Source organism: Rousettus aegyptiacus, unplaced genomic scaffold (assembly GCF_014176215.1).
Source record: "Rousettus aegyptiacus isolate mRouAeg1 unplaced genomic scaffold, mRouAeg1.p scaffold_m13_p_3, whole genome shotgun sequence".
Classification (NCBI taxonomy): Eukaryota; Metazoa; Chordata; class Mammalia; order Chiroptera; family Pteropodidae; genus Rousettus; species Rousettus aegyptiacus.
Genome location: NW_023416306.1, coordinates 72,472,033 through 72,616,211, shown reverse-complemented (window position 1 = coordinate 72,616,211; position 144,179 = coordinate 72,472,033). Strand labels below are relative to the sequence as shown.

The window sequence follows — 144,179 nt, the reverse complement described above, 5'->3', positions numbered from 1 at the left end:
TCAAACATACTCGTTAAAAATAGAGATGTAACATCCTTTTCTACTTTAATTTTAAATGCGCTAAATTGATGTTCTAGTCAAGATGATAGGGTAAACGCTGTGCTTGCCTCCTGCCATAACCACATTAAAACTACAACAACATTATTGAACAATCAACCTAGAGAACCATCTGAACTAGCTGAACATAATTCCTATAACTAAAAATATAAAGAAGAGGCCACATCAAGACTGGTAAAAGGGATGGATATATGAAACATGCTGGCCCCACATTTGTGTGGCTGTTGAGCATTTGGAGGGATATCTTCACCACAGAGGTCCTTCTGGAGGAGCAAAGGGCCCTAGCCTCATAATGGGGCTTCCTAGCCCAGGCTTCCAATGCCAGAAAGAGGAATCTCCACAAAAGTTAGCTATAAAAATCAATGGGGATTCCAACCACCCTGGTGAGATAGAAGTCTGCTGCTAACACAGACATTTACTTAAAGAGCCCACACTCTCAGGCACTCACCTTGGGCTTCAGAGGAGGGACAGCAGCTCAAGAGGCAACAGAAACATACAGGGCAATTCTCAGTTTGTGGCTTCAGGATAAGAGCTGGAGGAATGGCTGCCATTATCCCTGTGTTGAGCCCTCCTCCAGCCTACAAGTGGGTGCCATCCTACTTGTGATGAGTCTTTCCTTGCCACAGCTAAATCTGAGTTTGCATTGGCCTGGTGAAATTCACCCTGATGACTTTTTGGGACCTTGCCCTATCCAACTTGCAAATTGCCAGAGGTATATTTGTTCCTGGGCAGTCAAACCCACCAAACCCTTTTTGTCAGGAGACTCTCTTAGCAGCAATGTACAGTCCTTGGCTTGCGAACATCCAGAAACAATTCAGGTGACAGGCATCCAGCCCAGACTGGAGCTACAGCATTTCTTGAATAAGTCATGAGGGACTGCGAGGACAAAGGCCAGTGATGGCTAGCCTCAGTGTCATCTGAGACTTTTGAGAATAGCCACAGGGTCAGCATCAGCCTCAAATCTAAATCTGCACTAATCTAGGGAACACCACTTGCTTCACCCTGGTGACTTCCTGAGACCTCTTCTCACCCAACTTGTGTACGATCTGAGATTCCTTCAGCTTCTGCGCCTTTTGAGTATCTGGCAAGTAACCTCAGACCTTGCAATGTCTTGGATTTTTTGCTAAGCTGCCCCGGGTTCACTACATGGCCTTTCCCATGTGCTTCCAGGTCCAACATAGGCGGCGACCAACCATGGATAGTGTTTTAGTTTCTATCAGGTAGCCCCAGGTGGTCACAGGCAGTGGCTGACCTTGGCCTGTATGGGAGACCCTCCCAAGGGGCCCCAGAAGCAACATAGCTGGAGGCTGGTGTCAGATCGCAACAGAGGGTCACCTGTTTATCCCCACAAGTGGCACACTCAAAAGGTGATCCAAACAGTCATAGGTGGTAGGAGACTTTAACACCACATTGACACAAAAGGACAGACTTTCCAGACAGAGTATCAACACAGAAACAGTGGCTTTAAATGACATACTAGATCAAATGGATTTAATTGACATTTTTAGGGCATTTCACCCCAAAGCAGCAGAATATACATTCTTCTCAAGTGCACATGAAACATTTTCCAGGATAGACTATGTTAGACCACAAAGTAAGGTACAGTAAATTTAGGAAGATTGGAATCATATCAAGCATCTTCTCTGACCACAATGGTATAAAACTAGAAATCTATTATAAGAAAAAACTGAAAAATACACAAATGCATGGAAGATAAACTACATTCTACAAAATGAGTGAGTTAACAATGAGACCAAGAAAGAAATAAAAATATACCCTGAGACAAATAAAAATGAAAACACTATGACTCAACTGACTCAAGATCTACGGGCCACAGCAAAAGCAGTCCTAAAAGAAAAATGCATAGCAATACAAGATCTCAAAACAAAACAAAACAAAAAAAACCACACACATATACACACACAAGAAAAATCTTAAATAAACAATCTACCCTTACACTTAAAGGAACTAGAAAAAGAACAATAAACAAAGCCCAAAGTCAGTGTAAGGAAGGAAATAATAAAGATTAGAGAGTAAATAAACAAAATAGAGTCTAAAAAAATACAAAAGATCAATGAAGCCAAGAATCGATTCTTTGAAAAGATAAACAAAAATTGATAAATCTTTAACTGGACTTATCAAGAAAAAAGACAGAGGACTCAAATAAATCAGAAATGAAAGAGAAGTAACAATTAACTACACAAAAATACAAAAAGAAATTGTAAGAAAATAACATGAGCAATTGTGTGCCAACAAATTAGACAATATCAAAGAAATGGATAAATTCCTAGAAATGTACAATCTCCCAAGATGAAACTGAACCAATTGATTACTACTGATGAAATAGAATCAGTAATCAAAAAACTCCCAACAAACAAAAGTCCTTGACTGGATGGCTTCACAGGTGAATTTTATCAAACATTCAAATAAGAATTAACCCTAGTCTTTTCAAAGTATTCCAAAAAAATGGAATATAGAAGGCTCCCAAGTTCATTTTATGAGGCTTGCATTACACTGATTCCCAGACAAAAACATTACAAAAAAAAGAACATTATAGATTGATATTCCTAATGAACATAGATGCAAAAATTCTCAATAAAATATTAGCAAATTGAATTCAGCAATACATTAAAAAGATCATACAGGATGATCAAGCAGGATTTATTCCTGGGATACAAATTCAGTTCAATATTCACAAATCAATTAATGTAATGCACCACATTAATAAATTGAAAGAAGAAAATCTAATGACCATATTAATATACCTCAACAAAATAAAGACCATATACGACGAACTCATAGCTAACCTTAAATTTGATAAGGAAAAGATAAAAGTGTTTTACTTAAAGTCAGGAAGAAGACAAGGATGTCCACTTTCACCACTTTTATTTAACATAGTATTGAAAGTCAAAGCCACAGCAACCAGATAAGAAGAAGAAACGAAAGACATTAAAATTAGAAAGAAAGAAGTAAAACTGCCATTATTTACAGATTATGAGATACTATACAGAGAGAACCCTAAGGAGTTCAAAAAACTATGAGAATTAATAAATGAATTTAGAAGAGTAGCAGGATACAAAATTGATATTCAGAAATTGGTTGCATTTTTATACACGAATAATGAACTATCAGAAAGATTAAGAAAACAATACCATGTACAATTGCAAAACAAACAAACAAACAAACAAACAAAAACAAAAAAAAATCCTAGGAATAAATTTAACCAAAGAAATAAAAGACCTATACCTGGAAAATTAAAAGTCACTCAAGAAAGAAACTGAAGAAGATACAAATAAGTGAAAGCATAGACTCTGTTCATGGATAGCAAGAATTAACATCATTAAAATGTCCATACTACTGAAAACAATCTATAGATTCAGGGTAATCCCTATCAAAATACCAATGGAACTTTTTCATAGAACTAGAACGAATAATCCTAAAATTTATATGGAACCATAAAAGACCCTGAATAACCACTGTAATCTTGAGAAAGAAGAACAAAATTGTAAGTATCATGCCACTTGATAAAAACAGACACATAGATCAAGGAAACAGAATAGAGAGCCTAGAAATAAATCCATACCTATATGGTCATTTCATCTATAACGAATGAGGCAAGGATATACAATGGGGTAAAGACACTCTATTCAATAAAGGATGTTGGGGAAAACTGCATGGATGTATGCAAAAAACGAAACTGGACCACTTTCTTACACCATAATCAAGAATAAACTCAAAATGGATTAAAGACTTAAATTTAAATGTAAGACCCCAAACCATAAAACTTCCAGAAGGAAACAGAGTGAGTAAACTCTCTGACATTGTTCCTAGTAGTATTTCTTCTGCTATATCTTCTCGGGCAAGGGAAACTAAATAGATGATAAATGATAGACAGACAGACAGATAGACAGACAGAGAGAGAGAGAGAGAGAGATAAATGATAGATAGATATAGGACTACATCAAACTAAAAAGTTTATGCACAGCAAAGGAAATGATCAACAAAATAAAAATACAGCTTACTAAGTGGGAGAAAATATTTTCCTATACTACATCTAATAAGAGGTTAATATCCAAAATTTATAAAGAACTCATACAACTCAGCACCAAAATAACAAACAATCCAACTTAACAATTGGTAGAGGACCTGAATAAGCATTTCTCTAAAGAGGACATACAGATGGCCAATAGGCATATGAAAAGATTCTCAACATCACTCATCATGAGAGAAATGTGAATTAAAACTACAATGAGATAGCACCTTCTGCCTGTCAGAATAGTTAATATCAATAAATCCACAGACAACAACTGTAAATGAGGATGTGGAATAAAGGGAACCCTCATGCACTGTTCATGGGATTGCAAAGTGGTACAGCCACTACAGAAAACAGTTTTGTGAGTCCTAAAAAAATTAAAAATAGAACTACCTTATGACCCAGGAATTATACTTCTGAGTATTTATCCGAAGAAAACCAAAAATACTAATTCAAAAAGATATGTGCACCCCTGTGTTCACTGCAGCATTATTTACATTAGCCATGATATAGAAGCAACCTAAATGCCCATCAATAGACAATTTGGGTAAAAAAAACTTAAACTTATGGTACACATATACAATGGAGTGTTACTCAGCCATAAAAAAAAATGAAATCTTACCATTTATAATGACATAGATAGACCTAGAGAGTATTATGCAGTCAAAGACAAATACCACATGATTTCACTTATATGTGGAATCTAAAGAATAAAATAAACAAACAAAATGAAGACAGACCCATAGACACAGAGAACAAACTGGTGATTGCCAGATGGTAGGGAGGTTGAAGGGCTGGGTGAAAAGGTGAAGGAATTAAGAAGTACAAATTGATAGTCACAAAATAGTCATGGGATGTGAAGTATAGCATAGTTAATACAGTCAGTAATATTATAATAACTATGTATAGTGCCAGGTGGATACTATACTAATTGAGGGATCACTTCATAAATTATATAAATGTCTAACCACTATGCTATACACCTGAAACTAATGTGAAATAATATTGTGTCAATGCTCATTAAAAAATAAAATTTTTAATTAAAAATAATAAACTCATTAAATGTTCTATAAATGGGATCTGCCCTCAGTTTCTTCTTGCATTTTTGTAATACAGCACTGGTAACTGAAAACCACTCCTGAGGACAGAATGGGCAGGAACTTTAAATTGAAAGGTAATAACAATTTTCCAGAAAATGAGTAAAATTTGTAATTTAAAATATCCAGTTATGACAGAAAAAAATTGAAAACTATACACAGAACCCATGAAATGGAGGTATCCAAATCACAAATCAGCAGGAACACCTGAACCTCCTCAGAAATCTTTCCATTCTCCAAATGGTTAGAAATTATCCAAGTGTTCTGCATAGAAAACTCACAGCCTTTATTCTAGGGTAAAATCTCCAGCTTTTGACCTTGCTAAACCAGGGTTGGGAGGACATGAATCTGCAGAATGGGGTCCACTGTGGACACGGGGACCTAGGACTGACACAGCCATACCTCCTGATTGCTTCTGCCTGCCCAGCCAGGGCTCTGCCCCTTCATTAAACATGCGTGTGGTCAGACGGTGAGCTAAGTTCTTCCAGTGTCACTCCTCCATCCTTAGAATTGTGTCTCCCTCTCCCTTTAAAAGCATCTGCCTGAAACTCTTGCTAACTACTCCATGTCTCTGAATAGCCCACCAACTATCCCCTTTGCAGTAAAGTATGAGTCCAGCAGGAATGGGGCTTTCAAACCCCACACGTTCCAAAGAAAGGTATGGCCTTTGGTCAGTTCCTAGAAGATAACTTTTAAGTCCTTGGAAGAACCTGATTTATAAGAATGCCTTTGTGTACCTGGGGCCTTGAGCCAGACAAGATAGTTCAGGCAAATAATGTGAGTTATAGTGGGAGCCTTGGACCACACTGCATCAGTTTGACCTCTAGAGGGATTGAAAACTGAATACTAAGGTCAGCCACACTAGCACTTCATGCCCACATGATTCAGTGAGTTTCACTTGTTGGCAATATTCTATATGTGTTGCCACACATTGTTGAGAGGGGAATTAAGCATTATTCATACAACTACACTAGGAGAAGGCAACTAGAGGCTGTGTCCCATTTCACCTGAGTTCTATTATGCACCTTTTATCTTTGTTGATTTTAATTTCAACTCTTTCATTGTAATAAACCACAATCATATGTATAATTGTAGAATTATTTTAATTGTAGAATTTTATTAAAAGTTGTACATATTTAAAGTATATAGTGTGATGTTTTAATATACATATACATTGTGAAATGATTATGATAGTCAGGTTATTTTATATATTCATCATCTCATTGGCCCCTTTTTCTGCGGTTAGAACATTGAAGATCTACTCTCTTATCTCAAATTTCAAATATACAATATGTATTGTTAACTATAGTCACCATGGTGGTGCTGTGTCTGCACACTGGGAGTGGGGAGAGCTCAACAGAGGAACAATGGATACCATCAGCACTTCTGCCCAGGAGAAAGTCTCACCTCCAGCTCTCAATCCAACAACTTGGTGTCCCCTGTAAGTCCCTGGTGCTCCCCAGCTGCTGGCTAGGCATTGGTGCTTTCAGCAAGCAGGTCAGTCACCATGAAAGTCCAGTCACAGACATGGCGTCTGTAAAGGGTGTCCGCAGCTGCTGGCTGTTGCTGCCGTAGCTTCTGTCCCACTTAGGCCACTAGAGAGCTCGCAGCCGCGCATCTTCACCCCCTCCTACCTCCAACCATTGCAGGACGATTTCTTATTTCTCTCACTAGTTGTAAGGCTTCTCTTCCTCTAAATCCCAGGTGACTCCACTTACTGTTTGCTCCATGTTTCTGTTACAATTTCAATGTGGCCACTAGAGGGGATGAAAAAAGCTTCTATCATGTACATCATTTTGCCTGCTCCTTTTTAAATTTCTTTATCTGCTCATTGATCAATAAATGCTTAGGTTGTTTCTATACCTTAGCTATTGTGAAAAATCCTGCAGTAAATATGGGAGTGAAGATTACTCTTTGATATACATATTTCATTTCCTTTGAATGTATACCTAAAAGTCAGATTGCTTGATCATACTGTAGTCCCATTTGTAATATTTTGAGGAACCTCCATACTGTTTTCCATAGTTGCTGCACCAATTTACATTAACACCAGTAGTGTGGGAGGGTTCCCTTTTCTCCACGTTCTCTCAAAAACTTGTTATTTCTTGTCTTATTGACAATAACCAGTCTAACAGGTTGAGGTGGTATCCCTTTGGGGTTTTGATTTGAATTTACCTTATTACTAGTAATGTTGAGCATCTTTTCATATATCTGTTGGTCATCTGTATGTCTTCCTTGGAAAATTGCCTATTCAGATCTTCAGCCTATTTTTTAATCAAATTGTTTGTTCTTTTTGTTCTTTAGTTGTATGAGTTCTTTATAAAATTTGGATATTAACCCCTCATCAGAGGTATCATCTCCAAATATGATCTCCCATTCAAGTAGTTGTCTTTTTGTCATGTTGATGATTCTTTTGCTGCACAGAAGCTTTATAGTTTGATGTAGTCCTATTTATTTATTTGTGCTTTTACTTTCCCTGCCTTTGGAGTCAATATCACAGAAACTTCTCCGAGACCAAGGTTCATAAGTTTAGAGCATATGTCTTTTTCTATGTATTTTATTGTTTCAGGTCTTGAAATAGTCAAGTCTTTAAATCATTTTGAGTTAATTTTTGTGTATAGTGTCAGATAACAGTCTACTTTTATCAGTTTGCATTTGGTTTTCCACTGTTCTCAACATCATTTATTGAAAAGACTTTCCTTTCTCTGTTGTGTGCTTTTGGCTCCTTTGTCAAAAAATTAGTTACCCATATATGTGTGGGTTTATTTCTGGGCTCTCGATTATGTTCCATTGGTCCATGTGTCTGTTTCTGCCAATGTTTCTGCCAATGCCATACAGTTTTGATTATTGTACCTTTATAGTATAGTTTAAGTCAGGGAGTGTGATAACTCCAGCTTGGTCTTTTTTCTCAGGATTGCTTTGGCTATTAGGGGTTTCATGTGGTTCCATACAAATTTGAGGGTTTTTGTTGTCGTTGTTCTTTTTCGGTGAAAAATGTCATCGGGGTTTTGATGAATATTGCATAAAATCTGTACATTGCTTTAAGTAATATGGTGATTTTAACAATGTTAATTTTTCCAATTCATGAACATAGAATACCTTTCCCTTACTATGTGTCTTCTTCAATTTCTTTTAACTCCGTCATGTAGTTTTGAATGTACAGTTCTTTCGCTTCCTTTTTTAAAAATTATTTATTTATTTTAATTAGTTACAAGTATACAGTACATTGGTTAGACATCTATATAGTTCATAAATGATACCCCCAATTGCTCCATCCTTTCCCTGACCCTCCACCTAGCCAATGTATTAATGCAAACAGCATTCCCTATGCTGTGCTCCCCATCTCCGTGACCATCTATCAGCTACTAAATTGTAATTCTTTAACCCTTCACCCCATTCTCCCAGCCTCCCAAACCCTTGCCTATCACCAAATTGTCCATTATATTTGTAAATCTGTTTTTGATTAGTTTGATTTTTTTATTCCTTAGATTCTGCATATAAGTGAAATCATATAGTGTTTTTCTTTCTCTGTCTGACTTAAATACCTTCTAGGTCCATCAAAGCAATATCTTTTTCCATCCCCTTCCTTTTCATATGTAGGGGTCTTTTTTTCTTATCCTTTCAGCTGCTCTATCATTTGGTCGGAGCATTTAATTCTTTTCTATTTAAGGTACTTATTGATAGGAATGTAGTTGTTATCATTTTTTATTCGTGTTTTTGATACATGTTTTTTTATTCCTAAAGAAGACCCTCGAACATTGTTTGTAATACTGGCTTGGTGGTGATAAATTTCTTTGGCTTATTTTGTCTAAGAAGCTCTTTATCTGACCCTCAATTCTAAATGATAGCTTTGGAGGTAAAGTATTCTTGGTTGTAGATCCTGGGTCTTCATTATGTTGAATATTTTTTGCTAAGCCCTTTTATTCTGTATAGTTTCTTTTGAGAAATCAGCTGCCAGTCTTATGGGTGTTCCTTATAAGTAACTATCTGTTTTTCTCTTGCTGCCTTTAATATTCTTTCTTTGTATTTAACCTTTGGCATTTTAATTATGATGTGCCTTAGTGTGGCCCTCTTTGGATCCCTGATTTTTTGAATTCTCTGAGCATCCTGGGGTTTTATGTCCATTTTCTTCACCAAGTTAGGAAAGTCTTCCATCATTATTTCTTCAAACAGCTGTTCAACATCTTGATTTTCTTCAGTTACACCAATCAGAAGGCTATTTGGACCTTTAATAGTGTCCTATATGCTCTTAAATTATTTTTATAGTCTTTGTATCTTATCTCTTGCTGTTCTGATTACATGTCCTTGGCTTTCCTGTCTTCTAGATAAGGCATTGGATCCTCTTCTGCATTCACTTTGTTTATCCCTTTGTTTATTCCATTTAATTACTTCTCATCTTAGATAATGTGCTCTTCATTTCAGACTGGTTCCCTTTTATAATTTCCATTTCCATTTCTGTTTTTTAATCTCTTTGTTGAAGTTTTCTACACTTTCCAAAAGTTCATTGAGCATCTTCATAACCAATGTTTTGAACTCTGCATCTGTTAGATTATTTGACTCCATTATATCTGGATCTCTGTTCTGTTCTCTCATATGGTTTCTGCTTCTTTGTCTTCCCATTTTGACTGCCTTTCTGTGTCTGTTTCAATGTACTAATCAAAGCTCCTAAGTCTCCCAGTCTTATTAGTGTGGATTTGTGTAGTAGGTATCCAGTGGCACGGTCCTGAGAGGGGTTCAGCTGCAGGCCACATTTAGCCCCAGCATGTGCACCTCCAGGGCCAACTGTTAAGATTCAGCCAGCAATCCACAGATGCTGTGCTTATAGTTGTCTCAAAAGGCACCACCAGAATCTAAGACCAGCTGCCACTAGTGTGAGTCTAGGCTCTGCTCAGCAAGGAGCACCTTGCTGAAGATATACCTGGATGTGGCTTGGGGTGGGGCCATGAGTTGGAGGAGGTGAAGTTTCAGGGAATCCACTGAGCAGAGCGACTTCTGTTATCCAGTTTGATGACATCAAGGCTATGACGGCGCTGAGTCAAGCACTAGGAGCAGGGAGGGCTAACAGGGAATAATGAATACTGCGGGCACTTCTGTGCAGAGCAAGTCTCCCCTACATCCTCACTCTGACATGTCTCCCTGTAAGTTCATGGTGCCCCCTGAACGCAGCTGAATTGGCACTGGTGCTCAGAGCAAGCAGGTCAGTCACCATGAAAGTCTGCTTGCTGACGTGTTCCCTTTAAGAAGTGTCTGCAGCTGCCACTGCTGCTGCCACAGCCTCCATCTCACTCAACCACTTGAGACCTGGCAGTCCGGCATCCTTGCCCCATTCCGCCATTACAGGGTGATTTCTTGGATTTCTCCTTAGTTGTATGACTTGTTCATCAAGATCTCAGGTGATTTTTCCTTACTGCTTGCTCCTTGTTTCCATTACAACTTTGATTTGGTTGGCAGAGGGATGAACAGGGCCTCTATTAGCTATGCCATTTTTTTTCCTCAAAAATACTCAAATCTGGGGCACCAGTCTTGAGTCAGAGGCTCACACAAGATTCTTACTGCATTTCCTGGCACCAGAACGAGGGCTGGACAGTCAGCTGCCATTGTGCCTTAGTGTGGATCGGTCCTTCATTTCTTTTGTAAAGTTTATTCCTAGGTATTTTATCCTTTTTGATGCAATTGTAAATTGAATTGTTTTCTTTATTTCTCTTCCTATTTCATCGTTAGTATATAGGAATGCAATGGATTTTTGTACATTTATTTTGTATCATACAACTTCATTGTATTTGTTTATTTGTTTTTAATAGGCTTTTGGTGGAGTCTTTAGGGTTTTTTATATGTAAAATCATATGTGTAAATAGTGACAGTTTTACTTCTTTATTTACAATTTGGATGCCTTATATTTCTTTTTGTTGCCAAATTACTCTAGATTAAACTTTCAGTACTGTGTTGAATAACAGTGGCAAGAGTGTACATCCTTGTCTTGCTCCTGATCTTAGAGGAAAAGCTTTCAATTTTTCACCATTGAGTATGATATTGGCTGAGGGTTTGTCATATATGGACTTTGTTAAAGTACTTTTTTTCTATACAAATTTTATTTATTAAGTATTTTCATCATAAATGGATGTTGTATCTTGTCAAATACTTTTTCTGTATCTATCGATATGATCATATGATTTGTATCTTATTTTGTTAATGTGGTGTATCACATTGATTGATTTGCACATGTTAAACCATTCTTGTAACCCTGGAATAAACTCCCCCTGTTTATAATGTATTATCCTTTTAATATATTGTATTCATTTTGCTGGTATTTTGTTTAGGATTTTTGTATCTATATTCATCAAATATTAGCTTGTGATTTTCTTTTTTGTGTGTTGTCCTTGCATGATTCAGGTATCATGGTAATGTCAGCCTTGTAAAATGAGTTAAGAAGAGTTCTTCTATTTTTTGGAAGAGTTTGAGAAGAATGGCTAATAAAACTTCCTTAAATATTTGGTAGAATTCACCAATGAAGCCATCTGGTCCTGGACTTTTGAATTTTGACAAGAAGGTTTTTAATGACTGTTTCAATTTTCTTGCTAGTGATTGGTCTATTTAAGTTTTCCAATTCTTCATGGTTCAGTCAAGGAAGGTTATATATTTCTAAGAATTTATCCATTTATTCTAGGTTATTGAATTTGGTGGCAAATAGCCTTTCATAGTATTCCGTTTTTATTAGATCCTATGGTGATAGTATACTTCAACAATTACTTTAAATGTAAATGGATTAAATACTCCAGTCAAAAGATAGAGTGGCTGAAAGGATAAGAAAGCAAGACCCTCACTTAACGCTGCCACCAAGAGACTCACTTCATATTGAAAAATACACAGACGGGAAGTAAAGGGATGGGAAAAGGTATTTCATCAAAATGGAAACAAACAAACAAGAATCTTGTGTAGTAATACTTATACAAGACAAAATGGACTTTAAATCAAAGGCTATAACAAGAAGCAAAGAAGAACCCAGTGATCACACATCTGGCTACTCTTAACTCGAAGAACCACAACTGCTTTAAAGGGACATGTAAATTCATATGTTCATTGCAGCATTATTTACATAGTATTCTTTTATAATCCTTTCTATTTCTATTGTATACATTATAAATTCTCCTCTTCCATTTCATTTGTTTAAGTCTTTTCTCCTTTTTTTTTCTGGGTGAATTTAGCTACGGTTTTGTCAGTATTATTTATCTTTTCAAAGAACCTGCTCTTTGTTTCATTAATTTTTCTATTGTCTTTTTGTCCTCTATTTCATCTCTTTCTGCTGTAATTATTATAACTTCCTTTCTTCTACTGACCTTGGGCCTTGTTTGTTTTTCTTTTTCTAGCTCTTTAAAGTGTAATGTTAAATTGTTTGTTGGAGATTTTTCTTGTTTCTCGAGATAGCCTGTAACGTCATAAATTTCCCTATTAGTAGTGCTTTTGTTGCATCTCCAAGATTTTAATATTTAGTATTTTTATTTTCATTTATCTATCTATCTTTTGAGCTCTTATTTTATTTCTTCTTTGACCCACTAGTTGTTCACTAGCATGTTTAATCTCCACATATTTGTGGTTTTTCCAGCTTTCTTCTTGTAGTTAAATTCCAGTCTCATAACATTGTCACAAAAAAATATTCTTTGTATGGTTAAAATCTTCTTAAATTTGTTGAGACTGATTTTGTACTCCAACATATGCTCTATCCTTCAGCACGTTCCATGTACCTTTGAGAAGAATGTACATTTGGTATTTTCAGAATGAAAAGGATGTTTTTTCAGAATATAAATATTGATTATGTTCATTTGATCTAATGTATCATTCAAGGCCAAATTTCATTTTGCCTTTCTGTTTGCATGATCTATCGGTTGCTGTCAATGGATATAAGTCCCCTACTATAATTGCAGTTTTGTCTGTTTTCCCCTTTAGATCTGTCCGTAACTGATTTATGTATTTTGGTACTCCCAGGTTGGGTACGTATATATTGATTTGTTATGTCTTCTTGATTTTCCCCTTTAACATTACAAAATTTCCATCTTTGTCTCTTGTTACCATTTTATCTTGAAATCTATTTTGTCTGATACAGAAATAACTACATCTGCTTTTCTCTAGATGCCATTTACTTGGAGTACATCATCTGCCATTTAACTTTAGCTTATGGTTGTTTGTTTGTTTGATTTTATAGCTGAGTTGGGTCTCCTGAAGACCACATATAGTTGCATCTTGTTCTTTAATCTATTCCACTACTCCGTGCCTTTTGATTGGTGAGTTCAGTCATTTACATCTAGAGCGATTATTGATATATGAGGATTTATTACGGCCATTTTATCTTTTGTTTTCTGGTTGCTCTATATCTCCATTGTTTCTTTTCCCTTATGTTTCTGTCTGCTATTTAAGTTTGGTGGTTTTCTATTATTTGTCTCTCTGTTTTCTTTTTTTTTGGGGGGGGGGGCGAGGGGTGGGTATGTGTCTCAGCTCTAGGTTTATGTAAAAGTTTATGTTACCATTAGGTTTATGTAAAAGTTTCATATGTACAATAGTCCTTGTTCTTCTGATTGCATCTTATCTTTATTCGCCTCTGCAAGTTCAGTCCTTTTCCCCTTCCCCTTTAATGTTTTTGTTGTATTCACTCCTTTTCATGCTGTGTATTCATTTCCAAATTGCAGAAGTTATAGTCTTTCTTAAATGCTTTTTTCCCTTTAAACTTTATGTTGTAATTATGTATTTAATACACTATTCTAAAATAGAGTAACAATTCCTTGCTTCTGTCTGTTTGTCATTTTACTAAAATTTTGTGTAGTTTTGTATTTTTGTTTCAGATAGAAGAGTTTCTTTAAATATTTCTTATAATGGAGATTTTGTTCTGGTAAATTCTCTTGGCTTTTGTTTGTCTGGGAAAGCCTCTACTTCTTCATATCTAAAGGATAACTTTTCTGAATTCTTGACTGGTGATTTTTTTTCCTCAATATTTTGAATATTTCATTCAACTCTCTCCTGGCTATAGTGTTTATTCTGATAATCTGATGATAATCTAATGGAGTTTCTCTTGTAGGCTGCAGTCTTTTTTCCCTGGCTTTCTTGAGAATTCTTTTTGTCATTAACTTCTGACTGTTTTAATATACTGAGTCTTAGAGAAGGTCTTTTTGCATTGAAATAATTTGGTGTTCTGTTAGCTTCTTGAATTCAAGGATCCAGTTTTCTCCATAGATTTGGGAAGTTCTCATTAATTATTCATTTGAATAGGCTCTTTGTTCTCTTCTCCCTCTCTTCTCCTTCTGGTATACTCATTATTCTTATTTTTCTCTTTCTAATGGAGTCAGATAGTTCTTGTAGAGTTTTAAATTTATTTTTAACTTTCAGTATTCTCTCTTTTCCACCTGAGTCATTTCTAAAATTTTATCTTTGAGATCACTAATTTTGTCTTATCTGGTCCCCTGTTTCCAATGCTCTCTAATGCATTCCTCATCTCATTTATTGAGTTCTTTAGCTCCAGAATTTATGATTGATTCTTTCAATCTCTTTAGTAAAGTACTCTCTTTGTTTTGTTTATTGATTTTATTTGTGAGCTCATTAAACTGCATTTCTGAACTCTCTTGTAGCTCATTGAGTATTTTCATAACTGCAATCTTGAATTCTCTGTCATTTAAATCACAGTTTTCTATGTCTTTGAATTTGATTTCTGGAGGCTTTTATTTTCTTTTCTGAGCTACCTTGTTACCTTGATTATTCATGGTACTTGATGGATTGTTTTTCTGCTTGAGCATTTGAGATTGTGAGCTTTTTTATGTACTGTTTTGCTCTAACAAATTCAGCAAATTAATAAGCAGAAGTCTTTCTTTCTTTTTTACAGTAGATGGTGCTATGATAGTACAAATTTTTGCTTTCTCTTACCTGCACCAATAGCACTTCCAGGATCTCAGTAGGCCAATATCACCTTGGCCATGGAAAATGGCCCATATTCCCCAAGGTGGTAGGCATTCCCTCTGTGTCTGAGTCATCTCAGTCTTAGGGCACCACCTCTGTGGTGAGATGTGGTTGACAGTGGGGCTACAAGCCTGTGAGTTCTCAGAGCTGCCTTCTTGTACCAGACACTTTCAACTGCACTGTACTGATCAAGGCATCTCCACTGCCTCTACTGTATTCTGCCTCTACCCGGTTCTGCCATGACAAGGAGTGAAGGGGTTAAAGGAGAGATGAGTTTTTTGGTCTGTGATTATGCCTTCTTGCCAGTAATGGCAGCCACTGGCCTATAGCTGCTACAATGCTATGGCTCATTTCTGCTGCTGTCACTGGATTTAGCTAAAATGAGCACTGGCCACTCAAGCAAGAATGTTACTTCTGCCTCTCCTAAACTTCAGGCTGCCATGCGGAGGCTGCAGCTCAACTCCTCCACCACTACTGAATCAGCTGAGACCATGGCAGGTACTGGCCTGCATCTGTGAAGCATTTCTGTCCTTGCCCTGTCTGACCTCCCCTGCTCATTCCGATGTGCCCACCTTCAGACGTCTCAATGTGTGAATCTCTCAAATGTGTTTGTGTTTTGAGTCAGGGGTCCTTTGTTGAATTATAATTATCCAACTTGTAACTTTAAAAAGAGAAACAAAGGGGTAGTCTCACTCAGCCATTATGCTTAATGTTTGATTTTTAATCTAATTTTGTATAAATGAACAATCATTATAATTGATTATTGATATCTTTTATAACCATATAATAAACTTAACTCATTCATCCCCTCTATTTGTTAATTTGATAAGTATAATATTTATATTTTAATTGTTTTTTAGGGATTCTTCTGTTCCACAGCAGGCCAATATTTTGGTTTACTATTTGATATCCTTGTAGTCAACTTTTCATTACTTATGAAAACAGGAGTTAGAGACAGCATTATAGTTAAGTGAAACTTAAAATGTTATTGAGTTATCAGTTTGAAAAACCTTTCTATACTTAATCGTTTAAAAAGTGTTACCAAAAACAAATAACTTACCTTTTTATTGCCAACATGAAGATTTTGTCAAAAGAACAAAATGCTATGTATACTCAAAACTAATTAAAATAAATTAATTAATTTTAAAGTAAAAAAAGAACAAAATGCTATTAATTAAAGAAGTGAAGTAAAAGGCCTGAAAAACACACAAACTAGATAATCGGTTTCATAATAATTAAGAATTTATTCATTAGAGAAGCAGTAGAGGGTACATATCTTAGTAATAACACATATTTAAAACATATGGAACAAATATAAGTAAAATGTAATGAACAAGGCAGTGGTTGGTGTTAGGACACTATAAGCAAGAATTTTACTTGCATTTGTCTGAAGTTTCTCATTGTAAAATAAATAAATTGAATCATAAAATCCAAAACTCATCCAGAATAGTCATTCTTTCCCAGCAGAGCGTTCTTCACAGCATTTCACTTCTACCAGCATTAAAGGGTAGAAACAAATTAAGGCTGTTTATTTTACTGAGCTGCTTTGATTACAATTAAAACTTTAACATTACCTTGAAAAAAGTATAAATGATTATAAAATATAATAAAACATCATAATGTTGTTGAGATTTGTGTGTTTATTTTGATCCTACATAGGAAATTTTGTATTTAAACTTGCAAGTTGAGGAGGTCAGAGAACTGAAAAATGTCTGAAATAGAGCGAAATCGCTTTATATTAATAATTATGTTAGTGCTATAATAAGTTTCACTTTGTATAAATCTTAAGATTTAGAAGACAAAATTTAATTCATAATATTCAATCAAATTTAATTAAAATTTTATTGTACTAGATAAACAATATACTATTCTAATGTATAAGAACAAAATAATAAGGTCCTTATAACATCGATGAGCTATTATAGTCATCACCATATAAATCTTGTATGGCCTCTTTCATGTAAAATATTAGTGGTATATAGACCATATGTTACTAATAGATATTTAAATTCTTTCAACTGCTTTCTGATCTAACTTTATGCCACAGTTCTATTTTTGGCATAAAAAGATGCACTGAACATGAGAGATGACTTTTTCAAATTTCCTGTGTAGATCTTATTTTCTGTTTAGCCTCTGTGTCTATTCGTAGCAGTGTGTGGAGTTGAAGCATCCATAAATCAATTTCTTGAAACTTTGGGTAATACTCAAATCTGTATCTCTCTCTCATCACCAAGCAGTGGGGTAAATTGATTTCCATTTTCCTTTCACCATTCTCCTTCCCTTTTTACCCTGATTTTTCTTTGATTTTGAGGCTGGAGGTTTTGAAGCCTTGTTACACCACTACTCAGTGAGAAGCCTGTGTAATTTTCCATATTCCTAAAGTCATGAAATCACAAAATGGTCTCATCAACATCAAGAGCCATATTTTATCCTCTGTGTTAATCTGCAAGCCTGGAAGATGCTACTTTTCAGTGGGAAAATCTCCTTCAGTGCCGTAATTTAGGGAAAAGAAGAAATGTAATACCCCTGACGGTCAAATGTTGAAAAACTACTCAAGTTTGCTATCTAAAAGCAGAGCCAGTGGCCCCAGGGAGACTGAAGATGGAGCTAGAATTGCCACAATAGGGAATGTCTTTGCAAATATACTCATTCTTGTTTTTATGCAAAAATATTTAAATTCCTTAATACAGAATAACCTAGAAAAAAAGAGATGATATAAATTACTAATATGAAAAATGAAAGAGCAGGACATCACTACTGATTTCATGGACATTAAAAGGATAACAAAAGAATATTATAAACAACTCTATGGCCACAAGTTTTATAACTTAGATGAAATAAACAAATTCTTAAAAAGCACACTATACCAAAACTCACACAAGGATAAACAGATCATCTGCATAAGCCTATATCTACTAAAGATTTGAATTAATAATTAATAGCATTTCAAAACATAAAGTTCCATGTTCAGACATTTTCACTGAATTTTACCATTTAAGGAACAAATGATACCAATTCCCTATATCTCTTCCTAGAAATAGAAGCAAAAGAAGTATTTCTTAACTCATTCTGTAAGGCCAGCATTACCCTAATACCAAAAGTAGATGAAAACATAAGAAAAAACTACAGACCAATGTCTCTCATAAACATAAATGCAAAAATCTTCAACAAAATATTAGCACAGTGAATCCAACAGGGTATATAAAGAATTATACACCACAGCCAGTGAGATTTATTCTAGGTATGCATGGCTAATTCAACATTTGAAAACTATTTAATGTAATCCATCACATCAATAAACTAAAGAAGAAACATTATATCAATAGATGCTAAAAACTTTCAGCAAACTAGGAATAGAGGGAATTTCTTTAACTTGATATATAACATTCACATACAAAAATACAGATTACATTATAACTTGAAAAGATATAAGCACCTTCATGCTCACTGCAGCATTATTTACAATAGCAAAAACATGGGAGCATCTTAAATGTTCATTGACAGATAAATGGATTTTTTTAAATGTGGTATATATAATAAGATTTTATTAAATCGTAAGAATGAAGAAAACCTTGCTACTTGTTACATGTGAGTGGACCTTAAGGGCAGTATGATAAATCAGATAGAGGAAGACATATACTGTATAATCTCACTTATATGTGAGGAAAAAAATACTTATTGATACAGATAATTGATTGGTAGGAGCAGGTGGTGGGCAGGGTGGATGAAATGAGTAAAGAGGTCACAAAGTACAATCCTCCAATTATAAAGTAAAAAAGTCATGGGGATATACTATACATAATTTTGACTACTAATAATACTGCATTGCATATTTTAAAGTGACTGAAAGAATAACTCTAAAAAGTTCTCACAAAAAAAGTTTAACTGTATGGTGATGGATGCTAACTAGGCTTATCATGGTGATCATTTTCCAGCCCATACAAATATTGAATCATTATGTTGTATACTTGAACTTAATATAATATGTCAATTATATCTAAATGAAAAAAATAAAAATAATAGTACTGTAATATATATGAAAAAGTTACTAAGACAGTAAATTTTATTTGTTCTCACCACAAAAATAGTAATTATGTGACATGATACAGGTATTAACCAACTTTATTATGATAATCATTTCACTATATAGTGAAATAGCAAAGAGGAAAAGCTACCAGAAAGAAACTTGGATCATTATATGTGAAGGAAGAGAAACAGAAATGGAAAATATCTGGGTAAACACTCTCTTACATTCTTTAAAGTAAGTATAATGTTTGAAGAAAAAAAATGTAACATTGCCTGATGGGATTTTCAACATATATTGAAGTAGTACATATAACTACATAAATGGGGGAGAATAAAGGACTTTTACTGGTAAGGCTTCTACAGTCTACCTAAAATGGTAAAATATTAACTTTGAGTAGACAGTGATATGTTAAATAGAAATATGATAATCTCTAGAGCAATCACTAAAAAAACTATACAATAAACTATAGTAAAAAATTCAATAAATAAAGTGGAACATTAAAAAATATTCTAATAATCAAAAAGAAGTCAGAAAAGGAGGAAGAATGGAAAAAAAATAGAGGACAGAAAACAGATAATATAATAGTAGACCTAAATGGAAACATATCAATAATCATATTAAATATAAATGGCCCAAACACATCATATGAAAGATAGACATTATCTGAATAGATTCTTCAAATGTCCCCCAACTATATGTTTTCTGTAAGAAACTCACTTCAAATATAATATTATATTTAAAATTATGTAAGTTGAAAGTAAAAGGATAAAAGCAGTGTACCATATGAAAACTAATGAAAAGAAAACTGAAATGACTGTATTCACATCATAAAACATAGACTCCTGAGCAAGGAAAATTTCTAGAGGTAGGGAGGGAGAATTAATTGCATAGTGATAAGATAGATAGTTCACCAAGGAGATATAAAAATCTATACACATTATAACATGTGTATGCTTCTAACAAGATATCTTCAAAATAGATGAAGTTGAAAATGATACTACTGAAAGGAAAATCCGCAACTTCAAAACTCTTCCCTCAGTAATTGATAGGTCAATTGATAGATCAAGTTAGTAGAAAACCAGTAAGGATATAGAAGAACTGAACAAAACCATTAACCACCTAGATCTAACCAACACTTATACAACACTTCACTCAACAAATAAAAAGTACACATTCTTTTTAAGTGAACACAGTATACAATAAGAGAGACCATATCCTGGGTCATATCATGGAATGAAATTCAACATATTCAAAATAATTAGAATCATATAAAGTGTGTTCTCTAACCCATGTAGAGTAAGTTTGAAATAAAAATGAAAAGATGCTGGCAAGTAAGATTTTTCATAAAATGACCATGGCCTACTTTTCCTGGCTTTTTTTCCTACTAATAGCTTACACTCCAGTCAAACCTTGCCACTCTCCAAACACATGATATATGCTTCCAGATCTGTCACTGTCAGAGATGCCCTAGACCACATGCAGGTCCAATGATTCACTATGAATACACAGGACTCAGCATATAACTGTATGTATGGCTAAGATTTATTACAATGGAAGGATAGAAAACAAAATCAACAATGGAAAAAGGCTAGTGGGCAAAGTCTAAGGGAAACTAGGCACAAGCTTCTAAGAGTGCTCACCCAGTGTAGTACACCAGAACAACTTAATTCCTCCAACAATGACTGTGACATTTATGAAGTCACAAACAACTTACCAGTGAAGCTCATTAGAGAATCCATGTCCCAGTTGTTAATTGAGAGCTGGGCACATAGGCATTCTGTGCCTACCACATGCCAAAAATCCCAGATTCAGAGAAAGAAAGCGGATATTCATCAAAAACCTGCTTTGAGGCAGTGAGCCACTCTCATTATTTAGGGAAAGTTTCATGTTAGTGTAGGGAACTGCTTACCAGTTAATTTCCCAGATACTAGCAAGAACAAAACTTGCAAATCAGTCGTTCTAAAGAGAGCGATCTCAACCCTATTTCATAACTCCTCACCTTTGAATCCCTGTGGCATTTGAACATCACTTATGGTATGATGTTACTTTATTTCGAATGATCGTTATTGATTATTTTCAGTCCCAATGTCTTTCCACTGCAGTAGGAAAGGTGACCTTATAGGGTCTAAATCCCAGGCTCTCTGGGGTGATTTCCCGGGTGAACTCTAGTTATGGGGTGTTGCTGGGTAGCTTCTCTCTTTCTGGGGGCCTAGTGATCTCCTGGTGACTTGGGAAAACACTGAACTAAACAATGTCACTGAGAAGAAAGGGCACGTTAGGCATGGCAGAGGTATATATAGAAAATGCCAGGGCTCTCTAGTCAAATAGACCTGAGTTTTAATTCTAACTTCATTTAAGGCTGTGTGGTTTTGGGTATGTTTCGTAACTTCTCTGAGTTCCAGTTATTTCACTTGAAAATTTGTTAGAATTATGCAAAATACTATATTGAAAATGATAGCTTGGCAAATAGTCCTTTGATACATTTCATTTTCCTTCTCTCTCTTTTCCACTTTAAAAGGTGGAACACAAGATTGATTTGTCTCTCTAACTTTGCACTTACCTTGACTGCAATTTAGCAATATCAATCACTTTCCCTTTTGTCACCGTTTTCCTTCTGCTGCTCTGTAATCAGTTGGTCAATTAACTCAGGTTTATTGAGTTGAGCATCAGAGGTCAGGGATGCTACAGAAAGAGTTTATCTGATCAGTCCAACTTCAAAGCATTTAAAACTAAACTGCAGAGAAATGAAATACATTCAGGTTCTACATAACAGATTCTATAAACCAGAGGGTATGAGGTGGGGAGGTTTGGGTATCAGCACTGGCTAGAAAGCCAAAAGGGAGATGGTGCAATCTGAGCTCCAGCCTAACAGATGGAGAAGTTTAGATAAATGAAGCAGATTAAGAGGGCTCCAGACAAGGGACTTGCAGGAGCAAGGACCCAGAAGGATAAATTAGCCTATGATACTGTGAAGATAAGAGAAATCTTTTGCTTACAGCAGATGGTTTGTGATGAAGGGCTATGAACAAATTTTGATAGGTAATTTGGGGACTCATTCCCCAAGGGAAGAAAAACATTTTTTTCCACTAAACAAATTAAGTATTAAATAATTTTATGTAAATGTATCTTCCTTGGATACAAAGAATCTTTTTGGGGGTGATGAAAATGTCCTAAAGCTATTGTACTGATAATTTAATTATACGCTTTCAAGTGGGATTTTACAGTATCTAAATTATACCTCAATAAAGCTATTCTAAAAAAAGATAATTGGGGAAACATTTATCTCAGTCTTGTAAGACCTTGCTTTCAGGCATATCCTCTGTTTGCCCCAAATAAATTTTAATAAAAATTCCCAAAAAAAGAAAGGTAATTGGAGGAAAGACAGTTCATTAAGTTGTTATTAGCTCTGATTACCAATTCATGCTAGGTTTATTGTGATTTCTTTTGATTCCAGTTACTCAAAGCAGACCCTTAATCCATATTTTTTGAGTGAATAAATATTTTATAGGAAAATAAAGTAAATATAGTATCAAATAGGTATATTTAATTTTCTTTCTCATCTGTTGTATACTTAGGCTAGTAAAGAAATTTTCCCACTAAAATGTGCCTTTTAAATTCATGGTAAAATTGGGAAGAGGGAGTGCTATTGTTTAAGGAAAATTCTTTACTGAGAAGAGCTTTGAAGGTCCAGTCATGGCATCCACCTACACCAACAATGATTTAGGCTGAGGTCTGCACTGACAACGGTGCGACAGATCTGGACAAAAAAATTTATCAAAAATTCTACCAACCATTTTCTATATGATATTCTTACTCATAGGAGAAAGCAAGAAAGAAAACAAAAGAAGAAACTGTATTGAAAGGATCGCCATTTGCAGGATAAAGTGCCATGAGAAGAAGAAATCACAAAATTCTTATCTAAAAAAAGTTTCTCCCAGACTGACAATGGTGAGCAGAGCTTGGCTGGTTCAGACACCATATTTGAGTACAGTGCTCTGCTGACACCTAGTGCAAATGGCAGACATGAACATGAGAAATTGAGACTAAATATTTCTTATCAGATTCCACTCTAGCACTAACTGGTCCTAAATAATTTTGTTTGATTCTTTGTGTGTTTCAGATGTTATGGTTGCTGGTTATTTTTCTAGGGCTACAAACCCTGCAAGGCGAACAGTGGTCAAAATATCTGAATAAATCAAGTTTAACTTGGTCAAGGTCTCAAATATCCCTTTTTTCCCTTTTTTCTCTTCATATGATATCCTTCAGTGCAGCCAACCTTGCCTTCTTCCACCTGTTGATCCTAAACCCTTCAGGTGCCCACAAGTCAATCCAAGCCTTAGTGGAAAGCCCACTGACCACATTAAAGTGGGAGAGGCACAGTGACAAAATGAAAATTTTCAGGGGAAATATTCAGGAACAGCAAGAACTTCTAAGGGCTTCTTTTGATCCAAGCTCTGTCCTGAAAGTGTGTGAGATGTGGTAGGAGGGGGAATCTTCTTTTTTAACTTTGAACAACAGACCTAGGAAATCAGTCACTTACACCTGACCCACAGGTGGAAGATCCATTCTGGACACGACAGCCTAAGGATGGATGTGGTAGGAGCAGTTGTTATTGATATCCATGAATGAGGCCAAAGTCTAGGTAAGACCTAGGGCTACCCAGCAAGCTCTCTGGGATAGCCACCCCGGACACAACAGACTTTTTAATTATTTTTTATTATTTTTATTTTATTATTTTTATTTTTTATTATTTTTCTCTCCCCCTCAAATGTATGAAATTATATCATTGGACCAGAGGATAAGCCTACATATCATAGCCTGTCAACCATCCAAGTAAAGTCTTGCTCTGAACAAATAGCCTACACCTGGACAGGTCAAATAGTTAATTCCCTTTCCTTTTAGATGTTGTTCTAAGTGCACATTTGTAAACAGAGGAATAAACAATAGCATACTTGTCTAAAAGGTAGGTCTGTGGTTGACTCAGGAGGATCTAAAAACTGCAAAAAACTCTAGGAATCACCTGGCAGGTATTCTCAGGGAGAAATCTTACCTAGAAGGCTAATACCCAAAGTCATCAATGCATTTGGGGCCAGAGCAAAACGAGAAGCTCCAGCTCCAGCAACACCACAGATGGATTTTCAGTAGATATGTGCATGCTTTCAACCAACTCCTATTATAAGAGAGAAATTCTTGTCTAAGTTTGGTACACTAGTGAAACCATGCTTGATATGAGCACATCTAGATATTTCTTCTCATGGACTAACTAACATTCTGAATAATTTCATGTGAAGTCTGATGTGCAACACTCACATCTTTGAATATTAAAGTGTACATGTGCATAAACTTTTGTATTTAAAAGTACACATCATAGTTAGCTTTCAAGTTTCTTTGTTCTCTCTACAAAGTTCTAAGCATACTTTCTTAGCTGGACGTATAAAATAAAATTGTCTATTAAATGGCCTTAATTCTAATAGCTCTATTTTTTGTAGGTATATTATTTGGGGCCATATGTAATTGTTATTATTTCTGGACAAAAAAATAACAGAATATTGGCAGTTTTTTGTGGTTTAACCAAATACATTTAGTAAAGAGCAAAATTTAGATAATTCTTGCTTTGCAAAAGAATGTTTACATTGACTTAACACTTTTTACCAGAATGCTTTGTTTTTATGCATAAAATTTTGCTTTTCTGATATTCTAGTAGCCTGCAGGTGTTACCAGAATACAATAGTTTCATTTTGGCAGAAAAGAAAATACAACATAGTTTCCAGTAATCTTTGCATATACATTTTTTCTCTTCTAAAGGAAAGTAATGTCTTAAGAGACTGGGCGATCATTTTACCATCACATGGATATAGACATCAATTAGAAAAATGAGAGAAGAAATCTATTAATTTCATCACAGTTCAAATAACACCATCTCATTATGGAGTGCTGGTTGAGTCTACTGACCCTACCTGGTTAGTGTTAATTTTTACCTGTTTATTCTTAGAAAAGTCATAGCTCTTTTCTTTTTTCAGCCTTCCTGCAATCTGACTGGGATGCTCATAAAACCTAATATAAATCTAAGAGAGAAATTTATAAAATCCTTAGAATAAAAAGAGGCAAAAGAGTATGTTCCTTGGGTAGGTCTGACACCTTCTGTTCCATGTCCTGGGTAAAAACATGGGGGTGATTTCTTTTAATGTGAGCATGCATGTACCTACGTGCACTAATAAAAAGAACAACAAAATCAATTAAATTTCTTTTCATCATTTTGTCATAAAGCATAATTACTTTATGGGCATCCAACCATACCAAAATATGGCTTAAAGCTTCATTGATTTGGATGTAGTGACAAAAATAAAGTTGCAGAGAACATATGAATATGATCCCATTTTTATAAAATAAAAAAACTGTACATAACCAAAAACATATATATGTGTATAACAAAAGATGTTATAATCCCACTCTGAATGTGAAATTGGAAAATTATGTTTTAAAACACTTTTGTATTATTTGCATTTTTCAAACGAGCACATATTCTTTCTGTGGTCATTTAAGTTCATATGTTCCCTTTAGTTGCATAGCCTTGAATGCTTCTCTTGTCTTTGGACTGATGAAATACTGTTCATCTCTTGAAATCCAAAGCAAGTGTTTTCTTAATGTCTCATCAGTAAAAAAAACAATTGTTTTCTGCACTGACTTGGTAGTACCTTGTACTTACTCACCTCTATTCTGTTAATAAAGGCAGCTGTGGTATCTTCATCTTAATATTTCTTCATTCCTTGCCCTTAGCACATTACCTTATCCTTAATAGATGTTAATAAATATAAATGAAGGTTTATGTGAGTGGTAGGTAGTTGTATAAAATTCAGATTGAATCCATTTTGTCAGTAAGATAATATTATTGAGCACCGGCCTGTGATACTTGACATACTTCAGGATCCCCGAGGGGACAGTGATGACAAACGCTATCCCTGCCCCTCAGGAGCTCAAGGTTTATCCAAGAGGGTGATCACAATAGACTATTGCAATGCATTTTAAGGACTTATGATAGAGTTGAGCACATATTTGGGCACCTATCAAAAAGTTGAGGAAAGAGAAGGATCTGAAAAGGAAAAACAAAATTCAGTGTGTATCATAAAAGATAAATAGGAGTTCAACAAAGAAGAATGAGGCGGGGAAGGGAATCTAAGCAGAAAGAGCCTGAGAACATGCACCCATTCCATAATAAGCTCACTGCCCTTGGCTGGAGTGAAAGGACCTGCTGGGGAAATAGTCTGAGCCAGAGTCAGAGAAGATGGAGGGACCAAATCACAGTGAGCCTTGTTTGTGACTCCAAGGAGTTTGAATTTGATGCTGCAGGCAGTGAAGAGACTATAGTACGAATAATTTATAAATTATAGAAAGCATATCTGACCCCAAACCATTTTTATGTTCACTTCTATTGGACAATATTGTATAAGGTGAAAGAAACAATTAGTATTAGTAAATATGATTTTCCCTTAAACTTTTGAATATGTTTACCTCATCGCTAGTAAGCATGTGTTTCTGTAACTGCTTCCAAACAAAATAAACTTGAAACAACATAAAGTAAGGTATGTTCCAAGTCTACAGCCATGCCACCCTGAACAAGCCCGATCCTGTCTGATCTCAGAAACTAAGTAGGGTCGGGCCTGGTTAGTACTTGGATAGGAAACCACCTAGGAAGACCAGGTGCTGTAAACATAAAAAATAAAAAATAAGGGATTGTAAGCTGACAAGGTCCTTGCAATCTCTAAGGTCAAACAAGGGTTGCCTCACCTAAAAATTAAAAAAAAAATTTTAAATAAATTTTAAAAATGTAGGTTCCAAAACTACCTCAATATAATTAAAACTATGAATGAAAAGTTGATGGCAAACATAATACCCAATAGTGAAATATAAAGCTTTTCCTCTAAGGTTAGGAACAAAGCAAGAATGCCCACTTTCACCACTTCTATTCATACAGTACTGAAGGTGGCAAGATAAAAGGAATTTGATAAGAAAAAGATATATAAACTGTATAGAAAAAAATCTTTGGTTAAAACTGATATGCTCTTATATGTAGAAAATCCTAGAGTCCAAAATAAAACCCTGTTATAACTAATCAATGAAACAAAATAGCAGGATACAAAATCAACATGCAAACATCAAACTTTATTTTTATACACTAAAATGGAAAATATTAAAAATAAATTTAAAAACCTCTTTATTTATTATAATATAAAAATTACAATATCCTTGAGAATTTATCAAGGAGATGAGAAAGACTTGTACAGTGAAAACTACAAAAGATTGCTGAAAAAAATTAAAGAAGATGTAATAAATAAAAAGACATCCCATGTTCAGGATTGAAAAACTTAATATTGTAAGGATGTCGATACAACTCAAACAGGTCTACATATTCAATGTAAGCTCTATCATATTCTCAGTGACAATTACTTTTTTTGCAGAAATAGAAAAACTTCTCTAGAATGAATATAAAATCTCAAGGAACTTCAAATAGTTAAAATGATCTTGAAAAAAAACAAAGTTGGAGATCTCATACTTTCTAATTTCAAACTCACTACAAACCTACAATAATCAAAACAGAATAAGACTGACATAAAGACAGACATACAGGCCAAGAGAATAAGCTAGAAATAAATCCTCACATATATGGTCAAATGATTTTTCACAAGGGCACCAAGACCATTTAATGGAGAAAAGACAGTCTTTCAACAATTGCTCTGGGGAAACCGAATATTCACATGGAAAAGAATGAAGTCGGATCCTTATATAATACTATGTAAAAAATTAATTCAGAGTGACATCAGAAACATGGTGGAGTGAGAGATATTCCCAAACCTCTCCCCTTGAAACAACAATAAGATGAACATCTGAAACTTATCAAAAAAAAAAAAAAAAAAAAAAAACCCAACCTGCACACCAGCACATCTGAGGGAGGGATCTGAAAATAAGAGCTACCACAGGTCAGAACCGTCGGAGTCTGGCAGTACACTTGGAGAAACAAAGAAGGGGAGGAGGTACAGTGGGTTCCCTGAACAGCCTTGCCTGAGAGAGCTGTGAGCTTCACACAGCAGCAGTGCCCAGGGATAAGGGCAAAAAGTAGAGAAGAGGGGATGGCAGAGAAGGGGGATGGCAGAGAAGGGAGATGGCAGAAGAGCAACAGTTGATTATTACCAGCTGCAGTTGCCAAGGCAAGGCTGAGCCACAGCCCCCAACCCCCAATTCACAAGGCCCCTCTCCCCATATCCTCCAAGACCAAACACCACAGAACCCCAGGGGAATCTGAGCAAACACTATCAAAACTGTCACTAACACTGATAGGGACTACGACTAAGGGTAATAAGCATGATTGAATATCTATAAGGGGGAAAAAGGCATTACAAGACATTATATAAAGCAGGGAGCCAAAAGGCTTAGATGCTACCAACTAGAAACCAAAGAAAAACGCCTTATTTGCAACAGGCTAAAGAGAGACTTTTATATCATAAATCTTCTTCCTGGGGGCATTTCCAACAGCCAAAATTAAGGCACAATATCTTTTGAGTCTCTTTAAATTTTGGAGGCAATGTGTTCCTCACTTGTGCTACTCCAGCTCATTTATCAAGTGATCCAAAAAGTGTTAGTTTTGACTGAGGCCCTGAGCAAGAGAAAGCTCTGCAATAGGTCCAGGTTGAATTATAAACTGCTCTACCACTGGGGCCATATGATACAGTAAATCCAATGGTGCTTGAAGTGGCAGTGACAGATAGAGATGCCATTTGGAGTCTTTGGCAAATCCTCCATAGTTGGACCACACCATAGATCCTTAGGACTTTCAAGCAAAACCCTGTGATTCTCTGTAGATAACTACTCTCTTTTTGAGATAGAGCTCCTTGTTGTCTACTGAGCTTTGGTAAAGACTAAACACTTAATTGGTACCCACAAATTTACCTGTACTTCCCATCATAAATTTAGCGTTATCTGGTCAGGGATTTGAAGGGAACATGATTAGCAAACTGGTGACAAAGAAGGTCTAGGGAATGGTATGTGGATAGACCTCTTTGAATGGAGCAAAACCTTAAAAATATTTAAGTCTCATGTGAATGCTTACCAAACATTAACCTTGGCAGAGGGGGATTTTGATAATCAAGTGGGTTGGATGATCTATTCTGTGGGTTCCAGCCAGCCTCTTACTCCAGCCACTCCTACAATCTTCCAATGGGCTTATTAACAAGCATTCATGGTGGGCAGGGAAGGAGGTTATATTCAGTAATGTGGACTTCCACTTACCAAGTTCTACCTGGCCATTACTGAGCACTCAATTTGTCAGTAGCAGAGACCAACACTGAGTTCCTGGTATGATACCATTCCCTGGGGTGATCAGCCAACTACTTGGAGGAAGGTTGATTACATTGGACTACTTATATCATGGAAGAGATAATTACATTGGAAAAGATACTTACTCTGGATACTAATTTGTTTGTATGCAACATTTCTTATAGAATGCTATATCTACCATCGTGGTATTCCATACAGCATTGCTTCTATAAATCAAGGAACTCACTTTACATCCAGTGAAGTGTGGCAGCGGGCCCATGCCCATGGAATTCACTCTTCTTACCATGTTCCCCACCATCCTGAATCAGTTGGCTTGCTATAACAGTGGAACAACATTTTGAAGCCTCATTTATAGCACCAGCTAGGAAGCAATACCTTACAGAACTGGTACTAGCTTCTCCAGGAGGCTCTCTCTATATGCTCTAAATTGGTATATATCTAGAATACAAGATATCCTTTTTTAAGATGTCTTTCAATACTGCCATGTCTTGTAATTAATGTCAAAGGAAAACTACAGCAACCTAATTCAGGCAGGACTAGTAATTGCCCAGACCCTTTAGAAATTAAGGTTTGGGTCACCCTACTAAGTAAGGAACCACAACCAACTGAGGTGCTTCCTGTGGTCAAAGGGAATGCACAATGGGTAGTGAGACAAGGTAGTTATAAATAAAGACCGGCTGGTACTATTTGACCAGTTATAGAAATGAGGACTGTAATTATAATGTATATGTTTCCTCATCTAGTTATAAATATGTGTATATGTGTATGTGTTTGTGCTTTGTTTTCTTCTCTTATCCCTAATTAAATAAGATGCATTAACTTTGCATACTAGTGTTTTAATTATAGGATATCAAAGAGAAGAGTAAACATGACTCAAAGACTTTATATTTTCTTCTGGGGAAGGGTGAGTGCACTTTTGGTTGGATGTAGGAAAGTTATATCATGTTAGCAAAAGTATAACCTTGTTATTGTCTTATTTGGAAATTAAGTATAGTTTAAGGAGATGTGTATGGGTGCCGAGTTGACAAGATGTGGACTGTGATGACTAATTTTATGTGTCAAGTTGTCTAGGCTTTAGTGCCCAGTTGCTTTGTCAAACATAAGTCTAAATGTTGCTGTGAAGTATTTTTTAAAGATGTGATTAACATTTAAATCAGTAGACTTTGAGTAAAGCAGATTGTTCTTCACAATGTATATGGGCCTCATTCAATCTAGAGTGCCTTCAGACTCAAGACTAGCATTCACTTCTGACAGAATTTCAGACTTGCCAACCCCTACAATTACATGTCCCAGTTCCTTAAAATATATGTCTATACATCCTATTTCTCTTGAGAACCCTGACTGATACAACTCTTTTAGTAATTAATAGAGCTAGATAAGAATTCCACAAGGATATTAAAGATTTAAAAAATACTTTCAGGCAACTTGACCTAAACATTCTTTTCAAATGCATATAGAACATTTACAAAGACTGTCCATATTCTAGGCCATAAGAAGTCTGAAAAAAAATTATAAAGACTGAAATTTTAGAGACAGTTTTCTGACTATGATGTAATTAATTTCAAAATCTATAATCTTGTGTTATTGGCCTCTGGAATTTAGATATTCTAATACATTCTCATATCTTATTTCATGACATATTCCACGAACAGTTTTTTGATCAACAGCTTTTTGATCAAATTACAGCAGCCTACTAGAAAGTCAGAAATTGTGTTCAATAGTGTTTACCCTACAGAGGCAAAGCTATCATGTAGATTGGCTGTTTCTGAGGTGGCTCAAACACATCTGCTAGCTAGAGCATCTCTCCCCTTGCCCCAGTGACGTCAGTATCCTCCTGCCTCTTGGGGAGTGAAAATACTAAGTGTATATATGGAAGCCTCATCATTGGTGATGAAGTTTTATCTCAAATAATATACTGAGAACGAGAGAGTAGACAACTTCATATACACAGGACTTAATTCTGAAGCCCACGCCAATCTTTATTCCCAAGTCTTTTTTCAGATGGAGAAGGCTTTATGGGAGGGTCATTTATGTGTCAGCCTCTTGTTCTGCCTATACGACCACAGAAAAGCCATGATGCCTCTTCTCAAAGACTTTTCAGTATCCTGAAGGTATAACTTCCTGAAAGAACTGGTATTTTACAGTAAGTTCAATATTTGCTTATACAACTAGGGAAATTTGCTACTCTATTCTAAAGAGGGAGAACATTTGATAATACCAGACATCAAACTATCAATTTCTGAATTAAAAGAAACCAAAACTTCTGAGTTGGGCTATAGAAAGAAAAATCCACACCTATATTCTAGTAGACCTATAGGAAAAAAGCCCTTTTATAGGTCTTCACTATAAAGAGTCTGGTAAAATTTTGAAATATTTAAGTACAAAGTTAACAGCTGAAGAATATAGTAAAATGAAAACACACAGAAAGCATAAAGAAAAGGAAAAATTCCATTTCAGGACACTGGGGACTCTCCAGTTCCTGCAAGCTAAATTCATTTGAGGGGCCCCCAATGAGGTTCTATACAGTATGTGCTACCTTAGCATTTGTCATTGGAGTCCACAGCTAGATATCTCCCCTTCTCAACAGTTGACTCCAAAGATCCAGGCCCAGAAAGAGGTCTTAGAGAGGCATTTTGACCTACTTGTAGACCTATCTGATGAACTCCAGCTTTCTTTCCCGACAGTCTTCTGCTTCCCTGGGAGATAGATATTGAGAATGTCCACTCACTTTGTGAGTCACAACATAGGAGTAGAGCCTCAATACAATAACCAAATTAAACACAGCACACTATATCTTAATGCACAAGACACACCCATATCTCAGTTCTTAGTTCTGACTCTGGTTATGGTCCCTGGGCTCAGTCTGTGGCCCTCACTGTGATGGAAGTCATCGTGTTAGGGCCAGGGCCAAGAATTAAGTGGTAATTTTTCAGCCCCTTTTAGAACTACTATTCTAAACCTGCCTTTTGGATTTTTGTTTTTGTTTTGATTTGGGTTTCAGGTGGGGGTGAGTGTTTTAAGTTTTTATTAATGGCAGCACAATTGGCCTTAAAACATCACAGTGGTCTTTGACTCTTCCTGAGTAGCCACCTCCAACGTGGTTTTAGGTTTATCCCCATATCAATCTCTTACCCCTTTTCCTTCTTATTTCCACTACTTATATCTGGTCAAGGGTCTCACTATCCCCTAAATAGATTGTGACAGTTACCTCCTAATCAATCTCCAGTGTGGCCTTTCTTAAAATTAATTTTTACTTTGCTAAGATAGTAATTTATCCAAAACAAGTTTTACCAGTTCACACAATTCTCTTATAGCTCTTCGTACACATGCCTTGTCACTACCCTTGGTTGGCCCAACATGCATTTCTAGCTTTATCTTATGCACTGTCCTGCAACAAAAAACATGTTTAATTTCAAAACAGAATATTGTCTCTGGGATGTTTCTAGAAATTACAGTAGCCTACCAGAAAGTCAGATGAGTGAGGATTTTATCTATAAGCTTCCAATAGAAATGAATTTAGAAGCTTCTTGTGAGTTGAATTGTGTTCCCCCAAAAAAGATATATTGAAGTCCCAGCCCCTAGGACCTCAAAATGTAACCTTATTTGGAAATAGAGTATTTACAGAGGTACTCAAGTTAAAATGAGGTCATTAGGGTGGACCCTATCACAATATGACTGGTATCCTCATAAGGAGGTAAAAATTTAGACACAACAACAGACGAACACAGAGGCAAGACAATATGAAGACATGCAGGGAGACAATGGCCATGTGACTGAAGTGGTGCATCTACAAGCCAAAGAATGCCAAGGAATGCCCTGCTGACACCTTAATTTGGGAGAGGTAAAAATATTTTCTTCTGTTATTTATGAGATCGATTTAGAGATATATTGAAAGATTTTTTAAATGATCCATCAACATCACAGAATTCCACATATTTCTCCAAAAAGAACAGGTTTAGAGTAAGGCTCCTGCATCAGAGTTCCCAAGATAATGTCCGGGCTCACTGATTGACTTGAAGGACTGTCAGGACCCGGAAGTTATACTCCACAATTGCTGTTCATTACAGTGAAAGGCTACAGAGAAAAAACAGCAAAGGGAAAAGGCACATGGTAGGAAGTCCAGAGGAATTGAGGTGCAAGCTTCCAAGAGTTCTTCTCAAGTGGAGCTGTACTAATGTGTAACAATGCATGCAGAGTGTTGCCAACCAGGGTAGCTCATTAGAAACTCAGTTTCCAAAGATTAGGTGCTGGTCACATACATACCCTCTCTGCTTGCCATGCACCAAAATTCCAGACTCCCAGAAGTAAAGCAGGTGTTCAACGTAACCCACATTGTTTGTACAGTTTAGTACAGTGAGCCACCCTTATCAGTTAAGACTGGTGAGAACTGGTGCAAAATCCAAGTTCTCAGATGCCAACCAAGTGCCATCCTTATCAGTAGGCCTTTCTAAGGATGATGTTTCAGTCTTGCTATGTTAGCTCTTTTTGGCATAGTCCATCCTTTTAGCTCTTAGACAAACTGTCTTTGTAGCAAAATAATTATCAGTAAGATTCCAAGCAGCAGGATAAGACCAATCTGCCTTAATGATCTGTTATGCCCCCTGAGATTTAAAACACAGCCCATTAATTATTAAGCTCTATCTTAGAAAGTCAAGTGGCTTCCTCCTCAAATTTCTGTATGAACCTTTTTTATGTGACCTGAGGCATCAATTTAGTCACAGAATAACCCTGGCCAATATATTGAAGCTAACCTGAACACCTTCCAGCTGAGGCATAATAGTCAGAGGACCTACGAAAAAAAGTGTAGTACTCAAAGCGCACATCAACTGTTAGCGTACCCCAAACAGGACACACAGTAGGTCCCAGGTTAACAGAGCCCCACCGTGGGGGCTCCTGCCCTAAGATTTCTGGTTCAGTTTGAAAATTTTGGTGGAGTCCTTGGTTTTAGAGGAACTACAAGATGACATTCAGTTTCAGTTTTGTTTGGCTGTGACAGCAGTTCACCCACCTCATGAGTGTGTTTTGCGTGTGTTTGTAAGAGCTGGGGCCAGCCATGTTGTCCCACAGCCAGCACTGTGGGGCGTGATCAAGCTTTAGCAGTTAGTCTGAATCAGACCTTTCTCAGCAGCTTGGAAAGGCAGTGCAGCAAGTTTTCTTTCCCAGAGAAGGGGAAGCTTCCAGTAACAGTTTTGCAAAACAAAGATCTTTAATGCCCAGCCCTGATGCATTCCAGATACTGGCATTTTGTTTTTACTCCCACTGCTAACAAAATTATGATTGTCCTTTTCAGCAATCATAACTCTACTTTTTAAAAATCATCCACTACTCTCATCTAGACATTTCTTCAGGAAGGGTTGTATGCAAGAAGAATAAAAGTATTTTCACAGAAAAACGTTTTTATACAACTTAACTGGAAAGATACATCATGTTCGGGACTTTGTCAGGAGAAAATATTGAATTTAAAAATTTTTCAAAATGAGTTTTCATACCCACTAACCCCTTCCATCCTGAAAAGGTATTCAGTGAGCACCTAGAAAAGATTAATTCCTTTTGGCGGGTAGCTGCACTTAATGATCAACTTGCTTTACTTAAGTGTAGGTACCAGAAGGAAGACTAGGAAAGTTGCGTCCATTGATCTGTCTAATGTTTCAAACTGCAACTAGTCCAGAGAATTAAAAACTGTATAATCATCAACAACATTGAGACACCCCTGGGAGGAAGTCAAGAGTCCATTCAGCGAGGAACGAGCACAGAGTTCACAGTCCCTGTCATGTGTCCTTCCTGGAATTTACAGTTTGGGACAGAACTCACATTTAGTTTTTGTGTCAGAAATATAGGACTGATCAGCAGCCCAGTTTCACATGATCCCATTAGAGAACAACCCCTTTCCTACAGACATTTGTGTGTGACTGGGGCAGTCCAGCCAGCATCTATGATGTGTTCAGAGACTGTGGCCCCAGCCAGGATATCCTGAATTTACATTGATAAACCACAGTCTGAGTTATGTCTCCTTTTCTTCTATCACAGGCTGAAATAACCCGCAGCAGATAGTATCAGTTTTCAGTTTACCATCAGTCAGGTGCAGGCAATAGTGATCTGTGAATTCGGATTCTGAAAAAACTCAGGCTTTTGTTTCAGCTATGGCAAAACAAAAACCTTGTACATCATCAGTGTTATAAATACAAGTGACTAACGAAGCTTTCCTAAACTCATTTACCCCTGTCATAATTAGGGTCCAAATTGATTTATTCAAAAATATGCAGAAGCCAGAAAATTTGCCTCCATCAGATGTCTCATTTTTCAAGAGTTCATTAGTAACTAAAAACTGCTTTTTAAAACTCCAAAAGTATATCTCCACTTAGAGGTTATCTCTTTTTTCATGCTGTCTCCTTGCTTTCAGGGGCTCCAACAGGCAAAAATTATAGAAAAATCATCACTTATGGAAGCTTACTTTTAATACTCAAGGATTTTACATTTCAATTGACTCACCAGCAGCAAAAAGCAAGGAAGTTGTGCAACATTTGGTGAGGGAGGGAGGGGGAGGGTTTCTTTCTTTCTTTCTTTCTTTCTTTCTTTCTTTCAGCTTACTAATAAAATTATTTATAAAATTACAAGAATAAAATACTTCGTATTAGTTTTATCATATATCTGGATGCAATAGCCATAAGACACAAAACACAAAGCAATTTTTAAAAATCTCCTTTTCTCCTCATTGTAAATTTACTTAAATCTCCAGAAACAAATTTCGTATTTACAAGGTTAACATTGGAGCTGCCAAGTAATGCCTACCAATGGCAGGGAGTGGGGAAGGGAGCAGGTAAAGCAGAATCTGAAGTGTTGTTTTTTTTTCTCCTGGTTTATCTGAAGCTTTGTTCTGGCCCTGGAATCTGATTTGATTTTTTACTGGAGAGAGTAACGCAAAAAACTCTTTTACCATTTTTGGACCACCCAGAGCTCACCTTTGGGAATGTTTGGGCCCTTTCTCCACCCACCTGGGAGAGGGAATAAAAACCAAAGGCAACACCCAGGCTGCATTTTTAATTTTGTTTTATGTTGTTGTTGTTGTTGTTGTTGTTGTTGTTGTTGTTGTGTTGGTGGTGGTGGTGGTGGTGGTGTTAGCCCTACAAGTTTTACCGATTTAACCTTCTATTAGCAGTATTTGGGAGAATTCAGCCTTTTAGGCTAGTGCTTAAGAAGTGAGAGACTACTGTACACAGTTGAGAATCTGACTCAACACTGTTTTGTCTTTTATCTTTTTTAACTGTAGTAGAATATATATAACATAAGAATTGTCTTTTAAAAATATACAATTTAGCAGCATTAACTATATTCACCATGTTGTTCAACCATTATTACCACTATTTCCAATACTTTTCATCATCCCAAATAGAAACTCTACCCATTAAGCAATAACTCTCCTTTCTTTCTCTCCCCAAGCTCCTGGTAACCTCTATCTTACTAGATACTCATTCCAGATACTTCATATAAGTGAAATCATACAATATGTGACCTTTCATGCCTGGCTTAGCATAATGTTTTCAAGTTCATACATGTTGTAGCATGTATCATTCCTTTTTAAGTCTGAAAAATATTCCATTATCAATATCACACATTTTGTCTGTCCATTCCTCTGTTGATGGGTACTTGGGTTGTTTCCACATTTTGCCTGTTGTGAATAATGCTGCAGTGCTGTAAAATATTTGAGGTACTGTTTTCAGTTATTTTGGATATAACTAAGAGTGAAATTTCTGGGTCCCCAACATGTTCTCAGATGCAATGATTCACTAGAAGGACTTACAGGACCCAGAAGTTATTATACTCGCAGTTACTTCTTATTATAATGAAGGATACAGAGGAAAATCAACAAAGGGAAAAGTCTCAAGGCAGGGAAGTCTGGAGGAACCCAGGTGCAAGCTTCCAAGAGTTCTCTCCAAGTGGAGTTGCACAAGGGCAGGTTGAATTCTTCCATGCAGAGTGTTGCCAATCAGGGTAGCTTATTAGAGCTTCAGTGCCTACAATGGATTGAATGTTTGGGTTCTCTCCAAAATTCATTATTTGAAACCCTAATCCCCAATATGACGGTATTTGGAGATACAAGGCCTGTGGGAGGTAATTAGATCTTGAGGGTGGAGCCTTCATGATGGGATTAGTGCCTGTATAAAAAGAGACATAGAGAACTTGCTTCCTCTCTCTACCACAATAGGATAAAATGGGAAGATGGCTATCTGCAAATCGGGAGGCAGGAGCACCCCAGACAATAGATTTGCTAGCACACTGATCTCAGACTTCCTGGCCTCCAGAACTGTGAGAAACAAATGTTTGCTGTTTAAGCCACCCAGGCTATGGTAATTTGTTAAGACAGTGCCCAAGATTTTTAAGTGGGCACCCTCTGCCTAACATATACCAAAATTCCAGACTCCCAAAAGGAAAGCAGATGTTGAAGATAGACCATTGTTTTCACAAACAGCAAACCACCCTTATTAATTAGGGAAATGGTGGGAACCCTTAAAAATCTGTTTCCAGATGCCAGCCAAGGGACAATCTTATAAGCAGGTCTTTCTAAATATGGCCATCTCAGGCTTGCTATATTAACTCTATTTTACACTGTCACCCTCCTAATAACATCCAGTGAATACCTATATTAGACCTAAATAACTTTTGATGGAATTGATTCAGGAGGGCTCTGATGAGAAAAATACATTAACACAACATTATGACCCAAAGTCTATAGTTTATGTCAGAGTTCACTCTTGATGTTGTATATACTATGGGTTTGAAAAATGTGTAATGATATGTATCCACCATTGTAGTAACAAACAGAATAGTTGTGCTGCCCTAAAAATCCTCTGTGCATTGCCTATTCATTTTTCCCTCTCCACAAGCCCCTGGGACCATTGACTTTTCTACTATCTCCAATATTTGGCCTTTTCCACATGTCATACAATTGGAATCATACACATATGTAGCCTTTCAAACTGGCTTCTTTCACTTAGTAATGTGCATTCAAGTTTCCTCCATGTGTTTTCATGGCTTGATAGCTCATTTCTTTTTAGCATTGAATAATATTCCATTGTCTGAATGTACCGTAGTTTATCCATTTTCTTACTGAAGGTCATATTGGTTGTTTCCAAGTTTTGACAATTATGAATAAAACTGCTATAAACATCTGTGTGCAAATTTTTGTGTGGACATAAGTTTTCATCTTTTTTGGGTAAATATACCAAGGAGAATAATTGCCAGATTGTATGTTAAGAGTATGTTTAGTTTTGATAGAAACTGCAAACTATCTTCCAAAATGGCTATACCATTTATAGGAAATAGGAAATAAATGAGAAGATATTGCTCCATATCTTCACTTGAATTTGATGGTGTCAGTGTTCTGAATTTTGGCCATTCTAATAGGTGTATAATGACAGCTCATTGTTTTAATTTACATTTCCCCAGTGACATACGATGTGGAGTATCTTTACCTATGCTTATTTGCCACCTGTAAATCTTTTATGGTGAGCCGTCTTGTTAAGATCTTTAACCTATTTTTCATTTGGGTTATTTGTTCAGTTCTTTGTGTATTTTGGATAATAGTTCTTGATCAAGGATGTCTTTTGCAAATATTTTATCCTATTCTGTGGCTTATCTTCTCCATCTCTTCACATTGCAGAAGTTTTTAATTTTAATGAAGTACAGCTTATCAATTATTTCTTTTATGGATTATACCTTTAGTGTTGTAAAAAAGCTCCTTTTACATAAAATTTTAATATCTGACAAAATTTAAAAAGTTTTCCTACCTTTACATATCTTCTTAATTTTCTCTACTTAGAAATACTGCCTTGAGAATCACTTTTAAGTACTAGAAAATTTTAAATTGAGATCCAATTCACATACCATAAAATATACCTTTTAAAGTGTATGATTCAGTAGTTTCATTACATTCACAAAGTTATGTGATTATCACTACTCTTAAAGTCTGGAACAATTTTGTGTCTCCCAAAAGAAACCTAGTACCTTTTAGCCATCACACCACATTCTCCACCCCCTAGTCTCTGACAACCAGTAGTCTAATTTCTGTCTCTATGGATTTGCCTATTCTGGACATTTCATATAAATCAAATTATATAATAGTTGGCCTTTGTCTCTGGGATTTTCACTTAATATAATGTTTCCATGGTTCATTTAAAATTAATTTTTGTGTAATGTGTGTGGTATGTGTGAAGGTTGGACTTTTTTTTTAAGAAGAGGAGGCATCCATGTTCAGTTCTAGCACCATTTGTTAAAAAGATCATTTCACTATTAAAATGCCTTTGCATCATTGCCAACAATCAAAAATTATTTGTTTGGGTTTATTTATGAGATCTTTATTTGTTCTATTGCACTATGCGTCCATCTTTTTAACAGCCTAATTGATTGATTACTGTAGTTTTACAGAAGTCTTGACATAAACTAGTATGAGCCCTTCAACTTTATTTTTCTTTCACAAAATTGTTTTGGTTATTCTTTGACATTCCATGTAAATTTTAGAATAACTTCTCAATATGTACAAAAAAATAACTTCTTGAGATTTATTTTTATTAGAATTGTACTGGAGTCTATATAAATTTGGGGAAATTTGACATCATAACAATATTAAGCCTGCCAGTCCATGAACATGGTACATTTCTCCATTTCTTTAGATATTCTTTGATTTATTTTATCAATATTTTGTTACCTTCAGCATATAGACGTTGCACAAATTTTGTTAACTTATTAACAAATATAGAGATTATAAAATATATAAATATGTAATTTATAAATTATAAAAATATAAATATATAATAGAATAGGCTATATAATGTAAATATAATATATAATTTACAAGATATAAAATATATCCAAATATAAATATATAACATATACTATATAATAGAATAGACTGCATAATATAAATATAAAAATATTTATAAATAACGAAGTATAAAAATACATAAAAATAAAAATTTACTCCATAACCACAGAATTCCTCCACCCACAATTTGTCCTCAAAACACATGCTCCATCCTTCTCCAGTGTCTGGCTATCCGATCTCTTCTTCTACTTTGCCTGGTGGAGCGTTCTCTTTCCTGCAGGAACCTGGTCTGTCTGCACTCCAGTTTCCTCCTCAGTTTATGGCAGCTGCCCGCAGGAGGGTCAGCTCCTGATCCATCTTGGTGTTTTTGGCATATTTCAGAAATATGCCAAAGGCCATGATTTGTTTGATCAGATTGTGTACCACTTGGACCTCATAGAAACATTACTTCGGCCTTCAGTTTCTCAACTCTACCCAGGTTGCACACTGGCTAGATCATAACAAACCCATTAAACAGCAGATGAAAATTGGACTTGCTTTGCACTTTCAAGTTAAAAATTATTCTTCACAACCAAACAAACTTCATGAAGACCTTATAAGATACCTATTTGTCTTACAACTCAGGCATGACACTCTTTCAGGAAAATTGAAATGCCCATGTGAAACAGTTATGAATTTAGCTGCTCTCTATCTATAAGCAGAGCTTGGGAAATATGAACTTCCAAAACACACACCAGAGCATGCATCTGAGTTTCAGTTCATTCCAAATCAGACAGAAGTGATGGAATTTGATGTCTTTCAGAGATAGAAAGAGTGCAGGGAAAAGAGCCCTGCCAGATGGAACTCTCTTATCTGAATAAAGTGAAGTGGCTGGCAATGTATGGTAGACATGCAAGTTTTCAGGAGAAGAGATGACTGTGAACACTCTCTTGGACTGACCCTGACAAGCATATTAACTTTTGAAGGGGCTAACCAAATAAGCTTATTCTTTTGGCCTAAAATTACCAAATAGATTTTAAGAAGAGAAAATTGAAACTGGTGGTGGTGGCGGTAGGTGACGATAAGGGTCGGGAGCAAGAGCACGCTTTGTCTTCCAGGTGGACAGCACCAGAACCTGTAAGCACCTCTGGAATTGTACAATCGAGCATCACATATTCTTCCAGCTGGGACACCAAGAAATAGCAAGTTGAATAGATCAGATTTTATCAGACTTGAGGGAGGGGAGATCTCACTTCAGATTCAGTGGGTGACAGAATAATAAGCTACATATGGCTCCTGGCTACAAAGAACCAGAACCTTTGAGAGGAAGCCTAGCAAATGCTATCCATCCCAGAGACACTCAATATTCAAAGCAGGCAACCCAGTGATAGCAAGTTCAGCTCTGCTCTAAAACAAATCCTGAAGTCCATATTTACCAGCCTCTGTAACATCCTAAAAGCCACCCAGCAAGCCCCGGTGGCATCCTCACTCTCTAAATATAAGACCATCTTTTCATGATGACAGGCTGTACTGGAAAGTGTAGGCCAGTGGAGATGATAGCCATTTTGATTATGTCCACATAATCCGAAGAACTTATGCCCGAAGAACTTAAGAGGAGTGCAGAGCATGATGTATCAAGATAAATTCATGACTGCACTTTGAGAGACTGAAGCATCTCCCTTCCATTCATCATCACAGTTTCATTATATCCATGAAAAGTCACATGGATGTGTTTGTAGAAGTGTCTTTAAGGAATAGTTCTGAAAGGTGTTTTCAGTGTCTGTGTAAATATTTGAAAATAATGACTACAGCTAATCATAATTTACTGTTGTCTGCATTCTCAATAAAATGAAAGTAGATAAAGACTCAGGAATTATTTTGATATTCTGAGTTTAAAACTGGAGTAAAAGTCTATATTTATTGTATTGTTATATACTTGATACCAGATATTTCTTTGTTTTTTAATGAATGGGACCAAAAAAAAAAACCAGAAAAACTTGAGAAGATAGCTCTGCAGAAAGTATCGGTAATGCGGGGGGAATGAAGATTGCTGGGATCCAGCCTCTGTCGTTGTGTGATCTTAGACAAGCCATTTCCTTTTGTTGGCCTCCTTATCTGAAAAGAAAGGAGGATTTCCAACTCTAAATTTCTATGATTTGTTAAAATTTATTATTTTTAGGCTGGGGATATAACATTTAAAACATCTCATAGGAAAACTGCAATGTCCTCTTCTCTAACAGACGTTACGCCTTTCAGAAGCTAAAGAAAGTATATAACTGGTTAGATGTTATATAATGCAGGGATATTGAGTTTCCTATTTTAAAACAGTATAGCCACTTTGAATTTTGGAGATTTTACTAATCACAAATTGTATAGCATCGTTTTAGTAGAATTTGCTGCTTGAGTACAAGAATAATTTTTTAATGTTTTGATGATTGGTGCTGCTAATTTGCATGATTTCAGAAGACATAATTATGGATATCGCTCTCAGAATTTGTAGAATTTGAACATTGATTTTTACTTTAGCTTGGGTCTTAAAAAGCAACATGCAATCTGAGACGCGTTTATAGCTCAAATAAAAGCATACAAGATCTTAGTGAAGTTATGTCAAAGCATTCCATAGACTTGGATAGGATGGGTGTTGCACAGTTTTTTTGTAGAACCAGAAATGAATACATTGTCTTTTAGGGTAAAATTCATCCCAAAATGTTTATTCCCACCTCCCATTTAAAGCCACAAGTCAAACATTTTTTTCTTATAATTGATAGGCCTGAGATATTTTTCATTAGTATTTTTGTGAAATCAAACAAAAGTGTTTTTATGATATATATATATATATATATATATATATGTATATATATGTGTGTGTGTGTGTGTGTGTGTGTGTGTGTGTGTGTGTGTGTGTACTTTGGGGCATTTTAAGCCTTTAAAAATATATATTAACATATCTTGAGATAGTTATTGCTAAAACCTGATACATTTTGGTTACCATAAAAATCTAGCCAGAAAAAGAGAATCATCTGCATAGCAGAGGCTATATCACTTATAAACTCTCCCTAAGATTTTTGTTTACAGGTGTATTCCATTTTAGGAGATGTGCTGATCCTCAGTGTATGTGCTGCATTCAAATAAATGTGTTCTGAATCTTTTAATCTTATTAATATATTTTTACAAATATGTTTCCAAGGAATAAAGATTATTCTTGCTTTTAAGAAATACATAAAAATAATATAACAACCCATAATAAATAAAAATTAATTTTTAACAAAATGTAATAAGTAACTTTTTTTTGGATGCCATTGTAAATGGTACTTTTAAAAATTTCAGATGCCAATCACCTATTGCTGTATTATAGAAAAAAGTAGACTTTTGTATGTGTACCTTGTATCATCCAACCTTGAGAAACAAACATTAGTTCTAGGAGCTGTTTTGTAGAGATTAGTTGGGATTTTCTCTATAGACAGTCATGTCTATAGAGAGCTTTATTTCTCTCTTTCTAATCTGTATGTGTTTTATTTCTTTTTCTCACTTTCTTAACAGTAGCCAGTACTTCCAGTGCAATGCTGAATAGGAGTTGCTCGCCTTTTTACTAATCTCATGGGATTATAATATTAGCTATAGATATTTATGAGATTAAGTTTAGGAGATTTCCTTCACATTCTTAATTTGCCGAGAGCTTTTATCATGAATGAGTGCTGAATTGTGTCAAACGCTTTTTCTTTATCAATTGAGATAATCATATGCTTTTTCTTATTTAGTATCTTACTATAGTAAATTACAATGATTGATTTTCAAAAGTTAAATCAGCCTTAAGTCTTCAAATGAGCCTCATTTGTCATCATATATTACCTTTTTTATATATTTCTGGATTCCATTTGCTAAAATTTCATTGAGAATTATTGTATATATCATGAGAGTTTTGGTCTTTAGTTTTATTTTCTTGTAATATCTTTGTCTGGTTTTGTTATTAGGATAATGCTGGCCTCTTAAAATAAATAAAATAAATAACCATAAAAGGAGCAGCAATAAAAATGGACTACTAAAACACACAATATTGATAAATCTCAATAAAGTTATGTTAAGCAAAAAAAGCCAGACACAAGGGATTACCACTCTATGGTTCTACTTACATAAAATTCTAAGAAAAACTAATCTAGAGGGATAGAAAACAGATCAGCGATTTCCTGGGAGTAGGGGAGGAATTAATTAGATAGGGAAACAGGGAAACTTTTAGGATGATGAAAAGGTCTAAATTTAGATTGTGATATTGATTACATAGCCATTTAAATTTTCAAAAACTCATTAAAGTTTATGGAAAATGTGTATAGTTTAAGTTACATAAATTATACCTCAATTGATTTTAAAAATAATATAGGTGAGTTTCAAGACCTAATTTTGTGGTGAGACAGAGTCAGTTCTGAATTTACCAAATTGCTTGTTGACCTCACTTGGGTATTTATTCCTGGCCCCTTCGCCATATGGCAAGGTGACCTTAGGCCAGTCACATCTCACCTGCAAAACCCAGTTTCCTCCTCATTGAAATGGTAGCTAATGATTATTAGTAACTACAGTTCTTTTAGGAAATGTTTTCTGAAGTAACCTATATCATTCACTTAAAACAACAATGAGCACAGAGTAATCAGAAAGTAATCAATATCATCATTATCTATCAGAAAGTAATCAATATCATCAGTACTATTAAAAATCAAAGTAATGTTCTGTGTTCCTTAAACAAAAAATTATCTCATGATAAAACAAAACAGTAATGTAAGGCTAAAAGAGACATCCTCAATATGACAACTGTGTGGGTGGGAGGTCCTCCCAGCAAGGAGACCTCAGTGTTTTGAGAGCACTTTTATTGGATGATACCCATTCCTAAAATCTTGAAACATCAATCTTTAAGTGTTCGTGTCAACTGGCTGACATGACTCATTTGAAAATACTTTCAATGTGTCCAGTTCCCAGGAAATTGATTTTCTACAAGGACAAAAAAGCTCCCTCCCCACAGGGCATTCCTCCCCTGTATGCTTTTTGAAACTAAAGTGAGCCTGGAGGACCATCGTCCCTTGGTTCTCTGTGATAGTCTAGAATAAAGCCATAGCTATACAGACAGAAAGCAGATTAGTGACTGCCAGGGGCCAGGCTTGGGGAAAGAGATGAACAACAGAAGGACAGAAGGGGACTTTGTGGAATGACAAAAATGTTCTATATCCTGAGGTGGTGGTGACACCACTAGATGCATTTGTCAAAACCCATTGACCTGTACACTTAAACTTGGTGAATTTTATTGTATGTAAATTATATGTATATGATAAGGCTGACAATAGACAAAAAAGATTTCAAAGCTTATTTGTACATTTAAACAAACTAATAATTCTAAACATTTTAACCCTAAAAAGGATGAACTCCATTTGGCCCAACTCCTTCCTTTAATATTTGATTTTTTAAAAACGAGAAAACAAGGTCCAGAGATTATTTGACTACCTCAAAATCGCACAGCTTGTGGGTGGTCAGGCTGCATCCCAGCACCCAGACCTTGTGCCTTTTTAGTCTTCTTTCTATTCTGTCATCTTCCTAGTGCATTTAAACTGTAAATGTATCATGTCTCATGTTATCATGTCACTCAAACAATTCACAGTCATCCTAAAGTATTTTGCAGATATATGGTACTTTAATTTTGGACACATCCCCATGTTTTAATTTTTCTACAAATAGGAAAGCACAAAGATTTTAAATTACTTACTTAAGGGCACACAAGTAATACACATTTTGTTTTTCAATTGTACAATGGATAAGTAATTCCTACTTACATGGTTCTTGTGAGAAGTGAATTCAATTAAATCATTTCTGTATGTAAAGGACTTGGTACATGGTTTTTCAATACATGGTAAATACTATTAATTTCACTTATTTATGTTAATGATCATAATAATGATAAACATAATAGTGAATATAATATTTTGATTTTATAATTACTAATTTAAAATAAGGACAACCCCCAAATATGCAAATTAGGTCACATAAAATGAGCTGATTTATGAGTTTGAGGAAGTAGAAATTCTCATTCACTATAGGTAGGAGTATACATTAGAATAACTCTTTCAGAAGGTAGTTCCATTTCCAAGAATTAATTTTGTAATAATACTTACATCTATAAAGATCCATGTGTCGAGATATTCACTGCAGTGTTGTAAATGAAAAAAAAAACAAAAGATAATCTAAATGTCCATCAGTAGGTGAAAAGGAGATTGTTAGAGGAATTATGATATGATCATATCAACTGGGTGCTACATGTATTGATAAGAAAAGATGTTTATTATATAGTTATTACTGAATCTAAAATAGAAGAGTTAGCATTTATTTAATGCCATTTATGATCCCAGCTATGTTTCTAATATTTTGATGATGGACAGAGTATGAATTCTATATCTGCTTTATTAAAATGAAAAATTTCCCCCTGAGCAAGAAGTCTAAGGTGGTGAAGGTGTTTTGCTTAAACTTCAAAGGCTACTCAACTCCACTGGCTATGTAACCTCTCCGATCCAAATATTAGCCCTTGATGTTTCTGTTAATTTAAGAAGACCTGTAAAGGGACTCACTGTTGGGACAACCTGAGGGTCAATGGTGCAGTGAGACAACTCCTTGAAGACTAAGACCAGACACTGGGTCATAGTCAGGTGAGCTAGAACAGAGCCAGGTAGCAGACGATGGGCTTGTTATTGAACCAATGAGACACATTTGGTTTATGATAAAGAACACTAGGTAGCCTTGAATAGAATGTCTTTTATTTAATGTCATTCAGGATTTCTCTTTTTCCTGATGAAATATGGAGAAGAGGCTGCACGCTTCCTGAGGCTCTCTTTAGCAAGAGGATGAAATAGCTACATTAAGACCTCAATACTTAAGGGCTCACAAATCGAGAAATTGCCAAAATTATTAGGTCAATGGGAAGAAAGGGAGCACAGATCTATATGTCATCAAAAAGAAATATTTGATTCATGCAGACTGCTTCATTGGAGGTAAGGATATATATTAGTATTAGTTCATCAATAAATCCTCAGCACAGGGCCGGCCATAAAAGAAACTCAAGTATTCGTAGAATGAATAAATGACAAAACATCATTTTCTGAATCAGGCTATTGTGCTGTCATTATCCCAAGTCCCTGTCCTTCCTACTCCAACACCTTATACAGTATCCCAAGAGGAACAGAATAGAGATTATTGGCAAAGGAGGAAATAGAGCCCAAACTAGTTCACATCTCTGGCTAAAGAGCTAGTGAGAAGGGCAAGACCTAGTCATTCGTGTCACTCTGGACTCAGGCCTGGCACTCTAGGCCAAGGCTGTGTAACATAAGCCCCAGCTCCTCAAGACTTTTTGTCTCACATCTACTGCTTTTTCTCAAAAAGAATTGGAAGCATATTTTACAATTCTTTCACCCTTCTTAGAAGATTTCAAATCTACTCATGGGTCTAAGAGAATCACTGGAGGGGAGAGCTTCATAAGACAACAGATGAAACAATGGAAGAAATCTGACAGAACCTTCCTGAAGGGGAAGGATGCTGGCTACAATGTTTTTATGGTTGCTGAGACCTCTGTTCCCTGGGTCAAATTAAAACCTACTCAATCTTACAGTAGGATTCTAGATGAATGGAAAAGAAAAAAAGAAGAAAAGATTAATAGACAATATCTAAAAAGCAACATGAGTCACTGCAGTGTTACTGTGTCTTTGGATTGAATGTCATTTCTCAAGAACATGTCCTTTTACAAGAAATAAATTCTGAAGATGGTTGGTTTTATCAATTCAGGTATTGCCTCAGTTTTTAACACAACCTTATGAGGACATTGATATTATCCATATTTATAGTGAATGAAACCAAGGCTTGAGGAGGATAGGTTAAATGCCCAAAGTTTATCCCACCAAACATGAGATTGGAACTATCTACATTTAAAAACCGGTACAACTTGATGGTAAAATTGTGAAGTCAAAGGGTATGAAAATTGTTTTTCTTTTTATAGGTTTGCCATCTTTTCACTGACTGTTTTATTGCAGACATGGAAGTAACATAGAAAAGTTTATAAATGGAAGCTTTAGAATATTCTGTAATTTTGGTAATCAAAGTTAACCATTTCCAGCAAAACATGATTATTTATCAATGCTCTCTACTACCTCAATCAAAATAATAAACAGGAAGAATAAAAAGCATAAATAATTTTCACTGCTTCTGCAACTCAAAAGGGAAACCAAAAAGATAAAACAGAAATGAAAGTTCAGACAAGTCTTCATTTTCTCCCCTTTCATCACCTGGGAAAAATGATCAAACTATCCATGCTGAGGTGGCAATTTCCCATGGTACTTACAGAAAGATTTTATTGCCTAATGAGTGATCAACATGGGCAATCGCAAAAATATTATGCCATATGATTCTATTACGCTGGTACTCTTGGAAATCACCAGATAAGACACTTGGTTAAGACAAGTCTTTTCTCCATGCTAGTTTTTACCATTTCTTTACAACTGTTGTTGATCAAATCTACTAGTCTACAGCAATGTTATGAGACATCATAGAATGTTAAATGATTCCAATCAAGCTTTCTCTCTCTTTTCTTTAAATCGAGATATAATTTACATATTAGAAACAAGGCATAAATAAAAATCAGTCCTGTACCTTTACGGCAGGTGATCAAGAGAAAGAAGACCTTTCTGCTGTTGAGAGTCAGCTTGCACATATGTTTGTTTGTTCCACAGGAAAGGCATTTCCATCTGTGGGTACCTTGTACTACTGAAAATTAAAGCATTATTAGAAAGACTTCCGATGATGATGATGATGATGGTGGTGGTGGTGGTGGTGGTGGTGATAATAATAATGATGATGATACTGATAGTTAAATAACATTTAGGTACCAAGCACTATTCTGAGCATATTACACATGCTCTTTCATTTACTTTTCACAACAACCCTATAACTTGAGTTTGTATCAGAATCACTTGGAGGTTTTATGAAACAGACTGTTGACTTCTGTCCCCCAAGTTTCAGGTTCAGTGGTTCTAGTATGGAGATCCTGAATGGGCTTTTCTAACAAGTCCACAAGAGAGGCTGATGCTACTGGGGGACTTTGAGAACCACTGCCCTAGGAGACGGGTGGTATTGGATGCTCATTTTACAGATGAGGATGATCACAGCTGTGGGATGCACAAAATCAAGGATGGTACCAGGTTCTTCTCTTCAGCGAAGAAGTAACTTAAATGTGTTTTAGACTAACAGAGTTTAGAAAAGGAAGTTGAGCTTTGGGGACTTTGCCCTTGTCCCTCCCCCCCAACCCCCATCAGTTACATTACAGACTGACTCTAGGTGCCAGAGAACACCAGGAGAAGTGTAATGTGAGCACTGAGGTCATTGTGAAATAAAGCACCAAAGTTCCCCAGGGCCAAATTCTCAATTTCAATGCCAGCTTACCTGGTATCATGCTAAAAGGAAGGAAAGATATGTGAGCCATACAGAAGGCCTGCTGCTGCCTGCTTTGGGCTGGACTTCCAAATCTTCCCACCCCACCAGCTTCCAGGAGGGCTTTTTGCCCTGTGCCTCCTGAGTGTTTCCTTGCTTGATCATTTCTCAGAGACAAAAGCTCTGCACATTACGTAGGATAATTAAAGGCCCCATTTGTAAGCCTAGCTCCAATGACAATGCCTCAATGACAAACTCGGGTATTAAAAAAAGATAAGATTCATTTATTCACTATTCTAAAAACACACATAAAATTTGAGACCACAAAAAGGAAAGAGAACTTTATCATCAAGCATCCCTACTCCCTATATGATCACCTAAAAAACCTAAACAAGGGAAATTTTCTCAGTGTAATCTTGAGAATTTTATTGACTCCACTCTGATGGTTTACGAATTTTTTTTATGTCTTCTTTGTCCCCACAACTCCCAATGGTTGCTGTCTCCCTATCTTGGTTTTATTGTCCTCAAAGCAGACATGTAGCTTGAGCACATCTAAACTTTATTCCATATCCAAAGGTAACACTGAGGAATCCAGCTTCTACTTTTGAGAACTAACTCATCCTCAGAATAAGGAATCTGATCTTCCTTCAGCATTACTGCTAACATGGCCAGATGAAATAGCATGTAAGTGCTCAGTGTAGAACATGCACTTCTGATCCAAGGAAGCAACAACTACTTCCCTTAAGTGATTTTGTTAGTAGTAGCATCCTGGACCAGATGGTTTCCCCACTCTAGCAGACGTCAAGCAGATGGCACAACACAGGTAGGATCTGCAGAAGAGATCCTCTGGTCTCAAAATAAGAGTTTATGGATTACAGACTTTGGGATGGGGATGAAGGATGTGGGGAGAGGTGCCATAGGTCAGCTTCCTAGTTACCTACTGCTCCAAGATACCTGCCATGATCTTACTGACATACATCTATCGTGTTCTGTGCCCATTGCTATAAAGTCCAGATTACTGTGGCAATCTTAGATTTTAAATGGAAAGGTTGAGCCTGTTAGGAAAGGAACATGTAGATTGTTTCCAAAGAAATGTTGAAAAAACACCAAGCAGAGGACAATAAGCACAAGACCAGAACTTAATTAGTTCTTGTTGACTGATTTACTTAATATTAGCCAACTGTTAAACCTTACAGGAAAAACATGGTTACAGAAGCTCAGAGAAGTAAGTTATTTCATAAGTGGCTTCATACAAACATCAAGACTCTTTTCCAATAAATTACAAATGGTAATCAACCACTTCACAAATGGGTAACTTTTTTTAAAAGTAATTTCTGGCTCACTGAATTTAAACAAATTGGAGGGTATTGTCATATTGGGAAAAGATAAATAGCCTCAAAGTCTTGAATACCACCACACTAGATTTGTTCTTTCCCCTACAGTTAAAAACATCCAGAGATCGGGTAAACAATTATATCCTCTGTTACTAGTGAGCAAAAGATAACCAGACAGATGTACACAAGAATATGCTTTCACAGATGCTGCATTTTATATAGGAATCAGAAAATCTGCCAACTGTATTTTAGTAAAAGCAGAGCTAAGAATTAATCACTTGTATAAAATGTGACCACTTTAACAATTAGTACTCACCCAAGTTATTTGGCAAAGAAATGGAGATAGAAGATTAGAAATAAGAACAGAATGGCTAGCCATACCATCTTTCTGTCATTCATTATTAACAGATTTTGTATAAATAAATGTTACATTTCTTGCTTAAATAGTCTCCTATATTTCTCTGGGATTTAGATATGTCTTGCTCTCATTCTAGACTTGGGGCATAAAAAGAGTCCACACTTTCTCCAGTGCATTGTGTCATATTCCAAGAAATAGAGGGCATGTCATTCTTTGGAACAGCACCTGCCACCCACCGCCTTGTCAAGCTATTGCTAAGGTGCAGGTGGTCATGCAGTAGCCGGTCTCCACTCTATGCTATCTGATGGAGCTGTGGCCCAAGGGCTACTGTAAAACCATATATTAGAATATGTACTTAGGTTTCTTGAATGATTGGTTATGTTGAACTCCACAGTGTCTTTTTAAAAATTTTTTTAGCTTCCAGTCATTTACAATATAACATACAATTGTAACCACCTGAGAGCTTCAGACTCTAGTTGGTGTCAGAAAGAAGAGCTTTTATTTCTTCAAAGGCTTTAAAATAAAAATTTTAATAATAAATTGATTTTTAAAAATTGTATGGGGTTGCCAGGACCTTTCAATAGGGAAAGGGTGGTCTTTCAAACAAATGATGCTGAGCAAATCGAATATCCACATGCAAAATAATAAAGTTGAACCATCACCTTACACCATACACAATAATGAATACAAAATGAACCAAAGACCAAAACATAAGAGCTAAAACCATAAAACTTTAAATGAAAACACAAAGGAATAGCCTAATGATATTGATCTTAGCAATAATTTTTTTTGTTATGACACCAAAAGAGCAGGCAACCAAAGCTAAAAACAGATAAATCAAACTTTATCAAAAGTTAAAACTTTTGTACATCCAAGGAGTCTATTAACTTAATGAAAGGCAGCTCTAGAATTCAAGAAAGAGATGGAGTATCTATCTGCAAATCATATCAAATTGGAACCCTTTCTGTGCAATACTGATAGAAATGTAAAATGTAGACACTGTGGGAAACACAGAAAAAAATTAAACTCAGAATTACCATATCCAATAAATCCACTTCTGTTATATATCCTAAGAACCAGAAACAGGAACTCAAACATTTGTCCAACTATGTGAATAGCAGCATTACTCAAAATAAATGAATGTGTAAATAGCCCATCTGTCCCTCCAGGAATGACTGAAAAAACAAAACGTGGAACATTCACACAATGAAATATTATTCACCTTTGAAAAAAGAGAAATTCTGACACATGTTACAACATGGATGGACCTTGAAGATATTATATTAAGTGAAGTAGCCAAGCACAAATGGACAAACATTACATAATTCTACTTAATGTAAAGCAGCTAGAGTAGTCAAATTCATAGACAGAGAAGATAGAATAGTGGTTGCCAGGGGCTGAGGGGAGGGAGTAATGAAGACTTGTTGTATAATAGGTAGAGAGTTTCAGCCTGGGAAGATAAAAAATTTTGAAGATGAATGGTGGTGATGGCTGCACAGCAATGTGAATAGACTTGATGCTGCTAACTGTACACTTAAGATGGTTAAAATTCGTACTTTTACCTTATGTACATATCTCCACAGTAAAAAAAGAAAACTATATATCCGATAGTGTTTTTAAAAGATTTATCAATTTAATCCTAAATAGAAATTAGTTTACAAGTCCACATGAAGCATTACACATTTTTACCAAAAAAAAAAAAAAAAAAATCAAAATATGCATAAAAAAGGTGAAGTGGGAAGGGAAATGAGGTAATAATATTTTTTCTAGAGGGTATTTGCAACAATGAATGTTTTTGTAATAAAGGACAAATGTACAATATATCTGATTTGTGTTAATTAATTCTTAATTATATACATTAATATTAATACATAAATATATTTTTCTTTCATTTAAAACGTTTTCACAAACTATCCTTTAAATTCTGACATTAAATGTAAATTGAAGGAAAAATCAAGGAAGTAAAAGTCATTAAGGCAAATTTCTTAAATTAAATCTCAAGAAAAGCACGTTGTATACTGAGGAAGACAATAATCCATGACGCAGAGTTGGAAGGTAAGAGCAGTTTCTACGTTGCGCCATTCTTCCTTTTAACAAACCACATTTTTCTGTGAATAACTTATTTCTGTCAGTTTTGAGAAAGGTTTGGGAGGGAAGAAGAAACCCTGACTGGGGAAGACAGGAAATGAGTATTACAAATGTCACGCCTTCTCTGGAAACCCACCCAGTCCCTCCCCTTTTCTTCCAAAGATTAGGGCCTTGACCATCATGCCCGCTGTTTTGGGCATTGCTATTCCACTCCAGATTTCTCCAAAAACCAGCCGAACCCTTACCAAATCAGAGAGCGCACATCTGCCTGTGGGCTCTGAATTCTCCTATTCTGCCCCAAATTTCCTGTGGAAGAAACAGTAACAACTAAATTAGCTTATAGTACTTTCAACTCTCTTGAGAATTTAACAGAAAACTCTGAAGGACAGACAGGCTCACACTAAAAACCCTCTTGGGGCTCTCTGTAAGCTTTTCGTGAACCACCCAGCGAGGGTATGAATTCGAGGTAAGCAGCTGATCCGAGTCCCAGGGAATGGCGGGACCCTCCACGGCGCTTTCCCGGGTCCCCCAGTCCTCCCTCCCCCAGGGACCACTCAGACAACAAAGACCCGCCGTAGGACAGGTTGAAACCCAGCCCTATCACGCGCACAGAGTCCCAGCACCCGAAGGCCCCGCCTACAGACCAGCTCAGCCAATCTCGGTGCGGGCAGGCGGTGCGGGGCGGGCCGACCTGGCCGAATCCCGGGTCCTTAAACCTGTGGTTGAGGGACCACAGCTCGGCTTCTGAGACCCCTGGACCCGCACGTGCTAACCGTCCTTGTTCAGATACTCCCGTCGCAGGTGAGCGCCTCCAGCTTGTCTCTGGCGCTGCAGGACCGCTCCGGGAACTAGGATAGCCGCCAGCCTTGAGGGTCGAAGGTTGAGGCGGGGATGGGGGATGGGGGTCACAAGAGTCAATGTCCTCAGGTCTGACCGTGTGGACCTAGCAGCCTGACCCACGGCTGCTAGAGGCTTTGGGGGCTGCGTTTCTTTGCGCCACATCTACATCCTTTGGAAGCAGCTGGCTTGTGCGGAGGGCTGGGAGCAAAAGCGGTGCACCCTCTGCCGGGTTCTGCCTGCAGCGCCTGTGTTACCTGGTCATGAGCTAGTTCTCTGACCTGGGAGAGCCTGGCCCTATCTGGGCTCCGGAATGGGGTCTTAGGGCTGTTTCTGTCCACCCACATCTTTAGCCTTCCTCCACAGTCCTTCTGTAATTACTTGGGAAGGTAAATTAAATGTTTTTACTCCACCGTGGTGGCTATAACGTCTCATGAGAAAGTATGTTGGCTTTTTAGAAGGATTAGTTGAATCAGAAACTCATCCCTTTTCTCTTCCTAGGATTTTGAAACATGAGTCCTTCAATCTTCTTGACTCTCCTTTGCTTGGGAATAGTCTCAACTGCTCCAAAACTTGATCACAGTTTAGATGCACTATGGAACCAGTGGAAAGCAACACATGGGAAACTATATAACAAGGTTGATAACATCTGAAATTGTCCAGTGGGACCCCGCAGAAAATGGTCCATGCTATTTGGAGTTTACAGCAGAGAGTAGCTTCTTGAAGCCAGCTCTTACCAAAGCGGTAACTTCATGGCACCCACTGCTGAGCACAGTCGGGCATGCATCCCTGTTGTGTGGCTGCTGGAGAACAGCTTTCAGTACTATAAAGCCATCCTTCCTTAGCCATGGTTCTGTTCTCTCTCTCTCTGCAAATCCCCTTGGTGAAGGTGAGTTGGTTTTGAATAATAATAAAGACAATACGGTGTATGTTTGACTGTAGAGTGAAGAAGGCTGGAGGAGAGTAGTATGGGAGAAGAATATGAAAATGATTGAACTGCACAATCAGGAGCACAGAGAAGGGAAACATAGCTTCACCATGGCAATAAATGCCTTTGGTGACATGGTGAGTGTGGCATGGAGGCTTCTGTTTTTGCGCTTCTTCTCACTGATTTACCAAAATAATCTCTTCCTTTACAACATTCTATTTCCTTTCAATTGAAGACCAATGAAGAATTTAGGAAATTGATGAATGGTCTTCGAAACCAGAAGCACAGGAAGGGAAAAGTGTTCCAAGAACCTCCTTTCCCTGAGATCCCCGCATCTGTGGACTGGAGACAGAAAGGCTACGTAACTCCTGTGAAGGATCAGGTATAACAGTATTTAGCAGATCTCTCCAAGAATAAAGCCATAATGGAGTTGTCACTGATATGGTAGACTGTGGAACAATATGCAGTACGCTGTTTTTTAAGAGTTTTCAGATATATCAGCTATTATCAAAGTCTTGCTCTTTGTTTTGTAGACTGAACATTTTTAAATTTTGTTTTCAGGGTCAATGTGGTTCTTGTTGGGCTTTTAGTGCAACTGGTGCCCTTGAAGGACAGATGTTCCGGAAAACTGGTAAACTTATTTCACTGAGTGAGCAGAACCTGGTGGACTGCTCTTGGTCTCAAGGCAATGAGGGCTGTAATGGTGGCCTAATGGATTACGCCTTCCAGTATGTCAAGGACAATGGAGGCCTGGACTCAGAGGAATCCTATCCATATCTTGGAAAGGTAAAAGACACTTCATATCTTGTTATCATTCTAGCTCTGCTTTTTAGTTTTGAAAACTTTAGCGAAAACAGATACCATATTTATAATTTACACTTTAGACTGTAGAATCTATTCTGCAAACTGTCAGAACTGTACAGTTCTCTGTTTAGATAACTACCAAATATCTGTTTCTACTTCTACGTTACATAGAGATACACACACCATTCTACATACAGTATAAATTCCTCCAGAGTGAAAAAAAAAGTCTATGAACAGGTAGAGTGAGTGTTTGTATCTCATTGAATAGACACTAGCTAGTTTCAAAGCAACCAACAGCTTTTTACCTCCTGGAATGCTTTATAACAAATGACTTGGAAATCAGTAAGCTGCAAACTGTCTTGAACTCACATTCCCCAGGAGGTTGGTCATAATAAAGTTTTTCCCTTTTTACCTTTGAAAGGATGAATCTTGCAAATACAATCCCGAGTTTTCTGCTGCCAATGACAGTGGTTTCGTGGACATTCATAAGCAGGAGAGGTCTCTTATGAAGGCAGTGGCAAGTGTAGGGCCCATCTCTGTTGGTATAGATGCAAGCTATAGCTCCTTCCAGTTCTATAAAAAAGGTAAGCATTTGTTTTGGTACAAATTTAGCCAGAAAAGTTAGAAAACCACCCTGACATACAGCAAAATTGACTCTTTGGAATGTAGAAGTCAATGTAGAATTTCTGGGTATGCAAATTTAACATAGTAATGTATTTTGTACACGTAATATTTGCACCCGATGTTGTCCATTTGACCTTAAACCATTTTCTCAGGATTTTAAGTGCTTCGTAAATATATATAATGGCTACATAAATTGATTAGTATAGTTTTATTTACTTTTTAAAACTTGTTAGGCTTTTACAATTTTCAAAGAATTCTACTACCATAATTAAAACTAGAAAGAACCCTTGGTTCAAGTAATTTTGTGTTCTGTGCTATTTCCTTAGACTGACACCTTAAAAGTAGAATGACAAAGTTTCATTGCTTCTTGACAAGTTGTTTAGAAAAGTGATAGTGGCAATTTGTACTTTTGCTCGTGTTATAGGAGGGTCTAAATCCTTAGCATAGATTTTTTTAAATCTTGTTTTTAAATCTTATCTGGATTTATGTCATCTAACTGAATTTGTGGATGCCTCCCTTACTGTGGTTGCTAGGCTGGGGTACTGTGATATGTCACTTGGAGACCCTCACCCCAAGATTGAATTTTATTTTCTTAGGCATTTATTATGAACCAGAATGCAGCAGTGAAGACCTGAATCATGGCGTTCTGGTGGTTGGTTATGGCTTTGAAAGAGCAAAATCAAATAAAAATAAATATTGGATCGTCAAGAACAGGTATAAAATGTTAAAAATATTTATATTTGATATTGGAAAGAGAATCCTTTTTAGAATCAGTATTTGGATCCAGATCCTTAAACCCAAGTCCTTAAACCCTTGAGCACATTTTGGAAATCCCAGAAGTGTTTATCCCACTTAGGGTGAACAGAGACATCTGAGTGTTTAATTATAACATTAAGATACTGTCTCAAGCTTGCTAGGGCATTGATATAGTTTTGGTACCATTTCATTTCTAAAATTGAAATTTTTCTTAATTCCAAAACACATCTGGCTCCATGAGTTTTCTTTTTTATCCTCTAATTTCCCAGTTCTGTGAAAGGTTTATAGATAGAAGTTGCATGTAGGTTTGAGCTCAACCATGAAGAAGAATAACTGCCTCTTCCTGCTTCTTTCTAAATCTGTGGGCCTCTGGTGCACTACTCAAGTATCAGATGTGATTGTTAATAACGATAACTGTGTTTAATTCTTCGTGTAAAATGGAAAACCTTCTCTTCTTTTAGCTGGGGTACACATTGGGGCATGAATGGCTACATCAACATGGCCAAAGACCAGAACAACCACTGTGGAATTGCCACTGCAGCCAGCTATCCTATTGTGTGAGATGATGGGGATAAAGACAGATGTGGTTAAGGACAGAATATCCAGAGGAGAAATTTTATCTTAAAACTGACCAGACATCATTGTGTGAGATAAAAACATTTGGATCATTTGAGTTGTGTAACATTTTACTAGTAAAAACATGTGTGACATTTACTAGTAAATGTGTGGCATTTACTAGTAAATGTTACCACTTCTTTAATTATTGTGTAAACAGCTTTGTATGATTGACTTGCCTAATTACTTTGGCATTTTAGGTTTTAAAAGGATGTATAAAGTTTTACCTTTTAAAATAAAACTTAATTTCAAGTAAAAGTGAGGTTTATTTTATTTTTGTTTTTAAAACATTAAGTTTCTGTAGGGTCAGAATGTTATTGGTCTCTAAAGACATAACTGAGTGTGCCAATGGTCCATTAGGAGAATGACTGGGTGGCCTTTGGGCTCTTCTAGTTATAAATTTAAAGATCTTAGGTCAGTTGCCCATTGGCTGTGCATGACCCAACCCTTGAATGTAGCAAAATTTGACAAATAATAAGGACAGAGGTAAATTATTTTAATAAGAAAAAAAATTACATATTTAAAAAGTGATCACACATACATAGGATTTCCAGGCTGGAAAAGAGACTTAGTGGTCATGATCATTTGGCACAAGATGATTACAACCTAGCTGAATTCCACAGGATGAATGTCACTGAGCCAGTTTCTGGTTCATCTTCCCCAAATGCTAGTGAAGACCATGTGGCTGCCTTGCCATCAAGGAAGGACAAGACATAATGGATCACCAAGAATGTTTGTCTTTAGGTCAATAAGGGGTGAAGGATAAGCTTCAGGATTTGAGGCAGAGCTTCGAATACAGTGCTGTGGCCTCAGAGGTGGGCGATAGGTAAGAGCATCAAAAGTGATGGTCTGATGCCTACGATATACCTAGCTACCTAATCCCCGAATTTATTTTTAAAAATCTGTATTTCACATGTTAAAGAAGCACAGAGTTCCATTTGCTCTTTGATTAAAATTTACATGTTCCCACTCAAGGAAATTTAGAATAAATGGGAGGATTTAGTTAATAGGCCTCATAATTCCTTATGAGGACAATGAGGTGGAGGACAACTGGGATCTCAGTCCACAAGTCTTCTAGCAGCCTCTGGTCAAGTCCATCTGTCCTGGACCATGTGCCGTGATGGACCTTCAATGTGGCCTTCCCTTTTAGGTCCTTAAAGTTCCAAAATTTTAACCTAAAATGACAAATGTTGTGTTGGGACTGAAAGTCTGTAGATTCTGTGAGAGTACTATCAACTAAGTAGAGTCATAAGAAGATATGGGAGGCTCCCCAACTGAACCCTTTCTGCCTGTTGGAACCCATATTGAAACAACCGAAATCAATGTCACCCCCACTATGTTCCAATTATTGCCTTGTAGAAAAAAACATTCACAACCTCAAAGAAGAGCTAGTGCTGTTAGGGAGAAGGAAATAGCTGAGAACACTAGGAGGAAGAGAAATTTGACATGAACCCAGGGGATCCAGTCAGTAGGACAGGATAAAAGAAGAGTGTCTGACCAGGGACTCGCAGTCAGAATCCCTAAGAAAAGAGGAACTGCATTTACAGAAGATAAGAAGTGAGTTGAGAGTAAGTGATGAGGCTGTGTCCACACGTGGGACACAGAGGAACCACTGGTTATCTATTACTGTAAAATAAACACCTGGAAAGGTAGCAGCTTGAAAGAAAACCTCTTTCCCATTTACTCACTGAGCTTAGCTGCATAGTTTTCCCTTAGAATCTGTCATGCATGCTAGAAACATCTGTAGGTCTGACTGGGCTCCTATCCAAGCAAGCTCAGTCATATGGCATCCTAGATGCTGGTGTGGGCTGGGCCTTCAGCCTGGCTGCTGACCAGAGCACCCACATGGGATCCTCCATGGTTTGGGCTCCCACAGCAGGAAGACCAGCTCTGAGAAGAATGTCCCTAGAGACAGTGTGCCAGAATACCCAGCGAGGAACTGCAAGGCTTCTTATAAACTTGCCTCCATCCCCAGTGAAATCTCTGTTGCTGAACTGTATTTGGAGGATGTCACCAAGGACAAGCCCGTGTTCCTGGGGAGGGGGCCGAGAGTTCACTTTGTGGTGGGGAGAGGCAAGGTCACTTAGCAGAAGAGCATGTGACATGGTAGATACGATTGTAGCCATCTTTGGAAAATGCAAACTGTCACATTTTATCTCCCAAAATCGACCAGAAAGGACATGTTTGTGACTGTCATCCTTCTTTACCATGACAGGCTAACTTAGAATGGTGTCCACAGAATACTGGAAGGTTAACTCAAGACTCTAAATAATTGTCTAGGTGCCGATGTGAATGAAAATGTGAAGACCTCTCAGATGTCTAAACAATTAAATGCATATTAGAAGTTTTTGTAACTTTCAAAGACATTTATATTTAAAGTAGGGGAAAGTTCCAAACTAAATACTATCTAAATGATTGAACACAAATTAGAAGTTTCTGTACCTTTCAAAGATGTTTATATTCATTTAAACTTGTGAAAAGTTTCAAACAGCATCTATTATAAAAGTATTTTTTAAATAAACCTATCAGCATGAATTTAATAGAGCTGAGAACAAATTTCAGTTTTAAAAAGTATTGTCTGAAACATAAATTTAGTATCAGAATCTGGAAGAGACAACAAAGGATTCAGCCCCCATAGCCCTTGGAAGGAATATTGGTTTGGAATTCTAGCTTGAAGACTATAAGAAATAAATTTCTATGACTTTAAGCCAATGAGTTTGTGGTAATATGGAGAGGAAGGCATCTGTTCTACATAGCTAGCCTCATGTTCTCAGCACCCTCGAGGGCACAAGAGAATTCATCCAGCCAAGACCAGCAGGACAAGTCAGACTTGCTGAACATCCAGATGGGACAAGTAAGAAATCAGTCAACAGTCAATGATTCCTGTCCATTCATTACATGCTTCAAGACCCAGTTTTATCTTCATAGGTTTTTACCTAGTTTTTAGGATTCTGCTAAGTTCAACGAAATGCTACAGTCTACAAGGAAATCAGCTGACTAAGATAGGAGAAGTTTAAGAAACCCAACATGGCTTAGGAGGAATATCACTGGTAGCAGTAGATTTAGGGAATCGCCAAGCAATAAAAGACATGGGTAGGTTTGGTATTGCTTCCCTCCTCACACGCTGTCTCTCAAATGTAGCACTGGCTTGGGTTCTGTACCAGAGGCCTTAGATACCACACAGAAAGATATTCTCACACAGGAAAATGCACATACAACACTCCGCTTCTTTTTCTTTTTATTTAACTTGGTGATAATTAATGTGTTCTTCACTCTCTGAAGCCATTTTCACTTGATCACATCAAATGTTTTTTGTTTTAATTTGTGTGGAAGAAAAGAGCATAAGAAAGATCTGAAAGGAATGTGGGAAATGAGGCAAATAAGAATATTATGGATGCTGCTCAAAAAGTAATTGTGACCCAAGGTGGGGAATATTGCTGGTGTTTTTGACACTGAAATACTGCTATCTAATAATAAATCCTCTTCTGAGAGTGCTGGCCCACTGTATGGAAAGAGTAATCCTGGCCTGCACTTCCTGGCCCACCATCATCTTTCTCCCTGGTAGTTCTGGGAGGCTTTGTTGAATGAGTGCCATACTGTCCTGGGTGTCAGTCTAACTTCCAAGAAAAGGATAGCTTCCTGGGAATGAGCTGCATTTCCAAACAGAAAGCCCAGTTCTTTAGTCAAACACCGCTAGTCTCAAGGTTGCTCTTAGGTTGCTGTACAGAGTAATTAACATTTACAATCAGTTTACTTTAAGGCAAGAAGGAACCTGGACATTTAGATACCAATGACTGAAACTCCATACATTGCACACAAAAATTAACCCAAATAAATGATCAAGGAGAGTAGCCATCTTTTCATGTGTTTATTGATTATGTTTTCTGCAAGTTGCAGTTTTATATCCTTAGTTTGTTTCTCTATGAATAATTTATCTTTTTCCTCTTAATATGTATGATTTTTGGTATTAATTTTTTGTTATATGTTACAAGTATTTTCTGCTCAGCCATCAGTTGTTGTTTAACTTTGCAGTGTGTTGTTTTCATTTTGATGTAATCATATCTGGCTTTCCTTTTCTTTTTTGCTTTATGTTATTTGGTCCCATTTAAGGTCATAAATATTGTCCCATTTATCTTTTTTAAATATCCTTGAAAATTTATTTCTTATGTTTAATTCTGGAATTCATCTGGAATATTTTTGGGGGACCTAGTTTTATTTTTTCTCCCAAATGACAAGCTAATTATTCACACCAGTCATCCTTTCCCACTGACTTGAAACAGCACATTGCTTCTCCCTTTTAAAAATCATCTGTTAAAATAATCTTATGACTTTTCTCTTTTCGAAGTGTTCATGGATTTGACTCCCAGTTGCTGAAGCCCATCTGCCCAGAGTATAACGGAAACCAGTGAGTGGTCCCACCGTCCCCAAGTGGAGCCAAACCTGCACAGTGTATTGTGGGGAAATGTTTGAAAATGGAGAGAATAGTAGGTTTCTTCCTGAGACAGACACAAGCATATAAACTGGGAAGGCAATCAGGAGAAAATGAGAAACAGAAGATCATCCTCAGCTCACTCAGGCAAGAGAGCCTAACCAGCGTTCTTTCTGGACTCTGCCTATGAAAGTACCTGTCACCCAGACGCCCCTGTACCTGGTGTCTTTGATATGTAGCCTCTGAGAATGGAATGAGAGTCCCATACTCTTCCTTAGTTCCTAGTTCCTGGACTTGACATGTAGAGACCCAGAGTCTCAGCTTGGAGAAGAATACATATGAATGGTGAACGGATCTTTCCATGAGCATATACCATCATTCATCGAAGAAACAAACACCATGATTGAAGATGCTCTCTCAGCTTTGTTTCCAAGATAACCTTTTCTTTTTGGCTATGTCATCTTTATACTATGTACTTAACTCTGTTTAGTATATAGTTTTTTTGTCAATAGGTGACCACATCTTTCCATTCAAACAATTACTGATCATTCATGTTATTGGTCCCAAAAAAGACTTGATCTGAAGTTTTAGAATTTAATGGCCATGAGATTTCTAATTCAAACCTTAACCAAAATAAGACCAAAACTCTTTGTCGGCCATTTAAAAATATATAAATATACATTTAAATATATTATAGATATTTAATGCACATATTTTCTCATGAGAAAAAAAATAAATCACTACAGGATAAGACACTAGGTTCAAATTTTAAGCCAGCCAAGACAAATTCTTAACTGTTCTCTGTACTTTTTGCCAACAAGTAGGTAGCTGCTGATGATTACTCGAACTGACAAAATTATAACCCTATTTTCCACTGTTCATGACAGAAAACAAATCAAAGTTGCTCTTCTTACTTGTGGGTTTTTATTTTTAGCCGTTTACACTGACCACAGAATCACCTCTGGCCTCTGGACTTGTCTTGAACAATTTGCTGCTGCCCTTCTGTTTGTGATTTGGTGGATTGGCCTTCATTACTCATCACCACCATTGTTGCTTATTTTTCATTAGGGTCCTTAATACAAGGTACAGGACAAAGAGACGAGAGTTTGCAGGGTCAGACTCACTACCTGCCTGCCTGGTTTTTCTGTACACAGGTGAGATATTCCTGCACATCATCCACGGACCCCAGAATCAAGGGAACTCTTTGGTGAATGGTCTCAGGCTTTACGTCCAGCACGGGCTGTGTTCCTGTAGTTGCCAAGCCTCCTGCCTGCTCAATGATGTAGGCCACAGGATTGCACTCATACAGGAGCCGGAGCTGCAGAGAAACAGAGTCAGGTAGGCAAGCTTTACAAGTAGCCAAAAAACTCAATCCAGGCCCCTAACGCTCGACAAGGAATTCTAACTACTGAACTTCGGATCGTTTCATTAATGTGAGTAGGCCCGTGTACCGCAGCTCCTTCCTTCTGCATAGGTACAAAATCTATGATTCGTTTAAATGTTAATTTTCTATAATCAGCTTACAAAGTGGTTGACCCTGCTCTATGCAGCCTTTTCCTTTCCATTCTTTCCTTCAAATCCATTTTGAAGATATGTTGAAGCTATTTGGAGAAACAGTCATATTTAGTGCCGATTTTTATTTTTGTTATTACATGGAAAGGAACAAAGTAGCTCTGGTCTAGGTTGGAGAGTCAGGCACTCAAGAGAGAGTAAGTTAAGACTCTGGAGCATTTACTTGCCTTTTTGGTAAAATAGTGTACAATGCTCTCACCCTAGACCCCTGATCTTTAGAGTCATGGGCAGCCTGGCAGGACACAGAGAAGCCTCAATGCGTGTGGGCACACTTGAGTCAGCTAGTTTTGTCCCTGGTTGTCCAAGGGAGGGACACTGATGTCTATGCTCTCCTGAACAACCTGGCAAGTTGTAGAGCTTGGCTCTTTCCTCCCCTTTCCCTTGCCCTGAGGGCTTGAAGACAAGTGTTTTGGGGATGTCAGGCAATAAAGTCAGGGGTGGGTTGTAACCAATTAATCAATTAACCTTTGTGCCATGTTGATTCAGATACTTCAAAAAAAGAATAAAAGAGCACAGCATTCTCACATAAAACTTGTCTTGGAGCCAAGATCTTCTCTGACCTAAAGAAGTCATCGTTATACTAAACTCATCACAAAACACGATGCCCAAGTCTTTGTGGTACCTTGGCCTGCAGGCCATGTGATCTATTTTTCCTGCAGTTAAAATCTGCATGGTTCTACAGAGACAAGCACACACAGGAGAAGAGGCATATGCACTCCCCCCACATACATACATAGATGTGGTCACAGAAACTGTGAGAGTTAAAACATGGAGTTCAAAAAACAATGGTACTTTAATTATGGGTGGTAGTTATGGTGCTGTGAATATAGGTCTATAAATGGAATTATACTTGCTTATAGAAATGTATAAGTAATTATATGTGGGTGTTTTCTGACTCATTCTAAATCATTTTATTAATCAGTAATAATTAGTCTTAATAATTAGTCTTAATGTTCTCCCTTTTGGAACTGAGTAGTGGCAAGAGTGATTCTATTTAAGAGTTTCCAAAACTTTTACTTGATCTCATTTAATAATATTCCATAATACTTCTTTGCACCAGCACCTCTCATGCAGACTTTTCTGTGATTCTTAGTTCAACAGGTTCATATACATGCGCTCAACGTTCACATAATGAGAAATGCCTGATACACCAATCTGCATACTAAAAATCTTCTCTCTGCTCTTATGTACTGTTAGATCTGATCGTGGCTTTGAATCCGGCATTCCAATAATTCAAATTGTGTGTGTGTGTGTGTGTATGTGTGTGTGTGTCTAATTGTTGCTATGTCAAAGAATATGGCAGATCTTTGTTTTGTTTTGTCTACTCAACTATGATTTCTGTGATTGGCTAAAAATGAGACACCTGTTCTTGGGAGAGTCTATTCAAGATAGATGCATTTAATTATAAGATTCCCACTTGATAATAAAAGTATTTTCAGTTTTGTGTCATAAAATTGCTTAAGATATTCCAGCAGTTACTTTTCCAGAAACAGTGAATGAATTCTAGAGTTTGGAAACTTTCTAGGAGACCTTGGGTGGACTTCGTCTGTGAATCCCCTGAAAATATATGTAATACATACGTTTATATGCACTTTTTTCCTGAGAAGTAGGTCCATAAGTTTCATTAGAATCTTAAAGAGGTCTATTATCTAAAATCAGGTGGTGCTGAAACGAAAAGTCAGACATAGCATTTGGAAAGTGGGAGGTAAACACAGCTGACTCGTGGTAAGTGACGGGCATAAGACCAGAGGAAGGTAAGGCCAGAACGATCACCAATAACAACAACATCAGCCTTTTCCTCCTCCAGACCTTCTACTGCAGCTTCAAAATTTACTACTAGGAAATACATCTCATTCTTTTCCACCTGCCCATTCACAGACAGACACGCTAAGGACAGGGCAGTAGCTGAAAAAGTAGGTGTGAAGAGAAAGGGAACTCCAACTGGCTCCCCGACCAGAGACAGCCAGTGCACAGGAGAATTACCTTGCCCTTAGGACTTTTCTGGTTTGCTGGGTACAGGAAAATCCCTCCATAGACCAGGGTACGGTGCACATCAGCCACCATGGAGCCCACGTACCTGGCTCCATAGGGAGCACTGCCGTCCTAGTAAGCAGAGAGGGAAGATACAAGATGCAGTGAGTTCAGTAATTAGCCAGCTCAGGATCACATGTCCAGTTGGTGTGGCCTCTGCATTCCAGGTCCTTCATTCTCTACCCACTAGCTGAGGAATTGAAAAACATTATATAATTAAGCATTTTATTCATTCAAAGTCTCCATACCTCAACCAGTGATTGAATTCTTTATAAGACTACATAAAGTAAGACACAATATCTTGTAACCATCTTCTAAAAAGCAGCTATCAAAAAAAGGAAAGAGGGCAAATATGCTACCCCAAAATAAGCCACTTTGGCATATTGATTATTTTGAATTGAAGTTACTTGAGAAACAGCTGATGCAAGGACACTCTGACCTTTCTTCATTCTCCTGAAAGCAGGAAATAAATCTTCCATGCGAAAGGTGCCTTCCCTGTACCAGTAGGAAGAGAGAAATTCTTATCACCAGAGACAGGGAATTTAAGGAGAAGGCTGTATCAATAAACCCTGTTACTTCCTTACTAATGTACCACCCTAGACCTAACTTCTTTGTCCTGTCAATTCTTCACACATTTATTGTTTCTATGTCTAAAAGTTATAAAATCTTCCTGCTTTGTTCACTTCTTCGAGTCTCATATTTTTAATGGGGTTCCCATAAGTATAAAATTAAATTAGTTTTCTCTCGTTAATCTGTCTTATGTTAATTTAATTATTAGATCAGCCAAAGAACCTAGAAGGAAAGAAGAGAAAAGATTTCCAATCTCCTAGAGTTCAAACAATTGCTTGGCATCTCCTTGAAACTCCATCTTGGTATACCTCAGTTCAGAGCACTTTTTAGCTTTCTCAGAGCCAGACGCCTTGAACAATGACAACTTTTGCACTTACTGCAGGCAGTGTTCATCCACTTGCAAAATTTTAAACAGCTTTAGAAATCATTTTTCATTTAAAATAATGAATCAAAAAGTTAGCATTTCAATGCACAATCAACAGAAAAGATTATTCAAGAGATTTTAATTCCCTTCTTACACTAAACCTTCAAAATCTTGTTTGTATCTTATAGCACATCCCAATTCAGACTAGTTACATTTTAAGCGCTCAAAAGTTTCATGTGGCTAGTGGCTGCTGTACTATTAGGGCAGATTTAATTATAACTTTTTCTTCTCATATTTCAAAAAGTTATAAAATGCATAGACTTCCATATTGTATTTTTCTATAACTAAAAGTAAAACAATATATTTTTAAAATATTTTTTCGAAAGGAAGAAGTGGAAACAGTGTATAAAAACTATTCTTTCAAGAGAACTTTGCTGCAAAGTGTACGAGAAAGAGTAGTTAACAAGATGATACAAAAAGAAATGGTGGGTTGTTCGTTTTCTGATATTTAGCAAACCACGCTTTATTTTTTTATTTTTTAAATTAATTAATTTCTTTTTTATGGTAACAATGGTTAATGAAATCCAATAAGTTTCAGCTGTACATTTTAACAAGAAGGCATATATACATTTACATTTTGTGTTCACCTCCCATAGTTAGATTTCTTTCTGTTTTCTGATATTTAATGAAGGACACTTAAGTATATTTATAGGCCAAGGAAAGGAGACAGAAAAACAGGATGAGATAGAAAATACAGTAAAGGAGATGTTACAAGTTTGAGAGTAATCCATCCTTACCCATTGGTTGGCTCTCACCTTTTGGCTCTCACTTGAAATATGAGAAGAAAAGTTATAATTAAATCTCCACTAACAGTAGAGCAGCCACTAGCCACATGAAACTGTTGAGAACTTAAAATGTAACTAGTTTGAATTAGGATGTGCTATAAGATACACACAAGATTTTGAAAGCTTAGTGTAAGAAGGGAATGTAAAATAACTTTTCTATTAATTATGCATTGAAATGATAACATTTCAATACATTATTTTAAATGAAAAATTTCTAAAGCTGTTTAAAATTTTGCAAGTGGACGAACACTGCCTGCAGTAAGTGCAAAAGTTGTCATTGTTCAAGGCGTCTGGCTCTGAGAAAGCTATATAGAATGCCCATGTATATTTGTATTTGCTGCAAGACTTCCTATTCTGATTCACAGCTCTGTCTATTCATGTTCTGGTACTAAGTTGTTATAATTATTGAGGCTTTATAATATGTTTTAATATCTGATAGCACCACTATTTCCACCACATCATCTTCCCCCCTTTTAAGATTTTCTTCCACTGCTCACCTTTGTTTATTTTTTCATATAAACTTTAGAATCAGCTCATGTAGTCCAAAAAAAGTTTATGATATTTTTATTAAGAAAAATTAACTTTTAATTGGTCAATTCAATTCACAAGGGCTTTTCTCTTCCATTCTAAAACTAAACTACAGCTCAAAGTTTACTTTTAAAATACTCTTAACAGTTGGAAACTAATGATGACGAAAGATCCCCAAAATGAGAGGCAGAAAAACAGGAAGAGTAGAATCACAGAAGTCAGAAAAGAAAGATCCATGACAATGATAGTGATCAATAATTTCAGATGTTCCGAGAGAGTGAATAAAATATACACACTAAAGTTTTAATGGACTTGACCACAAGGAAGTCATTGGTAACTTCAACAAGAGCAGTTTCCATGGGATGTAGAGGTAAGGGACAAAATTCAGATGACTGAATGGGAGAAACGGAAATGGAGACTGAATGAATCATGTATGCATGTGTGTGAGTTTGTGTGCGAGTATATGTGTGTGAGTGTGGTTCATTGCAATATGATGGCAAGGGTTTTGGCATTGGTTATAGCCACAAATGTAGGAGGGAGAGAGATTTTTAAGATGAAAAAGGTGTGACTACATTCACAGGCTGAAAAGAAATAACTAGTAGCAAGAGGACGAAAATACAGAAGGAAGAGGGAGTGAGGAGGAAGTGGAGCTGAGAGCGCAGGTAGGAGGATGAATGTTGGACCTGAGATCATTTAAAAAAAGACTGTCACTGTGTTTGCAGGTGTGAAATGGAGAGCTGATGTGATCTATTTTCTCTGACAAGTAGGACCAAGGTCAAATACAAGATGCTGAGGGGTACTAATAGACCAGTAAACATGGTGACTGCACTCATAGTGCCAACATTGGCTTGGTTATACTCCTCAGTGCATGCATCAGAGTGGAGGGTCAACTGGAGATTGACTTAGAGTTAGAAGAATGTAGAGGATAAGGAGGTAAGGGAGTAGAAGATGCAGGTAGAAGAGAAGTTGATGTCATCAATCATAGGGTCCAGGCTATTAGGGTGTCAATGAGGTGAGGAAAGGAACAAGGGATAGGACAAGAGGACACAAATCAAAATATAGGGGCAAAGAGGAGGAATCAAGGGACATGATAAACTTCTAATCAGAGCTAGGGACATGGCAGTGTGTTGTAGATCATGTGTGTGTCCTTCAAAATTCATATGTTGAAATCCTAAACCCAATGTGATAGTGATAGGAAGCGGGGCATTTGGGAGGTGATTAAGCCATGAGAGTGGAGCCCTAATGAATGGGATTAGTGCCCTTATAAAAGAGACCCCAGAGAGCTCCCTCGCCCCTTCCACCATATAAGGATGAAGTGTGAAGATGGTTGTGTATGAAACAGAAAGTGGATCCTTGTCAAACACCAAATCTGCCAGCACCTTGATCTTGGACTTTCAGGCTCCAGAGCCGTGAGAAATAAATTTCTGTTGTTTATACACTGCCCAATGTATGATATTCCATTACAGCAGCCCAAATGGACTAAGACATAGTGTAAGAAATATGAAAGGCTAGGAGACCGTTTGAAGAGTAAACATGAGAATTTACAGTTTCATAACTTGGCAATTCCTAAAAACTGACTATCCCTAGGAGTTAACTATGAACAAGGTAGATAAATTAAAATTGAGATGAATATATCTGGAATTAAGAAACTATAAGAAATAGCTGCTGGATAAGCCCACGGACCCTGAAATCACTCCAGATGATGACAGAAGTCAGAGTGGAGAGAGATACTGAAAGTCACATGTCAGAGTTTTGATGAAGGTAATAAAAAGGTCACATAGCATAGTAATGTTTTTGAAATTTTTTAAAGAAGAAATATATTTTATGGCAAAATATAGTGTACACTCAAACACACATACATGGCTAAAATAAAGCAAGTGTTTTGCAAAAATAATTATTTACGAATTTTTAGTCTATTCTATTCATTCAATTCTGTTTCATTCTGTACTGCTCTCTTCTATTTCATCTCAAAATAAATGCTGGTCACAATTCTCTACACTAATTTCATCTGCACTAAAGGGTTGCACAGCATCCATGGACTCTGGATCAGATGGTCTAGATTTTAAGCCCGGTTCTATCAGTTATTATTAAAAGGGTCACCTTAGATGAGCTACTGGACTGTTCACTTGAAACAGCACCTGACACAACATACACTAGCTATTATTATCATGACTAAGTAGAAGAGCGCATTCAGGGATAGGAAAAGCTGCTATTTTCAGGGGAGAGAGATGGCAAAGGAGAATGCTTTTCCAACAGTGGCAGAGAGGAAAGGAGAACACTTGCCAAACCCCGCCTCCTGAGATGCAGTGTGTGAGAGAACGGTAGCCAGAACAAAAGATCTTGGAGGGAAGTAACTGCCTCAGGGAGAATCAGGGGTGGGAGGGATCTCCCTGCTCACAACATACGACAAATTTTAAAAAGTCGCCTAAGACTATATTAAACATCACAAAATCCCCCCCAAATATACTATTTTTATTAATTAACTATCTGATATATTTTTCCCCTCAAATTTTTTTGGTTGCATACTTTTTGGCCTCTTCAAATGACATGGTTTTATAATAATTTGTATAAAGAGAAATAGAATAATCTGTTTTCAAAATCACATTGCCATTGCACAATCCAGAGAAAGTGAAGAACCCTATAATCTCAACTTTCAGAAATCTCTATTAACAAAGTGGTACAGTCTTTGAAGATATTTTATGTATATATATATATATTATATATTTGTGTGCATAAATGCATGCACACACAAATATATATACATATACATATATATATTATACGCACACACATATATATATATACTTACATATAGGAGATTATATTTAGTTCTGTACCCTATTTCTTCCACTGACTATTTCGTAGACATGTTTCACTATCCATATATAAAGAAGGACTTGCCTTTATAATGGATGAATAGATGTGTAACGAAATATTCATTAGGATATTGTGAGTGTCCATAATATATTAACTCAAGCTTACAAATGGGTACTTTAGTTATTCCTTTTGTTGTTGTTATAAATGATACTGCAATGACATATTCTTTTGCATTTATCTCTTTTCGTTTGGCCTAATAGTTCCTTAGGATAAACTCCTGGGGAAATTTAGAATAAACTTCTAAGTCAAAAGGTATGGATATTTAATATTTAAAATCATATTCCAGATTGCCCCCCAGAAAGGTGTGATGTTTATGTTTTCATTAACAATTTATGAGAGTACTTATTTTCCTACACCACTGAACAGTATTCATCTTTTATATCTTTGCCAATCTCACATGTAAAAATGGTATTGCATTTAATTTGTATTTTTTATGAGCACCTTCCCATTTGCTGACTGGACATGTATGTGTCTTCCATAACTTGCACATTTTTTTTTATTTGGGGGCTTGTTCATTCTTGTGCTATGATTTATAAAGGTCCTCACATAGTCAGACTATTCACCTGTTGTTGGTCATAAATGGTATATATGGTGTTACCTTTTTCTCAGTTTGTAACTTCTCTTTTAAAAAGATTTATGGGTTTTTGTTTTTTGCAGAGGAGTTTTATTTTTCAGTGGTAGAATAAATATCTTCCTTAATGGGTTCTAAAGGAAGTACTTTTTAGCTTAGAATTGAAACCATCTTTAAGACTGGGAACTCATAAATAATTCTGAGTCTATCAACCTCACAATTCATATCCTGTTATTTTTGCCCTCAAGACATATGACGGGTTTGTGTGCCATGGCAAAATACTACTTCACAAAGCAAAGGAAACAGGACTTCTGAGAATTTCACTTAAAAAAAAACGGACAGACAGACAGACAGAAAGGAAGAAAGAAAGAAAGAAAGAAAGAAAGAAAGAAAGAAAGAAAGAAAGAAAGAAGGAAAAAGAAGAGAAAAAAGGAAAAGAGAAGAAAAAAGAAAAGAAAAGAAAAGAAAAGAAAAGAAAAGAAAAGAAAAGAAAAGAAAAAAGAAAAAAAGAAAAGAAAAGAAAGAAAAGAAAAGAAGCTTCCAGGGACAGCCAGGCCAGCATACCAACCATCACCTTTCCACCATATGAAACAGGACCTCTCGTACCACATCTCCCAAAATCTGGTGAGGGAGAGTCACACTTGTAAAAAGCTTTTGCTCTACTCCCAATGTAAGCCAGACTTTACACTTGATCTGGAAATTATTTGATTATGCACCCATACCCGCCATAAAGTTCTCTTTGTATGATGAACATATTTAATGGGTTATCTGGATTAACAGCACACGAAGTCCAGAACTTGGTGATCACATTGAGTGCCAAAGAGCTTGCCAAAACTTGAGGTAAACACTAGGCCTCAATATTAGAGCTTATGAATGGGACTTTCAGATATAATTATTTAGTCTGAAAGCAAACATTACTGAGCGGCTCGAATCTGTATAGGTGGTTGCTCAGAAAACAAATGATTCGAAAGAGGTTCTGGCCTGAACATCTAAATTTTGAAAATATGATCTCTGCCTTCATCATAAACAATTTCTCTTAGAAAAACTCAACTGAGGAGTATTACTTTTAGTAGGTAAAGTTTAGGTATTGATTGCTTATGAAGAAAGGCAGAGTCTACCATTCTTATACTGACCAGAGCCATAAACAGTGCCATCAACCTCTTTTAGCCAGACCCCTAGAGCCACCACCAGAAAAGGAACCCACTAAGGAATCATCCTCCCTGCCACTGCCTTAGGCTTTCTTCACTCACCTCAGGGAATTTCTTTTTCTGCACATATTCTGTTGTGGCAGCATCAAAATACTTGGCATAGCCCTCATTAAGGCTGTAAATCTTTCCTTTCTTTTTAATTTTGACTTCTTTTTCCACCAGAACAAATTCTCCAAGAGCCTAGAAAGATGAAAAGAAACACCAGTAAAAAGGGAGATATCAGGACACAGAGAACATTCAAAGACGCAGGGCTTCTGGAAATGCCCAGGGTGTTGCCAAGTCTTTCAACAGCCTGCTTAGCGATGTTTTTAAGTTGTATAAAGAACAATGACAATACTGAGCCTGCACGGGAAGCTCAAGCAGTAACATACAGGAGATAAAATAATTCAAAGAGAAAAGATAAAGTTTCTTTTGTAACCTCCACCGTCAGCTAGGCTACTCATTTATTAGGAACCTAGGTGTATTCATCCTCCAAGATCTCATCCACAGTAATTCCTAATGTTTTTAGGAAGATCTGGGCAAACAACAATGAGAGGAAGAAGTTACACAGATGAGACTTATCATAAAAGTGGGGGATGCAATTCGACCACTGATATGTAGTCCAGTTATTTTGTTGATCTTAGTGAGTCGTTCTTGGAAACCAGTACAAGTTTCTGGTATCCCAGTGACTCTTATATGGAGTGAAAGGAAAATCCCTTTAATTAGAAACTGTATTCACTCAGCATAAGGAATAGTTGATAAAAATTAAAGAAATTCTTGGATTTATTAATAAAATTGTGCCCAGTCCTGCTATAGCCACTATGGTCACTATCAGCAAGACATCCCTCAAGTATTCCTTTATCTGAGTTCAGGTGATGTCAATCCTGGTGGTTGTGATTAGCTAGCTGCAGATATCACCTTGAAATCCTAAGTCACAAGGAGGAAAATCCAGGCCTGGAAGTCTAATTGCTTTTGATGGGTCTCAACAACTGAGAAAGTGAAGAATCCCTAAGATGACAGCTCGCAGCTGGCAGCTACAATAAGAGGTTACTAATGAACATAAACCACATTCCAGGAATATAAAGAGACAGGATACTGACCATGTTTGAAATAAGATAGTGACAAGGTTACTCAGCGACTGTAAAAATAACTAGATTCTTCTCTTCTGCTGATGTGAGTGATGACTCCTTCTTTGCCAATGAATCTCTACTTCTACTTCAATCTTACTGAGATATACAATCAATTGCACCCAATTCTAGACAGCACCCAATCCAGAACTGACTTTCTCAAATCCTCCTGAGAATCATTAAGCAAAAGCTGACGTGCTATAATAAGCCCATCCCAACTTCCTCTCGGCACAGTACCCCACAATTCCTCTAGAGTGCACAGTAAACCCAACTTCTTTTTATTATAGGTGTATTCATGATGGTCTCTGGTTCATGGGCTTTAATATCCTGCTGTGGACGTTTGTTGCTCTGGAGCAGCCCAGTATGGAGTTCCACTTCCTACAAACACCTTAACTTCCTTTGAGGAATTAACTCTTCCCATTGGATACCAGTCTAGGAAGTCTCTAAGCTGAGCCTGCTCTAGCCCAAGGTCAGTCACTTGATTTAGCTTGGCAAATTAGATACTCTTCCCTGGCATTTGAACAAGAGACACAGAATCAGGGGTGGTATCCAGACAAAACTGGCTGTGCTGCCAGGCCAGTCCTTTGATTCCTGTTTCCTGGTCCCCCAGACCTGCTCTTTCCTAGCCTGAGTCTTCAGTTTTCCCATGATTGCAGTAGCATCCTTTACTTAATTGAGCCAGAATCCATTTCTCTCTTATCAGCAAAGAGTGAGACAGATACACAACTGTTGTCAAATAATGCCATGCATTTATTTATCCATCCATGGGCCTAGGGGTGAGATGCCCAGGCCCCAACAGAGTTGTTCCTTATCAAGGGATGGACAATATTATAGCCTGAGTGTGACTCCAGGCTCCACCACCACTAGCATGACCTTGGGCCTGGTTTTCCTCATATGAAAATGGGAATAATAGTAGGACCTAACTTAGAGGGCTGCTGTGAGGTTACATTCATAGACGTAAACTGCCTGGAACAAATACCTATCTAGCACTTAATAAGCACTGTGTAGCTGTTAGCAATTATTCTAGAACATTCTAGAGTAATATTTGTGAACTACAAAATTTCTCCAATTTTGCCTGCTTCTTGAAAATAAGGAGAAATTAGGGTATCATTGGGTTTTGATCTGGTGGACTTATATGTGAAAAGTTTGTTTCCAAACTGTAAAGTTTAGTTCAACTCTGTTTTGAAATTTTGTAACCCCATTCCTTACACACACACACACACACACACACACACACACACACCAACATGTAAACTCCACCAGGGCTGGAGTATTTTTTGCTTGATTAGTGCTGTATCTCCACTGCCTAGAACGGTGCTTTTGGATGTACTATATACTCAACAAACATTCGCGAATTCAAATTAAATTCAAATACTATACAATTGCTTTTGACTTACTGGATGCTGGAAACTTTGAGTGTTCACAAGACCTGACTATATTTGGCAAAGTAGTTCACAAGTGACAGGCAAAGCATCCAGCATTTAAAAGAGAAATTCTATAAGTCACAAATATTTTCCAAATTCCTCCTGAACCTTTTTAATGTACACTTGCATATTTATCCAATTATTTCTTCCTTCAATCAGCACTGTGCTATGAGATTTTTCATCTACCCAGAGGCTGTGCTTCTTCCCCTTCTGCCGCTGAGCATTTTCTCATTGTGGGAAGTATGAAGAATAACATGGAACTTGATAAAGCAGTTTTATACTAGATTAGAGAAGGTCTTCCAAACCCGTGCTGTCCAATAAAGAAGCCACTAGTCATGTTTGGCTATTTAAGTTAATTTAAATTAAATGAGAATTTAAAATCCAGCTCCTCGGTCACACTAGCTTCATCGCAAGTGTTTAATAGTCACATGAGGCCCAAGGCCACCCTATTAGACAGCAGAGATTACAGGATATGTCCATTGCCACAGAAAGTTCTATTGGATTGTGCTGCTCTAAAGAATTCACACTTCTGTTTGGAAATCAGCAGCATTGGGATTCTTAAAGCATTGTAGTCTCAGAAACCAAAGAAGTCAAACATATTTTTGGAAAATTAACTCTTTAAGGACAGGACCTGAGTGTATATAACTGAACCTGTAGAACCCCTCAAATGCTCTCACTTGAACAAAGGTCCTTAATGTTTTTCATGATGGTGTCGGCTCCCCAAACTAAACTCTCTGGTATTAAATTCCCCAGGAAATTATCCCTAGGGACTGGAGTTATAGAATCAAGGCCCGCAGAGTCCTCGTGTTGATACTGCAACATCGGGCACCTACTGGGTCAAGCATGAAGAGGTCCACTCCTTGCCCAGTAGAAAGAGCCACCAGGGTTGCACTACCGTAGAGAGCGTAGCCGGCAGCCACAATATTGCGACCTGGCTGCAGGGCATCCTTTTCAGATGGCTCGTCCTCTGAGGTCTGGGAAGAGAAGAGAGAAACATGGTGTGTTATTGTCTCTGGAGAGAGCCCTTCGCCAAGACGTGGGCTTCTTAATGGTCCTGAAGAATAACTTTTAAGGGTAAAATAATAATTTGTATTATTTGAAAGAGAGAGATGGAGGTCAGAAAGGTACTCACACAACATATTGAAACTAACGAGTAATAAAACTGGGGCTGAATCCACATCACCTGTCACTAATCCACCATCCTTCTAACAACACACAGAATACGGGGCCAGTTTGCTGTCTGCTGGTAACATCCTAGCAACTTTATTTTAAAACCACATCTTATTCTTCTTTAAGGATTTCTTTTTAAATGGCACTTTCCCTTCAATATTTTTATTATTTTAGTATTCTCTGAGACTATGAATAAATGAATGAATGAATGGCACATTCCTTTTAACATTTTCCTTACTTTTACAATCTTGCATTTTTTCTAATACATTTTTTACAACTAATTAAATTTCCATTCGACTTGTGCATGTGCTCAATAATTTAGCTTTATTTCTAGATTCCCAGGCCACATATGGATTCTGAGAACTGGACCCCAGAGCAGTGATTCTCATAGTGGACCATCAGTGTCAGCATTCCCTGGAATATCCTTGGCTATGCAAATTCTTGGGTATTGTCTCAGTCCTCAAGAATCAGAAATTCTGGGCCTTCAAAATCAATCCTCGAGGTAATTCTGATGCAAGCTGAAATTTTGGAACCACTGCTCTAAAGCATGATCTCTTAAGAACCTTCAGAGAAGTGGAAGTCAAAGGTAGTAGTATTAGCGTTTTATTAAAACCTTTAGTCTTCCCCACTGAATCCTCTGAAACACCTTTGTTCAGTCATCACAAGGATCACATTTTCTGTGTACGAAACCAGAATTCTCCCAGGCTAGAGACTTCCATTCTCTGAGCCACGATCCTGTAGCCTCTGCTGAGTGTCACGCCCTCTCCTGACTTTGTACTCTGGCTTGAAGAAAGCCACTCCTCCTCGACTTGCTTCCTTGGACTTTAATTGCTCATAAAAGCTTGGCCTTAAAAAATAACAAATTATACTGTCTAGATCCTAAGACTTCCCTCTGGCTGTTGCCCTATCTCTGTCTTCAGCTATATCCTGGTATCTAGAATGCCTGTCTACACTGGCTATCTTCCTTTTCCTGACCCCACTGCAGGCTGCCAGATATGATCTTATCTACTAAATCTGGCCCACATTTTCCAGTCTTCCTCTTACCTGACCTCTAGGTAGTGTTGGATCTGTTGGCTACTGTTTCCTTCTTGAAATGCGTCTCTCCAGAGCTTCTGTCCACTTCCCTCTTGTTTGGCTTTCTTTCTAACTCTATAGATGTGCCTTCTCATTTGCTTTCACCAGCTCCTCTTCTTAGATGTTGGTGCTCCTCCTGGTTTCTCCCCAGCCCTCAGGGTATCTATCCAGTGCAAAATTGACCTTTTTAATAGCCACTCTATCCAAAGTGGGTGCTCTCAGCTGCTGTGCTTGTGTTTATGCACCCGACAACCCTCCCTCAAGTTCGATGCAGTCTGGAATAAGCTCCTGACCCAAACTGGCCCAATCAGAGTCTCTGCTCCAGAAATCTGTGTTTGGGCTAGAACATTCTGGTCGTTGTAATCTTGAATGCTGTGGAGTAACCATCTTTTTTCTGCCATTAGCCAAAGAACCAGGCAAAAAACTGGTTTGCAAACAGAGTAATGAGTATGAGTGGCCACATAGCAGGAAGGCAAGATGAGATATTTTGGAGGCAAAAGCTCTCCCCGCCTGACCCTTCTCTGTCCCAGGCCCTCTCTGCGGCTGGCCACATTGCTGTGTTGGGGTTTCCTGATCCAGTCTACCATTTATACCAGAGTCCTAACTAATAAAGCTCTCTTTTCATCTCATTCTGCACACTCCCTGCCAATCTCACCCACAACCATAGTTTCAAGCCCTACACAGGTGGCCAACGGCTCCTAGACCTCTATTTTCATAGAGAGCTCAACCGTTGGAGCCACCTGATCACCAGACATCCTTGCTCAGGTATCTCACAGACACCTTAAGCTCAACATGTCAAAGACTGAATTCATCTGCCCTGTCTCACCACCCCCCCACCAAATTTCTACTCTTCTTCCATTGTTCCCCCAACCTGAGCAAATGACACATTCATCTGACCAGCAGAAATCTGGGAATCACCCTCCTTACCTTCACCCACAGCCTCCACTCAATCACTAAGTCTAGTCAGGAATATTCCATCACCACATATATCTCACTAGCGCTACCCCTTTATAGTCACAACTGCCTCCCTCCCCACTATCCCTGGCCCCTGACAATCACTGATCTCTTCTCCATCTCTATAAACATGCCGTTTCAAGAATGTTACATAAACGGAAGCATAGTGCCCTTGAGGTCCATCAGAGTTGTATCAATAGTTTCTTCCATTTTATTGTTCGGTAGTTCTCCATGGTATAAATATATCCCCATTTATTTAACCATTCACCTACTGCAGGACATTTTGGGTATTTCCAGTTGTGGGCTGTTACAGATAAAACTGCTATGAACAAACATGTACAGACTTTTGTGTGGACATGTCTTCATTTCTCTGGGTAAACACCCAGGAATACAACTAATGAGTCCTATGGTATGTGAATGTGTTGTTTCAATGTTTTGTTTTGTTTTGTTTTGTTTTGTTTTGTTTTGTTTTGTTAAGAAACTGTCAAACTCTTCCAGAATGGCTGTGTCATTTTATGTTTCCACTAACAATGCATGAGAGTTGTAGTTTCTCTGCATCTTTGCCAGCATTTGATATAGTCTATTTTCTATTTTAGGTGTTCTTATAGGTGTGTAGTGATATCTTATTTTGGTCTTATTTTTCATTTCCCTAATGGATAGTGATGTTGACCATCTTTTCATGTTCTTATTTACCAAGCAAGTTACTATTACCAGTTAGATGACATGTCTTTTGACATTCCATGTTGCAATTGGATTGTTTGGAGTTTTATTATTATTATTATTATTATTATTATTATTATTATTATTATTGAGTTTTGAGAGTTCTTTTATATTCTAAATATGCCTTTTGTCAGACATATAGTTTGCAAATATTTCTCTCATTCTGTACTTGTATGCACATCTTCTTAACACAATCTTTTACAGAGCAAAAGTTTTCAATTTTAATGAAGTCCAATTATCTTTTTTTTTAATGGATTGTGCTTTTGGTATTATATTTAAGAACTCTGCACCAAACCCTAGTTCCTGAAGATGTTCTCTCATGCTATATTGTAAAAGTTCTAACGTTGTACATTTAAGCCTATAACTTAGGATGTAGGCAGCATGTAGGTGCATCTTGTTTTTTCATCCTTTCAGCTACCTCATGTGTTTTGACTGCTAACCATTTTTATTTCTTATTTTTTCAGTTGCTTCTTTCATGTTTTTGCTTATTTTTCTATCAGAGTATTCAACTTCTTGTTGTTTATTTTAACAGCTCTTTACATATGAAAAATTAATGCCTTATATGTGTTGCAACTATTTTTCTTGGTTCTCATCTGACTTAATTTTAATTACAGCATCTTTTTGTGCAATGCAGTTTTTGTAATTAAAAAGATTCATTACAGCCCTTATTATTTGTCTTTTTGTTCAGACATAATTTCATCTACATCAAGACAAGACAAATATTCTTTTCTGTTTTTTTCTCATTTTATCCCCCCTCCTCTCTAGCAAACTTGTTAACCCATTTGTAATTTATTTCAGCTTATAAAAAAAGGCTAAACTTTTATTTTTCCTCCAATATGGTCCTAGGACATCAAAGCTCCACCTCATATTAGTAATCTACATTGCCATGACACTTCACAGAAAATCTCAGTGTAGTTTACAAAGAATTTAGTGTTATCTTTCTCAGATATTTTTATTTTTCCATAACCTATAAAATATCTAAATTTGTCACATGTGCAGAAAATTGTGCTTCCTACCATCACTTATCAGTAAAGTTAGTGACAATTGCAAAGGCTTAGTATGTTTGATGGTAGAGAGTATGGGAAAGTAGAGTATTTTACTTTTATTGAGGTATGATTTACATTCAGCAAAGCACACAAAACTTAATTGTATAGCTCAATGAATTTTTACATACATATAGTATATACTCATGTAACTACCAAGATCAATTTACAGAACATTTCTAGCAACCTAGCAGACTCTCTCATCTCCCCCAAAGGTAGCCTCCATCTATTCTGGCTTTTACCACCTGAATATCAAAAGTATAATTAGCTTTGCCTGTTTTGGAACCTCATATAAATGAAATTATAAAGCATGTGTTCTTTTGTATCTGGCTTATGTTTTGGAACATTATGTCTGCAATTTTATCTGTGATGTTGCACATAGTGGTACTTTGTTCTTTTTCATTGCTACGTGATTTTCTGTTGCATAAATATATCACAATTTATCCATTTTAATGTCGAGATATATATTTATTATATATATTATATATATGAATTTTTTCAGTTTGGGGACATTAGGATAACTTGTATACATCTTTTGGCAAATGCAAGCATTTATCTATCCTTGGTTCCTACCAGAAGTAGACTTACTGGACCATAGTGTATAAATATATGTTTATACATATATATTTTTAAAAGTACTTATATAATTTTCTACTTCCACCAACAATGTGTAAAAATTCCAGCTTCTTCATCTACACTGGGTATGATTAGGTTTTTTTTTTTTTAATTTTAGCCATTATGGTAAGAGTGAATGATGTCTCATTGTTATAGAATGTCCATTTCCCTGGTTATTATTGATGTTGAGCATCTTTCATGTGCTTATAAATCAGGTGGGAGAAAAATCTCTTATTTGAAGTGCTATTCTAGTCTTTTGCCCATTCTTTCAACTAGATTGATGGTATTTTTTATTGAATTACAGGAGTTCTTCATTTATTCTATATATGAGTCCTTTGTTGGAAATATGTATTGAAAATATGTTCTATCAGTCTAGGTTTGCCTTTTCACTCTCAATCTTGTCTTTTGATGAACAAAATTCTTAATTTTAATAAAGTCCAGTTTACTAGTCTTTTCTTTCATGATTACTGCTTTTTGTGTCCTGTTTAAGAGATCTTTACTTTCTTCAAAGGCATGAAGATACTCTCGTGTGTGTGTGTGTGTGTGTGTGTGTGTGTGTGTGTGTGTTTTCTAGGAGCTTTATAGCTTTACTTTTTACAATTAAATCTCTGACCTTTCTTTAATTAACCATTGGGTGTGGTGTGAGCTAGGGCTCAGGTTCATTTTTTTTCTCATACAGTTGGCCCAGCATCATTTATTGAAAATATCATCCCATATAAATTGAACTTCAGTGTTGTCTTTGCATAAGTCATGTGGCCATACATATGTGGGTTTGTTTCTAGACTCTCTTTCATGTTCCATTGGTCTTCCTATCCTGATGTCAATTAAAGAGTAAACTTTAAGGGAGGTGTACTTAACCATAATAATGACATAAAGTAGTCTGTTGACCCTGTAGGGGTGTTAAAACCCACACCCTTAGATTATTCAGGCCAACAAGGCCCACTCTTCCCATCAGGACAACTCTAGTATCAGTACTTCTCTTTAGCACTCTGATTTTCAGTTTCCTGTGATTCTGGAGACCTCTACTTATCTTGTGTTTATTGCTTGTTCATGTCAATGAGCTTAGCTTTGCATCGAAATGCCTAGATGATATATGCTATCCAGCAGTCCTTCATGTTTTTTTGTAGCAAGAGAGTTTTCACTTTGTCTAATTTATGATTTTGTTGGAAAGGAAAAATGTCATCCTTAAGAAAAAGAAAAATCAAAAAGCAGAGGGCTGAAAACAGTGTGTGAAATTGTATCTGGTATTTAGCACTGCTCCTTAAAGATAAAGGAAAGAACATAACTTTGACAGTTCTTGACTATCCTAAAACTTCTATCTTGGTGCTTATCAGAGAATCTCAGAAGTCCTGGTCCACGGATGGATGAATGGGCATAATCCTGGTTTTGACATGTTTCTAAGATGCTGTGACTGCCCCATGAGGTTTCAAAAGTGAGTTACTTTCTTACTAGATATTGCAAAAGCATAACAAAAAAAATTGTCATTTCTTGTTTTCATAATTTCCATTCTAAAAATGGTTTATTAGTTTCTCAAATTTGTCCCCCTCTTTAGAAATATTATCAGAGAAAATCTACGGTTATTTGGACTAGCTTTCAAAGCCTGTGCTTCGTGTAACTTTAAGGCAAAATCTCCATGTTCGAAATTGTCTAAATTCAAATGTGAATTTCCCATAGTATGTTTAATAATGTTCCTCTTTTCATTTTAAATACTCTGTATTTTTAGAACAGGTTCACAGAAAAATTGAGAAGAAGATACAGAGGTCTCCCATATCCTCCCTTCCCCCAGCATGCACACAGCCTCCCCCATTATTCCTCTTTGTTTATAAACCAGTTGGCCTTAAGAAGCTATTAAAACCATCAACAAAATGAAAATGCAACCTACAGAATGGAAAAAAATATTTTCTGTATGTAGTATATTCAAAATACATAAAGAACTCATATAACTCAATGGCAAAAAAAAAAAAAAGCAATGTCATTTTAAAATGAGCAAAGGAATTAAACAAACATTTTTTCCAAAGAAGACATGCAAAGGGTGAGCAGGTGCATAAAAAGGTGCTCAAAATCACCAGTTATCAGGGAAATGTAAATCAAAACCACAGTGAAATATCACCTCACACTTATGAGAATGGATGTCATCAAAAAGACAAGAGATAAGAAGTGCTGGTGAGGGTATGGAGAAAAGAGAATATGCACTGTTGATGATAATACAAATTGGTATAGTCACTGTGGAAACAATATGATGTTCTTCAAAAAATTAAAAATAGAATCTTCATATGATGTAGCAATTCCACTTCTGGGTATGTATCTGAAGGAAATGCAAACACTATGTTGAAGAGATACCTGCACTCCCATATTTACTGCAGCATTGTTCACAATAGCCAAGGTGTGGAAACAACCTAAGTGTCCATCGGTGGATGAATGGATAAAGAAAGTGTGGTGTATATATACAATAGAATATTCAGACGTAAAAAGAAAAAAAATATGTCATTTGCAATAACATAGATGGACCTCGAGGGCATTATGCTAAGTGAAATAAATCAGATAGAGAGAGTCAAATACTATGTAATCTCACTTTTATGTGGACTCTTAAAAAAAAACACTCATAAAAACACAACAAATTGGTGGTTGCCAGATGCAAGGAGTAAGGGGGAAACAGGTGAAGGTGGCCAAAAGATACAAACTTCCACTTATAAGATAAATAAATTCTAGGGGTATAATGTATAACATAGTGACTATAAGTTAATAATATTGTATCATATACTTGAAAATTGTTATGAGAGAATATTTTAAAAATACTCATCACAAATAAATGAGTAGCTATGTGAAGTGATAGATGTTAACTAAACTTATTGTGTTTATCATTTCACATGTTGTACACCTAAAACTAATACAATGTTGTATGTCAATTATGGTTCAATAAAACTGCCCTGCCATGTACTAACTGAGGATTTTTCAAGTTACTTCCTTTCTTTGTACTTTCATTTGTTCACTAGTTTTTAAAAAGGTGGCAGTCATATGTGTACCTACCTCTTGGGGTCGAGGTACGGACTGACCCAGGAACACTGTGCTTACAGGTGGATAGAGCAGTGGTTGGCTCACACTCAGTAGTTAAAAGTAAGAACTATGATGAAAACACCAATATTAACCACTCAAAGATATAACTGTCTATCTTTTTTCAGACTCCCATAAATGTCACACCAACTATCTTATTTTTATCTCTAAGCTGAACCTCAGGAGGAAACAAAACTCTTATACTCACCTAGCTCATTTTTGCATAAACTTGAAAGATCATCTTAGTCTTTAACTTTCTCAAATACTGGAGAAAGTGTTTTGTGTCGTTTTCTCCTGCTCCCTCAACTAAAGTCTCCTTTCCTCTCTTCAAAAGAAAAAAAAAGAGAGAAACAACAATTGGGAAAGCAACATCCTCAGAGTTTCCTCTAGCCCAAGCCAACTTCATTTCCATTTTGTTCTCCAGGAGGAATAGACCACTCATCTGCTCATTGTTCTTCTCAAAAAGGAAGTTTAGGCTAATTCACAAATTCTGCTAAAGTTAGTTTTCTGCTAAGCTTTTGCTCCCCACCTTTTTTTTTTGTTTGGTTGTGTTTTTTTGTTTTGTTTTTATTTTTATTTTTTGGACAACTTTCAGCTAAGCAAAACTATCTACTGCATTGTCAATATCTACAGATAGTATATGAGGTGACATAAGGCATACCCAATCCTCTCCTGAGTTTATAATGTAGGAGCACTAAGAAAGACACACATTAAAAGTTAATTACATACATTTACATAATTAGTGCTAAATTGGTAGTATAGAAAATAAGGGATACTCACATTTGGTTTGATCATAAGTACTTTAGTGGAAAGAGTGTGTGCTATGGAGCCAGAGAGATGGGCCTCAAAAACCAGTCAGAGGGCAGGTTACCCAACTGAACAATCTTTGAGACCTTCAAGTGTCCTTGGCCTCCTTCTGCCTGAAAGCCACAAGGGCAAAGATTCTGCCATTCTGATTGGAGCAAGGACTAATCCTCAGGTTGAGGTAAGGTGTGGATTATGTGGTCTGGCATGAAGTTTATGGATGGTCATAAGCCAACCCGTAAGATCCTATCTGTTATTAAGTATGTGGGGTAGGTAGAATGGCCCCCAAAGGTATCTTAATCCTCAGAATCTTTGACAATACTGCATTATTGGCAAAAGGGACTTTGCAGATATAATTAGAGTTACTAATTTAAAATTAAGGGATTGACCTGGATTATCCAAGTGGACCCAAATTTATTCAGACGACTCTTGAAAGCAGAGAACTTTCTGTGGCTGGATATGGCACCATAAGGCAAAATGAGGGTCTCAGACAGACAGTCAAATGTGATATAGACTTGGCCTGCCTTTGCTTGCTTTGAGAACATAGGAGTCACAAGCTAGGGAATATGGGAAGCCTCTAGAAGCTAAGCATGACTCTCAGCATCAGCCAGCTAAGACCCAAAGACATTTATCCCACAACAGAATGGAACTGAATTCTGCCAACAACCTAAACAAGCTCGTAAATGAATTCTCAACACACACACCCCAGCCTCACAGTAGGAGGCCCCTACCAGCTGACACCTAGATTTTGGCCTTATGAAACACTGAATAGAGAACCCAGACACGCCTGCCAGATTTCTGACCTACAGAACTGGGAGATCATCGTTAGGTATTGTTTTAAGCTCTGAATGTAAATTGTTATGGCAATGACAGAAAAATAATGTAGTCAGATTTCAGATACATAAGGAAGAAACGAGGCCCTTCAGATGCCACCTGGAACCTAATACCTTGCCTGACACTTGTGTGACATCCAGGTTTTCAAAACAAGTCTCCATCTTTACCTTCTCACAAATGCCCTAAAGAAGGCAGAGGGAAATTTATCCATTCAGTTCTTCCAGTGAAGAGCCCAAGACAAAATGAGGTTCATGATTTGTCTACGGTGGCCTATCTGCTTTGTGGGAAGACAGAGGTTAGAAATCGAGACTCGTGGCTCCTAGCCCAGAAACCACCAGAGGAATGAGACAGTAAAGATCAAATTGTTTACTCACCTTTCTATAGATGGCAAATATGGTTCCAATGGAAGCTAGGCAGTCAATGTTGGAAGATCCATCCAGTGGGTCAAAACAGACCACATATTTCCCCTAAATACACAGACAGAAGAACCACTGATCAGGTCACCTTCTAATCAACACAGTCTATGTAACTGGTTGCGCACAGCAGACAACATGAAACTAAAAAGTGATTTTGAGAAAGGGGACATCCTTATCAAAGAATGCAATTAGATAAAGGGGAAGAGCATTTCAGTATAAATGACTTAGGCAGCTCAGGGCCCACACCACCATAACAGATAGTTGACATTTTCACAGGGTAAAGAAATTCCCACCGCCTCGCAATAGCTCTCTTCCTGCCTCTCCTGGCGCCACCCTCTCTCCTACCAGGACCCACAGGGACTTGGAGCTGCTGAGGGTGTGAGGGGTAACCAGGTCTGAAATGGGCACTTGCAATGAAGAAGTGGGCAAGCTAAAGAGAAACTTGGACGTGCTCCAAGTTTATCTTTCTGAGCCTCTTCCCAGATAGGTTTTTTTCATTTTGGAGCATTTTTGCCAAATGAAAAAAAAATATTTTTTTCAGAAAATCTCAGAGACATACTCTAGGGTCTCTGGGTCTGTCTTATTAAGAGAGCTGGTATGCATAGATACCTCAGGAGAATAAAAATACTCTTTTAAATTTTGCTGCATCCAACCCACCTGTCTCATGTGAAGACCAGAAGACAGAGCAGGTGGGGTCTTGCAATACCATATCCCTCTCACCCACCCATATTGCTGTCACAAGCTGCCCTCACCAACATTCCATAGAAAGATATCACCAGATACTTTTAAAAAGTCTCCTTTGTGCAAGGTCCTCTGAGAGTCTTAGTGATGGGGACTAGAGTCTCCTGGCTAATTATACATGGTAATAAAACAAAGTAAAATGGGAGTCACTTCTTCCACCACTGAAATTACTTTTCACTGACTTAACAATGAGTAATGCCCTAGCTTAATTTGAGTCTTATTTCCTTTTTTCCTTGCTCAACAGGGGTGGGTGGGGTAGGGGGCATAAAAAAAGTGGTATAATTCATAAACTTGAAAATTTCTAATTCTCCCTGTGGTCAATCCAATTTAAGTCATTCACTTATTCATGTAGTCATTCAACAGATATTTGGTGAGCATCTAGCATATGTTGGAAAGTGTTCAGGAACTGATATGGGAGCAGGCATAGGATATTGAAGAACTAGCATGAAGACTTATATAGCTCAGGCCAACTGGGAAAGGAAACGATAGATGAGATGAGAGAGATAATTGAAGGTCATATCGGTGGGAATCAAAAGGTGGAAATATAGGTATGATTTAGCTGTAATTATGTGGGACAAGAAGAGCAAAATATTTTGCACAGTTCTTTGCATACTGTAGGTGTTTAGTAGATTTGACTTTACCTTTTCTGTACTACCACCTAATTATAAAGAAATGGCACTTTGTCCCCAACACCCGATGTATAAATCAAGGGTCAATAGTCCCAGCATTTATTTCGTATTACTGTACTGCAGCTGACCATGAGTTGGATTTTTTGGGCACCAGCAAACATTTCTCTTTAGGAAACTGTTCACGAATATGGACCCACCCAGCCACGTCCTAAACTAACCAAGTTTACCGCTATATTTAGACAAGTGAGTGTATCATCTTTGCGATCTCTTTTCTTAGTCTCACATTGTGTCAGGCATGAAGAAACCTCTGTTGAAACCACAATCCTCCTTGAGGAAGTATATGCAGGGTGGGGAGGGGTTGAGTGAAGTGGGAAGGGGAAGAGTAAAAGCCGTATAGTATGGCTCTACCAGCGACCTCTACTTTTTACTGAACTTGATGATTTTAAAGTTCCCTAAATTGTCAGCACTTGTTACTGGGAACATGAAGTGCTCACGCATAAACCTCATCCACTGAGAAGTTTCAGTAAATCACTCTGATTCATTTCCTGATAAACTACTGTCCTGCCATGGAGTCTTTTTTTACTAGACAGCATAAGAAGTATGCAACTTTTTTTTCCTGAAAATGAAAGCTAAGCAGTAGAGGAAAATCCCAGAAACAAAAGAAAAGCAAGGCAACTATCTTCCCAACTCATTAGCACTGTCTAATGCCAATGGAACCGCATCCAAGTTCTGGCACGCACCCTCTTATCCTTGGCGGTGATAATCGCCTCTTTATTCTCTTCTGAGACCAGAACACAGGTGCTGTAGGAGGACTGGAGCATGTTGATCACCAGGGAATTGGATAACACATCCAGTTTCTTCACTTCATCCCCAGTCACGTTCACGCTTCCCGCGATTCCATACCTGGGAAGACAAAAAACAAACAAACAAACAAACAAACAACAACAACAAAAAACTTTAATGACTTCACTAAGGGAGCCTGAACTCCAGCAAAGAAGTCCAGACACTAAGACACAACCAGTGTTTCATTCTTTTCCTTCATGGTTCCTGAGTCTCCAAATTATAAGCACAGACCAAGTATGTCATGTCCCACAGCAGTGATTGTCAACCTTGCTTCCTTTACACTTCGGGGATACTGTCCTATTCCCTTATTCTCCTAATATGCTAACCAGACTTCAGTCTTACAGTATTACAGACCTGCCCTCAGCACTGTGAGGTGAATAGAGAGAGTTATAAGTCAGATAGCATCATCATTAATGGCTCCAAAAAGTAAAGGACCATGACTTTCCAGCCCTGAGATTTCAACATTTGTTATTTATCCTCGAATAGCCTGCTGGGCTGAATTAAAAATTACCCTGCTGTAGCTTGGCATTACTTGAATAAAAAGAAAGTTTGGGGACATACCTAACTAATTTAATTTGGTTCTTCACTACCTTTTCAAGCAATATCAGAAAGAGCACTACTATAAAATTTTATCTAGAGTCTTTGTGTTTTAGAGCAGGAGTCCCCAACACAGCAGGAGGTGAGCAGCAGGCAAGGAAGTGAAGGGTCATCTTCGTCTGTATTTGCAGCCGCTCCCAGCCCTAGCATCAATGCCTCAGGTCTACCTCAGATCATTAGGCATTAGATTCTCATAGGAGCACTGCTCCCTGGTGCCTAAAAGGTTGGGAACCGCTGCGTTAGAATATTAATATGCAAAGGTCTCCTGGCTTTCACCCTTGTGGGAGGGATCTTTCTAAAACTTGAGTTAGATCACTCTTGTCCAACTAGAGTTCCCAAGTCCCCACAGTGAAATGGGAATCCTTCAGGCCCCACCCAGGAAGCCCTGTTCCCACAGTGGCATTGCCTCTTATTCCTCTCGCCTTCACTCGGCCAGTCTCAGCCTCCAGACCCACAGGGCACACACCTGCCTTACGATCAACCTCTGGGTTTGCTGCCCTGCTTTCCACACTCTTCCCCCCTAGAGCCATGTGGCTATCATCCCACTCAAGCCTTTTGCATTTCAGCAGCCACTAAGGTCCTGTGGCAACTGGCACTCAGCCAGCTGCTCCTTTCTTTTTCACCTTCACTCGTAGTGCTCCCGCGAAAAGGATGCTTCCTGCCCACCCTCAGATTTTTTCTTCTGGTCCTTCTGACCCACTCTGGAAGCTTCCCTGGTTCTCCTTCATGTTCCAACCACACACCAGGAATATTCCTCCCATCAAATCCAAAGCAGCTCACGATCTGTTCATGGCATTGTCTTTCCTGATGGATTGTCTGCTCACTGAGGCAAGAAGTGTGGCTACTGTATCTGTTTCCACAGTGTCTGAGGACATAGGAGATGCTCAATACATGTTCACTGAATAATGAAGAAAGAATGGCAGGAAATTAATCTCTCTTTCTCTTCCTTTTTAATGCCATTTATTCACTGAAGGAATCCTCAGGTAGTCTAACAGTTAGCCAGGGTTGAGAACCACAGATTTAGCATCACGGGGGACAAGTAATTTCCCATTCTCTTCCCTGACTGACAGCCTCTCCTCTCCCCACCGCCCTCCACCTATCAACTGATGGCCTGTTGTTATGTGATGTGCTGAGCCAGCTGCCTTGAAAAACAATAGTAGTAGCCAGGCCTCAAAAAGTGTAGCTCGTAGTTCAAAATAAAAGCAAATAACTGCAGCAACAAAACTGGGTTATTTTACACTGGAATGTAAGGGGACCACAAACCCAAAATCTTGTTTAATGCGGATTACTGAGATGGCTGCTGCTGAAGAATGAAGAGCTAGGGTACCCAAGGCCCATGGTAGGCAGAGCTGAGAAACACTCTCTCTGTCCTATGCTCCAGCATTCCACCAACCTCACCCTTACTCACCCTCGACAGGCCTTCTCATACTTCCTCTAGATACAGAGTGCCCGCTTTGTCCACCCACACTCACACCCCTTCTTCCAGAAAGAATGGAAGCTCCTTCACAGTGAGGCCTAACTGCCTGACAAGTGCTCCAAGTTAGAGCATGGGTGAAGGGGTGCTTTATAAATGCTAGAAAGACAATACTTTCTAGCATTATAACTACCACTAAAGCTCTCTTGACCATTTTAAAGTGACGTGTTCTGTCATTTTGACAGTAAAGCAGAGGTGTTCTATTAGTCTCTTCTTCCTACAGCCTGCGCCTAAAAATGTCTTCCCCAAAAGAGGAAGCAAAGGAATGAAGGGCTTGAGGTCCCCTAAATGGGAAGTAGCAGGAGCGGGTGAAAGTCCCATTCTCATGAGCAGATTTGCTCTGAGACAGAGGGCAGGCAACTTTTTAGCACTCTGAGAAGCAATCCCAGGGTCCTCTTAAAATAATCTCAACAAGTCTACAGCCACGCCACCCTGAACAATCCCAATGTCTGATGTTGGAAGCTAAGAAGGGTTGGGCCTGGTTAGTACTTGGATGGGAGATCACTTAGGAAGACCAGGTGCTTTATGCATAAATAATAATAAATATATATTATATATATATAATCATCATCTTCATTTCATCTCAGCATCTCATTAGAAAAATGGAATTTCTAGCCAATGAGTTTCTCTCGCTGCCACTTTCAGTGTAACAGAGGGGCCATAGAAAGAATATCTTTTGAACTGGGAGAACGTGGGGCCTCTGCCAGACCGAGGAAAATTCAGCGCCCCCAGAAAATGTGGAATCCTGATGTCTTGTTTCTGCGGGCTGTGCCTGCCACCTAGCGGTCTGTCTGCGCCATCGACCAGCCAGCTGGCAAAATTCCCCAGGTCTGCGCAAGGCGCCATGGCAATAAGGAGCATTTACTGAGCATTTACCATATGACTGGCACTGTCAAAATCATCATCACATGGACTTACTAATCCTTACAATAACCTACAAGTTAGGGTCTATTACTATCCTCTCCATTTTACAAATAGGAAACTGAGGTTCTAACGAGAGTTGATCATTGCCTATGATCACCTGGAAGGAAAAGCCAAGTCAGATGAACACCTTAAGTATTAAACTCCTGGGTCCACTTCATCTGTACACTCAACAGCCACAGAGTCAGTCCTGCAGCAGACTGATACAACTCCACCACAGCAGCTGCTGCCTAGCCGAGCGTTCTGCCCAGAGCAGGAGCCAGATGAATGTGGGTGAATAATGCTGAGATGTCAGCAGACAGCAGGGAAGGGCACTAAGTATAGCAGGATCCATATACGAGAAGAGGCAGAGTCACTGCTTAGTCACTCAGCAGGACCCATAACTGGCGGGAGCAAGACAGAGGCAAATGACTGAAACCAACATTCATGAATGTCCTTAAATGTAGTTTGGCCAAATGAGGTAATAATACAGTAATAGCAATACACACAGAGAAAAAGTCTACCTCAAGGCACCTTAATCTGGATCCTATTGCTAGGTCACGAAACCTTATATAAATAATTCTGTAACTATTGTGATTATTACATCTTGTTATATAATGCTATCATATTTTTTGTTTAAAAATTACTAAATTGTTAATAATAAATATTTTAAATTATTGGACTTTATTATTTCTTTATTTGGGAGAAATAATAATAATAGGCCCCCTCAACTTCAGAGAGGACCTCCACTGGAATTACTATAATGAAAAGGGAAGCCCAAAGAAAGACTGCTTCTTTTTATTACAAACTTAAACTGGACACTTGGCTGTGTTGATCAGAAGCCGAAGCCTGAACTTGGCTTCATTCCGTGCTTGAACAAAGCCCAAAAGAGAACAAAGTGTAGAATGGCGTGCATTTCCTCCTTCCAGGCCCAGCACCTCCCAGCTTCCTGCCCACCAAGTGGAGAAGAGGATGAAGAATGAATCACAGAGCAGAAACAAAAAATTGTTTTAAAAACAAAAACTCCTTTTGATGGTACAAAAGGAGATGTAGGCAGGGGCTCTGGGAAGTTATTTTGTAAATGATTACTAGCTCTTAACATATTGGGAAAGGTAGTGACAATAAAATGCTCACATCTGAAAAGGGCATAAGGAGACCTCTGAAGTTTCCTGGCTGTTTCTTTGTGCCAGTGAGAATGCAAATACAAGTCACAATAATTCAATACATGTTTCAGTGTAACAAGCCACTGAGCTTGTTATCTTTATAATGTATGGCAATGTGAAAAAAATATATATATATATATATATTTCCTCCATAGCATGTCTCTGTTCCTTTCTTGAAACAAGTCAAAGTTCCCTTTATCAAATCCCACACGACAGAAACTTTAAAGGCGGCTTTCTACTAGGGCACACAGGCAAATAGCCTTTGACCCGGTTTCCTGCCCTAGCTCCTGCAGCTCTACCCACACCCCACCTGGGCCGGTTTGTGGACCCGCACCTGCCCCCCGAGACTCACAGGTTGGCCAGGCCGGCCTTGCGCACTGCGGAGGAGATGGCTTTGATGGCTGTCAGCATGGAGTTCAGCAGCTGCGTGAGCTCCCCTGTCCCTTTGGCCTGACGGCCCCTTTCCATCACATAGCGGGTCAAGGTGAGCATGTCCGTTTCGAAGGGGCTTCTATCTGTCATTGTGGCAGGTAATTTTTCAAATCCTTCTTTTCCCCCTGCAGAAAGCTTTGTTTGTCTCTAAGAGCTGTAGCTCGGTGATATCAGAGCTGGCCCAGGACCTTTAAGGAAAAGTGTCCTAGCCCACGTGATCGAGGTCACTGGGCAACCCTCACGGAAATCCTTCTGACATGGCGTGCTGCCAAGGCACCCACCATATACAAGCTGTAAATAGAACCAGGCAGCCCAGAGATACACACCTACTTTCTCTTGGTGAGCTCTTTTCTTTAAAGTTCCTAAGAAGCAGCTATTTAGTAACAGGTGGGAGATGAGAAATCCAGCCACTAAAAAAAAATGACCCATAAAACCCTCTTATTCAAGGACTGAAAAGGATTTTTCACATCTATCTACTGCAGAACCTGATTCCCTTGTGGTTTATAGAAGGCAAATTGGCAGATAGCTTATCCAGAGTATAGGTGACAGTAATTATAATGGCAATCCTGGAACTTCTTAGCCAGGGTTCTTTCATATAAGTTGGAAAAGAATGTCTTTTATTTCTAAAAAGCATGCATGACAGGATGGATATCCATAATAGATATCCAAATCAGAAAGAAAAATTTCTATTCTTAGCACAGTGCCTAGCATCAGGGTTATTTTTATCAATCTTTCTACATTTTCACTTTTATAACAAAATAATACTTGCTTACTGAAAAGGAAACACAACAGAAGTATATAAAGAAAAAGTGAAAAGCCTTACCATAAGCCCAACCCCCAACCTACTCCCTAGAAATAACTGCCTTTACAGCTGGTAGGGGTCTGTATTGGTAATAAGCATGGGTGGAGGTCTGCATAGGGTGGTCTAAGCATTTTCTCTAGGGGCAGACAGATCTGGCTCTGAGTCCCTAGCTAGTTACCTGCTAGTTGTATGAAGCCTCAGTTTCCTCACTTGTAAATGAGGAGAATGATAAAACATCTACCTTATAGAGTGGTTGCGAGGATTAAAGTGATAAGATGTGCTTTGCACATAATAGATGCTCAATACTTGTTAGCTATTATTACCCTTACAGTATTTTGATGTATATTAACTATTATATATACATATATAATTCCATTTTACAAAATAGTAGAATATGCACATTGTTCTGCAATTTGATTTTTTTCTTTTGACAGTTATTTCAATCAGAATGTGTTTAGCTACAAGTAATAGAAAACTCACAGCAATTTAAATATGTGAGGATTCATTTTTCTTATATTTTCTCATGAGTCCACTTGGAGGTGGCTATTGGCATCTATTTAGCTGTTCAAAGTTTCTATTAGGGACCTCTGTCTCTTCTCTATAACCCTTGGTCTCCTGGCTTTTGCCGCCATGCTTGTCATCTCATGGGTACAAAATGACCACATAGCCGTGAACATCTAGCCCACACTAAAGACCTATACAGAAGAGAAAATGCAGCTCCAACTCTGTCAGTTCCCTCTTATTAGGAAAGAAAAATTTCCCCAGAATGCATCCCTTCCCCCCACCCCAGTAGACTTTCACTTACATAGAATTGGCTAGATCTGTGTCATATGGTGATCTCTTGCTGCAAGAGTTGGATCAATCCATTTACAGTGTCTGCCTTAGCAAGACACCTTGGAAATACATTCACATCAGTACACATAAAGTACTGCATTCCAGTGCATGGACAGTTAAATTATTTTGGAAACATGTTCTCTTCAAACAATGCTGCAACCAGCTTTCTCATCGTTGTGCATGGACTTATACCAGGGCTTCAGTAAGATGCAGCTCTAGAAGAACTGCTGTATCACAACAGTTTAATTTTGGACATCACCAGCATCTAACCAGAAAACTCTTTTTCTATAACTTCTGAAAATTGTGAGTACTGTAGAATGGAACTTCCTTTGAACTTGATGAGTCATGTTGCCATGAATAAATAACTAAGTTTTGTCTTTCACATGGGAGATCAACCACAATTCTTCAGACATAATTATAGAAGGAGTTGTGCCTGGCCGTTAGGAGTTCTGGATCAGCAAATGACTGCAAGATGAAGAGAGTAGCCCAGTTGATTAGTTTCCAGGTTTCATTTGAAATCTAACTTTGTCAGCTGATTAAGGGTTTCCCTCATGATGGTGCAAAGCAATGGCACTCAGAGTGGACCATCACATCTTCCCTAGAGAAATAAATACATACATTCACACAAAATCCATTCACAAATATTTATGACAGCTCTATTTATAATTCTCAGAAACTGCAGACACCCAAATGTTCTTCAAAGGTAAATGGATAAACTGTAGTATGTCCATAAAATGGAATACTACTCAGCAATGAAAAGGAATAAGCTATTTTTCCATGTAGTACTGGGATAAATCTCAAAGGCGCTGTGCTGGCTGAAAGAAGCCAGTCTCAAAACAATATATGCTGTATGATTTCATTTATATGATAATCTCATAAAAACAAAGTTATAGAGATAGAAACAACTCCATGGTTGCCAGGGAGTAGGGATATGGGGAGCAAACAGAAAACAGAAATATTTTACCTGATAGAACTGTTCTATATCTTGATTATGATGATAGTGGCTTGATATGTGTTAAAATTTATAGAACTGTACATTTTTTAAAAGTCTTTTTACTGTAAAACAAAATATAAGTGGATCATGGACAGTCTGCAGATCATACTGGTCCATGATGAGGTAAATTGAAAGTATTTAGAGATTTCTATAGCAGTTTTCCTATGTTATGTTTGTTCTGATTATATTTATTAAAATGTAATTTAAATCTAACAATAAAATATAATTTAAACTTAAATGAAATTACAATCTAACACTAAACAATTGGTGCCTATATTTTGTAGCTATTTTTTATTTCTTTTTTCCAGTAACTTATTTTTACTGCTTTAACCATTTTTAAGTGTACAGTTCAGTGTCATTAAGCACATTCACATTGTTATACAACTATCGCCACCATTCATCTACAGAACATTTTTCTCTTCTCAGAGAAAACTCTGTACCCATTAAAAGACAATTCTCCATTCTCACTCAGTTCCCAGCCCCTGGTAATAACCATTCTACTTTCTGTCTCTATGAATTTGACTACTCTAGGTACTTAATATAAGTAGAATTATGCAATATTTGTCCTTTTGTGACTGGTTTATTTCACTTAGCATATCTTCAAGGTTTATCCAAGTTGTAGCATTTGTCTGAATTTCCTTCCTTTTTAAGACTGAATACCATTCCATTTTTTAAGATACACTACATTTTGTTTATCCTTTCATGGATCAGTGTACACTTGGGTTGCTTCTATCTTTTGGTTATTATGAATAATGCTGCCATGAATGTGGTTGGACAAACATCTGTTCAAGCCCCTGCTTTCAATTCTCTTAGCATACATACCCAGAAGTAGAATTGCTCTATCACATGGTAATTCTATATTTCATTTCTTGAGGAACCACTATGCCTTTTTTCTTCAGTGGCTGAACCATGTAAAACATTTCCACCAGCAGTACACAAGGTTCCAATGTCTCCATGTCCTTGCCAATTGTTGTGATTTTCTGGTTTTTGATAATAGCCATTCTGAGTGTGAAATGATATCTCATTGTGGTTTTAATCAGCATTTCACTAATAATTAGTGATGTTCAACACCTTTTCATGTATTTACTGCCCTGTCCAGTAATTCTTTTTATTGTGTTTTACAAAAGTATCTGTTTACAACAGATTGGAAGTGAAACAAACAACCCGGTACTTTAAAACAACTACCACAAGAAGCACTGGTGCCCAGAACACTGTAGATATGAAAAATGAGCAAAAGACTGAATAATTTGGGGATCAGGAGAGAGATGTATTAGTTAGTGTCACTTGGAAGTAGTCAACTACTCTCCCATAAAGGAACCTGAGGAAAAGGCTGCTATTTCTGCCCTCATCTTAGCCAAGTATGACAGCTGGGTGCAGCAACATACCCCTTTGCAGCTACATTTAAATGTTAGAAGTTCGAGTTACCCAGTGATCTAAAATTGTAGCTGATGACCTTTCAGCAAATGCCACAGTTCTTTCAGGACACACAAAGGGGTGGAAACTAGTAGAGCAGCTGTGTTAGAAGCCCAGAAGAAGGGAGAAGTGCATCCAACTCACATTTATTTCAGTGCCACTGGTACACTGGAGACCACAAAGCTATCTATGGCCTTGCTTAGTGAAAGATGCTCACAGACCTGAGTCTAAATCTATAAAGAAAAGCACACCCTCCTGACAATTGAGGCCATCTTATTTCTGCGTCAGGGCCCTTTACCCAAAGCCAATGGTCTAGAATGAGACTCTGGAGTATCAACAGAGAGACCATTCTTTATTAGCAAAACTCTGCTAAGATGTTTTACATACACTCTCTCATGTAATCCCAACATAAGTTTTATTGTTTTAAAGTCTTTAGTCAGAAAAGGTTTTATTACAAGAAACAATTCCATCAGGTAAAAATGTAAAAAAAAAAATGCAATTATAGTAAAATGTTTTTAAAAATCTGCACTTTTGCTTCCATAGGACTACTGTACTTACTACATACCTGAGCAGTAAACATTAAATGACTTTTAAACAGAAGGAATCTGAATCCTTGCAGATTGCACCCACTTTTTCTCACACACTAATAAAATCAGCTTGATGCTTAAGCAGCAACTTTGTGGGATAATAGAAAACAAAGATGGAAAATAAAGAATACATTTTCTAGTTTCCTATAACGTAGTTATACCAAGTCCAGTTTTCATTGTGTAAAAAACATACAGGAAAGTGCTACATACATTATTTAAATGCAAAAACAAATTAAAGTGGGACCGGCATATGTAAGGTCTATATTTTAATTTCATAGTACTCATTGTGCCTTTTACTTATATTCTCATCATATTATGCTTTTTCCTTAAAAAAAAATTTTAAAGACATTTTTAGAGCAGATTAGGTTTACAAGAAAATTGAGAGGAGATATAGAGATTTCCCATTCTCCCTGTGCCCACACATGCATACCCTTGCCTGCTATCAACGTCACTCACCAGAATGGTACTTTTTTTTTTTTTTTTTACCAAGGATGAACCTACATTAAAACATCGTTATCCTCCATAGTCCATAGTTTACATAGGACTCATTCTTGGTGTTGTACATTCTATAGGTTTGGACAAATGTGTAATGACATCTGTCTATCATTATAATATCACTCAGAGTTTTTTGCTGCCCTAAAACTTCTTTGTGCTCTGTCTGTTCATCTATACCCTCCCCCACCTTATCCCTGACAACTACTGATCATTTTATTGTCTTCCTAGCTGTGCCTTTTCCAGATGTCATGTAGTTGGAATCATATAGTAGATAGCCTTTTCATATTGGTTCTTCACTTAGTAATATGTATTTAAGATTCCTCCATGTCTTTTCATGATTTGATAGCTTATTTCTTTTAGCATTGAATAATATCCCATTGTCTGGATATACTAGTTTATTTGTCCATTTGCCTACTGAAGGACATCTTGGTTGTTTCTAAGTTTTGGCAATTATGAATAAAACTTTTATTAACATCCTTCTGCAGGTTTTTGTGTAGACATGAATATTCAGCTCCTTTGGGTAAATACCAAGGAATCGAATTGCCAGATCATATAGTAAGAGTGTATTTAGCTTTGATAGAAACTGTATTCCAAAGTGGTTGTACTATTTTACATTCTCATCAGCAACTAATGAGAATTCCTATAGCTCCAGATCCAGTATTTGGTGGTGTCAGTGTTTTGTGTATTCACCATTCTAATAAGTGTATAGTGGCATCTCATTGTTATTTTAATTTTCACTTCTCTGAAGACACAATTTGGAGCATCTTTTCATGCATTCATTTGTCATTCATATTTCTTCTTAGGTGAGGTGTCTTTAGGGTCTTTGGCTCATTTTTTCATTAGGTTCTCTGTTTTCTTATTGTTGAGTTTTTAAGAGTTCTTTGTATATTTTGGGTAAGAGTCCTTCATCAGATCTGTCTTTTGAAAATATTTTTTCCCAGTCTAGGGCTTGTCTTCTCATTTTCTTGTTATTGTCTTTCCCAGAGCAGAGGTTTTTAATTTTAATGAAGTTCGGCTTATCGATTCTTTCTTTCATGAATTGTGTCTTTGATATTGTATCTAAAAAGGCATCACAATGCCCAAGGTGATCTAAGTTTTTTCCTATATTATCTTATAGAAGTTTTATAGTTTTACATTTGGGTGTATGATCCATTTTGTGTTAATTTTTGTGAAGAGCAGAAGGTCTGTGTCCAAATTCATTTTTTTGCCTGTAGATGTTCTCTTGTTCCAGGACCATTTTTCAAGAAACTATCTTTATCCCATTGTATTACCTTTACTCTTTTGTCAAAGATCAGTTGACTCTATTTATGGGTGTCTACTTATGGGCTCTCTATTCTGTTCAATTAATCTATTTGTTTATTTTTTTTCAATACCACACTGTCTTAATTTGCATTTCTGCAAGATTATAGTAAGATTTAAAGTTGGATATCATCAGTCCTCCAACTTTGTTTTTCTTCTTCAGTACTGTGTTGGCTATTCTGCCTCCTCATATAAACTTTAGAATCAGTTTGTCGATATCCATAAAATAACTTGCTTAAGATTTTGATTGGGACTGCATTTTTTCTACAGATCAAGTTTGTAAAAAATTACATCTTAAGAATATTGAGTCTTCCTATTCATGATGATGAAATTGATTTAAATCTTTGATTTCACTCATCAGAGTTTTGTGGTTTTTTTCAAATGCCTCTTATACATATTATGTTAGATTTATACCTAAATATTTCATATTGTTAGGTGCTAATGTAAATGGCATTGTAGGAGTTTTTTTGCATTTAACATTTTATTTATTTTTTCCCTCCTCCTTTCCCTTTCCCCCCTGGTAACCACTAGTCCATTGTCCATGTCCATGAGTCTCTGTTGGTCCTGTCCATTTGTTGCTTTTAGGTTTATATACCACATATGTGATATCATGTGATTTTCAACTTTTCCGTCTGGCTTATTTTGCTTCATATGATTATTTCAAGGTCCATCCATGTTGTTGCAAATAGCTGAGTAATATTCCATTGAATATATGTACCACAGCTTCTTTAGCCAATCATCTATTGTAGGACACTTTGGTTACTTCCATGTCCTGTCCACTGTGAATAATGCTGTTATGAACGTTGGGGTACAAATATCTTTTCTAATATGAGTTTTCAAGTCTTTAGGGGTAAATACTCAGTAGAGGGATTGCTGGATCATATGGTAGATCAATTTTTAGTTTATTGAGGAACCTCCATACCACTTTCCATAGTGGCTGTACCAATTTGCAGTCCTACTAGCAGTGTATGGGGGTTCTTTTTTCTCCATATCCTCTCCAACATTTGTTATTACTTGTCCTGTTGATTATAGCCGTTCTAACAGGTGTGAGATGGTATCTCATTGTGGTTTTGATTTGCATTTCCCTAATACCTAGCGATGTTGAGCATCTTTTTACATATTTGTTGGCCATTTGTATGTCCCCTAGAGAGAAATGTCTGTTCAGGCCCTCTGCCCATTTTTTGATTGGATCATTTGTTTTTTTATCGTTGTTGTTATTGAGTCGTATGAGTTCTTTCTATATTTTAGATATTAGGCCCTTATTGGAGGTGTTGCTTTTAAATATATTTTCCCATTCAGATGATTATCTCTTTACCTTGTTGATGATTTCTTTTGCTGAGCACAGCTTTTTAGTTTGATGTAGTGTCATTCATTTATTTTTGCTTTTACTTCCCTTGCCTTTGAGGTCAAATTCATGACATCCTCTTTAAGTCCAAGGTCCTTGAGTTTCACTCCTATGTTTTCTTCTATGCATTTTATTGTTTCAGATCTCATATTCAGGTTGTTAATCCATTTTGAGTTAATTTTGGTGTGTGGTGATAGACAAGGGTCTAGTTTCATTCTTTTGCAGGTGGCTTTCCAGTTTTCCCAGCATCATTTGTTGCAGAGGCTTTCCTTTCTTCACCGCATGTTTTAAGCTTTTGGTTGAAAATTATTCGCCCATATAACTATGGGTTTACTTCTGGACTCTCTATTTTGTTCCACTGGACTGTGTGTCTGTTTTTCTGCCAATACCATGCCATTTTGATTACTGTTGTTTTGTAGTATAATTTGAAGTCAATCAGAGTGATGCCTCCAGATTTATTCTTTTTTCTTTGCCAATTTGGGGTCTTTTATGCTTCCATACAAATTTAATGATTTGTTGTTCTATTTCTTTTAAAAAATGCCAGTGGGATTTTGACAGGGATTGCATTAAATCTGTATAATGCTTTATGTAATAAAGTCATTTTAACTATGCTGATTCTTCCAATCCAAAAACACGGAATAACTTTCCATTTCTTTTTATCTTTTAATAGGGTCTTATAGTTTTCATTATATAGGAACTTCACTTGTTTCATTAAATTTATTCTTAGGTATTTTATTCTTTTTGTTGCAATTGCAAAAAGAACTATTTTTTCCAATTCTCTTTCTAATACTTCATTATTAGAGTATAGTAACGCTATGGATTTTTGAATATTGATTTTGTATCCAGAGACTTTACTGTATTTCTTATTCTTTCTAGTAGTGTTCTTGTGGAGTCTTTAGGGTTTCCTATAGAGGGAATAATGTCACCCACAAATAGTGACAATTCAACTTCTTCGTTTCCTATTTGGATGTCTTTTATATCTTTCTCTTGCCTGATTGCACTCGCTAGAACCTCTAATGTTGTATTGAATAACAGTGGCGATAATGGACAGACTTGCCTTGTTCCTGATCTTAGAGGGAAGGTTTTTAGTTTTTCACCATTAAGTATAATGTTGGCTGAGGGCTTGTCATATATGGCCTTTATGATGTTAAGGTACTTTCCTTCTATACTGATTTTGTGAAGTGTTTTGATAATAAATGAGTGTTGTATCTTGTTGAAGACTTTTTCTGCATCTATCGATAGGATAATATGATTCTTATTTTTTAAATTTGTTTATATGCTGTATCACATTAATTGATATGCATATGTTGACCCATCCCTATGCTCCTGGGATGAAGCCCACTTGATCATGGTGTATAATCTTTTTAATATGTTGGTGTATTCGGTTCCCTACTATCTTATTTAGGATTTTTGCATCTGTGTTCATTAGAGATATGGGTCTGTAGTTTTCTTTTTTGTGTTGTCTATACCAGGTTTTGTGATCAAGGTAATATTGGCCTCACAAAATGAGTTGGGAAGTATTTCCCCCTCTTCGATTTTTTGGAAGAATTTAAGGAGAATAGGTATTAAATCCTCTTTGAATGTTGGTAGAATTCACTTGTGAAGCCATCTGCTCCTGGACTTTTACTTTTTGGTAGGTTTTTGATGATTGTTTCAATTTCCATACTGTTAATTAATCTATTTAGATTTTCCAGTTCTTCTTGATTCAGTCTAGGAAGATTGTATTTTTATCAGTACTGGTCCATTTTTTCCAGGTTATTCAATTTGGTGTTACATACTTTTTCATAATGTTCTTGCATGATCATTTGTATTTCTGTAATATCTATCATAATTTCCCTTCTTTTGTCCCTGATTTTCTTTATTTGTGTCTTTTCTCTTTTTCGTTTAGTGACTCTAGCCAGGGGTATGTCAATTTTCTTAACCTTCTCAAAGAACCAGCTGTTTGTTGCATTTATTTTTTCTATTGTTGTTGTTGTTTTCAATTTTATTTATTTCTGCTCTAATTTTGATGATTTCTTTCCTTCTGCTGACTTTAGGCTTCATTTGTTCTTCCTTTTCTAGTTTGTTAAGATGAAGCATTAGGTTATTTGGGCATGTTCTTATTTTTGAAGATGGGCCTGTAATGATATGAACTTTCCTCTTATGACTGTTTTTGCTGTGCCCCAAAAGTTTTGATATGTTGTACTATCATTATCATTCGTTTCTCTGTATCTCTTGATCTCCCTTTTTATTTCTCCCCTGGCCCAGTTATTCTTCATTAGTATGTTGTTTAATCTCCATTTACTTGTGGTTCTTTCTGTTTTCTTTTAACAGTTGATCTCTAGTTTCAAAGCATTATGATCAGAGAATATGGTTGGTATGATTTTACTCCTCTTATATTTGTTGAGGCTATGTCTGTGTCCCAGCATGTGGTCAATCCTTGAGAATGTTCCATGTGCACTAGAGAAGAATGTTTAAGCAGCTGTTTTGGGATGAAAGGCTCAATTACATCCAGTTGGTCTAATGTATCATTTAAGAATTATTCCTTATTGATTTTCTATTTGGATGATCTGTCCATATCTAACAGTGAGGTATTTAGGTCCCCTGCTATGATAGTATTTTGGTCTGTTTCTCCCTTTAGTTCTGTTAGTATTTACTTTACATATTTCAGGGCTCCCTGATTGGGAGCATATAGATATTAATAATTATTATGTCTTCTTGGTATATGATTCCCTTTTGTCATTATGAATTGTCCCTCAGTATCTTTCTTTACCTTTTTTATTTTGAAGTCTATTTTGTCCAATATTAGTACTGCTACTCCCACTTTTCTCTGAATGCCATTTCCTTAAAATATCATTTTCCACCCTTTCACTTTGAGTTTATATTTGTCTTTGGAACTGAGATGTGTCTCTTGGAAGCAGCATATGGTTGGGTTTTGTTTTTTGATCTAATCTGCAACTCTGTGCCTTTTTATTGGTGAGTTCAGTCCATTTGCATCTAGGGTGATTATTGAAATATGAGGTCTTCTAATAGCCATTTTATCTTTTGCTTTCTGGTAGCTCGGTATTTTCATTGGTTCTTGTCATTGTGTTTCTGTTTTCTTTATTTTGATTTGTTTTTGTGGGTTTTCTCTCTGGCCCTTCTTATTTTATGTTATATACTTCAGTTCTAAACCTTTGGTGTGTGATTACCATTACAAATATGAAAAGGATAGCTGTATATATACAGTCATCCTTTTTCTTCTGCATGTGCTTTATCTCCCTTCCCCTTTGCGAATTTGGATCTTTGAATTCTCCCCTTTTTAATCATTGTTGTCTCATTTTGTCCTTATGAATGCTGAACATTCATTACTATCTTGCTGTAGCAAATCTCTTCTTATTTTAAGCTTATAATGCCCTGTTCGTAGTAAGAATTTCACTCCTCTGCTTTTATCAGCCTGCTAGTCACCTTATTTCTAATTATGCATTTTTTCTGTCATTTTGTTTTAGGCGAGTTAACTTCTTTAAGAATTTCCTGTAGTGCAGGCCTCGTAGTGGAGAATTCCCTCAATTTTTGTAAGTCCAGAAAGGTCTTTATTTCTCCTTCATATCTAAAGGAGAGTTTAACTGGATACATTATTCTTGGCTGGTAGTTCCTTTCATTTAATAGTTCAAATATTTGATTCCACTCTTTTCTGGCTTGTAGGTTTGTGCCGAGAAGTCCGATGATAATCTAATGGGTTTTCCTTTATAGATTATTGTCTTCCTTTCCCTGGCTGCCCTGAGAATTCAGTCTTTGTTGTTGATTTTTGATAATTTTAATACAATGTGTCTTAGTGAAGACCTTTTTGAGTTGAGATAATTAGGTGTTCTATTGACTTCTTGAATTCCAAGCTCCAGCTCCTTCCTTAAATTTTGGAAATTCTCATTAACTATTTGTCTGAAAATGCTTTCTAATCCCTGCTTCTTTTCCTCCCATTCGAGAATTCCCATTATTCTTATATTTCCTCTGCTGGTGGCGTCAGCTAGTTCTCGTATTTCTCTTTTATTTTTTTTTATTATTCAGTTTCTCTCGTCTTCTTTTTGACTTCTGTCTTCGATATCACTGTTCTTTTCCTCTATTTGGTTGACTCTATTTCCCAAGCTTGTTATTTCATTTTTCAACTCTTGAAGTGTGTTCTTTATATCCAAAAGATCTATTTGGATTTTTTGAGAGTTTCAGTCCCCTTGCTAAAGAACTCATTCTGCTCATCTAGTTATTTTTGCAATTCCTGAAATTATTAATATGATTCATTTCAGATCTCACTGAGTTTTTTCAAAAGTACCATTCTGAATTCTCTGCCATTTAAGTCACATATTTCTATGCCTGTAAACTTATTATCTGGAGATTTTTCTCTTTCTTTCTGAGCTGTCTTGTCACCTTGGTCGTTCGTGGTGTTTAATGGACTATTTCTCCACCTGGGCATTAATGAAAGTGTGTTCTGCTTTTTTGTTTGTTTGTTTGTTTGTTTTTCCAGAAAGAAGATTTATTATATAATGGTCTCTGGCCTGTTGCAAATAAGGTGTTTTTCTTCTGGCTTCCAGTAGATGGCATCTAAGCCTCTTAGATCTCTGCTTTATATAGAGTGTTAATAATGTCTTTTTTTTCCCTCTTTTTTTAAATGTTTAATCATGCTCGCTACCCTCAATCTCAGTTCCTGTCGTGTTAGTGACAGTTTTGGTAGCATCTCCTCAGATTTTCCTGAGTCTCTGTGGCATTCCGTCTTGGAAGGTGTGGGTGTAGGGGCTCTCTGGGTTGGGAGGTGGAGGCTAAAGCTGATCAGTCTCAGTTTAGCAACCATGGCTGATAAAAATCAACTGTTGTTTCTCTGCTGTTCCTGCTTTTCTGCCATTTCTTTTTCTCTGCCTTCTGCTCTGATTGGGCCATGCTGCTGGCTGTGTGGAACACACAGCGCTCTAAGGCAGGGCTGTTCAGGGAACTCTCCGCACCTTCTCCTCTCCCCTCCTCCTACAGGGAGCTCTGGCTGCGAGAGGCAGCTTCTTTGTTTCTCCTAGTCCACCACCTGACACCAGAAGTTCTGACCTGTGGCAGCTTTTATGTGCAGATCCCACACTCAGACATGCTGGTGTGCAGTTTGGGTGTTTTGTTGAGTTTTAGATGTTCAGTTACTGTTGTTTCAAGGGGAGAGATCTGGGGACGTCGCTTACTCCACCATGTCCAATCCAGTCTCTTGGCATTATGTTTTTTATTTCAATTTCCACTTGTTCATTGTTGGCATATAGGAAAGTAATTGACTTGTGTACATTAACCTTGAATCCTGAAACCTTGCTATAGCCTTTTATTAGTTCCAGAAGTTCTTTTATCGGTTCGTTTGGATTTTCTACATAGATAATCATGCCATGTATGAACAAAGAGTTTCGTTTCTTTTTTTTCCACTCTGTATACCTTTTATTCTCTTTTCTTGCCTTATTGCATTAACAAGGACTTCCAGTACAACATTGAAAAAGAGTAGTGAGAGAGCACATCTTTGTCTTGTACCACATCTTAGAGGGAAAGCTTTGAGTTTGTATCATGAATGGATTTTGCCAAATGCTTTTTGCACATTTATTGATATGATCATTGATTTTTCTTTCTTAGTCTGTTGATGCGATGGATTACATTAATTGATTTTAAACTGTTGAACCAAGCTTTCATACCTGGATAAATCCTATTTTGTCCGTGATATACAATTCTTTTTAGACTTTAAGTGATTTTATTTGCTAACATTTTATTAAGAGTTTCTGCATCTATGTTCATGAAACATTGATCTGTAGTTTTCTTTTCTTTTGTAACATCTTTGTCTGGGTTTGGTATTAGGGTAAGACTCATTGAATGAGTTAGGAAGTATTTCTTCTGCTTCTATCCTCTGAAAGAGATTTTAGAGAATCGATATTATTTTTTCTTAAATGTTTGGTAGAAAACATCAGAACCTATCTTAACCTTGTGATTTCTGTTTTTGGAAGACTGTTTATTTTTGATTCAGTTTCTTTAGTAGATATAGACGTATTCATATTGTCTATCTCTTCCTGTGTGGGTTTTGGCAGATTGTGTCTCTCAAGAAATTGATCCATTTCATCTAGGTCATCGAATTTATGAGCATAGAGTTATTCATAGTATTCCTTTATTATCCTTTTAATGTTCACAGGATCTGTAGTGATGTTCCCTTTTTCATTTCTAATATTAGCAATTTGTGTCCTTTCCTTTTTGATTTGGTTAGCCTGGCTAGAAGCTTATAATTTTATTGATCTTTTTTTTTTTTTAACTGACTTAGATTTCATTGATTTTCTCTGTTGATTTCTTGTTTTCAATTTCACTGATTTCTACTCTGATTCTCTTGATTTCTTTTCTTCTATTTACTTTGGATTTAATTTGCTCTTCTTTTCCTAGTTTCCTATAGTGAAAACTTCAATTATTGCTTTTAGATAGTTCTTCTTTTCTGACATATGTATTCGGTGTTATAAATTTCCCATTAAGCACTATCATGGTATCCCACAAATTCTGATAAATTACTACTGCATTTTCAATTAACCTAAAATATTTTTAATTTCTCTTGAGATTTCTTTTTTTATCCATATGTTATTTAGAAGTGTGTTGTTGAATCTCCATATATTTTGGGATTTTTTAGTTAGCTTTCTATTATTGATTTCTAGTTTATTTCCATTGTAGCTTGAGAGCAGACATTGTATGATTTCTATTCTTTTGAATTTGTTAAGGTGTGTTTTATCACCCCAGATGAGGTATACCTTCATGAATATTCCATGTGAGCTTAAGAAAAATGTGTATTATGCTGTCGGATGAAGTAGTTGAAAAATGCTAATTACATCTTATGGATTGATGATATTGTTAAGTTCAACTATGTCCTTACTGATTTTCTGCCTACTGGACTTGAGAGAGGAGTGTTGAGGTCTCCACCTATTATAGTGGATATTACATCTATTTCTTCTTGCAGTTCTATCAGTTTTGACTTAAGTAGTTTGACTCTCTGTTGTTAGCTGCCTACAGGTTAAGGATTTTTATACCTTCTTACAGAATTGACCTCTTTATCATAACATAATCATAATGTAATGCACTTCTTTATCCCTAATAACTTTCTTTACTTTGAAGTCTATTCTGTCTGAAACCAAGAAAGCTATCATTGCTTTCTTTGAATTACAGTTAGCATGTTATATTTTTCTCCATCAACTTAATTTTTTTTTAAGCAATGGGTTTTATTTTAGTAATTGCATCTATTCACAAATTGACCTCAGGTCATCGGATGTGTAAACAAAATGAGATTTTTGTTGTTGTTTAGAATCTTTAATTGAAATGATGGTAAAGGAAATAGATTTATCTTAAAATAAAACCAAATAGCTATTTTGGTCTAGATTAAGAGGTGACACCAAGTGTGAGATTCACATTTTGAGTGGCCACCTGTAGTGAGACTTTGATAATCTGGGGTTTGTCTATGATTCTGGCTGTACGGTCGCCCTTCTCTACAATTTCAATAATCCTTATTTGGTGACCATTACCGTATTTAGGGGACTTTATCTCTGCTAAGAACTAAGTGGTTTGCTCACAGGGTAAACAGATTAGAAAGTCTCCTGATGTCTTAAAACAGGCCCCATGCATGAGGCCAAACATGTTTCCACAGTCTTGCTCACAACAGCCATCTCAGCCAGAACAGGAAGGTTGTGAATCACTAAGGACCCCTTCTTCCTCCATTGTTTGGCTAAGTCCTGTGGTGGCCCAGAATTCCAAAGCCCCGGGATGTTGGTGGCAGTGTGGGCTTGGCTATGTGTGTGAATCCTGCATTTGTTCTGTTGAGCCTTGCCATGTTCATCATCACCTCCTGCTCTGCCAACTCCACATCTTCTTGGGTAACCACTAGCTTAATTTCATTCCTTTTTCAGGAATATCCAGACATTGGTGCATGGCCATGGCCACCTGTATTCCTAGGGGCTTTGTGAGCACGAGCACATCCCCAGGCATTGCTTTGTCTGGCACAATGAATTCATTAGGCTGGCAGACAGTTGTAGCCACTCCTCCCAAAACAATGCAGAGTTTAACACTGTTTGGCCACCCACTGCAGATGTTCCTGCCTCCTCTGCTGCATCTTTAAAACTCTGTGTAATTAGGAGTATCACTTTATCCCTTTCTCTGTTGGTCATTTTATTACCAATTCTAAAGAGCTTCTAAAGAGATTCTAAAGAGCTTCAGCATATTGTCACATTCTGTGACTGCATCCCCCACCCCCATCGAGAAAAAACATTGGCACATACTATCTTGCCCCTTGTGTAAGGGTCATCAATGATAGAATAAACATAATCTGCGGTCTGAACAAAAGAAAGAACATGATGCTTCAAAGGAATGACAGAAGTATCCATCCTAATGCCAGTCCTTGATATAAATGCTCCCCAAAACTGCTCATCTTCTTGGAAGTGGTTATCTTGTAAGGATTCCAGCAATTCCCGCAGGACATCTTGGGGCACTTTGCAGCCATTGCCCTTCAGTTCCATGAATCTGGTTAGCTGGAAGATCTTGTCCAAGTCATAACTTTCCAGGTTTAAGGACTCCCGCATAGACATGGTTCTTGGGCTCCTCCCCTCTATTTCCTAGGCCACTGGTTCCTTTGCCATCCATGGGTTTGCTTTGAGCCCTCTGCCTCCTCCCCAAAACAGCTGCTGTCGCTCTTATAATGCACCAGGAGCCTCAGGCTCCCTTAAACGTCCCCCAAATAAAATTGCCTCCTAACAGTGGTAGCAGAAGCAGTGGTGTGGAGGGCAGGAAAGCCAGGACTGCACAGGACACCTGGGGTGGCAGATCTGGCCCAGCTCTGAGGGCCCCTGTGAATACCAGGCCACTGCCTTCATCTATTTACTTTTAATCTATATGTCTATGTATTTAAAGTGGGTTTCTTGTATACAACATATAGTTGGATCATGTTTTTTAATTCACTCTAACGATTTGTCTTTTAAATAATAAATTTAAGCCATCAAAGTTCAAGTGATTATCGGATATAGTTGGATTAATATTTACCATATTTGTTACTGTTTTCTATTGATTTTCTTTGTTCGTTGTTCCTATTTTTGTCTTCTATGTTTTTTCTGCATTTCATGGTTTTAGTTGAGCAATTGATATGATTCAATTTTTTCTTCTTTTATAGCATATCACTTACTTTTTATTTTCATGGTTGTCTTAGAGTTTGCAATATCTTTTACAGTTAATCCAAGTTATCTTTCAAATAACACTACACCATTTTGTGGGTAGAGTAAGTACTTTATAATAACAAAATAATCCTAACTCCTTCCTCCTATCCTTGTATCATTGCTGTGATTCATTTTACTTGTATATAAGCTTATATAAATATATATCTACATATATATTTATGTATAAATATATATATAAGCAGACATAGTCAAATACATTATTATTTTGAACAAAGCATCATCTGTTAGATCAATTAAGGGTAAGAAAAGAGAAAGTTTTTATTTTACCTTCATTTATTCCTTCTTCAGTGTTTTTCCTTTCCTAATATAGATCTAAGTTTCTGGCCTGTATTATTTTTCTTCTATAAAGAACTTCTTTTAACATTTATTGAAAGGCAGGTCTCTGGCAACAAATTCCCTCAGTCTTTGTTAGTCTAAGAAAGGCTTTTTTCTCCTTCATTCTTGAAGGATAATTTACAGGGCACAAAACTCTAGGTTGATGAGTTTTTCTCTCAACACTTTAAGTATTTCACTCCACTATTTTCTTGTTTGCATGGTTTCTGATGAGAAGCTAGATTTAATGTTATCTTTGTTTCTCAAAAGATAAGGTGTTTATTTCCTCCAGCTTCTTTCAGGACTTCTTATTTATCTTTGATTTTCTGTAGTTTGAAGATGTTATGCTTAGATGTAGTTTTTTGGCATTTATTCTGCTTGGTGTTTTCTGAACTTTCAAGATTTGTGGTTTGGTGTCTGATATTGGAAAGAAATTCTTAGTCATTATTGTTCTAAATATTTTTTTCTTTCTTTTCCTGGTATTCCCTTTACATATTATGTTACACCTTTTGCAGTTGTCCTGCAGTCCTTGGATATTCTGTTATTTTTTAAAGTCTTTGTTCTTTTTGCTTTTCAGTTTTCAAGGATTCCATCGATATATTCCCTAGCTCAGAGATTCCCTCTTCAGCCATGTGCAGCTCATCAAAGGCATTTGTGATTTCTATTACAGTGTTTTTTGATACTGTATTTCTAATGCTAGTATTTCTTTTTGGTTCTTTCTTAGGATTTCCATCTCTCTGCTTACATTGTCTATTTATTCTTGCATGTTGTCTACTTTACTCATTAGAGCCCTTAGCAAATTAATTGTAATTGTTTTAAATTCTCAGTGTGATAATTCCAACATCCTTGCCATGTCTTGTTCTGACACTGGCTTTGTTTCTTCAAAATGTATTTTTTGCCTTTGGATATGCCTTCTAATTTTTATCCTGTGGTTAGAGAACAGGCCACATTCACTCTGAGGGATTTGGAGAACAAATGATGCTCACATGGAGCTTCTATCCCCATTTTGGTCACAGAGTGTTCCAGAAAATACCAATGGCATAGTTGGGCAGATGGGTGCCCTAGAGTCAAAAGAGCTTTCTTAGTTTTTGGCAAAGACACAAAGCAGCAAGTTCTCCATTGTGCAGAAAATGGCTTTAAAATGTTTAGAAAAAAAATAGGCTTATGGCCAAGTATGATTTTAATTTAAAAGGTGAAGGGTACAGCTACGGAACCTCTAAGAGCAAAAGTCAGACCTATAGGTGAGAACATAGAGGAATGAGGGTTTCTCTACAAATCCCGCTAATGCTGTTACTTGATACAAAGAACTTGTTAAAAAAATTTAACAGCCAAATATTTGAGTGGTTAGAAGTTGGATTCCTTTATACGTTTGATTAGGAAGGATCTCCCACTTTAGGGACAGTGCGACATTGTGGCACCTAACAACCAACGGGACCTGAGTTCCTGTCTGCTTTCTACATTACATTCAGTGAATGCCATCCCTTCGCCCTCATTAGTGAAGGGCATCAAAGTGTCTCCAAGGTCAAGTCCAACTTTGATATTCCTAGAATCATCAAAGGAGAGTTGCTGTGCTCCTGTTTCTCTGAGTCTGTCCCTCTCTTTCTTCTCAAAGAATGAGACAGAAAGATTGGATGCATCTATAGTAGAACACAAACAAGTACCAGTTGAAAATTCTCAGTTAAATAAACTCATGGCTCAGTCTAAAAACATCACACAGAGCACACAAATAGGTGAGAGAGCATCACTTCCCATCAGCTACCAGATCACCACAATCTCCCTCAATGCTTTGACAATCAAAAGTTATAAGAACTGACTTACAAGATGGTTAAAAATCAAAAGGTGTTTTGTGAGTCAGGGGACTTTCCTGAGAGGGCTAGCCACACTGGGAGTGGGAAAAACACTGGTTTTGGGTCCAATCAGTGGACAAAAACAGATCCAATGTTTAAGATCAAACTAAGTTTCCTGTTGGAAAACTGTGTAAGTAATGAGGAATATTTAGAGGAAAGGGAACAGGATTTACATAAAAACCTGTTTCAAGTTTACAAGGAGAAATAAACAATTAAAAAAAAAATTTAGAGCTTAACAAAGGCCACAGGTGTTTCTTAACACCTGATATTATTTTCCTTGATTTAAGAAATTCTAGTCCAGAAAGAACCAGTAATAGATGGCCACCAACAATAACTTATCACCTCTCCAGTTCTCAGGAGGACATTAACAGCCTTGCTCAGGTTAGTCTTGCACTAAGGGAGAAACTGTTTATACAGAGAGCCTAGTAAGAAATACACTTGTATGCAATAGTACTCTATTTCCTCAAATTTTGTGTTTGTGATAACTTTTTTCCTTATGGCAATTGGACCTTAGAAATCAGGCTTTGTTAGTTCAGTAAACTGTTATAGTTTTATTTTTAAGAGTCACCATTGAGTATTAAGGTAAACCTTCATTTGTGAATCAGATGATTATACCCATGTATGGGAGGCCAAAAAGTAATAGATGGCCACCAGCAATAACTTATCACCTCTCCAGTTCTCAGGAGGACATTAACAGCCTTGCTCAGGTTAGTCCTGCACACACAGACCTGAAAAGACAACAGGTAGAAGCAATACACTAACTCTGAGCTTAGTGGCCAAACTGCCTGGACTCATATCTGAGCTTTGTTGCTCACTGGCTGAAGACCTTGGACAGATTGCCTCACCTTTCTGTCCTCCATTTCATCATCTGTGAGGTGGGTTATTCCTAGTACCTAGTTCATAAGGTCGCTGTGAAGATTAAATGAGTTAACTAATGTTATGTGCACAGCTGTTGTTATTACTATTAGTCTTAATTGACACAAAGCAATGAAGACTACTTTTTTTAGAAAAAGGAAGAATGTGTTTATTTCTCCTCTATTTATTCAAAATATATCTTGACCACCAGAGGCATTATATAGATAGAATTTTGGTTAGGCAGCACCAGGCACTACACAGCATTCGATGGTGAAATATTCATGTTTTTTATTTCTGCTGTCTAGAAATGTATAATGCACAGTCAGAATAGGGTAGCTCCATGTGAGACAAAAGGTCCAGTTAAAAGGCAATTCTTTTTGGTGAGGGCAAGGTCAGCTCAGCTCTTCATTTGGCAGCATGCTTCTTATATATCTCCAAGAACTCAGTCACATCATCAGGGGACCCCAAGATGACTGGCGCCCTCTGGTGGATGTCAGTGGGAATGATGTCTAGTATAGCTTCCTTCCCAGTGGTAGCCAAGCCTCCAGCCTTCTCCATGATGTAAGCCATTGGGTTACACTCGTATAGTAGTCTCAACTGGAAAACGAGAGCCAAGAACAGTGTCCTCACACCAGAAGGTATTACATAGAAAAGGGATTTATTCTGTAGCAAAATAGTGCAGAGATGGTGGAAGTTTCAAAGGTAACTGATACTTTCCCTTTACTTCCATAAAGTTGTAAAAGCTCCAAACACACCTTTAGGTTGCATATAAGACCAAATGGTTAATTTAGCCATTTGGTTAAATCGAGCCATTCATCAAGCCAGAGACAGGAATGGATTGCTTGATGCAAATGTGAGACAGACCACCTGGACTCAAGACTGAATGACATTTTGGCAGAACTCATGGTTCCCTTCTCTTTATAGCATGAAAACTGAACTTAATGAGTGATTCTGTATGTGTTTTGGATGGAGCTTTGCCTATTCTAAAAGCATTTTTAAAAATCCATGGTTGTGTCTGGCTGCAGACATCTGGAAAGCAGACTGGCTCCTCCAAACAGTATAATATTGTTTGCAACTCTATACACATTCCTTTTATAATTCTCCTAAGGCTTGAGGGTTGGGATTTAATATATTACACGCCTTGGCATTTAGTTTTAAATATTAACTTTTTTTATTGTATGTATTTTCATGCAGTCTGCCTACTGAGCTTTTTGCAGGTGTTTCCTGACTCTATTTCCATACAGGTGTCATGGCCAGACTTGCAAAACTGAAAAAAAGAAGGAAGCTCAGTATTTATGTAAAGGAACAGTTTGTGGGGGGCATTAGAGAAAAGTACTATAAAGTAGGCTAATCACATAGGCTGGAATGCCTGAGGTAGCTATGGCAAGAGTGGTGTTTTAAGTAAATAAGAATGCCTTCAGCGAAATAGACACCGTATGCTGTAAACAGAGATCTAAACATATCTGAATATACAGATTTCTAACTATCTTAAGGGATTTATTGTTGCTATTTCTTCTCTCACAAATTAAAAGAAAAAAAAAGGCAGTCTATCTATTGAAAAAAAAAAGCAAAAGGACAATACTTGGGAAGGAAACACACTATCCCTCAGTGTATCAGAAAAGTGGGGTGCTCTTTCCAGCATAAGCCAGCACAGCCAACTCTGCAGCTTTCACAAACACTGTGGGCATCAGGCTGGTGCAGTTAGTGGTAACAGCTCACCTGAAAGCTCTAGGTTTCCCCAGAGATTCTTTCCCTCCCTAGAAAGGTATCATTTTCCAAGCAGCAAATGTCAGCTCGTTAGTTATTTCTATTTTATGCCTTTTGAAAGCAATAAAAAAAAATCTCTATTTTGAATACATATTTGATTTGCTGCCTTGGTAATGGGGCTGGACTATTTCATTTCTCTTTATGAATGGAATTCATTTTGCCCAAGCCAAACCATATACTCACTGGAAGAACTGAGCACTTTGACTCCTCTCCTGACCATTACTTATCTTCAGCACTGGAAGAGTTCTCAAGAGACCGTTTTTAGCTGATATCACTTGGCTTTAACCAGGACAACTTTCAATCTAGACAAGACTATTCCACAGACATCCTTAGCACCCTACTGCAGTCTAACAGCTATGATAACCTTTCTTTCTTCCTAAGTCAAATCCCTGGGCTGCAAACGAAATGCACTGCTTCTCAACCACTCTTCAGAGGATCTGTTTACCTTTCCTTTGGGGCTCTTCTTGTTAGCTGGGTACAGAAATATCCCTCCATAGACCAGGGTGCGATGGACATCAGCCACCATGGAGCCCACATACCTGGATCCATAAGGGGCTGAGTTATCCTGCAAGGTTAAGACCAGCAAGAATTAGAGTTGCAGAGAAGAGAGTTCTCTGTGCATTTTGATTCAACAATCATTTAGTGAGCACCTACAAGGTATATGTTTGGGGCCATCCTAGGAAATATGATGAAAATCCTGTTCCCAGGGAGCAGAAAATGAAATAATGGAGATAGCCTCTCACACATCTTATAGTAGGTCAAATTACCCACAAAAGCCCCAAGGAAGGTGTAGTTGATTCTTGCTATGGGGGTGGAGCAGGCATCACAAAAACAGTACCACTTAGCAGAACCTTGTAGGTTAAGAAGGATTTTGTCAAGCTAAGAAGCTGAGCAAAGGTGAACGGTGGAGTTTTCACCTTGCAGAGCAGGGATGTGCATAAGGGAAGGCAGGCATGGCAACATAAAGAAGCAAATGCTGTCTACCTGGAGCCTGAAGAGGAGCCTGGTGCAGCTAGATTACAGGGTTGTGGGGGATGTGAGGGGAATCTAAAGTAAGGTAGAAGAAGAGATGATAAAACCGGAAAGAGAACCTGGGGCCAGCTCTGAGGGCCCCGAATGTCATGCTAACAATGTGTGGGCTTCTTCCCCAGGACACAGCAGCCTTCAATGGTGTTTGACAAGAGTATGACAAAATTGGATAATCTCACATAGAAGCAGTTCTGCAGACAGCCCTTTCTTCTCTTCTATTCAGTAATTTTTAACCTCTTTAGAGAGATACCAAGGTAGATCCTCTCAGTTTTGAGGTGACTGATAGAAGTCCATCAGATGCTACAGGGCATGTGCCTGGGTGAGAGGGCCATGTTTGGTGCCATCTGGGATCAGGGACCCCTGAAGTGAGAAATGTTTTATTGCCATGAGGTTGTTATCCTGATTTTATTTCTCCAAGAGAAAGTGGCGAAGGCTGAAATGAACCTTCTGATTTTGATGTCCCAGGGCAGGGGTTCCCGTCCCCAGCACCTAGATAGGGACTTAATCATGGGGTCATTGTACGGTGGAATCCAAGCTGCTTTCATCCCTGGCACCTTTCCCTTCTGGGGCAAATCATGAACCAACACATTTCTGCATAGCTCAGGCAGGGGCCCTCCCCACTGAGCCCTCACTTACTGGGGGGAATTTCTTCCTCTGGATGTACTCAGTGACAGCAGGGTCAAAGTCCTTGGCATAACCCTCATTGAGGCTGTAGATGTTCCCTTTCTTTTTGATCTTCACATCCTTGTCCACCAAAATGAACTCTCCAATCGCCTGTGAAACAGAAAGGATAGCGGAGAGGTGATGAGCCATCTCCTCTGAGCCTGTTTGAGAGTGCAGCAGGCTAGGGCTAGCCTGGGGAGCCTGCTTGTCCATGCTTCATTCAGTACAAGGACCTCAGTTTGTTATGTTTTTTTTTTTCTTATTGAGGTATAATTGGCATATAACTATACTAATTTCAGGTGTACAGCATAATGATTCAATATTTCTAGACATTGCAAAATGATCACCACAGGGAGATTCTCCTGGCCTTGGGATACTAGCGCTTCCAGCCCACCTCTCCAAGAACTGTGAACAGGGCTAGGGTAAAGGGTCAGTGGTGAGACTAGTCAAAGGGAACCAGGGGAGATGACAAGAGACTGCTGCAGACATTGTCAGGGGACAGAGGACACTTTAGACTTTGCTTTCAAATGAGTAAAAGAAGAAAGCGTTTAGATACAGAGGGCAGAAATATACAAAACAGCAGCATACCCTGAGAGAGAATAAGAATTGTGTATCCAAAGCCACATGAAATGTGTACATGTTTGAAAAAAAAAAAAAAAGTTGCTACAGACAGGAGGTGAGGTATCAGGAGAAATGGACAGCCGAGTTACACCAGTGTGCTCGGGGCTGCTCTCAGCTTCCCATTTCCACCTGACGGCATTTCCCTTTGGTGTATAGAACTCTGACTTTTGATTCACATAATATATAACTTCAGATGCCTTTGCTCACTGAGCAAAGTGTTTCTCAGAAGTGGTCCTTCCACAGAGTCTGCGCTAAGCTGATGCCTTTACGGCTTAGCTTCTTCAAAAGAGATTGGAATTTGGAGGAAAAGTGTCGCATAACTCCTATTGCTCTGGACTGAAGATTGCTTAGGACTCCTGTATGTCACTGATAAGAGGCTGATTGAGGTTCTGCCCATGTGGGGAGGGGGCTCGCCCCATGAAGGCAAGAGTTAAGCAGGGAGGCCCCATTAACACATCTCTCCCTGGCCATTTATTCCCATAGCAAAATTGGTTTCTGCCAATATGGAGCATGTTGCAATTAGGGTAGGAGGAAGAAAAGGAAGGATGAGGGAAGGGAGAGAAAATAAACTAGAATTAACAGTGGTTATTAAAAGGTGTCATTGTGAGTGATTCTTCTTCTTCCCCCTTCCTTTGGTATTTCCAAACGTTTTGACCACAAATATGTAGAAATATTCTTTTACAGTTAAACAAACAAATAAGCAAATAAATAAATTTCTACCAAAAAAAAATCTGGAAAATGAAGCCATAGTAATAGGTGCTTCAGACTTCATGAAGCCATGCTTTGCAGACACCTCACCCAGGTACCTGACCAGAGTATCCAAGATGTGGAGTAGGGAAGTCTTCTGTACATGAAGGCAAGACACTGAAAGGCTTTTTGAAAGTTAAGGTCTGCTAGAAATGCAAATATAGCCATTGGGGTCTTTTAGGCTATCCTTGCACAAACACTGAGAGGGCATTGGGTGTGAAGAGGGCAAAAGACTATCAAATACACAGAAACTTATTCCTGGAGACCCCAGTCTACAATCTGGAAACAAGAAGAGATTTAATTTTTTTCCACATGTCCATCAAGGCAAAGGTAACAGAAGTCACCAGAAGAATGTCTGGGGAAGCAGGAAGTATCTGGCAATATCATATATCAGCACTGATAGTAATTTCAAGAGCTACTCTAAGCCCCCATAAACTGCTCTGGTTCTGCCAGTATTTTTCCTGAGGTAACTTCATTTGGAGGCTTAAACTAGTGCTGTTCTCCACCCTTGTTTACTTATTAAGTGCCAGTACTTCCAAGGAGGCAAAGTCCAGTTGTGCAAGAGTGCAGGGGACAAAGGCAGTCTACATTTCAATCTATATGACCTGCCATGTACGAATTCCAGGGCCTCACCACAAGCAAGCTGTCTCTCATAGGATTGCAGCTGGCTGTTTGTCCTTGTGTTCAGTTTGTCAGCAGAAAGCACCAAAAAAATAACTTGTTTCATTAATCATCTGAGGACATTTCTAAAACCAAAGGGTATTTATAAACCCAATTCTTTTCCCCTTGGACCATACACATAATGAACATGCCAACCTACTGAAGATTCTGTGAAGTCTATATTCAACGGTGGGCCTAGCTGCATGAAATATTTAAAGAGATTGCTTTCCTTCATTAGTCTGCTCTACCGAAACTGTCCTCTAACTGAATAACTCTAATTAATAGACATGTAGAAGAAATTATCTACAAATTAAAACTGTTAACGAACATCTTTTATGACACCTTGGGCTCCTCTCCGTAAGGTAGCTTTTTCTATAAGGTGAACTAAAAATTTATGTTCATTTCCTTCTTTATTTTCATATCTTTGAGTTCATCAAAGCCTCAATACAACTGCAAGGGTTAACTGAAGGTTTGTGAACATGTGCACATCAAATAAATTTGGTAGCTATTTTTGAAGAAGTAATATAGTCTACTGCTGCAGTTGGGACACCCATTCACCTCAGGAAAATAAGCTACTAATAGATATAGTGGGCGGTAAACAGACCATCTACAGGCCCCATCTGGTCCATAAATGTGTTTTAGTTGGCTAGCATGGTGTTCTATAAATCCAGAAACATTACACATTTTTTTTTAAGACAGTGCTTCTTAAACATCGGAAGCCTTTGCAAGACTAGGCCCCTATTCCCAAATAGTAACAACTGCTGGACCTCTCCTGTTCATCACAATTCCCACTATGGCCCCTGGCAGCCTACCTTCCCCAGCACACTTTTCTCACTTATATGGTTTGCCTGACCTTAATGGACATTTGAGTCAGTTGAGTAATATCTGTTCTAAAAATTTCATCTTGGAATGAACACACCCTCTTATGCTCTAAACGGATATTATTTCTCACCTCAATAATATTTTCATGATATACACATTGTCCTCCATTTTTCTCATCCTCTTTCCCGCCTCATCATCTCTTTCCCTCCATAGGTCTAATCGCCCACCTCTATATACCCCTGGCTACACACACACACACACACATAACAGACACTCACTCACAGACAGACACCTAACCTCCCACAGGACCTCTCACCGGATCCAGCATGAAGCAGTTGACACCATTTGCCATGCCCAAGACCAGCATGGTAGCGCTGCCATAGAGTGCATAGCCGGCAGCCACCAGGTTTCGGCCTGGTTGTAGTGCGTCCTTCTCAGAAGGCTCATCAGTAGAGTTCTAGGACAAAGAAGAAAATAAAACATGTTTTTGTTTTGTTTTGTGGTTCTTTATTCCAGTTCAGCCATTAGCAAGATACATTATCAAGGTGCTTTTTCCTGATGAAATAGGGCATCTTCCCAGAGGGGCCTTCCTCCACAAATCAGTAATATCCTGATTATATTACCACAGCAGCCTTCCCACATACCCTAAATTTCCTGCATCTGGGTCTTTCTTTCCTATCAGGGCCCGTCTCCAATTTTACTAATTTGATATTCTCTCATTTCTCCATTATCACTTTCGAAAAAGAACATGCCTTCTCGCCAGCTCCCACTAATTTAATCTTATTATGGGCATCAATGTCTTTCACCTGCCTACTCCATCTTTATTTAAACAAATTAAGACTGGGCTGCAGGGCTGTGAGTCTGGTGAGGAAATCAATTTTATAAGCTCTTGTCAGTTGCAGCACATCCCCCAGTGAGCAGTGTGGTCCACATCACTCACACGTCAAAGAAATTCTCAGAAATACAGGAACTCGGAATATCTCTCCAGGGTCATTACAGGGTAGGGCAGGTGCTTCCCATTTGTTTGACCATAAGCCACAGTAAGAAATATATTTTACATAATAAACAAGTATCAACACACACAACTACAGAAATTTAATGAAACAATACTTAAACTTAGAACATTACATGTACTCTAATCTCTCTTTGATTAAAAGCATAGCCCACTGGGTCATGTGACCCACAGTTTGCCTAATATTAAGGAAATGGCACCTAATCAATGATTGTTAACTGATAATTATCTTCTTTATTAACACCTGATTGGCTTCCTAGGTTGTCAAAACAGCCCCCAAAGAAATCTTTCGGCTTGAAAACTCTCTACTTGAATTTAAACAAATGAAAATGGGAAATCTCTGCCAATATCATTTATTCCTTCCCCAACCAGATATTGCAGCAGCTGAGAGTAAGTTAGGGCATCTATATCACGATGCTAGAGAAGGTAATTCTAGCCAAAACTTTCAAAGTAATTTCTTCCTATAGGTTTTTGTTTGTTTGTTTGTTTGTTTGTTTGTTTTTTTACTTCTGCCATTGCAGGGTGCTTTCTTGGATTTCTCCATAGTTGTATAGCTTATTCATCTAAATCCCAGGCGATTTTTCTTTAATGCTGCTCCTTATTTCCATCAAACTTTGATTTGGTCACCAGAGGCATAAACAAAGCCTCTATCATCTATGCTATTTTTTTCTCCTCTCCCTATAACTTTGGAAAGTCTGGTCTTGTGAACATCTGCAACAGAATCACTACAGATACTTATTAAAATGCATATCCTTGGGCTGTAGACTAGACCCACTAGGTCAGAATTTCTAAGGTAGGTCCTGAGAATCTGCATTTTACCATTTATCATATGTGACTCTTGCCTGGAAGTTTAAGAATTACTCATGTAAAAGGAAGTCACTAAAACCATTTCTCTCTATTTTTCCCTTCCATTTCCCTCTCATCTCCACTCCTCATGTTTAGTAAATCGTTTTCATCTAGGTGCATGGGTGGTTGGTTGATTGGTTGGTGGGTTAGGTTGAGTAATTTGATTTAGTTTGGTTTATATTTACAGAATAGTGCAATATAGCTAAACACAGCCTAAACGCAGTATTGAAAATTTGAGTTGTTTGTCCGAATTTCAAATTTTGCCAGTGTACAGCCTTGAAAAAGGAATCGGCTTCCTTCAACACCAGTGACATACTGGAGGGCTCAGGCCTCTAACTATCTTCTATCACAGTCGCTTAACCCTGCCAGCCAGTGTAGTGCTAAATCAGTAAAAGGTAATACGTAAACAAATATGCTGACTGGAAACTACTAGAGGTTTGGAGCAATCAATTTTCCACTAAAAAAGTCCCCCAGATATTCATCTTGCCCAGAACGTCCGTGCCTGACTGTGGAAAAGGTGCAAGAGTAGTCTTCCTTTCCCTGAAATACCATCACCAGGTCATCTTATCCTTTGACTTCTTTGCTCAGAATAAGAAAATGGCAACACTGTCTATGATCCACATACTCAAAAGAAACAGAAAATAATGCCATCAAATCATGGATGCATAGGAATTCTTTTCTAGCCTTACTCCCTTTCCAATGCAATACGTCTCTCCTCCAAATCCCCAGAAATGAATGCCTTTGCTTTAAGAGACCCATTACATTTCCATGTGGATGCTCATGGGACAATGTGCATAAAGCACTTGGCAAAACTAGAAAGCCTCTGGACCTTAACCTTCTCTAAGTATCCCAGTCCACCACCTGCTGTAGATATAGGTTTGTTTTATTCCACATCACCCCATAAGGATTATAGGGAAGACATCGTGCATTCTGGAGACTTGAAGTGGTAGAGAAGAAAGTGAGGCAGAAATGGTGGGTCTGTCATGTCCCCAGATGGACTTCCCTCAGAAGAGCAGCCAAACCCTCCTTAGAAGGTCTCACAGGGCATTTGGCGGAGTCCCCAGAAACTCAGCCAATACTGTTTACCTACTCTTGCATCAGGAAACCTAGCAGACAAAAAATACATGATGATGTTTCTTCCCTCAAGTTTATAATTTGCAGTAAACATCGGTTGGTTTTGCCTGGCCAGCATCTGTCACCCTTCTGTTAATAACTGTGCCTAAGTCTTCCTTAAGATACTACCTCCCTTGCTCTCAGCTCCAGGGGTGGGCACATGACCTCCACCTGGCCAATCATGTCATTACATGCCTCAAACCATAGTGATTGGTTGAGGAATGGGCATGTGACCTAAGCCAAACCAATCAGAGCTAATGAGATGGGATTCTTGTTGGAACTGTTGGAAAAGAGGCTCGAATTTTCTGCTTGAGTTGCTGAGAGCATTGGGTGAGACCCTGGACCTGCTTGCAGCCATTTTGGTGCCAAGAGGAGGGAAGCTATAAAGATGGGCAGGAAGTGTGTCCTAATTATGTGATCTGAGTCCCCGAATGCAGCTGCACCTGGAGCAGATCTAACCACTGGACTTTCTAGTTATGTGAACCGATGATTTTTTTTACTTTCTCCCTCTCTCCCTCTCTCACACCCTCCTTCCTTCATTTCTTAAGCTGGTTTGAGTTCTGATAACTGTCCATTGAATCTTAATATATAAAACAACACTAGTGATATTAATAGCTAACCACTTATTGAGCACTTTTCATGTGCCAGGCACTATTTTAGTGAGTTATTTTTAATTTTCAGCATTTCCTCTTTACAGATAAGGAAACAAGAGGCATAGAGAGGTTACCTTGCCCAAAGTCCTATAGGGCTAGTAAAAGTCAATATCAGGAAGCTATTATTAATAGCTATTATTCCATATGGCTATTATTAATAAGTCTCCCTGTGCTCAGTTAAGAGAAGTTAATTGGATTCTAAAGCTACTAGAACACTTTTAAAACTCTGTTTTTACTTGTGGGGACTGGATAGTTAAAAAAAAAAAAAAAGAGGGGAGGCGAGGACAGGAAAGCCATTTCGAACATGTGAAAGACAGATTTTGACTCAATATTTGGACAAATGTTCTAACTATGATGGTTGCCCAACACCTCAAGGAAATTCTGCCCCTTCTGGATGTCCCCAGCCAGAAGCTGAGTGACCCCTTCTAAGTTGCTGCAGCAGGCACTGCATGGAACACTGGACCACATGCCCATGGAGGTCCCTTTGGAGCCTTTTTCCAAGCATTGAGTAAGCAAGGACTGATATTATTGCTGGTTCCAGTTACAGATGCTGTGCGCCTGACCTGGTGCCCCAGGGAGCTGAATTTTAGCCCAGAACCATCTCTGCAGAAAGCAGGAAAGGTCGCTTTCGAAGCATCAGGCACATCAATGTTTATACCTTATAAGCCCTCAAATGGTTTTAAACAATCGATAAGGCTTTTGAAAACTGAAATGACTTACAGGTGGTGTCACACTCATTTTTTTCCTGTCTTTTAAGAGAATCACTTCAGGTTTATTGAGAAGAGTGTGGAGACTTACCGTTGTGTTGTAGCATCCATAATTTAAGCTGTTTGCAAGCTGGTTTGGTTTTTTTAGTTAGTAGCCAGTGATTCTCAATTATCTAGATTTTTTTTTTCTTCAAAGAGTCTTTATTTGGGGGGTTGAGATGGAGAATGGGATTGGCAAACATTCGCACTGCTTTAGTTTTGGTTGTATCATTAACCAGCAGTCTTTCTTCACATGAAGACGTTTGCTACAAACCTCTTTGATATACTATAGATTTGATATTTTGCAGATTGTTGCCTGCCTCCATGTCTATAAATAACAGGAATGGTATGTTTCATGTCATTACTTGGAAAATAGAGAGATTCTTGCCTTTGCCTTTGTGGTATGAACATTAGAACCTTCTATTACTCAAATTGATTTTGATGTGGATCTCCCTCTTGGCCAAGACAAAAGCAAAATACACTCCAATGATGAAAGAGAAATGTCCCATAGTGGTCCTGCTTTACATATGTTTGGAAGGAGCTTATGTGCAAACCAGACAAGTCACTTTGAATAACAGAGTAAAAATGGGTGTCTTGCTACTTAAATTATGGCCTCTGTAGAACCGGAGAGTTGGGAGGAACCTTGGCAGTCAGCTGAACCAGTTGCCTTGTCCAAGATATAGAAACTGGCTCAGCCTCAATGGCATCTGTGAGGTTTTATTTCTAAATTAAAAAAGAAAGGCTGAAGCCAAGATGACGTGTTTTAGATTTTGCACAGTTTTATGATGGGCCTGCAGGTAATCATTTTATTTTGTCTACCTACTCAAGTGTTCTTCCACCAACACAACCCGAACATGCATACACACACATACACATTTAAAGAAGATAAGAAAGGCTCTAGAGGTAGAGTTACCTGCCCAGGTCACGCAGGTGGAAAACCCAGGACAGGGGTGGAGGTCCCCACACGGCAGCAGTGTGCAGCAAACTCTTTCCATAAATTGACGGATAGCAAATATTCTAAGCTTTACCATCATACAGTCTCTATCACAACCACTTAACCCTGCCAGTGCATCATGAAATCTACCAAAGGCAACATGTGAAAGAATGAGATGACCATATGCCATTAAAACTTTATTTTGTGGACAGTGAAAATTAAATTTCATATGAATGTCATGGGCCATGAAATAGTATTCTTTAGATATTTTTCACCCATTTAAAAATGCAGGATTGTTTTGCTCACAGGCCATATAAGTCAGGCAACAGGCTGGACTTGGCCCTAGGGAGGAAGTTTATAGATCTCTGATTTAGAGGATTTAAAGGACAATTTTGACATATATAGTCTATTGTTATTATACTCTCACAATTCTCAATTCATATAGTATCATCACTGTAGCTACCGTCTATTGTCTCTTTTATTTTTAATTTCATTTTCTATTACAAAAGAGAGCAAGATATAGTTAAAAGAGTAAAATATCTTTCTCTTCCACCCACATTTTACATTTTCTTTTAACAACTTAATGAATCTTCACTATGTAGCTAATGCTGAAAAAGTCAGAACTCAAGACATAAACCTATGTCCAACCTCACAGAGTTTCATGATATACATTCTGACTGCTCCACCAATAGTGAAATAGGACTGGATGCTAAACCTTATCTTTCTTTTTGATCTCAAATCAGAGACTTGATACATTACATTTTACCTTTTTGTAGATGCCAAAAATGGTTCCAATGGACACCAGACAGTCAATGTTGGAAGATCCGTCAAGAGGATCAAAGCAGACCACATATTTCCCCTGAATAACAAAAAAGGAAATATAACATTATTTTAAAAATAAACACATTATAATATAATAGAGAGTACACACTAAGAGGGGTAAAAAGAAAAATCTAGGGGAAAGTTCAAAAAATGTGAGTTCAAGAAATACTGTCATGGAAGTTATGAGTGACATATAGAACGTATATATATTCTGTATTTGGTGTGTGAGTGTATGATAAAAATTGTGTTCTTATTACTTAAATTATGGCTTCTGTATCCTAGTAGAGTTGGGAGGAACTTTGGTATATGCGTGTGTTTGTGTGTATGTGTGTGTGCATGTATATATACATATATATACCAAAACATTATTAGGCAGAGAAAACACAACTTAAAATAGGAGGTGTAGATGAAGATAATGAAATACAGATAAATAAGTCATAATTTCCTACATTACTGATATAGATGAATCATAATTTTGGCTTGAATTTCCTGGCAGCCAAAGGAAAAAGAGAAACAAGATTAGTAATTTATTTTTCATTATTCATCAGGAGAAAAAAAACATAACTCCCTAGGTGAAAGGAAGACAACATTAAGATCTATAAGAAATTTCTCATGCAGCTTTCATGTAGGTCTTAAAAATGACACTTGGGGTTGCAGGACATAGAGTTCTCAACAATATCCCAATTGGAATTCCCAAAGGAAATAAACTTCTGTTGTAATGGGACAATCAAAGATTCATTTATTATTATTATTATTATTTATGCTTATAGCACCTGGTCTTCCTAGGTGGTCTCCCATCCAAGTACTAACCAGGCCCGACCCTGCTTAGCTTAAGGGGTCAGACATCGGGCTTGTTCAGGGTCACATGGCCATAGACCATGGACTGTGGCTCCACTGGGGCACAAACCCAGGACCTTCTCTGTGTAAAGCAGACATGCTAACCACTACACTATGGAACCACATCCATAAAATTCATTCTTTAAATGAGATTTTCAGTGGTTTGCTGGAGCTGGCTGCTATCAGCTATCAAGAGCTAATTGTGCACATCTCTTCTCAATTCTGCTTTCAGCGATGTCATGTTGGTAGCTTGAAATCAAATATGGGGGAGTATTTACACAGTTGATATTGGCAATTGCTAGAAATCAGAGTTTGTTGTTTGTTTATTTTCAAGAGAGAACTAGTTCACCAGCATACCACTAGGGTTTTTTTCATCTCCAAATTAGCTGCTTTAAGATGTAGTTTTTAAAATTTTTGCATCAAATTAAGACAATTATTTGATTCCAACCACTTGCTCTTGACAAATCACCCTAGCTGATGCAGGAGAAACTGTCGACTAGAAAATGTGAACATGCCTATTATGAAGGCACATTGTAGTAAGAGAAGTTGGGTTAACTGATATATAATATTTAAAAACAAATTTAATACACATGCCTAAAACTACCAAGTACCTTAAGAAGCCCAGCAGAGAACAACATGAACTTTGAGTTTGACATAATATTTTAGGAATGATGTAAAACAAACTAATCAGATGTAGCTCCCCAAACTCTTTAAAAGGTTTAAATTGGATATTCAGGTAGCCTCTTTAAATTCATCTTCTGATTGCTTTTTTTCTAATTCTATTCCTTCATATCCCCAATTCATCTCAAACAGGAAAAGATAGTAAGCGCATATAAATGCACTTCTCATTTCAAAAGTTGTTTTATTATCATACAATTGTTGTTCTATAAAAGCTAGAACATTTTCTTTTATAACAATAGCTTATTACTGAGCCCCTACAATGGCCCAGGTATTGTGCTAGATGCTGGGATACAGAGAATATAATTCATTCTCTGGCCTCAACAAGCAATCAGAGTAATAGAACTCCAAATGGATTCCAATGCATAAATCAGTGATAGGAAGTGTAACTAGTTTAGATTGGCAGGAACGTTGGGTGTGAAGCATGGGAATTTGGTGGATGGAGATGAAGCAAAAGAGGTAGTTAAAAGAAGTCAGACTTTGAAGAGTCCTGAACATGACAGTAAGAAGTTAGGAGTGAAGATGAGTATGAGTATATATGAGTCTTTCCCATGTATTCATTCATGGGAGAGATGATAATGGCATGAACTATGGGGGCAAGGTGGACAGGGGAGGAGAGTTTGTGATATGGCAGTGAGGATGAATCTGTGAAATGATTCATGGTTCAGAAGGGATCTAGGGTAATTCCTAGGAATCCAGTTTGGCTGAAAAATTGGAGTCATTTATGAAGCAAGAAAGAAAAATGGTTACAGTACAACCCCAGATGTTGGAAGTGCAGACCCACCCTTTTCTCAGGTTCTATGATTATGGCATGTTTATCTTCTTCCGACACAAGAACACAAGTTGCAAAGGATGACCGTAACACATTAATGACCAGGTCATTGGAGAGGATATCCAGCTTCTTCACTTGATCACCTGTCACATTGGTAGAGCCAGCAATTCCATATCTAGAGGGGAGAAACATCACGAAAATATAATCTATGACCCCCAGAATATGTATATGCACCTATAAAGCCACTGAAAGCAGCACATAGTAGGATTTAGAAGAAAGGAAAGAAGACACATAGTTTGGAAGAACAAGAAGGATGGCTCCTGGAGGGAAGAAAATATTGTCACTCATCTGTTTGGTGCCCGTCATGGTACCTGGCACACCTTTGTGGTTAAATCTGTGTTTCTCAACCTCTTTTCTTTTTTTCATTATGTCCCCTAAGAAGGCTTTTTAGATTTTCCCCCCTAATTATATTCCCCATGGAATTTTAATACTACAGGTATAGTGTATATCTTTTTATGCACTGGGTTTTATACACACATTAAAAAAAAAAGATTAATTTTTTTAATCCCTTCCCCCTAAAGAATCAATTTTTGCCCCTGAAGACATGGGTTAATCCTTAATGAATCAGTTAAGAGACACAGCAAGCAAGGAAACCTTCTGGGTAGGAGGGAGCCTGAGAGGTGAGTGAAGCCAACAGAGTCTGTGGTTTTATAGCTGAAAAGATCCTAAAAGAAAAGAAATACTGGCTGGTCCCGCCTCATTTTGCAGAGGCAGAAGCTTACTCTGAGACAGCGGTGGGCTCGTCCAATGCTGGCACCCCTGCATCCCCAGCAGGAGTCCTAAGGTCTGGAGGGACTGGAAAGTCTGGAGATTCTACTTTATTTTCAAGGTACCTGCAAGTCAGTGATGGTGGAATTCCCAAAATTTGAGTGGCTTGACCAAAATGCAGCCTAGTTGGTCAAAACGAGGGAAGAGGAGAGTTATCATAGCCTATAGCCTAGGGTTGAGTAGGAACATTCAAAAGAGGGGAAAGGTGTTAGAGGAGGAGTGTGCAGAACAAGATGAGAGATTGGGTGTGGGACTGAAAGAGTAAGAGTATGGAAGCTCCCACAGAACAGCTGGGAGTGGATGCTAAGGGGCACAACCGCAGCCTTGGTAAGATTGCTAGGAGCATTGGCCTGGGAACTGATTGTCATGCATCTGCTGCTTTAACTCTTGAAAAATGCATTTTCTCTGACAGCAATTTGCTTGTCTCTGGCTGGATAAATCTGGGTCAATACCAGGAATTGTCCAATTCCTAGTGCCTGGTCTGGCCTGACTCTCAGGGAGGTAATTTTAGTGATCTCATGGAGCCCCTTGTCCGGTGTTTCCCAGAGACACAGGCTACAGCTGCAAATCTTATCAATCCCTTGGACTTTTACTCACAAAATAAAAGTGACATGATGAAAAGTGAAAAAGTGGGAGAAGGGCTAGAGGAATGAGACAGTTTTTCCAGTGGGGGCAAGGGAATCATGCCGTGTCTCTGGGCTTTTGTTTCTCATTCCACATAATCTTTTTCTTACCTTAATTGTGGAACCAACACTGGTAGAAAAAAAAGGCAGCCAAATTCTATATGGAACTGGAGGGGCTTGGCAGGGCCCACCAACTGAAATACATCTCCCTCACTGACCTCACTGGCATCAATCATCTCTCCTTCCTAGACAGATGTTTCCATGATTAAAGTCACTGCTAATTCAGGAGGATGGGGACCGCTGATGGGAAGAACATGGACTTCATGACAGACACCTGGCTCAGATCTCAGCTCTGTAAGCCCCTCACCCTCTCTGAGCCTTTTTTCCTGCTTGTTTCCACACAGGCAATGATACCTCATGGGACCGTTACAAGTATTGCAGGTGATAACGTACACAAAGAGCTTAGCACAGCCCTTGGTGCCTAATGTTAGTTTCCGTGTTTACTCTCTAAAAGGAGCTCTTGTTAGGCATCTGCACATACTGTAGGAAGAATAGGGGTCTCAGAGAGCCCTCAGGCTTCATCCACCATCCTGCTGGCATGGTTGTTTATCCTGTCTTTCCATGAGGATGAGGACAGGGGATATGTTTTTTACTGTGTGTCCCAGCTTTCAGCATATAGTAGTTCCTCAATAAATACTTGCTGGATGAATGAATGACATTCACTGAGGAGAGGAGAAACCTGGGCCTGAAGGAATGAGAATAGGAGTGATCAACTTCTAAGGCTGTTGTACACTTTGAAGTGCCAGAGGAAGCCAGGGGACAGCTATGAGAACAGCTCCATGGAGGCCTAAGAGGTTAGGGCAGAGGGACAAGGCACTCGAGGAGGCAGGCATAGGAAAGGCCTGTTTCATACTTTGGCCCACTTCCCATGTGCTCAGGTAGCTCCCTCAGTAAGATGGGTGAAGGGCAGTCAGCTCCTACAAGCCCATGTCAGTGTTCACTTATTCTGCAAACATTTATTGGTTACCCAATGTGTTCCAGAACTGTTCTGAATGCTGAGGTTAAAATGCAGAATGAGACAGATCAGATCCTGTTCCTCATGGAGCTTATATTCTAGTGAGTGAGATAAACAAGAAACAAATAAGTACTTTTGGTTTAATGAGATAATTTTTTATTGTGACCAGTGCTCTAATAAGCCGGAGGATGGCAGAAGGAGAGAGTTAGATAGTCAAGAAAGGTCTCACTGCAAAGGAGCCATTCAAGCTGAATGATATCTTGAATGTTGTTTATTTAAAAAGGAGAGGATATAAAATACCTTAAAGGAACCCAAATAAGTCCGTCAGTAATGACTCCACAGAATAGCCCCTTGTCAGAAATATATCCACAGAAAGTAGGGAGTTTATTTTTCACACATTTCCAAATGGGAGGGGGTACTCTGTGGACATCTGCATAACTTTTCAAACCTTGGGGTCTGAACCTAATGCCTGGATCTAGGGAGCTCTAAAATGCAGGAAGAGGAGAGGCCTGGCAAGGCCAGCTCTGGTTAGTGGTGCTCCTGGGCCAGCCCCATTGGCCAAGGACAGACTGGTTTTCCGTGACTCTGTCCCAAATGCAGAGCCACATTTGTTTAGCAGAATTGAATGGAAGTGGGAGAGTTCCTGATAGATTGGACTGTATTTTCTGAACTTGCATATTTAGCAGTTAGCCAAGCAGAAGTAAGAGAAACAAGTCCAATAGCCCCAGATCATGCCGTGGGCTACAAAAGATTAGTCAGTGCCAGGGTGGCTGACTTGTCCAGCCAAGACCATCAGCTGAGTTCCTCACTGCTGCTCCAGGATTCTAAGGTGGCTCTTGCCCTTGAGTCACAGAGGGTGGCACCGCCTTCACCACCAACCCATCACAGACAACTGGTCACTTCTCAGGCACAGCCACCCTGCAGGGTTAGATGGCTACCATCCTCCATCCTTCCCTTTAACCTCTCCCCACCACTAAGGGTCCCTATTCTGTCATAACTAGAAAGACCTTTCTCCAACTATCTTTTAATTGGTTGCGAAGTACAATTAAAAAACAAAAATTTAAGACAACATGGAGATAGATCATTCTGGTCCCCTCCGACTCAAAATTCAAGCACTATAACTTTTCTAGGCTATCTTATGGTGAGGCCCAGTGTTAGGAAAGTCTGAGAAAGCACAAGAAAGTGATTCTAAAGTAGAAACAGGGTTCAAGCAAATGAGTTCCCAGACTGCTATGTCAATAGTAAAGATATCCGAGTTTATATCATGTCCCTGGGTAGTCTCTGCCTTGCATCTCAGCTCGTGAAGTTAGGTGCAGCTCGTGTTTCTCACACAGCCCTGCACTTCTGCTTAGGCATGACAAGTTGGGCTAAGCAGCTGCTCAGTCACACTCCTCCAAGGGGCCCTCAGAAGGCAGCAAGATGTCCCTGAGGGAAGTCACTTCCACGGGTGGATGAAAAGTCAGAATCAAGCAAGGCTTCCTTGACTTTGAGAAAGGAAAAAAGCCTTCAAAAATATTCTCGAAGAACTAATTAGCTGAAGAACGCATGGAGTTTATTTGCTTTACAAGCTTTCAGAAACTCCCTTAGAAACAATAAACGTCTGCATTCTGATCAGTCATCATTCCTTGAAGGTCCCAATGGATAAATGAACAAGAGCCTTCCCCATATATTCCAATGGCCACTCGAGGAGCAGTGTAACCACCTACAGAATTGATAGTCAGCATGGGCTTCAGCCCTTGGCCACACAGCCCTCACCTTTGATGGGCTGGTGAACTGGGGCTTCGAAAATGGGTCAACTGAGTTCTAGGCAGACTCCACGAGAGCACAGAGGGTTAGGAGGCCAGCCTAGTTTGAAAGGAGTTTCTGCACTTGCCATTGTAGACAGGAGGGGAAGGTACTAATCACCCTAGATGGGACTTGAGCAATGCCTTTCACACACAACCTGGCTCATTCTTAGATCACTTCCCACTCTGCCACTTGCTGGAGTCAGTATCAGGCAGCCAATAAGCCTGCAGGAATGTAGGGAAACCATCATACAACCCTGTCAAAAAATCCTTCTGAGGCCAACTGTGCTTTACAATAAATGGAGAAACAGAAATAAGTCGAAAGTTTGAAGAAATGGTTCTATCTGAGCAAGCTATAAACCTCTAGGCTTAGCTCCTTTCCCCACCCACACACAAAAAAGTAGTTAATAGCAGCTGGGCACTGATAAAGCAGGGATAGGTTTGATCAGTTTTGAATGAACCAGTGATTTGATCGAACAAAGCAGCTTTCCCTAAAAGCAAGTTATCATAGAGCGGAGGGAGACATCATGGGATTTACTCCATGGGCTGGGCCTCTAGACCACTGAGGTCCAAATCCCAGCCCCACTTGCTACATGCTAAGCAACCCTGGGCAAGTCACTTAGCATCTCTGACCTTTGGTTCATTTGTAAAATGGGAATTCATTATGTCTACATCATAGCATATAGAGAGGGGCAGTAGATGAGTTCATATGGATAAAGGGCTAGATCAGAGCCTGGCAAGTGAGCAAGAGGGCCACCACTTATATCACCATGCTGGGAAGCAGGGTGGGTCCTAGCAAGAACACAGTACCAGAGACCTGTGTCCTAATTCGGCCTTTCCCTCTTACTGATTATGAATTAAGGTATCTCAGCTTCCTGATAGATTGTTTCTATTTCCAGGCTTTGTAAGGGTGAGGGCTGATCCAAGTGATGCACCTGGTTCACAGTAGCCTAATGACAGCCACATTGTTCTTAATGGAGTTCCCCTAGCCCTCCACTAAGTAAATGCTGGTAGTGGTGGGGAGGGGAAACTATGACCTCTAAACCAGTTTTGCAGGCAACTTCTGGGAAGACAGCCAGTGCCAAACTGTGTCACAGGCAAGTGGAAATAAAATAAAGTGCTCGAAGTTTATATCTGACTAAAGACTTACTGGGGATATTATTTCATTTGAGATGCTTAAGACATTTCACTTCCATTTTATTCAAATTGGCTCTGCAGCCCAAGTAGTTCGCTGGGGTGTGTGTGTGGGGGGAGGGGGGAATCATCCTTAGAAATTTGGATTAAATATTAACATTGTTTTTAAATTGACATATAGTTTCTAGAATGGAATGAACCATTTCAGAGCCATAGAGTCTGTGATTTATGATTTCCGAAGCAGAGCCCCAGACACAAGGAACAGAGCCAGGGCCACACTTAGGGAAGAATTCTCAATAACTTCACTGATTTGCTAACTTCGGACCATTTCCTCCTGATGTCAACTGGCGGAAAAGTTTGTTTTTAGAACACCCACCAAAGAAAAAGAGAGGCGGATTATTATTTAATCTTTATCACTAACGTTCAAGTTGATACTGACTTGTTATTAATTGATTCTGAGGTAAATGACCAACCATTCACCCTGACATGAACGTCCAAGGGTCAGATGAGAAGTACATTGAAGGATAGGCGCCAATCAGAGCACCTTTCAAAGGTCACAAATCCCAACCTTCACTTGAGTTCATGCCAGCCAAAATGGGCAACTAGGATGGAGTGTGGCTGGCTGTGCTTCTGATATGGAGAGGAAGTTACAATTCAGCCTTTGGAAATATGGAGAAGATAATTCAAGAAATGTAAAATAAATCTGATAAAGTACCCAAAAGTTTAATGTCGTAAACTCTGCAAATAAATCTGAAGATAAACTTAAACATGCATTAACTGACCTGTAATTCCAAAATTAAAACTGAAATTATTTATTATTTCCTTCCATCAAAATTGGAGAACCCCATATGTAAAAGCTTATCCGTTCTGACCTCCACTGAGCATGACGGAAGGAGGTTTCTTGTAACCAAAGTGAGGGCACAACATTGTTTTAATATAAATGTTCTAACCTGAAATACATGCCTGTTCATATGCACATGGAAACTACTAAGGAATGAAAAGCAAAATTTTGAAAATGTCAGTTTATAAGAAAAATCATAATCTTCAGCCTAGGAAAACAATGATATTATTGGTACCCATTTAATGAACCCAGTTCATCCTCACACAACTTTCTGAGGTTGTAAAAGACAGTTTGCTTCATCTTACAAGTGGAGAAACTGAGTCTCAGAGGTGTTATATCTGTCACCCAAGTCCTCACAGAAATTAAATGGCAAAGCCAGGAATTTGAGCCCAGCTCCATCTCTCTCCAAAATGTGTTTTTAAGCACAGCATGTTCCTGTTCTCTCCATCTGGTCCTGATTTCTCCTCTTCCTCTCTGCCTCAGGGCAGAATGGACCAAAATTCAGTGGCTAAATCATTAGTCAGTGCTTCATGCCCAGATTCCATACTGGCAAAGCACAGCCAGCTGCAGGTTGGCCCACATCTCGAACTGAATAACTTCTAACACCTCAAGTTCAGCATTTCCAAAATGTTGGAATCATCTTCTCATCCTTCCCCAGCCTCAAAAAAACAGCACCTACTTTGGAATTTTGTTTTTGTTTAGTTTTGTTTTTAATGGCAGGGATCTGTTCTCAATTGCGAGAATCCGCTCTGTGAGAAGCTGCCTTTCTCACTGAATTGACACTCAGACTTCTCCCAGGGTCTCTCCCTCCTCCTTGCTAATGCTCTGGCTCTGGTTGCCACTTTCTTCACCTCTCCCCTTTTCAATTAGTATTCCCCATGTCTTAGCTTTCCCTCTTCCAACTCTACACTTCCAGTCATATCCTTTCCAGATTAATCTCTAATCATGGCACTGCCATACTCAAAAAACTTCACTCTCTCCCCATTGTACATCCTCCAAAATATACAGTATTCGCCTTTGCCATTTGATGCTCCCCATGAACTCACAATGCAACATCCACAAACATTCCACCACATGTACATCATGCTTTAATCAAACCAAATGAGCAACTTTTCCAGAAACATTGTCCTACTTGGTAGCTTTCCTCACACAACAGACCAGCCTGAAATGCCCTCTGGCTCTCAGGCTTTATGACCACCTGTCCCTGACCATTAAAGTTGCCCATCTTGATGCTCCACAGTCTTTTGCATCCACATCATATTTTGGGCACCTCTATAAAAGCACCTTTCACAATCTCTCATGGTGTTTTATAACTAATTCTATACTTGTAGCATTTTTCCTACAGCATAAGCTTATTGCGGATGTTCAATACATTTTGTTGAATTGAATGAAACCAGTGAATTCTTCAGATGGTGATTTGTAAAGTTATAAAGGAAAGTTGACTGAACATGCCTAAAGCAAAAGTTTAAGCCACTAGAAGGCCACTTTCTTCCAATGCTATGAAAACAAAGAAGCAGGGGTACACTGAACTTTGAATTCATTGGACCCACCTGTAGGCTGCTGACTGGTCTCATGAGAGAACAGAATGTTGGCCAATCATCATCTCTCCTAAGATGGGTAGAGGAGCCAGAAGCACAGAGATAAGGCTTCAAGAAGAGGTTGGCTCTAAGGCCATGGCTTCTTGCGATACTAATCTTTATCCACATCGAAAACGTAATTAATTAATAGATGAAATTTAGAGTCTGGTCAGCTTTAACTGATTTCTAATAAAAATAAAGGAAGAGATGTGTGGTTTGGTGAAAAGAGCCCAATATAGGCCACAGACCAGGTCACCTCATCTTCCCTGGCCTTGTGGTCCTCATCTGTACAAACAGCGGTGGGATTGGGTAACTTCTGAGGCTTTAAGCTTAAAACTCTATGCTTCTATGAACATCTTATTGGGACCAAGAAAGTGGCTAAAGAGCAACTACTGATTGACAGAGAGAGAGAGACACAGAGAGAGAGAGAGAGAGAGAGAGAATGAGCACTCCAGCCATGCTCTGTGATTAAACTACTGATATCTCCTTGCAAATCGGCAATCATCCTGTCATTCTGGGTGCATGTTCTTCTAGTGTAAGTCTTCAGCACTAACAAGCTATTTACAGGCACACTGGCTTTTTCATCTAGGACATCAAAGCCAATAATGAACATAATTTAGAAGCCTGGCTTGAGATCTTGTCTTACTGCTGCCTCCCTGACTACATGTCATACTGAAACAGCCAAACTCTCATTTTCCCACAGGAGTACTTAAGTGGTTAAGTGTCTCAGTTCCAGTGCTCCTACTCAACTTCCCACATGACCAGGAATCAACACCTGTCCCATGAGTACAATACTGCGTGAAATAGTCAAAGACCAGTGGAATACGCTAACACAGGGGAAGAGGAAAATAGCTCCAGAGATGGCCATGCAGTGGAACTCTAGGCAATAGTTAAAATGAGGGAGGTAGATTTATATGATCTAGCATTGGAAGATAGTTAAATATTATTAAATTATGAAAACAAACTGCAGAAAAATATGCTAAATGTGATCCCATTTTGTTTATCATTTACATACAGATATATGTAAATATATATCCATCTATAAACTCATATAAGTATGAAGAAGTTGCTGAGAAAATAACCAGTAAATTATTAATGGAGGCCACCTCAGGGAATGGATAGTTAGAGGTTTCACCTTTCCTTTTGTGTTATTTTGAGTGGCTTATCAATGGATGCAACTTATTAAGTAGTTTATAACAATAACAACAACAACATTTTTTAAACCTGGTATTCACAACTACTTAGTCCAAAATACACATATTACATAGCCAAAATTAGTACCCTTTGTCCAGGTCCCAGTATCACAATCCCACTAAGGCCCCACTATCTGAAGGTTCTTTAAAAATGGAAAAGATACACCTTCAGGCAGATCTTGCATTTCTAAGTTTCTTTGTGGTTCTGAAAGGTACTGACACGCTTTTAAAATAATACAGGAAGTGACAAGGTTTTTTTAAAAAAATAAAAAATAAAAAAAGCTGCCTGTTCTCAAAGACAGGGAAAACTGTGAGGCCATCTCTAATTGTAAATTAAATCTGAAGTAAGATTTTAACTGAGTGTTTCCTAAAACAACAGCTCCTTAGAAATGTATTATTAAGATGGGTCATAGGTGAAATAATGAGGGAGTTGCCACCTTCCTCACATATCTGTCTTAATCCCTCTGTAGCTAGCCCCATCCCTGATTGACATCTGAAAATAAATGTAACCATACACTCCTTTCTTAAGAATCAGCTCCATTGACCCATGCTATGGGATCAGAGCCAAAAAAAGGAAGCTAGGTTGCAAGAGTTACAATCTTTCGGATCAGTTATGAGCATCATGCACAATTTTATAGTGTCCTTGAGTGTAGGAAATGTTAGAAAGGAGTGGGGGCAATCTGAAAATCCAGGTACTCTTCAACTAAAGTGAAGACCAGATAAATGTAAAATGCTTGTGCACACCAGAATAAACCAAAGGGTATTTGTGTTACTTACAAAAGCCTCACAAGACGGTGCCCTTTGAACCCCCACGTCCTGTGATTCCTCTGCTACATACAGGGTGATCTGCAGACCAGCAGCACAGGCACCACCTACCACAGAAGAACTTCTTAGAATGCAGAGTCTCAGGCCCCACCTCAGACCTACTGCACCCTATGCACACTGCATTACTGCTCCTGAGAGATCTGGGCTTGCAGGCTTCCTTCTAGCCTGCCTGGAGGTTCCCTGGCTCTTAACAGGACCTATTTAGGCTCAAGGAGATATTGGATTACAAAACTCTACTTGGGACCCCAATTCCATAGAAAGTGAAGGAGGCCAAAGAAGAGAAAGAAAAGAAGGCACCGTGCCAGCACTGTCCTGCATGAGGCTAGGATGTGCACGACCAGCGGGCCAGGTGCCCATCCTGCCAGCCAGTTTCACCAGGAGGAGACTGAGAGAGGTGTCAAGGCAAGCTGCTCAGCGCAGGGGAGAGGACTGCAGGATGAAGGCAGATGTGGACAGGAAGACAGGACCCCCCCAGGCCGGCACCTCCAAGCTCAAAGGAGGGGGAAGCAGGACTTGAGTGCAGCTGGGCTAACCTGTGAGAGAGGAGAGAGGGAGAGAGGGAGGGAGGGTCAGACAGACAGAGACAGTCACAGACAGGAACAGGCAAATAGACAGAGAGACAGAGACAGAGACTGGCTCTCAGCTGTCACCCTGACAGGCTGACAGCTAGAGTGCCAGAGGACCAGACACCAGACCGCCAGGCACATCCCCAGCCGGACAGACAGGATGCGCGGGCTGGCGATCTGAGGCCTGACTCACAGGTTCGCGATGCCCGCCTTGCGCACGGCTGTGGAGATGGCTTTGACCGCGGTGCAGAGCGAGTTGAGCAGCTGGGTCATCTCGCCGGTGCCGCGAGCCTTCCTGCCCTCCTCCATGACGAAGCGGGTCAGGGTAATGATATTTGTATCGAAGGCCGCGCGGTCCGTCATGCTGGAGCCGGATGCTGCGCGCTGGGAGGCAGGTGCGGACAGGGAGAGTGCAGGACACGGCGGATACGCGGCGAAAGGACGGACCGCGGCCGTCGAGTGTCCGCGCCGCTTGGAGCGTTAACTGTTCTAAGACAAGTCCCCGCCAGTGTGTCCTATAGGGGCCAGGTCACCGTCCCCGCCCCAGGAACACCTCCGCTCCCGGCCCCGCCCCTTCCATCTGACTCCGCGCGCGCTCCATTCTCCGTGACGTCCTCGTATTTGTCTCATCTCCCGTCCTCCACCATCTTCGCTGTCTCCACCCTCGGCCCCTGTCGCCACCTCCACTTCCTCCACTGTCCCCCCACCAGCCTCGGCTCCAGCCGAGGACTGCAACTGGCATTGTGGAGCATTCCTCTGGGCCACCTGCATTATCACCTTCAGTCCCTACAACGACCTGGCAGGAAGATGTGGTCATGATTTCCCACCCAACATAAAACGGAAGTTCGGAAGGTTATGCTTTAAGTGCTCAGTGTAGCACAGCGGGGCACTGACAGCTGCAGTTCCCTCCTCCACTGTCACCGCCTGTCCCCTACTACCCGCCCTCTGTCCACCTTTGCTTGACCCGTCAACTGGCTTTTCCAGCCAACCTCAGAAGAGGATTTCCCTGTCCCTCACCTGTCTGGTGGTCTATGTCTGGAGCCTTAGTTCAGGCCTCTTCTTCTGAAGATTCCTGTAATTCCAGAGCCATTGGAGACCTTAGTTTCCCATATCTGCGTTTTGCAGAGAAAACAGTAGCAGACATAAGGAAGTGTCCCCAGAATCGAGGCCAGAGGCTTGGTGGCCCACATCCTGACCACTGTTTTGTAGACGCAATGGTGTTGTCCTAAGGCAGTTCGTGCACTGCCTTAGGGCATGGAACAACAACATTTCTTGAGCACCTACTATGTGCCAGGCACTGTCCTATGCACTAGGGATAGAGCTTGGACAAAACAAATAAAACAGTTGCCTTTTTTGACCTTACATTTTAATAGAGAGACAATAACAATGTTAGTATGTTAGATGAACCATAAATGCAACAGAGAATAATGAAATAGAGAATGTAATGGGGGGTGGGGATTCATGTTAAATAGAGGACATTTGAGTAAAGAGCTGAAGGATGTGAGGCAGGAGCCAGTGGAGATGAGAAGAGTGTTTTCCACAGCGAAAAAAGCCCTGAGGCATACAAGCCCTGAGGTGAGAGTGTGTATGCCCTATTTGAGGAATGGCCTCCAGTGGAGCTGGAGTAGAGCTACCCAGGGGTCAGATAGAGGAAATAAGGACCCAGAGGGGTAGGGAGGTGTTAGGGGTGTGTCCTAGAGGATCCAGTGAGGTTTGACTTCCACTGGGAGAAAACCACTGGAGCATTTACAATAGAGGAGAGGTACAATCCACCCTTTGTCTTCATACTCTGGCTACTGTATTACATTAGACCAAAGAGAAAAGGCAGATATCTACTCTTGAGGTTTCTAAGAGATGGTGATCCAGGGAGGTAGCAGTAGGGGTGGTGAGAACTGGCTAGATTCTGGATCGAAGGTAGAGCTGACCCGTTTGTTGAGAGATGAGATATGAGAAGGGGCAGTTCAGGATGATTCTGAGAGTCAAAGCCTGAGCAACTGGAAGGGTAAAGCAGCCCTCAACAAGAAAGACTAGGAGGGAAGTATGTTGTGGGCAGGGTTGAAGATTAAGAGTTATGTGATACACTAAATTTAAAATGTCTATTCGACATCTAAGGGAATGTCAAGTAGACAGATCTGTGAGTATGGAATTCAGAGAAGTCCATGCTGGAGATATAAATTTGAAAACCTTACTGATGAATGGTGTTTGGAGCCATGAGACTGGAAAGGATAAATCGCCAATGAAGCAAGGGGTCAGCTGTAAGAGGTGGCATCCAGGAGCTAAGTAAAGAATGTGAGTCAAGGAGCCAAGCCAACCTTTGTTTCAAATGTTGCAGATGGGGCCAGGGAGATGAGACCTGAAAACTGACCATTAGGTTCAACCTGTTGATGCTGGATCCCAGGAATTCATATGAGCACCGCTGGGTGAAGGCAGGTGGTATTACCACCAGGATATATGGTTACTGTCTCTTCAAAGCCCAAGAAGGCATTGATACCACTGCAGAGAGAGCAGACCCTTTAAGTGTCCAGTTAACTCTTTGTACCTTGGGCAGCTTTTCAGGAGAAACACTGCAAAGTGTTAAAAGGTGGGGGAGAAGGAGCCTTGGAAGAGAAATATGTTCTTAAATATAAAATCTGAAATGTGGTGACTAGTATTTTTGGCCTAGCAATTAGTTATAGCAACTTTGTTGCAGTTATCCCCTTTATGTGTCAGATGTTTAGTCCCTAGAGATCTCAGATCATCCATCACCGTAAGAGTTGACTAGTCCAACCCAGCCCTCCTGAAGTTTAATCCCTTGGAAATCACCTCTGGTAAGAGGTGAAAAGCTCAGGATTGGGGTTGAACAGACCTGCTAGAATCCCAACTCCAGCCCTCATGAGCCTGAAGACCTTGGCCATTACTCAATCTCTCCAATACTAGTTTGTTCATCTGTAAAGTGGAATGATTGTTCCAGCTGGCAGGGGTGGCATGAGCATGATGTGAGATGATGTGGGCAGAGTGCTCAGCTCCCAGCTAGACACAGAGGACACACTATATACATGGGATAGAACTCTGGCTAGCGCAGTTATTGATGCCTGTCACCCACAGGCATGAGAAGCCCACAACCTACAAGGCAAATCATGCCCTTAGGAATAAGCCACCTTGTATGGTGGTCAGGTGTACAGACTCTGGAACTAGAAAGTCTGGATGTGAGTACTGGCCTTGCTCTTACTGGCAAGTTGCCAACCCCACTGAGCAAAATTTCATTCATTTGTGTGCTGAGGCTAAAGACTGTAGCCACCTCATGGGATTACACAAACGATGAAGGTGAAATATTTAAGAACCATGCCCAGCCTGCAGTTAAGTACATACTATGTGTTTCCTTCATTGTATGAATAGTGTCAGAAGAAAGTAAGTTCCCTTGCCATCTAAAAGAGGCCGAAGGGACGTGGCAATGGATAGCCTCTGCTTTTATTTACTTGTTGTGCAATTATGTCCCCTCTATCATGTGGGTTGCTTGTGACTAGCTTTTTTCAGGGTTGAATGCATAATCCCCATCACCTGGGTATTAGCCAGAGAGTAAGGAAGATGCTAGACCAGAGAGGAAGGTGGGTATCTCCACACATGGAATTTCTCCCTTCGGCTTCCTCCCACCCACATTGCACAGCTGCTCCTTGCTGGCTGCAATGATCTCTCCTCTCTCATTACAAAACACACCCAATTCATGAAATAATGCAGATTTGAGTAATGTGTGCGATATTAGCAATTTTGTAGCAGTGCTAAATCCTGTGAAGAAATAATGCTCACCCTTCTTCACCCTGCTCCAGCCCCAGGAGGTCAGCTCTGGTTCATTTCAGATGCAGGAAGTTGAGAAGTAACCCTCTGAATGATCACTCATCGCCCCCACCCTCACCCCACCCCCTGAACCCAGGGCACTTCTGCTTGCTTTTCCCCAGGAGGGCGTTGTGACAGGGAAAGTAATACTAAAAGGTTGCTCACAGGAGGAATTGTAGTACCCCTTCCTTAGATGAGTTCCCCAGCTCCTGGGGCCTCAGTGGCCTCAGGCTGGTAATGGAGACAGGACTTGTAATTTCTGGAACAGCAGAAACTGAACAGCCAAACTGTAGAGCTAACACCTATTTAGCATTTATTAAATGTCCAGCACTTGTTTAACCTAGCACCCCATGAGGTGCCTTGTACTCATGCTCCTGCCTGTACAGATGAGGGAACTGAGGCTTTTGAAGGTCAAATATCTTGTCCAAGACCTATGACCAGCCAGGAAGTGGCCAAGCCTAGACTCAGACCCTGGTCTGTCTTATTTCAAACCCCACAATCCCACTGGCTTGCCAGTTCCCTACTAAGTGGCAGTTGCCTCCATGGCTGCTAACTGTGGCTTCAAAAATCTACTTTCTAATAGTCTACTCATTCGCTCTAGAGCTAGTTCTTAAGCTTGTGTTCATTCATTCTTTCACTTAACCGACAGTTGCTGAGCACCTGCTGTGTGCCCGAACCATGCTGAGGTTATGATGGTAAACAGAAATAGACACGTCTCTGTCCATATAAAGCATACATTCTTTGTGGGAGAGAGAGTCAGGAAACAGAATCACATAATAAGCAAAGATACAAAACCATTTCATGGAGCAAAGAGTGCTACAAAGAACATAAAAAAGACTATTGAGGTAGAAACTAGTCAGGGGAAAGTTTCTTAGGAAATGACCTTTGATTTAAGACTGAACAACAGAAGGAATGGGGCAAATGAAGAGCCCATAGAAGAACATATAGAATAAAAAGCAAAGAAAGCAGCAGGTGCAAAGGCCCTGAGGTAGAGATGGGCTGGTAATTTCAAGGAATAGCAAGAAGATGGCCAGTATAACTAGAACGGTAGTTGAGGAAAGAGCCACAGGAGATGGAGTTTGGAAAGAAGGCAAGGACCAGATTATGAAAGACCTCACAGGTCATATCAAGATACTTGGGTTCTCTTCATAGTGTGGTGAGAAGCCTGGAGGGTGTTAGACCTGATCTAAATATGACCTATCAAGCATGTGAAGACTGCTGTCATATTCCTCGTAAATCTTTACTTCTCCACTGAATACTTTCAGTTCCTTCAACTGTTCCTCATATGGCAAAGTTTTGAAGTTCGGCCCTTCCTGCTTCAAACCCATAGACTTCTTGCAGCATCTTCCCACACTCTATTCTATTTCTATGATTTCTTCTCTTCTCCATCTGCTCCACTCCATGTCGCAATGCTCCATTCTCCTATCTAAAAAATTAGTTTTCTTTTCTTATCCCTGCTGCTAACACTAAGAACAGGCTGATTACTGCAGCAGCAGAATGGGGCAGATAGGGGAGCTGAGCCATAGGGCAGCAGAAACACAGGGCTCAGCAAGCCCTGCTGGGGCCTCCAAAGCTGGGATAATGCTTCAGAGTTGCCCTGAGTTGTGGAAAGTGGACTAGAAATTATATCCCCATGCCAACCTGTCACTGGCTACAGGCAGCCTTGGGAAGGGGCATGGCATGGGATAGCTAACTCTCTTTTGCAAACCAATAGTCCCAGAAGCTGGAGAACAACCTTTTGTCCTCATGAGGAACTGGGTGGCATATCACAGCATCCACTATAACAAGCAAAGAAGACTAGAACTGGGACGAGAGGCAGGGCTCTGTCTCTGCATCTGTCTGCTTTCCTTTCTTCTGTGTGTCACCACTCTTAGACATCTCTCGACTCAAAGTAGCATTCATGGCCATAAGGATTTTCAGACCAGTGTTCTATCTAGCAGCTCAGCTCTTCCTCCTGGCTCCAGCAAAAATCCAGTGTTTAACTCTTATTGGCCCAGACAAGTGACCATTCCTCAGCCAATGATTGTTATTATAGGAATGACACTAGATCTGCTCTAATTTATAAAAGATGTAAATAATTACAAACATTAGTCCATTATCTGTTACACAGATTCAATGAAATCATGAATAAAAGCACTGTGCCCGGCAATTAGTAGCTCAACATACAGCTGCTACTACTGTTGCTGTTGGGATTTAGAGAGGGCTTGATAGGCAGGATGGAACAC

The 144,179-nt window shown here is 38.2% G+C and overlaps 3 protein-coding genes and 3 pseudogenes across 5 annotated transcripts; 3 read left to right on the top strand and 3 right to left on the bottom strand.

Annotated features, from left to right (window-relative positions):
* The first annotated feature begins 26,741 nt into the window (after positions 1 to 26,741).
* On the top strand, positions 26,742 to 26,860 carry LOC118601331 (annotated as a pseudogene).
* Positions 26,861 to 37,554: 10,694 nt separating this feature from the next.
* On the top strand, positions 37,555 to 41,488 carry LOC107518078 (annotated as a pseudogene).
* Positions 41,489 to 54,170: 12,682 nt separating this feature from the next.
* LOC107518088 (cathepsin L1) lies at positions 54,171 to 63,667 on the top strand. 3 transcript variants are annotated; one of them, XM_016159478.2, is made up of 9 exons: positions 54,171 to 54,302; positions 54,840 to 54,976; positions 55,281 to 55,403; positions 55,502 to 55,648; positions 55,828 to 56,052; positions 56,492 to 56,654; positions 57,291 to 57,408; positions 62,411 to 62,470; positions 63,649 to 63,667. In XM_016159478.2, the coding sequence occupies exons 2-9, from the start codon at positions 54,851 to 54,853 to the stop codon at positions 63,650 to 63,652; spliced, it is 966 nt and encodes a 321-aa protein (XP_016014964.2). In that variant the 5' UTR covers positions 54,171 to 54,302; positions 54,840 to 54,850; the 3' UTR covers positions 63,653 to 63,667. The 3 variants fall into 3 exon arrangements, with proteins under 3 accessions (XP_016014964.2, XP_016014963.2, XP_016014965.2); XM_016159477.2 differs by lacking the exons at positions 62,411 to 62,470; positions 63,649 to 63,667 and adding an exon at positions 57,912 to 61,670; XM_016159479.2 differs by lacking the exons at positions 54,171 to 54,302; positions 54,840 to 54,976; positions 55,281 to 55,403; positions 62,411 to 62,470; positions 63,649 to 63,667 and adding exons at positions 54,983 to 55,227; positions 57,912 to 61,676.
* Positions 63,407 to 94,799, bottom strand: FBP2 (fructose-bisphosphatase 2). The gene is made up of 8 exons (XM_016159476.2): positions 94,658 to 94,799; positions 92,971 to 93,460; positions 88,382 to 88,544; positions 86,230 to 86,322; positions 76,424 to 76,564; positions 73,103 to 73,240; positions 66,050 to 66,169; positions 63,407 to 63,812 (listed from the first exon to the last, which is right to left on the bottom strand). The coding sequence occupies exons 2-8, from the start codon at positions 93,138 to 93,140 to the stop codon at positions 63,618 to 63,620; spliced, it is 1,020 nt and encodes a 339-aa protein (XP_016014962.2). The 5' UTR covers positions 93,141 to 93,460; positions 94,658 to 94,799; the 3' UTR covers positions 63,407 to 63,617.
* Positions 94,800 to 107,188: 12,389 nt separating this feature from the next.
* LOC107518082 lies at positions 107,189 to 110,103 on the bottom strand (annotated as a pseudogene).
* Positions 110,104 to 113,299: 3,196 nt separating this feature from the next.
* Positions 113,300 to 138,646, bottom strand: FBP1 (fructose-bisphosphatase 1). The gene is made up of 7 exons (XM_016159480.2): positions 138,338 to 138,646; positions 127,771 to 127,933; positions 125,416 to 125,508; positions 119,662 to 119,802; positions 116,469 to 116,606; positions 115,249 to 115,368; positions 113,300 to 113,633 (listed from the first exon to the last, which is right to left on the bottom strand). The coding sequence occupies exons 1-7, from the start codon at positions 138,505 to 138,507 to the stop codon at positions 113,442 to 113,444; spliced, it is 1,017 nt and encodes a 338-aa protein (XP_016014966.2). The 5' UTR covers positions 138,508 to 138,646; the 3' UTR covers positions 113,300 to 113,441.
* Positions 138,647 to 144,179: the final 5,533 nt, after the last annotated feature.

Coding starts and splice junctions, on each gene's coding strand:
- LOC107518088 (XM_016159477.2), top strand. CDS start 54,851: ATGAGTCCTTCAATCTTCTTGACTCTCCTTTGCTTGGGAATAGTCTCA. Junction 55,649..55,827: donor TAACTCCTGTGAAGGATCAG/GTATAACAGTAT, acceptor TTTTGTTTTCAG/GGTCAATGTGGTTCTTGTTG. Junction 57,409..57,911: donor TATTGGATCGTCAAGAACAG/GTATAAAATGTT, acceptor CTCTTCTTTTAG/CTGGGGTACACATTGGGGCA.
- FBP2 (XM_016159476.2), bottom strand. CDS start 93,140: ATGACAGATAGAAGCCCCTTCGAAACGGACATGCTCACCTTGACCCGC. Junction 88,545..92,970: donor AAGGCCGGCCTGGCCAACCT/GTGAGTCTCGGG, acceptor TTGTCTTCCCAG/GTATGGAATCGCGGGAAGCG. Junction 66,170..73,102: donor AGAAAAAGAAATTCCCTGAG/GTGAGTGAAGAA, acceptor TCTGCTTACTAG/GACGGCAGTGCTCCCTATGG.
- FBP1 (XM_016159480.2), bottom strand. CDS start 138,507: ATGACGGACCGCGCGGCCTTCGATACAAATATCATTACCCTGACCCGC. Junction 115,369..116,468: donor AGAGGAAGAAATTCCCCCCA/GTAAGTGAGGGC, acceptor TTAACCTTGCAG/GATAACTCAGCCCCTTATGG. Junction 113,634..115,248: donor AGAAGAGCCCCAAAGGAAAG/GTAAACAGATCC, acceptor CTCGTTTTCCAG/TTGAGACTACTATACGAGTG.